At 37.2% G+C, this 144,179-nt stretch overlaps 2 protein-coding genes, 1 long non-coding RNA gene and 1 other non-coding gene across 5 annotated transcripts; 2 read left to right on the forward strand and 2 right to left on the reverse strand.

Annotated features, from left to right (window-relative positions):
* Positions 1 to 20,800: 20,800 nt before the first annotated feature.
* Trnap-cgg (transfer RNA proline (anticodon CGG)) lies at positions 20,801 to 20,877 on the forward strand. Its single transcript has one exon. It is a non-coding gene; the product is annotated as a tRNA-Pro (tRNA).
* Positions 20,878 to 24,347: 3,470 nt separating this feature from the next.
* LOC149793942 (uncharacterized) lies at positions 24,348 to 35,797 on the reverse strand. Its single transcript, XR_016422592.1, has 2 exons — positions 34,942 to 35,797; positions 24,348 to 24,977 (listed from the first exon to the last, which is right to left on the reverse strand). It is a non-coding gene; the product is annotated as an uncharacterized LOC149793942 (long non-coding RNA).
* An 8,773-nt stretch (positions 35,798 to 44,570) lies between these two features.
* LOC149793943 (meiosis-specific nuclear structural protein 1-like) lies at positions 44,571 to 72,957 on the reverse strand. Its single transcript, XM_089967872.1, has 10 exons — positions 72,835 to 72,957; positions 64,813 to 65,034; positions 59,371 to 59,498; positions 57,124 to 57,226; positions 56,319 to 56,548; positions 55,507 to 55,723; positions 54,207 to 54,314; positions 50,697 to 50,819; positions 49,034 to 49,294; positions 44,571 to 45,651 (listed from the first exon to the last, which is right to left on the reverse strand). The coding sequence occupies exons 1-10, from the start codon at positions 72,835 to 72,837 to the stop codon at positions 45,541 to 45,543; spliced, it is 1,506 nt and encodes a 501-aa protein (XP_089823998.1). The 5' UTR covers positions 72,838 to 72,957; the 3' UTR covers positions 44,571 to 45,540.
* Positions 72,958 to 73,307: 350 nt separating this feature from the next.
* On the forward strand, positions 73,308 to 113,094 carry LOC149793944 (uncharacterized). Of its 2 annotated transcripts, XM_089967873.1 has the most exons (7): positions 73,308 to 73,344; positions 76,073 to 76,176; positions 78,565 to 78,724; positions 82,859 to 83,057; positions 98,287 to 98,365; positions 101,873 to 101,956; positions 110,492 to 113,094. In XM_089967873.1, the coding sequence occupies exons 2-7, from the start codon at positions 76,112 to 76,114 to the stop codon at positions 110,733 to 110,735; spliced, it is 831 nt and encodes a 276-aa protein (XP_089823999.1). In that variant the 5' UTR covers positions 73,308 to 73,344; positions 76,073 to 76,111; the 3' UTR covers positions 110,736 to 113,094. The 2 variants fall into 2 exon arrangements, with proteins under 2 accessions (XP_089823999.1, XP_089824000.1); XM_089967874.1 differs by lacking the exon at positions 101,873 to 101,956.
* The last annotated feature ends 31,085 nt before the right edge of the window (positions 113,095 to 144,179 follow it).

A 144,179-nucleotide genomic window follows, 5' to 3' on the forward strand; every position in this document is an offset into this window, starting at 1 on the left:
GCTTGCCGGTAGCTTCTCGTGAGTCGGTGGTTCTTTCCGGGGTTTTCCCGGGTTCTTCCTCCACCAATAATACTGGCCACCATGTATGGCCTATTTTGTGCTGAAAAATGGCGTTAAACCCTATAACAACAACAACAGCGACTGACTGACTGACTGACTTCCTTTATTTCCTCTTCAGAAGAGATTTCATTCAGTTAATTTTTCGTTAATACAGAAAAGATAGGAACATAGTTTGACATTAATGGACATACAGTACGCTATACATATACATATATATACATACACACATATACACATGTACTCATGCATACATATACACACATATACATATATACACACATACTCATATATACACACACATGTTAATACACATATACATACACACACACACACACACACACACACACACACACACATATATATATATATATATATATATATATATATATATATATATATATATATATATATATATATATATATATATATATATATATACATAAGTAGTGAATGGGGGCGATTCAGGGACAATGGGACTTACCATTAAAAGCAGGGTCCCGGCACTTTGGGGACTATGTAAATTTAACATGGGGAAAACTGGCCCGTCACTTTGGGGACAATGGGAATTAACATGGGAATCTATTTTGGGTCAGTCTAGGGACAAGGGAAATTTAACATGGGAGAAAAAAGCATTTCTAGGGACAAGGGGAATTGAACATGGGATTTTTTTTGTTTTTTTTAAAAAATAAAAATTAAAAAAAAAAAAATAAAATAAAAATAAAAATAAAAACGGGTAGGCAATTGAAAGTCTATCTCTTTTCGAGAGATGTGGGTGGCCCTGAAAAGGGCCTTTGGGTTTATGTTAATGTATCCATTAACATAAGGGGCACCGCACTGGTCTTCTTCTTGTCCTCAGGCTGCGTCTCACTGTAGGACCGTAAATCAGGACTCTTTTGAGGCATCCTTGTCCTTCTACGTAGACCTACCTATCCACAGACTGGTGTCTGTCCTGTGGACAACTGTCCAGTTGGATCGGACATACATGGGTATGTCCGTCCGGAACATCATTGAAGACACAAGCGTAGAAGATTGCACATCGGTCCATATCTTGAGGCGCCGAGAACAGGTGAATCAATGCAGTGAACTGCGTTTATTTATAGGTAGAGGTAGGATTGAAACGGATTGAGTTTGTTGACCAATCCAAACACGCGTTACAAAATTCAGTCAGCCCGCATCCAATCCGAAGAGAGCAGTCTGTGACGTCACGTGGTCTATATAGATTCTCTAGCGCCTGTGTGCAGTCAATCTATGCGACAGTTATTCAACATGACGGAAACTCAGAAAACGATCGATTGGGGTGCACCAGCAGTGGAGACCGCCCAAGGGAACCCGGACTTACTTTCAGAAGAGGTAAATTGGGATTTTGTGGATTTTCTTACCTCGCAAGACTTTGTTTCGGAACCTTCGTCACCTTCATTACCGCAAGTGGAGAATTTTAGACAGAGACAGAAAGAAGAATTGGAGAAATTTGTACAGCGGCAAAAGGAAGCGGAACAAGCTTTTCTCCTACAGCAACAGCAACAAACAAGAAGAAGAGGTAAGAAAAAAACAAGAAGAAGAAGCAGCAAAGAAACAAGAGGGTGAAAGTCAAATCGTCACGGTACTGTTGGACATTTTAGCGGAGTTAAGAAGTCTGAAACAAATGTATCAGACTTCTTTATCACGACCAAAGAGAATACGACCTTCTCGAGCTAAACACTTCAACCCTGTGACTAAGCCTACCATACCACCCTTAGTGATTTCAACTAAATCATCATCATCAGAAGTAGGCCTCGGCCGTGGCAAAGGCTTAAGACAGTTAAAGTTGACTTGCTTAAACTCACCCCTACACCAAAAAAAGGCCCTTTCACGGCCATCCACGTCTCTCGAAAAGAGATACACTTTCAATTGCCAATAATTCAAAAAAAAAAACAACCCATTTTATCCCTATAGTACGTATTTATGAGTGTTTGAGTGTACGTTCTTATTTTAAAATCAAAACCCCAAGACACTTACCTTTTATAATTAATTTATTCTTTTATCAATAGTTACAATCCAATTCACAATTCACAACAGAGTACTTTAAAAAGTTCATAGACTTCTTCTGTCTCATTGTTTACTTTCTCTGTTTTTTCAATTTCTTCACAGTCTTTTCGTCTTCTTCCTCCTCACTTTCTTCCCTTCTTCTTTTCTTCTCCTGTTTCTTTTTCTTCACCTGTCTGCTTTCTTCCTCCTCTTCTTCCTCTTCTTCCTCTGAAGAATCCCTCTCTTCTTCTGACCCCTCTTGTTTCTTTTTTGGGCAATCTGGAGACCAATGTCCTTTTTCTTGACAGTAATAACAGGTATCTTGACTTTTGTCTTTTCTAACCCCTTTTTTGCTTTTTTGACGGTCTGGACACTCTGAAAACCAATGCCCTTTCTTCTGACAGATATAGCAAGTATCTTGACTTTTATCTCGCAAGGAAGGAGAGTAGTCTGTCGGCTGGTCTGAAGAGAATTTTCTAATGACCCCTCGCAAAGCTCTGATGAAACGTTCGATTTGGCTAGTCTCTTCCATCGTTGTCCTCGGTTAGAGAGTGAAATGAATAGTGAAAGGACAAGACACATACCCTTTTATATACTCTGGTCTGCCATGACAATAAAGTAGCCCATGGTGTTTAAACTTTAGTCATTTGACTTTTTGCTTTCAAGATGAAACGATCCAATTCATTTGAGAAGAAAGAAGAAAGTAAGAGGCAGAAACGTGATCTATCGCCTCTTACCAGAGCTGAAGTCTTGGCACAAATTCATGCCAGTGATTTTGAAGAGGACATGAATGAACCAGAGTCCAAACCCTCTAAACAAAGTTCGCCACCCTTAGTCAACCCTGAAAAATACTATTCCATTCGAGAGACCGAAAAGCGCTCCTCTGGAAAATTTAGAACCACGGCTTACAAATACACGGTGAAGTTTAAAGATTTCAAGTCCGAAGTACCGTTAGAGAAAGCAGAAGGGTTCATCACTGGGGTGTGGGATTCTTTGCTCACCACACTCGAGCGACAATGTCAACCCAAAGAAGACGATCGCTTGAGACTCTCCATACAACACGACGGTTTGAAATCCCCTGTTTGGATCGAGTTTAGCACCCCTGCAGAATTGACCGCTTCCAAAGTCATGGACAAGATTCAACACGTGCAACAATCCAATGACCAGTTTGACATCACCGATGGAAAAGCCACACTCGACATGACCCACGTCTCTCCTCCTCAAGGGACCGGACAACGCAATAAGGTGTTATTGGTGAACGACCTTCGCAGCACCAAAAAGAGTCTCGTCCAAATTCACAATTCTCAAGACCAGATGTGTTTAGCCCGAGCCATCGTGGTGGGACGAACCTATGCCGACAAGAACGACGCGGCAGAATGGAAAAAAGACTGTGAGAACATTCGAAAATCAAACCTAGCCAAACAACGAAGCGAAGCAGAACTCCTGTTGCAACAAGCCGGCCTGTCCAAAGACACACCCTGTGGCATTCCTGAAATGCAAAACTTGCAAGATGCCCTAGGTCCATTCTACACCTTGAAAGTGCACCCTCAAGAAGTGCGCGGGCCTCTGTTGTTTCGAGGAAAGACTTTAAGGATGGAAAATACATTCATGTCTATTATCACGATGACCATTTCGATACCATTACCAGTATCACTGCATTCCTGGGATACAGTTATTACTGTGAGAAATGTGACAATGGCTATAAAAATCGAGAGCAACACAAACATTGCGGATGGAAATGCTCAGGATGTTTGGCCTCTCCACCCTGTCTGAGCGAAGGGCAAGAACGAGTGCATTGTCCTGCTTGTCTGCGCACGTTTGTCAGCCCTGCCTGTTACCAACAACATCTGAAGATGCAAGGTTCACAGCAGAAATGTGCTTGTCAACTCCTGAGATTGTGCCCTACGTATGGACAAGGCATACGTACCAACAGTGCCAAGGCACACGTATGTTCAGGAAAGAAAACATGTCACATTTGTCACCACATCGTGGACTTGGAACACCAGTGCTACGTGCAAAAATACCAATCCCCACCAGAGAAAGAGGATGGACACAAGAAGAAAGGCAATTTCATCTTTTTCGATTTCGAATGCATGCAAGAGACCGGTATTCACATTCCTAATTTCTGCGTGACTCATCGAGCGTGCGAGAAGTGCATTCAAGAACCTATCTTCAGTCATTGCCCTCACTGCAGCAAGATTCCCGGAGGGCGTGAAAAAATCTTTCGGGGACCGAACACGCTAGCCGATTTTGCCCAATGGGTCTTAGACCCATCGACCAGACGTGGAGCCAAGAAGACATCGAACGTTACGGAGATTGTCATCGGCATGCCACAGTGATGGCTCACAATTTCTCCGGATACGATGGACAGTTTCTTTTGAGATACTATACGGAACAAGGCACCGAACGTCCTAAAGTCACTTTGAACGGAGCCAAAATCATTTTCATGCAAGGGGGACAAGTGCAGTTTAAAGATTCGATGAGTCACTTAGCCATGCCTTTGAGTCGAATGCCTAAAACATTTGGAATGACAGAAATGGCTAAAGGGTACTTTCCACACTTTTTCAATACAGAAGCCAATCAACACGCCGTTCTACCACATCTGCCTGAGGCTCACTATTACGACCCTGATGACATGCGTACCGAACAACGAGAAGCTTTCTACGCTTGGTACCAGGTTCACGCCTCCGACCCTTTCGACTTTCAGGAAGAAATGTTAAAGTATTGTCCTTCCGACGTGGACATTTTACGACGTTGCTGTGGAAAATTTCGAGAACTGTTCATGGAACACGGAGGGTCGATCCTTTGAAAGAAGCTTGCACCATTGCCAAAGCGTGTTCCTTAGTGTACCGGCAACGATTCATGCCTGAAAACACCGTAGCTGTCATCAGCCCTCAAACGACCAACTATGTCAAACGTCAATACTCGGTCAAAGCCCTACGCTGGTTACATTACTTGTGCGACAAGGAAGACAAGTGGATTCAGCATGCCCGCAACGGAGGGGGCGAAAAGACCATCGGAACGCATTCGGTCGATGGCTAGGACTTAGAAAACCCCAAGATCGTGTACGAGTTTAACGGTTGCTTATTTCACGGATGTCCCGTCTGTTATCCTGACCGTGGCACTAAAAATCAGTTTTTACAACGAACCATGGAAGACTTGTACCAGGCCACTTGTCAGTGATGCCTAAAGTTAGAACAGGAAGGATACCAAGTGGTGGAAATGTGGGAACACGAATACGATCACCGTTTGAAAACCGATCCCGAGTTTAAACACCTCGTGGAAAGTTACCAGTTCATGGACCCGCTGAACCCGAGGGATAGTTTGTACAGAGGAAGGACCAATGCCACCTGTTTGCTGTACCAAGCCGACGAAGAGAAAGGAGAAGAAATCAAATACTTGGACGTGTGTTCGCTGTATCCCTACGTGTGCAAATATTGTCGCTTTCCTGCAGAGCACCCACAATTGTTCACGGAACACATCAACCTGAAAAACATTCGACAATACGAAGGTCTGATCAAGTGCAAAGTCTTGATTCCCACTAACTTGTACCATCCCGTGCTACTTCACCATTGCCAAGGCAAGCTGATGTTTCCTTTGTGCCGTACTTGTGCCGAAACGTGCAACCAAGATCAGCCTTGTCAGCACACCCAGGAAGAACGGGCTTTGACGGGAACCTGGGTCAGCGTAGAATTGTTCAAAGCTCTGGACATGGGATAACAACTATTAGAAGTGTACGAAATTTGTCACTTTCCCAAGACACAACAATACCACAAGGGTGACCCCACGCAGAAAGGCATTTTCGCCGACTACGTGGATGCCTTTTTGAAACTGAAGTAAGAAGCCAGTGGCTATCCTTCCTGGTATCACACTCCCGAAGACCAAAAGACATTCAAAGAGAAATATTGGGCACAAGAAGGCATTATTTTAGATCACATCGAGAAAAACGAAGGCAGGCGATCGTTTGCCAAAGTGATATTAAATTGCTTGTGGGGTAAAATGGCACAACGTCCGTGTTTACCCAAGACGGAGTATTTGACAGAACCTTCCCGCTACTTTCAGATGATTCACGACAAAACCAAATTCATGAAACACGTGGACGTCGTTCGCGAGGATTTAATCTTGGTCAGTTACGAAGAAGATCTGGACTTTGTACAAGACGACCCTTTTGGAAATGTCATCATTGCGGCTTACGTGACAGCTCATGCTCGCTTAAAATTGTACGAAGCTTTAGAACTGTTAGGGGAACGCGTCCTATACTTTGACACGGACAGTTGCATTTACATCCATCACCCGAGTCAACAGCACCCTGACATCGAAGGAGACCGTTTAGGAGCCTGGACAGACGAGCATCCCGACGACAAGATTCTAAGTTTCGTCAGTGGCGGTCCACAAAATTACGGCTACGAATACCGTGTCCCACAAGGAGAAGTGCACACGAAGTGTAAAGTGAAAGGATTGACTCTGAATTATCGTACCAGTCGTGTGGTCAACTTTGGGGTATTGAAAGAAGCCTTGCAATCTGGAGAGGATGAACACTTTAAAGTGACCACCTATCAACCCAACAAGATTGTACGCTTACCCACTCACCACATCGTCAGTCGACCCTTGGAAATAGTCTATCAAATCGTGTACCAGAAGCGAGTGCGACTTCCCAATTTATTTCACCTTACCATATGGACACGTCGGTATTGGTCTGTATATAAAAAGGAACCCTAGGCAAGATCGATAGTTCATTGTGACTACCAAGACCAAGCGAACAAGATGAATACTTTCAGAGAAACACAAAACAAGTTTAGAAAGGCACAATTCAAGTGTGGGGCTTCTGAAGTGGAATCCGATTGTAAGCCTTGCGATGGGAACGATGCTGTACGCTGTGACCTTAGCGATGCCGTAAATCATAATGGGAAATTTGTTCTCACTACCCCTATCATGGAAAGTGATGCTGTGCGTGGTCAAACCTGAGGGATGCGAAAGCGATGCCGCTCGTCCTCTTGGACACTTTACTGGGTTTCATTTTAAAGGTGGATGTTCACTTTCACGTCTACCCCCCTACGGATGTCATCCAGCCCTGAGCAAACTCCTGTCCATGTCACCCAACCCTCATCCAAACGAACCTGTGAAAGACGAATATTCGTTTCCTGTGCGTTTGTCGGAATACTGCGACTTTGAAAATCGTCTTCAATCGTTCAAAGGAAAATGGCCTAAGTATCTGGGAGGCCCGACCCCCGAAGAATTAGCCAGAGCCGGATTTTTCTATTTGGGCGAAGGAGATAAAGTCAAGTGCTTCAGTTGCGGTGTGTCACTTTACCACTGGGAACCGCAAGATTCGGCCTACGTAGAACATGCTCGTTGGTCACCGAATTGACATTACTTACCCTTAGTGGGACCGAGACATTGAAGTAACTTACCATGTCGTTGACGAAGAAGAAACCAGATTGGCTAGGAATCAAATGTTGGACATCACTGAGACCGGTATTTAAACTTGATTTCAAAAACGATATTGAATCATTACCTAAAGAACTGCAAGAGAAGATTTACAAGGAAGTTTGGCAGGGGTTTGCCAGAGTGAAATCTCAATGGGTCACTGTAGAACTTTTGTGCCGAGAAATTCACAAGAAGAAAGTGAAAAAAAGTCAACCAGTGTGTTAGATTTCTTTGGGTCAAGTGTGCATTCGTCCTATTGTATTACTCTAGACCGTTTACATCAAAAGAGTTCAGTGACATTCTTGGACGTTACCCTGAATGGCAGTGGTCAGAAATTACTCACTATGTGGATTACTTTTGCTCTAGGAGAAGATTGTGAATTGTACGGACTGACCTATTCATGGATACTTTACAAGAGAACATTCGTGCTTTGCCTGTGGAGTTGAGAGAACACATTTACCGAGAGCTGGTCAAACGTAAAGAACAGTTGCATCCGTTACGTCACCAGATCTTTAACCACTGGTACCTGAATGGTATAAGAGGATTGATTCGTCAGAAATTGTTTCAGTGGTCAGACCTTGTTGAACACTTTCAGTTAGTGAATGAACTAAACGTTCGTAATTTTGGTTACTTCGAGATTCACCTAGTGCAACGTATTGAGGAAGACGAGTTAAAGGATTACCAACATATTTTACGTGGAATCTGCTTAGCGAAAGACGAAACATCTAGACAAACTCTGACGTTTCGGTTACAGTATGCAAGATTTAGATTCCCTACTGGAGAACGAAGATGTCTAGTTAGCAAGTACCTTTATTGCTTCCGAAACAAAGAGACTATAAAATCAGGAATCCATGCCACGGCTTATGTCACATGTAATTGAACAGATTCCGTGGAAGGAACTCAATGACCATATTCAAACCGTGGATCATTACCATCGATTATTACAAGAACTGTATCCATTCAATTTGGGTCGACAAGTGGTGTGTGTCTTAGTGACTTGTTTTCTGGGATTTCGTTTACCAGCCGATTCCTTGTGGACTCTTTACGAACAGTACTTACCACACCAATGGCCTTAAATGGTCACGAAAGACTCCTTTTGCTCAAAGCCTTGCGTTTTCATCTGGATACTTCTCGACCTCAACAGGAAAAAAAGATTCGTCAACTTTTAGCTACCGAAGACGTGTATGACGATGTGTTTGTAGCTTGTGACTTACACCCCCATTGGACAGATGTCCGTGACTGGAGAAAAGGGGGTTTTGAGGCTTGAACCCAAGAAGTGGCCCAGTATGCACGAGAGTTGTTCAAGGAAAAAAGTTACTTTTCAACCTGTGTTAGTGACAGTGCCAGAAGAACCCGTCACCCAGGACAGGACTGTCGTGGACATGCCTGAAAGACCCTTTCGGGAGGACACTTGTGTGACCTTACCCCCTATAGAACTGGTCAGAACATTACCCAAAACATGTTGTACAGACACTTGTGTTTATTCCACGTTGATGGTTATCGTTGTACGTAAGCTTTTGGCTTTTATGTATTTTTGTCTTTCGTGTTCATATTTGAAACATTCAATAAACGTGTCCTGAAAAAGTATATAAACTCTTGTCTTGTCTGTTTTCGTGTCACAAGTGACATTCCTAACACTATGGCTACCTCTGCTGTCTCTGCTTCCTCTTCCTCTACTGCCAAAGTCATCGACGAACACTTAGATCGTGCCAGTTGGGAGGCTTTGTATCTTCGCCATCCCTTTAACATGCTCATTGCTGGACCTAGCGGTTCAGGCAAAACCGAATTCGTCAAACGCTTGATCGAACATAAACATCATTTGATCGATCGACCACCTCAACGGATCGTGTGGTGTTACAAAGAGTGGCAATCGGCGTACAGCCTCTTGCGAGAAAGTCAAGGCGATTCCATCGTGTTTGTGGAATGCATTCCTAAAGAAGACGACGGCATCGTCTCTGACTCCCGTCAAACCCATTTGGTCATTTTCGACGATATGTTAGGAGAAGACGAAGAAGAAATTAAACTGTGGTTCACGCGCAAAGGGCATCATCGTAATGCCAGTGTCGTTTACATCACTCAAAATTTGTTTCAACAAAGTAAAGCCCATCGCACCATCAGGCTCAATGCGCATTAAGTGGTCTTGTTTAAAAGCCCTCGAGATAAATCGCAAGTGCAAGTCTTAGCCAAACATTTAGGAACGCCTTGGCTCACTCAGGCGTACGACGATGCCACTCAAACTCCACACGCCTATTTACTCGTCGATTTGAAACCTACGACCCCCGAGGATTTGCGATTTCGTACCCACTTGTTTCACCACTGGTGCCAAGACGGAGGGCCTGTCCTGTACACGTCTCCGTCCTCGACTTCACTTCATTCCACAAACAAAATCTATTAAAACCTCAGACACTTTTCGTCTGTCTCACACAACATCAACATGACGTCCCTTCAGTCGCATCTTCCCGTCAAATTGATTCGTGCCTTGTATGGCATCAGTCGAGAAAAAAATTCACAAACACGAGCTCGTGTCTTAGAAGCTAGTCTCAAAGAAGTCTTACGATGGTTCACGGTGACAGCACGTCAATTGCTACAAGGGATCATTCAGATTCCTCATCAAACCAAACGCTTTTATGATCGAAACAAAGTCGCTTTGACCCAACTGGCCGATCCCCGCATCGACACTCAAACCAAAAAACATCAAAAAACAAAAACAAAAAAAAAACATCATTTTGAAACCTGGAGGGAGCGGTACTCTAGGAGGGGTCATCATTCGCTCTCTCTTAAGATGGGATCCTAATGCCCCCAAAGTTCTCCCCAAGAAAAAAGTCAAACGAAGCTCCAAGTAGAAAAAAGACCAGGTCCCCAAGGAGACCCGTGTCTCCAAGAACTTCTCCAGTAGCGAGACCCTCCTCTTACCAGACACCACCCCGGAAAAAGAAAAGAAGCCCCCAGAAAAAGAAACAGAGAAAAAGCCCCCAGAAAAAGAAAAGTCCAAGAGAGGCACTTCGGCCAGGACGCAGCCTTACACTCGCAAGCCACGACCTGCCACGACGGTGATCGCGTCTCCGGTAGCCTCAGGTTCATAAACTTCTCCGTTGATGTCACCAAGAACTGAAGAGTACTTGGAGACGTTGATCACACCAAGAACTTCTCCGTTGATGACCCCAAGAACTTCTCCAGTGGCAGGACCCTCCAATTTAGTGGCAGTGGCCGCTGCTCACAAAGTACCTTCTCCCAAAATCAAAGTAGAAGAAAGATCGGGCATGTTACAAAGTTTACTGGATTTGTCCAAGCAAGAACTGGCTCTATTTTTTCCGTTACGTACCCCTGCACGACGTGTCATGCCTGTCCTCAAGTTGATGCGACGTAAAGACAATCAGTGGCGACGCGTTCCAGTATAAAAAAGGTGTGTGACCAAGTAGGGTATCAGTGTTTTGGTGCTCCTGAAGATGTCACCCTCCAGAAAACATCCCTCTTCTAAACAACCCCAAGGAAAGAAAAGGAAAGGACTGCCTCCACGTTTAGTCAAACACGGGGACATGTTATCTGTCCTGTCCAAAGCTTCTCCACCCCTACGAAAAAAACTCATTCAATCAGCTTCCAAAGAGGTCATCGATACCGTGTGCGAATGTTGTTTGAACGTCTTGAAAGGCACGATCCCTTTGTCCAAACACCAGAAACAATGCTTAGGCAAACATCGTCACGTTCTTCGCCAAATGGTTCAAAAGAAAATCCCACTTCGTCAAAAGAAGAAGATGTTGGTCCAACGTGGAGGCAGTTTACCCCTCTTGTTAGGCCCATTGTTGAAAGGAGTCTTGGGAACCATGTTGGGAGGACTGATGGAAGCAAGATAAAAAGGCCCTCTGAAGTCCTAAGATCTCAGAATCGACCCTTGACAACCCCATGGAAGGACGAAAACTAGCTTTAGTGCCTTACAAACGATGGATGGAATACCATCATTGGCAAGAACAACGCGCCCCGCATTTACCTCCTAATCCCCATTTGAGCGAAATGTCCCAGTTACAACACGAATTGCAGTCCTTGATGGATCGCCAAGATTTGTCCGAAACAGAAAAATCGCAAAAGTACGGTCAACTCTTGCAACGACTACAACTCTTTCACCAGAAAGCTTTAGACGAAACAGCTCTACCCACTTTGAAAGATTTTAAGACCTTGATGAAAAGTCCAGCACCATCACCAGTACCACCACCACCACTACCAGTGACCAAGACAGAAAAAGGAGAAGAAGAAGAAAGGTTTCAAACTCCACCAGAAAAAGTACGCAAGTTAACAACACCACCTACCTCCAGAATTGGATGGATTAAAAAGATGATGACCACCCCTTCTTCATCACAAGAGAAAAAGAAAGTGAAGACAGAAGTGAAGACAGAAGTGAAACAAGAACCGATATCCCCTGTTCCGACATCCTCCTCTGCGACACCTATTGCTGGTCGCACACGCAAAGCATTGCAATCCAAGAAAGTACCCCAAGAGAAAAAGAGTACCATCTTCCAAGAGTGGGTGCCTTATTAACACACAAACACAAAATGGAAAAAGTGTTAGCCAGCATTTACTACGATCCCTCCCATCCTGCAGGTTACGCAGGAGTTCAAAAATTGTATCGTGCTGCCAAAACTCGACTGAAAAGTCTCCGTTTACCTCAAGTGCAACGATGGTTACAAGAACAAGCTACCTACACTTTACACAAACCCATCTGACGCAAGTTTTCCAGAAGTCGCACCCGAGTGGAAGGCATCGATCACCAATGCAAAGCCCATTTAGCCGATGTCTCTCATTTGGCCAGCTACAATCTCGGCTACAAATATTTGTTTTGTGTCATGGACGTCTTTTCCAAATTTGCCTGGGTCGTACCCTTGACTTCCAAATCGAGCAGTGAGTTAGTGCGAGCCCTGAAAAGAGTGTTGAAACAAAGTGGTCGTCACCCTCTTCGATGGCAAACGGAGAAAGGCACCGAATTTCTGAATCAAGCTTTCCAAAAAGAATTAAAGAAACGTGACATTCATTTTTTTACCACCGAGAATCCCGAAACAAAGGCAGCATCGTGGAACGTTTTCAACGCACTTTGAAAGAACGTATGTGGAAATATTTTACGCATCACCACACTCTGAAGTACATCGACATCTTACCGCACCTGGTGCAAGCGTACAACCAATCTTACCATCGAAGCATCGGACGTGCCCCGCAAGAAGTGACTCCCGAGAACGAAGAGCTGGTGTTTGAGCGCCTGTTTGGTACGTCCCCGACGAGGGCTGCCCCCAAGAGAAGTAGAGTGTTGACCGTAGGAGATTGGGTACGCATTGGCAAAACCAAACGCAATTTCGACAAAGGTTAATTACCTAACTGGACGACCGAATTGTTTCGTGTCACTGGACGAGTGCATGGCCGTCATCCTGCCGTCTATAAATTGGAAGAATGAACGGAGAAGTGCTCAAAGGAACGTTTTATTTGCCCGAGTTACAACGTGTCACCAAAAAAGAAGACGTGTACGACATCGAAAGCATTCTCGAACGCAGAATCCGTAAAGTGGGTAAACGACGTGTCAAAGAAGTCAAAGTACGATAGAAAGGATATCCTCCCAGTTTTGATTCTTGGATCGACGCTTCGCAAGTCATCGACTATAAAAAGAAGTGACCATCATGCCCTTTCACACAGACGCAGCTACGTCGACCACTCCTTCACCCAGTTCTTCTCTGCAAGATTTACAAAAACAACCTTTGTGGGTGTGGTGTGGAGAACATGTGCCTAAAACGCAAATCGTCTTTTTCTGCCAAATCTTCGTGATGTATTGTGTCATCGGGGCAGCCATTGCCAATTTGAGTTTGCAACAAGGAGACAAACAACTGTGGACCATTTTATTGAGCAGTTGCATCGGTTACCTGCTTCCCAATCCCTCACTGAAATTCTCATCGAACGGAAACAACGGGAACCTTGTGTCCAGTGCCAGTTTCAGTCACCACTCCAATAACAACAACAACCCTATTTTGGGCGGAGACACGCCTCTGACGTCCAGTAACCCCTCGGACAGCCACAGAACTCTGGAATTATGAGTCACCAAAACCAATTTTACTTAACCTTACCCAGTGACATTTCCTTGGAGGTGTTTCCCAAGAACACGTTGTGCTGTTACACGGCCAAATTACCTCAGACCATCCCATTAGATCACGAAGCCCATTGGGAAGTGGCTTTAGTAGAAATCATTCACCCGACTCAAGTCCTCAATGTCCTTCCCAATCAAAATTTTTTGATGTGGAAGCTCATGACGAACAATTGCAACAGTACTTGGATACCTGTGGCAAATATGACAAGAAAACCCCGGCACAAAAAATCAAAAGTACACCACCTATCACTTGTTCGTTCCCCCAGGCTATTATTTTAGTGGTCAACATTTGATGAGCACCATAACCTCTAGGTTTAATGTCGTGTTTCTGAAAGCTTTGGAAAGTGTCAAAAAAAGTGTCACCATGGAATACCACAAAGCAGCTCGTCGCTTCTTGATGAAATTTGACGGGAGTAAAATCGTGTCCATTTTATTTTGTCCTGAATTGTTTGACATGTTGGGCGGAGACATGGACATGAGAAAGGCCATGCTCAAGAAAAACGAATTACCAATCATTTACGACAACGAGTCTTTTAGCAAGTTATTTCGTGCCCCGGTAGAACTGAACCAAGGACTGAATTTGATCTTTGTGTACTCCGATGTGGTGGAGTACAACGTGGTGGGACACACCTCTGTGCCGTTACTGCGTGTCATTCCTTTCAAAGTGGATTCTGCCACGACCGCTGACGAGGAAGTTGGAAACACTTACCACGTTCACCGCGAATTTGTACATCCTCACTATTTGCCTGTCAGCAAGTCTTATTTGGACACTGTCAACATTGCTATAAAAGGAGATCTGGGACAAAATATTCCATTCACCAAAGGAAAAGTCACGGTGAAACTCCATTTTCGAAAACGGTTTTCTCACGACCCGTAAGTCATGTATCCAGTGTACCGAGGGGTTGCTCGACAGCGAGGACACGGTTTAGGAGATATGCTGAAATCGGCCTTTCGTTCGGTGGCCCCAGTGTTGAAACCGATGGTGACACGCGGATTGCACGCCATGAAAGATGCGGCACTGACGCAAGGCAAAGAATTTCTCCAAAATGTCATCATCGACAAACAAAATCCTAAAGAAGCCTTCATGAGGGCAGGCAAAAATGTCTTGCTGCAAACGGGCAAAGACCTTCTGGGCCGACGAGGAACACCTATAAATGCCCTGCACGCTACCGAGTCAGGCATTCAGCAAGGACAAGGCAGAAAGAGGCGAAGAAGAAAACACCCTTTCACCAGACTTCACACGTCTAAAGCTAGAAAGGCAAAGAAAAGAAGAACCGTTCAAGACTTAGACGTTTTCGATTATTGAGAAAGAGAAAAAAATGATGCACCGAGAGTCTTGCGCCTGTTCCAAGTCGGAACTGGATCTGTTTGCCATGCCCCCCACCATGATGACCATGCAAGAATCCCAGTGGGTGGAATTTCATCCCGTCTCCTCTTTGACGGATTCCGCTCCCATCGAGTTTGAAATCAAAGGACAACCCGAAGATTACATCGATCTGAATAGCAGTTACCTGTATTTGAAAGTGAAAGTGATCAAAACGGACAACACCAATCCAGGAGGCGATGCTAGAGTAGCTCCTGTCAACAATTTCATGCATTCCTTGTTCAGCGAAGTGGACTTGTACTTGAATAACAAACTGGTCAGCAGCAGCATGGATACTTACCCATATCGTGCCTACCTGGAAAATCTCTTGACGTACGGAAAAGAAGCCAAGAACACTCATCTGGATGCTTGCGTGGTATGGAAACCTGACACGGCAGGTGTAGGCACGTTTAGCGACACAGTCCTGGCAGAACATGACAATCCTCACAATGTGGGGTTTAAGGACCGTCGTAAGAAAATTCTGCAAGGGCGAAGTTTAGAACTGATGGATCGTTTGCATTTGGACATGTGGTTACAAGAAAAGTATTTGCTGAACGGGGTGGATATCCGTCTGAGACTGAATCGTAGCAGTGCCGCTTTCCATTTGATGGCCCATGCCAATGAATACAAAACTATCATTCAAGAAGCCCAACTTTACGTGCGTCGTGTGGAAGCGTTACCTAAAGTGGGAAACGACGTCAGTCAGACGTTGAGCAGAACGACCGCCAAGTATCCGATACGACGCGTAGAAGTGAAAACGTTCACCATTCCCGCTGGACAGCGATCTATGATCGAAGATCATCTGTTCCAAGGACAGTTACCCAAGCGTTTGATTTTTGGTATCGTCAGGAATTCAGCCTTCAACGGAACCCACGATCAAAATCCTTTTGAGTTTCAACATTACAATGTGTCCAAGATCGAAGTCAGTCGCGAGGGCAAGACCTTGTGTACCCGACCCTTTGAGCCTAACTTTAGTGTCGCGAAGAATTATTTGAGATCGTACTTGTCCCTGTACGAAGCCACCGGACAGTTAGGAACCAACACCAGTCACGGTATTTCGTACGACGATTATGCAGGAGGTTATGCTTCGTGGGGTTTTGATTTCACTCCAGACCAAGGCAGCGACGAGGGACATTTCCACCCTATAAAATTGGGTCGGATTCATGTGGAACTTCAGTTTGCAAATCCACCTCCAGATCACACAGTGAACGTCCTCCTGTATGCAGAATTTGACAATACCATAGAAATAAACAGTTTGAGAGAAGTCATTCTAGACTATTAGAAGCCATGGAAGACTGTTATCCCTCTTTACCTAGTGGAGAAACTTTGGAGATGGAATGTGAGGAGACCGGGGAAGAAGAATCTCAAGACAAAGACGAAGAAGTTATCGTGATGAAGTCAAGATGGCCAGAACAAGAAGCCCATTTAGTCTCCTGTTTTGCCAAATACTTGGTCGAAAAAATGACGGAATTGATCAAGAAAGATTGCTATGGATGTCAAAACGATCATCCCAGTCAAATTCAACACGACAAATGTCTGATGTTAAGTCAAGAAGAAAAATTGGACGAGTACCTGGACGAAGCTTGGAGTCTCATCTCGGACGAAGTCGTGTTGCATCAGTGGTATAAAGACTTGCGTGAACATTCTTGTCCACCATTAACCACTCAAGAGATCCATCGTGTCGAAGCTCTTCTGAATCAGAGTGGGGAGACGAAGCTAAACGCCTTTTACTTGTCAGACATTTTCAAGCAAAAAGTCAGGATCGAATTGGTCACTTATCATTACCTGTGAAGAAGAAAACCACACAAATCAATGGATACCTGGGAACTTTATTACCTTTTGAACCACAGCTCGTATACGGCTTCTTGGAATCCCGTCGTCTGTGCTAAAGATGAACTCCCTCATCGCAAACCTCAAGACCATCTAGCTTATGTGATCAACACGGACGACAGTCATCTCCCAGGAACCCACTGGGTAGCCATTTACTTTCCTCAAGAAGGATGTGTGGAATATTTCGATTCGTACGGATTGCCCCCTTTGGAAGACGATATCATTGACTTTATGAGAAGAAATGCTCAGACCACCATATTCAATAATGTGAAATTACAAGGCTCAGATTCCTTGGTGTGTGGACAATATTGTGTGCATTTTCTGCATCATCGCAGCCTGGGCTATTCCTTAGAACATTTAGTGACTCATTTTGATCCTCGTTCTTCTTCTAGAAATGATGTGAAACTAGATCAATGGTTTTGTGACCATTATGCTTATCTTTTGTCTCAAGCTAGGAAACGTAGTGTCCATCAATGGCCTAATGACTTCCAACAGTGGAAATCACAATTTCATTCACAACGTTGTCAGCCCTGTTTAAAGTAGAGTGTTAATTGAAAAAAATGTTTGATGTTATATTGTTGAGTTATTGTTAAAAAATCTTAGAGTTGTTTGTTAGTGTTAAGTGATTTTGAATAAAAAATGTTGTGTTTTGAAAAAATTGCCTTTGTCTTTTGTTTGGCTATAAGAATTTTGATTCATGCTCTTGGACTTCTTACTATCCCTCTCATGGCACTCATTGAACGTTCCGGCTCGAAAACCGTGGAGGAATGTTTTCCTTCACGTCCGCGCTTTGACTTTAAAGCCGGGGTAGCCTCCAGTCTAACCATCCATTGTCGACTCATCCTCCTACGAAGATGTGCTCCAAACTAGCTAAGCTAAACGAAGCCTACGTGAATTTGCATAGGGTCAGACACAGTCTGATACCGAAGCCAGAAGAAATAGAGAATGCGAGAATGCTAAAAGTCACTGAAGACCTGATAGAAGAGCTCTTCCGAGAAGAAGTGAACAGGGAGAAAGAAGAATGGACAGAGAAGTACAGACTTCAGAAACAGCAGAGAGAGCAGCAACAGCAGCAGCAACCTGAACCTGACAGAGGCTTTGTCGATTGTCGTATCGTCACCAAAGAGTTCTTCTCTTTCCGAAGAAGCAGACCTATCGTCAGAAAGTCTATCGTCAGAGGACGTCGCATTCTTAGAAACTAAAAGATCGCCCTAGCTTCAACTTGCACAAGCAAAAAAACAGCCCTTTTCAGGGCTACCCAATACTCTAGAAAAGAAATAACAATCCATTTGCCAATGTGTGTATGTAGAGTAGTGTGAATATAAACACTGACTCTTTTTTATAGTGTGAGTGTGTGTGTTTGTGTATATGATTGTGTGTTTGTAAGTGCTTACGTACGTTTGTGTGGATAGTAGATTAAGATCATGTTTTCTGCTGTTTGACGTGTGGGGAGAGAAGATTTGGGGTTTGATTTGATTGCTTTGCGTATGTGGATAGTATATTATTGATTAAATGAAATTTTTTTAGAATAGTGATGGGTAGTATAAAAAAGTCAGTGAGTGTTTCTTTTAAGTCCGCGCGTTGTTTGGTCATGATCTAGGTAAGATCAATTTTGTTTTAGGGGATGTTTTCCTTCAAGTCCGCGCTTTTAGTATAAATTGAAAATCGCTCGGCAGTCTAGCTACCCTTGTTGATTGATCAAGAGAATGAACACCAGAATTGTAAAGCTTCTAGAACTCCAGATGCACCTGGAATATGCCAGGCGCATGCTAAATGAACTGGCCGCGGAGGCCATTGTCGAAAAGGGAAGGATGAAAGAGGAGGAGGAAAGAAGAAAAAAAGAAGAGGAGGAAAAGGAGAGAGGACATTTCAGAATCCCAGAGACAGAAAATTGGGATTCTGAAACCACTTATCCCGCCTCTGCTCTCCCCCAAAAAAGAGTGAAAAGAGACTGGGGAAGAAGATGTGTGTGTGGTGCCAGGCCAGGAAGATGCCAGCATTAGATAGGTGCATCTGGAGTTAAAAACAAACAGCCCTTTTCAGGGCTACCCAAACCTTTAGAAAAGAAATAGTAATCGATTTGCCAATGTGTGTATGTAGAGTAGTGTGAATATAAACACTGACTCTTTTTATTCCGTGTGTGTGTGTGTGTGTGTGTGTGTGTGTGTGTGTGTGTGTGTGTGTGTGTTTGTAAGCGCTCACGTACGTTTGTGTGGATAGTAGATTACTGGGTTTCATTATAATGCTTTGCGTGTGTGGATAGTAGATTTGGGGTTTGTTAATTGCTGCTTCACTTATGTGGATAGTAGATCATACGAAATGAGAAAAGTAGGGGATGTTTTCCTTCACGTCCGCACGTTTTAAGTGATGATCTAGGTAATATAACTTTTGGGCTTTAGGGAGATGTTTTCCATCACGTCCGCGCTTTTCGTATAAGAACCCACCGTATTCGTCGTTCAAACCATTCTACAGAGAATAAAAAAGAAGATGGCTTCAAACCAACTTGATAAAATGAAAACATTGCAAGACGTCCTGGACAATTTGGGTATGATGGAGCAAATGTTAGTGAGGCTAAACGAGGATCACTATTCTTATAGTCCCCATCGAGTGAAGATGGAGATCAACAATTTAAGAAAAGTAAAGGACATGATCAATGCTCTGATGAAAGAAATAAAGGAGGAGAAGGAGGATGAAGAGGAAAGGATAAGGATGAGAGAATGGAACGAAAAAATTGAAAAAGAAGAAGAAAATGAGAAGAGGAAGAAAGAAGAGGAGGAGAAGCAGAAAGAAGAGAAAAAGAAGAAAAAGGAGAAAGAAAAGAAGAGAAAAAGTGTAGGACAGAAAATAAGAAGCTGGTGGAGAAATAGAAGAAATTAGAAGAAGAAGAAAACCAAAGGCCCTTTTCAGGGCCACCCACATCTCTCGAAAAGAGATAGACTTTCAATTGCCTACCCGTTTTTTTATTTTTATTTTATTTTATTTTATTTATTTTTTTTTATTTTTTTAAAAAAAAACAAAAAAAATCCTATGTTCAATTCCCCTTGTCCCTAGAGTTGCTTTCTTCTCCCATGTTAAATTTCCCTTGTCCCTAGACTGACCCAAAATAGATTTCCATGTTAATTCCCATTGTCCCCAAAGTGCCGGGCCAGTTTTCCCCATGTTAAATTTACATAGTCTCCAAAGTGCCGGGACCCTGTTTTTAATGGTAAGTCCCATTGTCCCTGAATAGCCCCCATTCACTACTTACATACACACATGCATACATATACATATATACACATGTATATACATATAGAGACATATATAAACATACATATACACATTACATATATATATATATATATATATATATATATATATATATATATATATATATATATATATATATATATATATATATATATATATATATATATATATATATTGGAAACAAGATATATATGCAACATAGATTAAGAGAGGAAATTAAAGGAATTGGAATTATTTAAATTCGACTGAAACGATTTAAATGGATTATCATGTTCTCTCTCACTTTGAACACATGTAGATAATTTATAAGATCGAAATGAAATGGGTCCATTTCCCTAATTTACTGAACAAGCATAGTATCATATGTGGTTTTCAAGTTCATTTGTTCTTCTGTACATTGTGTCTATTCCATCAGCCACCACTCACATAAATGCATGCCATGATTGATCATCCATAGAATCAAAGATGTCCACTCTCTTGCCCAAAAGGATATGAAGTAATGAGTCATTGTCCTGACATAAAAGCCAGTGCGATTCTATAATGTCTATTGCATCTATTATTTTTCAAACATAGTATTACGTTCGTCGTTTAGGGCTTGGTACTATAGTAACATATGCTTGGCTCTGTCTGTAGTCAATCTCTTGCAGAGTTTACAGTTATATTCATTTTCTGTTGAAATTGAACACATAGTTAAATAGGCAGTGTTAGCGAAACTCCAAGTTTTATTAGGAAAACATTTACCAAGCTGCCAAGACCGCTCCGGTGGCCTAGTGGTTAGGGCGTCCGCCTCGGATGCGGGAGGTCGTGGGTTCGATCCCCGGCCGAGTCATACCAGAGACTTAAAAAATGGTACTAACAGCTGCCTCGCTTGGCGTTCAGCATTAAGAGGTTAGTGTTAGGACTGGTCGGCCTGGTGTCAGGATAATGTGACTGGGTGGGACATCATGCTACATGTCTGCGGCATGATGCCCCAGTGCTAGACATCAGTATAAACTGCCACATTGCAGACATCGTAGCGACATGACTGAAAAATTGTTAAAGCTACGTTAAAAATAAAAATCACATCACATCACATCACATCACCAAGCTGCCAGACAGCAAGTGGTTGAAGACTAGTATGGTCACTTGCATAATGTAAAAGTTCAGGTCTCATTTCAAGTTTAGATCTCCACAATTATTCTTCGCAGCAATGAACTGACGTTTCAATATTCCTCATCCAGGCTGGTTTCGGGACAGAATATAGAGTATTCACGTATAGGTGGAAAAAAACTGCCAACCTGGTATTTCAAACGAACACTATATATATCTTTAACAAAACCTACGCTCTCGCTCTCGTGCATCAGGAAGTCAAGAATTCTTCTGTTGAATATAATTTTCCATGCTAGTGAACCATTGGCTCTGCAGTTTTTATTGAAGAAACCTAATTTGATTTTATCTACATATCCCTCTACTGACAACAGTCCAAGACTGATAATTGTTGTTTCTGTATTGCTTTTATCAGCATTATACCGGAGTCTCTACTTCGAAACATAGTCATGGAGGTTGCGAAGAAAAACACACATACCATTAAATGACGAAGATAGCAAGGACGTGGCATCCCTAGTAAAACACGGGGGATACTTAAGGTACCAACTTGTATTCCAGATTTTGTTGACTCCAGCAAGGATATTAGGTCATTTATCATGAATAAGAATAGCCATGATGATAGCGTTCTTCCTTGTTCTACCTATTGATTGACTGAGTATGGTTTCGAATGATGTCCGTTGAGCAAAACAAGGGCCGTAACTTCTCGAAAAGAATTTTTAATCAATCTCCATAGTTTTCCTTTAACTCCGAGATAGAATGGCTTATCAAAGAGACCATCATGCCATATCGTATTTAAGGTCTTAGCATTGTCCACGAATGCAGCATAAACTTTTGATTGCACTTCTAAATATTGGGCTATTCCCTCTTTTATAACAAAGGCTGCAGTGATGCCACTGCATTCGCTTCGAAATCCCTATTGTAATGGGTGAGGGAAGTTGATCCTTTCACTAAAAAGAATTAGCCTTTTCAACAATATCATTTCAAATACTTTTTGAAAAACAGGAACGATTGAGATATCTCTAGAGTTATTCATATATAGTCTGTCTTTTTCCCACCTTTAAAGATAGATATAACATTTACAGTTTTGAAGTAGTCAGGATACGTTTCCAATGAAATTATGCTATTGCACACTTTGCATAAAATCGAACTAATCGATTGACAGACAAAAATTAAATGCTCTGCATATCTTTTATCATGTCCACGTGATTTATTTTTCTTCAGCTCGTACAGCCTTTTCAATGTCTTTCTGTAGTATGGTTTCACACATATCCTTATCTAAACATCATCAATATTTGAATCCATAATATTCTTCATTTTGTTTCTAATTTCAGCTGAGAACGATTAGTTAAAATTCGTTAAAATGCGTTAAAATGACTATCTGGTATTTCAGTACCTAAACTTTTAAAATGCTGGCGCCACGCGTCACAAATCAAATCAGGGTCCCGTATTATTTCTCCTTCCACTTTTAGTTCAGAAATATCTTGTCTCTGTCCCTTCTTATGAAGTCTTACTATTCTGTAGAATTTCCCTACATCTAGTTCTGCAGCTTTTTCTAGTTCATCGAATTGTTCCTGTTCATACTGTTCTTTTCCCTTGCTTAATTGGTTTCTGAATTTTCTTTTCGCATTTTTTTATATTCTGCATAAGTTTTAAATTGTGTACCACGTGGCCGTTCTTCTTTTATCCATAACGCTCGTTTTCTTCTCATCTCTTTATGTAGTTCAGCCACGTTAGGGAATTTCCAGCAAGGTTTTAAGTGTGATAGGAAGGTTTTCTTTGGAAGAATTTTGTCAGCTGTATTGCGTAAAACTGTCGCAACAGTAACTAGGGCGTTTTGTACATATGAAATGTTGTGTAAAAATAGGTCCACTGAGTTTAAGTGCTCGTTGGTTTCACTTCTGTACCGCTCCTGCTGTTCTGAAAAAAGCTTTAAGCCAGTTGATTATAACTGGATATCTGGAAAATGTTGATTCCAGGAGTTCGTCTGGAACTAACAACTCTGCTCGTGCTGGTAAATGATCAGATAGATTGAGATGATGGTCATCTTCAATATTGGCACTACGGACTAAATCTATTTTGGAGGAGGGTATCAAAATGTAGTCCATCAAGAACAAGTGTTTGCCGTCTGATGAGCAATATGTATATCCTGGTATTCCAGAAGGGAAAATATCACTTGTTGACATTAGATGCCTATTTTTAAGAAAGGGTTTAAGTATGTAACCTTTACCATTTGTACGTTTTGGAATCACTTATTTTGTGTAGCTCCGCATTAAAGTCATCGCAGATAATCACTAAACCTTTTTGACTATATTCATCATAAAGGCATTCCACAGTTTCCATTATTTCTTTATAATCATTTAATGAGGCGTTTGTAGAAGGAAGACGTGTAGCATGATGTCCCACCCAGTCATATTATCCTGACACCAGGCCGACCAGTCCTAGCAATAACCTCTTAACGCTGAGCGCCAAGCGATGTAGCTGTTAGTACCATTTTTGTAAGTCTTTGGTAAGACTCAGTCGGAGATCGAACCCACGACCTCCCGCATCCGAGTCGGACACTCTAACCACTAGGCCAACGGAGCGGTCATGTGTGTGTGTGTGTGTGTGTGTGTGTGTGTGTGTGTGTACATTTAAAGACAAACAAAAGAATGGTAGAAGTACTTGGAAGTAAAAAAGAATATATTTGAAGAATCGTTTTAATATTGGAAACGAGCAAAAAGCATCATGCCATGAAATTAAATAATCGAGGATTTTTGTTGTTGTTGTTGTTGTAGGGTTTAACGCCATTTTTCAGCACCCAATAGGCTATACATGGCGGCCAGTATGAATGGTGGAGGAAGAACCCGGAAAACCCCGAAAAGAACCACCGACCCACAAGAAGCTACTGACAAGTTTTCTCACATACCCACATTACCCGAATCCGAGACTCGAACACACGCAGACAGAGGTGAGATGGCATTGATCCGTAACGGAGAGCGCTTTAGACCGCTCAGCTACTCGGGGCCCCAAATAAATAATCGAGAAAACACAAGACATCAACAGAGGTACTAAAAAGCATGAAACCTTCTGAGTTGTTGAAAAAATATTACACTTTTAGGATGTTACTGTCGTGGAAAAATAGTACATTATAGAATGAAAGAGTAAAAAATGCATGGCATGCAAATATGTTGATCACGAAACCAGAAGGGAAAAAAGAAAGTAACTAAAGCAAAATCACTAGTAAATAATTTAATGGTACACATGAAACACTTGATAATGTGAATTCACTAAACTCAGTTACATAGAAGGTAAAATGATAAGCAATAACATTAAAAATATAATGTTGAATTAAATGCCTCAAAACAAATTGCCAAAACTATGCAATAATAAGAGAATAAATTTGTATGTATGAGTATTCTAATTAAATGTAATGTGTTAATTCAATCATGTGAACATTTAAAGTTCTTTCAACGTCCATTTAAAAAAGGCATATGTATCATTTCAACTACACATTCAATAAAGCTTTTCTCCTGGATAAAATGTTTACCATGTACAATTTTAGTACATCTTAGAAGACCGTCTATACAAAATTAACATAGCAGTGAAATAAACAAAACGTTTAATACCGCGTGCATGATCAAAATACAATGCCTAATGCGGTGTTTAAATATAAATATTCTAATAATATAAGTTTTTTTCAGAGTTCGTATTTGACTTGTACTATTGATTGTAATTATATTTCACAAATAAATGGTGCAATTGTTATTATCTTTTATCCACGTAGAGCAGTCGTATCAGAGACAGTGTGTACCGTAAAGAACCATGAACACTCTATGTACGCACCATGCCGTCTATGGCCTCTACCTTGTTACAAATGCAAGAGAAAAAGAGATAGGAGATAAGAAATTAAATCCCACAAAATACCAGTGATGTAAAGGTTTTGTACCATCGAAGCGTGCACATTAATATTACAGCAGAGGAAAAGAATAGGAGAGAGAGAGAGAGAGTTGATGAGCTTGTAGTCCCGAATGTGCTAATGTGCCAATGGCTTGAAATGTGGCGGTGTGTCTTTTGATGTAACACGCTAATCTAATCCAAAATGTCCTTGACTGAATTCACTATAGTTGCAAATTAATGATTTAGTAAAAGAATATTAATAAACACTGTGAATCCAGAAAATAATTTAAATAAGGAAATCCACCCAAATTAAAAACTGAACACCACAAAGAAATTGGTTCCATTTCAGATGTTAAAGAAAGTATGAATGAGTAATTTATTAAGTAAACAACATTGATATAAAAAGCTGACACAATAACAGAGCCAGGATGTAGATCAGACTCCTCGAGTCCTTTCCTTTCTAAGTTGAAACTATGTTTCAATGTAGTTTCGTTACAGTTCTGCATACCAATATATACACAAACTTTATATTTGACGCAGATACGCTAACTGCACACATTGGAAAGTAACAGAATTGAGCGTAAGATGGGAAATGGGCCTACTTTAAAGTCGCAGACAAATACAGCTGTGGAATTGCGCGCACTAGAAAATAACAGATTCATCTCTGAAAACCGGAAAATGACAAGAACCACATCAGAAAATATACGTAGCAAAACATGAAAGGCAAGTACGAAATTGGAAAACCTATCCACGGGAAAATAAAAGACAAATAGTGACAAATGCGCGCATTAAAAAATGAAAGACAGATAAAATAGTGGCAAATGTACGCACTCGAAAATAACAAGCACCAGAAATACTGGAAAATGACGTATACGCAGTAAGAAATGAAATAAGTTTCACTGTTCTAAGTTAAAATAGCACAGTAATAAAATGCAATACTAATGTGTTGATGATAGGGTGATGGAATACTTCTACTACTGTTAAAACAACAACAATAATAATAATAATAATAATAATAATAACAACAATAAATATAATTAATTTTATAAGGAAGTTTATTCGGTTGATAAAAACTAACCTTTCATCGGGCCTCCTAGTATTAAATGGTACATATGTGATGTTCTCAGCGAAAATGTATTTGCACATATGCTGGAACGTATTTACGGCGTGATGTTGGTCGCTTGGTTTTAAATGTAAGCGCTTTAGACAAACTGATGCACACAAACAAATTTATGAAATCACGACTTTTATAATGTCTTTTTCAACTTCTCTGAACTCCATGCGGTCAAAGCACATGCTGTATGACTGAACTAAGACGGTTGTATAGACTTTGATCAATGTGTCTAAATAGCCTGCCAAAGGCGGAATAACCATATGATGAAAGTCTCCTCCTTGAATTTATGTACCTAAGTTGAATGCTCATATTATTTCACTGTATGGGGCCATCCATTTAATACACCAGAAAAATCTGGCAAAGTTTAAACCAACCCCCCACCCCCCGTACACATGCATATATTTTATATTTTTTTATTTAAAAACGGACCTGCGTACGTACGCATGACGCATCCCATCTCCACAATTCTATAGGACGGCCTATATTTAATACATGCATACACGATCAAGGAGTCATAACATTAACATGTTTAATAAAACAGTCGGCCGACGTTGAATGTATGGCTGCATCAAATAAATAAGCTGCGTAACTGTAAAATGTTTGTCTAGTGTCCGCTAAAATTCAAACGCCGATTGAACCAACAGGTTACGTATTAGACAAGTTATTATCGCGGTTTCACCCATCCTACCCAGTTTCCTATGCGTATATACAGTATCAGTAGACACCACCCCCGCCCCCCAACCAAGCGTATGCATTTGGGTGAACCCCTCCCCCTCGTACTAAATTGATCGCCAATATTGTCTTTGATGATGTGCCAGAATGTGAAATGTGTAACCACTCATTTTCATTCATACTTACCACACCGGTCATTGATTTCATGTAATAAACTGCCATCAGGTGAAGACCTATCACCATTACAGGTGTAAGAAGGCTAGAAATTTACATTTTTCATAACAGAACAAGGGTAATGTTTTTCAACGGATAAGATAAGTTTCTATAAGTTGTTAAATATTCATTGCGTAGCTGCAAATACGTAACAACGATTAGCATTTTGCAACCAACTTTGTGGTATTGGTTGTCATTCCAGTAAGTAAAGTAACATTCTATCATTGGAAGCAAGCTATTATGTACATGTCCATAATCTAGTATGTCAAGATGTACAGTATTATTCTGATTTCATCAGACGAACTTACCACATTTGCCTTCACAGAATACATGCATTGAAACCCAAACACAGAGAGTTTAACATTACATTCAGGTAACACAACTAGGCGATTTTGATGCAACACTGCATAGAATTATACGTATTATCCATATTAGTTTCATGTTCGTCTTTCATATGACGTCTAGTGTGTTAATTTGCTTGTATTGAACAGTTACATAATGATTCTCTCTTGAGTTTATCATAATTATTGACAGATAGGTATGAAATATTAATAAACATTCAGGGATCGTTATATGCAGCAACTTTTCATCTCAATGATGTATGGTGTTTGGATTGAAATGGACTTTGGGACACCTGTAATTTGATAGCACCTATCGCTTTGCAATTTCCACCTGGCAGTCGAGGACATGCTTTCGGACTTTGGAGGAATGATGCACTCTAAAATCATGAATGAAGCACCAAGTGTGTAAATGGAGTGTTAGGTATATTTAATTTGTGTAGTTTGTTAGTTTTTTTCCTCCATTATTATGTTACGTTTACCTGTATTTTGAATTTGACATTGTCCAAAATCAAGTTCAACGTGTTCCTGAATAACGACACCAATGTTGTTTTTATTTTATAAACAAATAATAAATAGTTAAATTTTTCCTATGAGTGTTGGTTAAATATTAGGATCATTATCAATAGAAGTAAATACATTTGGCTCTGGGTCTAGGACACTGGTGTTCCCCATAAAAATACATTGCCTACCTGGTGTTTACCATGTCCTTATTATAATTATAGTAACAAATTTTATCCTGTAAATAACTTGGAATGTTCTAGAATGAAAAAAAATCCATACAGCCACAGTATTTCCAGAAAATGCTAGTTGTGACCTTGGTCTAGAAATTACTAAATCTTGATGCAAGATCTTGATGCAGAATCATTTGTATTGTTGTGTTTATTATTTTTATTTTGGTTGAACTTATGTATTCGCCTAGTGGTTCGAGCGTCCGACTCGGATGCGGGAGGTGGTGGGTTCGTTCCCCATGCCAAGTCATACCGAAAACTTATGAAAATGATACTAACAGCTGCCTCGCTTGACGCTCAGCATTAAGAGGTTAGTGTTAGGACTGGTCGGCCTGGTGTCAGGATAATGTGACTGGGTGGGACATAATGCTACATGTCTGCGGCATGATGCCCCAGTGCATGACATCACTATAAACTGCCACATTGCAGACATCGTAGCGATATGACTGAAACATTGTTAAGGCTATGTTAAAAATCCAAATCACATCACATCACATCACATCACAACTTATTTATTCCAATTATTTATTCACTGTAAAAAGAAAACACACATTAATTTGGAATTATAGTGAATTAGAGAAGTTCATCTTAAATCTATATTACTGTGATTAACTGGCAGACTATTAGTACATCATGACATTTTAGGCTAATGGTACATCGGTACAAATTACGTTATTGGCTGAGCAAAAGTTAGAACATTTAATTTCAAGACACAATGTGTGCATATATCACACAAAATCTCCTACACGTTTATATCCAGGAATGGGTGCTTATATGTGCATCGATCTGATAATATGTTGTATTTCGCTGCTTTCGGATTATTGATGGAAGGTCACTCGTGTCCTTCATTGGAGTGACCACTTCCCAATCTCACTAAAGAACATTAAATCTACAATCAATGACCCAATTCCACATTGTAATTTAAAGATGGCTGACTTGGATTAGTTTAAAACACTTTATCAAATCAAACTTAACAGAGATATCTTTTTAAACGTCTATGATCCTATTAAACTTTTACATCTTTTTTTAAAAATCGAGACTGCAGAAGAATCCATTCATAGGCCCTAACCTAACTCCAAGAGAAGCCGATATCATGGTTCACTAAATACTGTAAAGAAGCCATTAGACAATGCAGGGAAGCACTGAGAAATTATAAAACAAAATCTGATGTCCCAATATTTAAGTAGGTTACAGTTTGTGATGACACATCAACCAGTCATTGTGATGTCAACGAAGTTCAAAATGCCGGAGGATTTGGCTAGCATGCTATGGAAAAGGTTCAGAGTTAAGACATAAAACATGAAGTGGACGAAGGAATATATATATATATATATATATATATATATATATATATATATATATATATATATATATATATATATATATATCGACTTGATGGATTTTGGTGATTCACCTCCAATGAAATGTAACTTTGGCTTTTTCTGCCACCATATTGTGTCATGTGAACAACAAGGGTCATACAATAGCTCTCAAAGATGGTGAATTACAACCAATGTTTCTTTCTTGACTTGAAGGAAAATGCAGATGATCTGATTGAAGAGGCTCTGGTAAAGGTGCATCACCACATACATCCAAGACTTTGCTAATACAAACCCATTTATGAAGCTTTTGAAATTGGATGATAAAATATAGTCTCTAGATCTAAACAGATAACCAGCTCAGCCAATAAAATACAAATTATCTCATTAATATAGCCTATATCAGATTTTATTGAAAATCATTGCACAACAGTGGCAACTAGATTAACCAGTCAGATACAAGATCACCTCAGCCATGGGCATATCTCATGTTCATTTTCAAAATTGTCAAAGATCTTGATCACATAAGCCCTCATTCCAATTTTGATGAAAATCAATTTAGAATTATGGCTTCTACAGAGATAAAACGTTGAGCTATTCAGCTGCAAAATCATCTCATTAACATACGTGGATCATGGTACGGTTCAAAATTGTAAAAGATTTTGATGATATATTAACATATTCAAAGTTAAATCAAAATCTGATCAAACACATGACCTCGAAAGTGGCCACGAGCTTAGTTAATCAGATGCAATATTACCTAATTAATATTAATGGCTCTTCCTTAATGATGTAAGGATATATTTGAAGTCAGATCAAAATCAGAAATATGGCATCTAGAGCCGTAACAACCTCTACATTTGAAATGCACGATTAGTTGATGCTTACTTGTGGATTTTACTTACATTAAACTCTTCTACAATCTTAATCATGTGAACATATATTTGAGTTTTCTCAAAATAAAGTAGTAACAAGTTTAGTCAAACAAAAAAAAATTACCTTAATGATATGCTTTTGTGATGGATTGTTTTTATTTTACGGCGCACCAGCACTGTTAGGCTATTTAGCGCCATATAAAGGTTATATGTGTGATCGCTCAAACATGACAAAAGGTTTCACATCGACCAGCGATATAAAAACCTAATAGTTGAAAGTAAAACGACAAGATCACAAGGGTAATACATAAAGCTTCCCGATCGACTGGGAATGTAAATGGTGTATGTTAATAAAGACAGATGAAAGTTATTTGAAAATAAGGGACGGTATATACATTACATAAAAATGTTCAAGGTGATCGTATTAAAGTTATAGCTTAGAATAAATATTTACTTCTTTCGGGAATTCTATAATACAAGTGATGTTTATTGTTTCAAAAAGTTCATTTTACGCACATTGTAATACTGATCGCGCGTGGGTTGCAGGTAGTAACACTCCATCATAAAGTGCTTAACAGTGAATGGTTCACTGCAAGAAACGCACTCTGGTGGGTCTTCGCCTTTTAGTATGTGGGAATGTGTTATACAAGTATGATCAATTCGAATTCTTGCATTGACTACCACCTCCCTACCAATAGTCCTGTAGGAAGGAGTCCATTCTCCTAGGGTTGGCTTGATGGCGTGAAGTTTATTATTCACTGCTTCATTCCATGATGCTTGCCACTTCTGACGTAAAGACTCTTTGAAACTTGGTTTAAAATCAGTATACGGTATTTTAAAATCAGATGGTTCGAGGGATAGGGCCATTCTAGCAGCGCGATCTGCCTTTTCATTATTTTTAATACCACTATGGCTGGGTAACCAAAAGTATAATATATCGTGAGAGATACTTAGCTCAGTATGTTTGATGAGAATATTGGTTAATACTGGGTTTTCAAGTTTTCTGTTGTGTAGTGACTGAAGTAATGATAGTAAGTCTGTGAAGATAATGTTTTTCAACATACGTTTAATTTCGATATATTGCAGAAAAAAATATATTGCTCTGATTTCGGCTGAAAAAAATTGATGTACCATTTGATAAGCGAACTTGTATTGTGTGTCGTCCACTAACGAAGGATACAGCAGCGTTTTCCTAATCATTTGATCCGTCATTAGAAATTACTGTGTGTTTTAAATTCGGTGAGGAGTTCATGATAAGAGTTCTGGAGGATGGAAGGGTTTGTCGCGGACTTTTTGTTCCATCGTGTAGCATAAAAAGAACTTTTGGTTGTTTAAGTAGCCAGGGTGGTGTTTCGGAGATGGATGTTTTCTGAATTTTAGAAAGATCAATTTTGGTACTGTCAAGGCTGGATGATATTCTAATGCCAAAGGAAGGTATGGTGTTTGGTTTATTTTCGTATATAGTTTTGTACTTGTTTTTTTTTTTAAAAAAAACAGGCGAAAATCAGCGTTCAGAGGGTTTGATTTTAATTTGAGAGCATACTGTGCGGAAAGCTTTTCTATACGATGTTATACAGGTGGTTCATTCGCTTCATCTTTCACATGGGGATGTCTTAAATGCGAGCCTTATTCCCTGATGCTGAATTGGGTCAAGCATTTTCAAGGATGACTTCCTATCTGAACCATAAAGAACACAACCATTGTCCAGTTTGGAGCGAATAAACGTTCGATATAAATTAAGGATGGCTTTTCTATCAGTACCACAGTCAGTGTGCGCTACTACTTTAATTAGATCTAGAGATTTCAAGCATTTAGTTGTCCAAGTTTTTTAGGTGTGGAATATGTCAGTTTTCTGTCGAAGATAATACCTAAAAGTCTTTGCTTCCTCAACTGCTGGAATAGGTGTTCCGTCCAGCGTGAGTTTCGGATAATGATTATGGTGTATTCGTAACTGACAGAAATGGATACATACCATTTTTTATTTCAATAATGTGACACCGTTAGTACTGGCCCAATTTTGAAGCTCTTGTTGATATTTTGCTGTAGTTGTCTTTCAAGGGTATGCATTTGCATTGATCGATAACAGATTGGAAAATCATCAACGTATAAGGAGCAATCCACACCATATTCTGATGTCGAAAAATGTCACAGATAAAATACTGTCCTGTGGCACACCCATCTCTTGCTCGTGCAAATCTCAAAGGATAGAGCCCATTCGTACTTTGAATTCTCTGTCGGAGAGAAAGTCGGATATGAAAGAGGGCAGACGGCCTTTTAGACCCAGATCATTCAGGTCATTTAGTATCCCGTACTTCCATGTCGTGTCATATGCCTTTTCTAAATCAAAGAAAACGGCTACTAAATGTTCCATCTTGATAAATGCGTAGCCAATGTTTTCAGTCTAACCAGATGATCGTTGATGCTACGGCCATATCGAAAGCCACTTTAGAAAGGAGATATTAAATTGTTAGTTTCCAAGTACCATACAAGCCGAGAATTGATCATTCGTTCCATTGTTTTGCACACACAGCTCATCAGTACAATGGGTCGATAGTGGGATCTGCGTTATCTTTACCATGTTTGGGAACTGGTATTTCTATTACTTCTTTCCGAATCTTTGGTAGGAATCCATAAATCATTGCAGATTTTTAAAAGAAATGTTAATGATGATTCTGGAAGGTGTTTCAAAAACTGGTAATGTATTTCGTCAGGCACAGCGGATGTATCATGGGCCTTATCTAAAGCCTCCCTAAGCTCCAATAGTGAGAACAGTTGGTTATAACTTGACTTTTCCTTTTGAGTTTTTTTTTATCATTGAAAGGCTTCTGAATAATTAGATGAGTACGATTTTTTTTCCAGAAACTGTCAGCAAGAATATTTGCTATGTCACGTTTTGAACTAAAATTGTTATTGTTCAGTTTCAGATGTTGGAAAGAATTGTTTTCTCTCTCTATTTATTTTGCGGAGAGTGTCCCAAACTTTCTTAATAAATGAACGAGAGTTTAAAGAAGAAGCATATTTCTTCCATAATGCTCGTTTTCTTTCTTTGATCGTGCGGCTAGCTTTGACCCGAAGAATATGGTATTTACTTAAATTTTCGGGCGTTGGACGATTTTTAAATTTTGAGAGCTTCTTGGCATTGTGTAATGGCTTCTTTATATTCTTTGGTGACCCAATGCTTTTGGGAGATTTTACAGTTCAGTAAGGACTTGTGATTGGATTCTTCTGCGATCTCGATTCAAAGAGAAGTAAATTGTTGAATAGGGTCAATACAATTGAAAAGGTATCCTCAGTTAGCCTAGTTTTATAGAGTGTGTCAAACTTGGCCTTTTTATTTTCCATTGTGGAATTGCATCATCAATTGTAGAGTTAATGTTTTCAAAGGAAACTGGAAAGTGATCCTTACTGTGAAGATATCAGCAACTTTCCAATCATAGTCCAAAAGCAGTGAAGGAGAACAATTGTCAAATCAATACACGTGTATGTACCTGTTCCTGGGCACAAGGACATCGGTGTTATATAGATACAAATCGTGTCTAGAAATGAAGTCTTCAACTTTGTGGCCTCTGTCACTAATGTAGTTTGATCCCCATTAAATGCTAATGGCATTAAAATCCCGGAGTAAAACAAATGGCCCAGGAAGTTGCTGAACAAGATTGTCTAATTCGTTTGGTACTAGGTTGGTGTTTGGTGGTATATAAATAGAACAAAACATAATCACTTGGTGTAGATTGTCTCTTACAGCAATGGCTTGTAAATTTGTTCAAAACAACAGAAACTCCTCCATTGACCCTGTCACCATTTTTAAAGTTGGTGTTAAAAAGTGAGTAGTTTTTAAGTGATGTTGTCCGTATCTTTCAAGAAAGTTTCCTGCAGGCATAGTACTGCAGAATCATGTTCATTTTGAAGCAGAAGAACATCATTGTAGTTGGTTTTAAGTCTTTGACAGTTCCATTGTATGATCTTTTTCTTTATTATCAGTTTAAAATATAGATTATGTAGCTTGGTTAGTCAACGATATGCATAGATTTTGTTTTTTAATGAACTTGTCCAACACTTTTATAATATAAAGCATTTCAAGTTTGACTGAAATTGGATCATAAATATGGACTCCATTGTTTTACAATTTTGGATGAATGCAAAATGCTCATTGAATACAGGGCCATACCAACTCACTTGGCCTTATGCCCAGTGAGCTAATGAGGTGGATGATATGGGTCAATATAATACTGCATATAAGCCAACTTATTTAGGTCGATACTTTCTGAAGGTTGGTAAATGCTAATAACAGGCAACTGTGGCGAATTCCTTTAATTCTTTCAGAAAACGGCAATTATATCTCAAATGTTTCTAAATTATAATAAGTAATAATTAACATATCATATCATATAAAAACATAATATCATATAGTACATAATGTCATATAATACATTATAATATATATATATATATATATATATATATATATATATATATATATATATATATATATATATATTAAGAAAACTTTTAAAGTGTTAGTTACGCCTTGAGAAAACAGATGAAACTGACAAAACGTCGACAAAACTGGGATAAACTCTTTCGTTTGTCTTGGTTACAGAGATAGAGAGAATGAAAGAAAGAACGCAGGAAAGAAGTGGACAAAGCCAGTGATGATTGTAAGACTTACCTAACAGTACGACAAACAATGTCAATACAACTGGATTAAACGGTGACGCCATGCTGCATTTAGATAAATAAATATTGCATTATAATGTCATTTAGTATTTTCTACTACATCTGAGTCACTATACTCGTTTCCCTTGTGTATTCTTGTCCTTGGTACTCCAAAAATACAATTTACATGACTATAGTAATGCAGATTAGTCGACCGAAACGTATTTCGACGTGTATTGTTCCTGCGTACAGTACGCTTGCATATATTTGATGGTACCCACATATAGAATCCTCTAACGACTGTAATGTATTTGCGTGTGCACTTAAATGAAACACTAGAATAATACAGGCGCGTGACAAACAAGGTTAATGAGTGGCGGGGTGTTTTCAATACTAAATTACAGTCCTGAAAAAAATGTGAGATTGTCGACTGATTAAACCCTACAACAACAACAACAAAAACAAAAATCCTCGATTATTTAATTTCATGGCTCACGATAAGCTATACATGGCGGCCAGTATTAATGGTGGAGGAAGAACCCGGAAAACCCCGAAAAGAACCACCGACCCACAAGAAGCTACTGACAAGTTTTCTCACATACCCACATTAGCCGAATCCGAGACTCGAACACACGCAGACAGAGGTGAGATGGCATTGATCCTTAACGGAGAGCGCTTTAGACCGCTCAGCCACTCGGGGCCTAAAATAAATAATCGAGAAAGCACAAGACATCAATAGAGGTACTAAAAAGCATGAAACCTTCTGAGTTGTTGAAATATTACACTTTTTAGGATGTTACTGTCGTGGAAAAATAGTACATTATAGAATGAAAGAGTGCAAAAAATGTATGGCATGCAAATATGTTGATCACGAAACCAGAGGGGAAGAAAGAAAGTAACTAAAGCAAAATCACTAGTAAATAATATAATGGTACACATGAAAAACTTGATAATGTGAATTCACTAAACTCAGTTGCATAGAAGGTAAAATGAAAAGCAATAACATTAAAAATATAATGTTGAATTTAAATGCCTCAAAACAAATTGCCTAAACTATCCAATAAATAAGAGAATACATTGGTATTTATGAGTATTCTAATTAAATGTATTGTGTTAATTCAAACATGTGAACATTTAAAATTCCTTCAAATGTCAATTTTAAAAAAAGGCTTATATATCATTTCAACTACACTTTCAATAAAAGTTTTCTCCTGGATAAAATGTTTACCATATACAATTTTAGTACATCTTAGAAGACCGTCTATACAAAATTAACATAAGCAGTGAAATAGGCAAAACGTTTAATACCACGTGCATGATCAAAATACACTGCCTAATGCGGTGCTTAAATATAAATATTCTAATAATATAAGTTTTTTTTACAGAGTTCGTATTTGACTTGTACTATTGATTGTAATTATATTTCACAAATAAATGGTGCAATTGTTATTATCTTTTATCCACGTTGAGCAGTCGTATCAGAGACAGTGTGTACCGTAAAGAACCATGAACACTCTAAGTACGCACCATGCCGTCTATGGCCTCTACCTTGTTACAAATGCAAGAGAAAAAAGATAGGAGATATGAAATTAAATCCCACAAAATGCCAGTTATGTAAAGGTTATGTACCATCGAAGCGTGCACAATAATAGTACAGCAGAGGAAAAGAAAAGGAGAGAGAGAGACAGACAGAGACAGAGAGTGTATGTGTTGAATGTGCTAATGTGACAATGGCTTGAAATGTGGCGGTGTCTTTTGATGTAACACGCTAATCTAATCCAAAATGTCCTTGGCTGAATTCACTATAGTTACAAATTAATGATTTAGTAAAAGAATATTAATAAACACTGTGAATCCAGAAAATAATTTAAATAAGTAAATCCACCCAAATTAAAAACTGAACACCACAAACAAATTGGTTCCATTTCAGATGCTAAAGAAAGTATGAATGAGTAATCTATTAAGTAGACAACATTGATATAAAAAGCTAAGACACAACAACAGAGCCAGGATGTAGATCAGACTCCTCGAGTCTTTTCCTTTCTAAGTTGAAACTATGTTTCAAAGTAGTTTCGTTACAGTTCTGCATACCAATATATTTACACAAACTTTATATTTGACGCAGATACGCTAATTGCACACATTGGAAAGTAACAGAACTGAGCGTATGATGGGAAATGATCCTACTTTAAAGTCACAGACAAATACAGCTGTGGAATTGCGCGCACTAGAAAATAACAGATTCATCTCTGAAAACCGGAAAATGACAAGTACCACATCAGAAAATATACGTAGTAAAACATGAAAGACAAGTACGAAATTGGAAAACCTATCCACGGGAAAATAAAAGACAAATAGTGACAAATGCGCACATTAAAAAATGAAAGACAGATAAAATAGTGGAAAATGTACGCACCCGAAATAACAAGCACCAGAAATACTGGAAAATGACGTATACGCAGTAAGATATGAAGTAAGTTTGACTGTTCTAAGTTAAAATAGCACACTAATAAAATGCAATACTAATGTGTTGATGATAGGGTGATGGAATACTTCTACTACTGTTAAAACAACAACAACAATAATAATAATAATAATAATAACAACAATAAATATAATTAATTTTATAAGGAAGTTTATTCGGTTGATAAAAACAAACCTTTCATCGGGCCTCCTAGTATTAAATGGTACATATGTGATGTTCTCAGCGAAAATGTATTTGCACATATGCTGGAACGTATTTACGGCGTGATGTTGGTCGCTTGGTTTTAAATGTAAGCGCTTTAGACAAACTGATGCACACAAACAAATTTATGAAATCACGACTTTTATAATGTCTTTTTCAACTTCTCTGAACTCCATGCGGTCAAAGCACATGCTGTATGACTGAACTAAGACGGTTGTATAGACTTTGATCAATGTGTCTAAATAGCCTGCCAAAGGCGAAATAAGTATATGATGAAAGTCTCCTCTTTAAAGTTATGTACCTAAGTTGAATGCTCATATTATTTCACTGTATGGGACCATCCATTTAGTACACTCGCTCAAATCTGGCAAAAGTTTGACACACACACACACCCGTACAAATGCATATATTTTATATATTTTAAAAAAAACCGGACCTGCGTACGTACGCATGACGCATCCCCCTTCCACAATTCTATAGGACACCCTATATTTAATACATGCATAAACGATCAAGGAGTTATAACATTAACGTGTTTAATAAAACAGTCCACCGACGTTGAATGTCTGGTTACATCAAATAAATAAGCTTCAAAAAGTTTGTCCAGTGTCCGCTAAAATTCAAACACCGACTGAACCAACAGGTTACGTATTAGACAATTTATTATCGCGGTTTCACCCATCCCACCCCATTTCCTATGCGTACGTACAGTATCAGTAGACACACACCCCATACGCAAGCGTATGCATTTGGGTTAACCCCCTCCCCCTCGTACTAAATTGACGGCCAATATTGGCTTTGATGATGTGCCAGAATGTGAAATGTGTAACCACTAATTTTAATTCATACTTACCACACCGGTCATTGATTTCATGTAATAAACTGCCATCAGGTGAAGGCCTGTCACCATTACAGGTGTAAGAAGGCTAGTAATTTAGATTTTTCATAACAGAACAAGGGTAATGTTTTTTAACGGATAAGATAAGTTTCTATAAGTTGTTAAATATTCATTGCGTAGCTGCAAAATACGTAACAACGATTAGCATTTTGCAACAAACTTTGTGGTATTGGTTGTCATTCCAGTAAGTAAAGTAACATTCTATCATTGGAAGCAAGCTATTATGTACATGTCCATAATCTAGTATGTCAAGATGTACAGTATTATTCTGATTTCATCAGACGAACTTACCACATTTGCCTTCACAGAATACATGCATTGAAACCCACACACAAAGAGTTTGACATTACATTCTGGTAACATAACTAGGCGATTTTGATGCAACACTACATAGAATGTAATGTATTATCAATATTAGTTTCATGTTCGTCTTTCATATGATGAGTAGTGTATTAATTTGCTTGTAATGGACATGAACATAATGATTCTGTCTTGAGTTTCCCATCACTATTGACACATAAGTATGAAATATTAATTTAAAAAATACAGGGATCGTTATATGCAGCAACTTTTCATTTTAATGATGTATGTTTGGATCTAAATGGACATAATAACTTTGGGAAACCTGTAATTTGATAGCACATATCGCTTTGCAAGTTTTCCACCTGGCAGTCAAGGACATGCTTTTGAAGAATGATACACTCTAAAATCATAAAAAAGCACCAACTGTGTAAATGGGATATTATGTATATTTAATTTATGTTGTTTATTAGTTTTTACCTCCATTACTATGTTATGTTTAAATGCATTTTGAATTTGACCTTATCTAAAATCAAGTTCAATGTGTTCCTGACTAACGACACCAATGTTTTATAAACAAATAATACATAGTTAACATTTTCCTATGAGTGTTGGCTAAATATTAGGATCATTATCAATAGAAGTAAACACACTTGGCTCTGGTTCTAGGACACTGGTGTTCCCTATAAAAATACATTGCCTCCCTGATGTTTACCATATCCTTATTATAATATTAGGAACAGATTTTATCTTGTAAACAATTTGGAATGTTCTAGAATGAAAAAATCCATAAAGTCACAGTATTTCCAGAAAATGCTAGTTGTGACCTAGATCAAGTAGAGGGCTTTATAATTTTGTTTATCTAGAAATTACTCATTCTTGATGAAAGATCTTGATGCAGAATCATTTGTAGCATTGTGTTTATTATTTTGATTTTGGTTGAACTTATTTATTCGCCTAGTGGTTAAAGCGTCCGCCTCGGATGCGGGAGGTCGTAGGTTCGATCCCCGTCCGAGTCAGACCAAAAATGGTACTAACAGTTGCCTTGCTTGGCGCTCAGCATTAAAAGGTTAGTGTTAGGACTGGTCGGCCTGGTGTCAGGATAATGTGACTGGGTGGGACATGATGCTACATGTCTGCTGCATGATGCCCCAGTGCTAGACATCACTATAAATTGCCACATTGCAGACATCGTAGCGATATGACTGAAAAATTGTTAAAGCAATGCTAAAAGTCCAAATCACATCACATGACAACTTACACTGGACAACAAATTTTTACAAAAGTCATGTTACTGAAATAAAATTAGTCAATTCTTATCAATTTTTATGTGCTGAACACGAATATGACAGTCAAATTGCAAAATTGGCTCTAGTTTTTTTGTAATCTGCAAGAAATTAATGTTTACATAACGAAATGCATTCCAATAGTAAAAGGTCAACTGTAATAGCCTACCTATAAAAAATCAAGTCATTGACTACATCTTAGATTTCTTCGCCTGTCTCTTGTACAGCTGTTCGGGAGCATCTCTGAGGAGTGTCCAGCAGTAGTCAGCCAGCATTGTAGTGGACCATTTTCCCTGGTATCTTTGTTCCATTGTTGCGATATCTTGATGAAAACGTTCGCCGTGTTCATCACTAACAATACCACAGTTGCTAGGAAAGAAATCCAAATGGGAATGAAGGAAGTGAATCTTTAGAGACATATTGCAGCCAAGTTTCTTATACTTCATCAACATGTCTTCTACTAGTTCCTTATAGTTTTCTGCCCTAACATTTCCGAGGAAGTTTGTAGAAACTAGGCGAAAAGCATTCCATGCTTGTTTCGCGTCACCTTCCAGCAAGTTGTTGAACCGGTCATCTTTGAAAAGCTCTCGAATCTGAGGACCCACAAAAACTCCCTCTTTAATCTTTGCTTCGCTGAGTCGAGGGAATTTTTCATGCAGGTATCGGAATGCTGGCAAAGTCCGGTCAATGGCTTTCACGAAGTTCTTCATCAAACCTAGTTTGATGTGAAGGGGTGGTAGCAAGATTTTCTGAGCCTCAACCAGAGCTGGGTGTTGGATATTCTTCTCTCCAATGGCTACATTCTGCCTGTGAGTCCATTCCTTCCTCATGTAGTGCATTTCCCTTGCTCGGCTATCCCACTTGCATAAGAAACACATGTATTTTGTATATCCTTGCTGCAGTCCCATTAAAAGGGCAACTACCTTCAAATCACCACAGAGGTGCCAGCTGTACTTGTTATACTCAGTGGAATTCAGTAGCTGCCTTAAGTTATCGTATGTCTTTTTCATGTGGACAGCATACGCTACTGGAATAGATGGAAGAATGTTTCCATTGTGCAAAAGCACAGCCTTGAGACTCAGTTTCGAAGAGTCCACAAATAGTCTCCATTCTTGTGGGTCATGAGTGATTTTTAAAGCATTCATGAGGCCCTCAATATCGGAACAGAATATCAGATTACTTTCCTTTCTGAAGAAAGGCTCCAATTGCTGGTGGCGCTTTCGATATGCAGTAATTGTGACATCTTCTTCTAGAAGATTCCATTGTTGGAGTCTTGATCCTAGCAATTCTGCCTTGTTCTTTGATAAGTCCAAATCACGAATCAGGTCATTTAGTTCTTCCTGTGTTATTCTGTGTGGGGTTGATGATGCACCACAGTGAAAATCTGGATCACTGCATGCTGATGGACCAGGAGAAGAACAGGTCGACTCACCTTTGTCTTCGTCAGATGAATCAAGAGAATATTCTGCTGGAGGTTCTGGAATAGGAAGTCCCTCACCATGTGGAACTGGTCTCAATGCAGACGGAATGTTTGGGTAGACTATTCTCGACTTCTTTCGCTTCGTTATTCCGCTGGAAAGAGGAGGAACCAAGCAGAAGTAACAGTCATTTAGGTGGTTGCTTGGCTCTCTCCACACCATTGGGACTGCAAACGGCATTGATGACCTTTTGCAATTCAACCACTGTGAAAGCTGTGTTGTACATGTAGCACAGCATATATGCGGAGCCCAAGGCTTGTCTTGGTCACCAACCTTGCATCCGAAGTAAAGATGATATGCCTTCTTCACTTGAGAATTGATACTTTTCTTCTGGTTGGCAAATGTCACTTCCCCACAAATATAGCAAAAATTGTCCGCGGTATTAACACACTTTCGAGGCATTACTGTTCTTTATTGTACGTAAATGGATAAAATAATAAGTTTTATGTAACAGTAGCTTGAACTGTCTCGCACAACGTCTAAAATATTTTAAATGCTGAACCTATCTGATTGGGCTTTATATAGTACACTGCTTACGTCAGCTTCAGCAGCCGCCTGGCATTAGTATAATAGGCCTACACATGTATAGTACACTGCTGACGTCAACTTACTTCAGCAGCCGCATGGCATTAGTATTGCATTGCATCAGAAAATGATGCAATCAACTGTGGATGATGTGAGCATGATGGTATTATGCAATGTTACATCATTATTCCGGATGTTGCTGCAGTCCTACTGGAGAAATTTACACAGTGAAACATAGAAAATGAGGTATATGAATATCTTCAAAACGAGAGCCAATACAAATTTTTCACGGTTATATTCGTGTTCGGCACACCAAAATACTACAGATTAGGGCCTTTTCAAGTCAGTAATGATTTCACTGTTGACCAGTGTTATTTATTCAAATTATTTATTCACTGTAAAAGAAACATTAATTTGGAATTATAGTGAATTCAGACAAGTACATCTTTAACTCTATTACTGTGATTAACTGGCAGACTATTAATACATCATCACACTTCAGGTTAATGGTACATTGGTACAAATTACATATGTGGCTGAGCAAAAGTTAGAAGATTTCATTTCTAGACACAATGTGTGCATATATCACACAAAATCTATTTATATCCAGGAATGGGTGCTTATATGTGCATCGATCTGATAATATGTTGTCCTTTGCTGCTTTCGGATTATTGTTGGAAGGTCACTCATGTCCTTCATAGAAGTGACCACTTCCCAATCTCACTAAAGAACATTAAATCTACCATCAATGACCCAATTCCACGTTGGAATTTAAAGATGGCCGACTTGGCCTAGTTTGAAACACTTTATCAAACCAAATTTAACAGAGATACCTTTTTAAATGTCAATGATCCTATTTAACTTTTACATATTTTTTACAAATCAAGATTGCAGCAGAATCCATTCATAAGTCTTCACCTAACTCCAAGAGAAAGAGAACCCGATATCATGGTTCACTTAATACTGTAAAGAAGCCATTAGACAATCCATAGAAGCACTGAGAAATTATAACAATTGTCTGATGCCCCAATATTTAAGTAGGTGCCACATATTCCAGGCTCGCTGCATGATGAAAGAATGTAAAAGAGTATAATGGAAAAAATTGGTTTCTACTTAAACTCTCGTTGCTCTATACACAAACTATTGGATATGATCTGCAAATTAAATGGGTAAGGAAAATCATTGCTTTCGTCACCTAAAATTAACAATAAAAACTTAAATTAGAAACATGAAATAGCAAATGTACTTAATGTACTTGCTGATATTTTCCTAAGGAAGCATCCTTTCCTTTAATGAAAATGTATACATCTTGTGCTATATCAATGATACAGCATATATATATATATATATATATATATATATATATATATATATTCTATTTCATTAATTTTGAGAAAATAAATGAAAGGTTCAATTTTAAGTGTCTTGCTTGGCATCCTATTTCAAATGTTAAATTCATTATCTCCAGAACCCATTTTTATTTTTAAAAAGTACTACTCAAGGATTATGAAGCAAGTATTGTAGAATATGTATAACTTGGTGAGATTTGCATACTGTGAACGAAACTCTGGAATATTTCAATATTTATTGGTAGACACAGACAACTAATTGTTTTTAAAGTGCTGCAAATGTTGATATGTGGATGTGTGGAAAAATTATTATTTGTGTTTAAAGGGATGATGTTGTCAGGAGCCCTATTGTTCACAACAGAAACTCCTCCAGAGGCCCTGTCACCATTTTTAAAATAGGTGTTAAAAAGTGAGAAGTTTTCAAGTATGATGTTGTCCGTATCTTTCAAGAAAGTTTCCTGCAGGCATAGTACTGCAGAATCATGTTCATTTTGAAGCAGAAGAACATCATTGTAGTTGGTTTTAAGTCTTCGACAGTTCCATTGTATGAGCTTTATCTTTATTATCAGTTTAAAGTAGAGATTATGTCAACTTGGTTAGACAATGATATGCAAAGATTTTGTTTTCTAATGAACTTGTCCAAGACTTTTATGATATAAAGTATTTCAAGTTTGACTGAAATTGGATCTTAAATATGGACTCCATTGGTAACAATTTTGGATGAATGCAAAATGCTCATTGAATACAGGGCCATACCAACTCACTTGGCCTTATGCCCAATGAGCTAATGAGGTGGATGGTATGGGTCAATATAATACTGCATATAAGCCAACTTATTTAGGTCAATACTTTCTGAAGGTTGGTAAATGCTAATAACAGGCAACTGTGGCGAATTCCTTTAATTCTTTCAGAAAATGGTAATTATATCTCAAATGTTTCTAAATTATAATAAATAATAATTATTATCTACTTGGTTTAGTAAATAACTGTCAAAAGTTTACCAGGAATGTGATTTAAAAACCTAATAAACGACCATATATTCCTGCAATACTTTTGTAGTCAACTTGTGGTCACATTTAGACCAGCTTGCTTTACAAGAAAAAACAACAATATAAGGTCATTGACAGAGCTACTGTTAAATTTATTTTCTTGTACAGATATATACATAAATTTATGGCTAAAGGTGAATTGATAAAATAAAAAGATAAACATGTGTAAAACTTACAGGAATATATCACATGAAAAAGACAGACTGTGGACTTTTAATGACAAGAACTACATATAAACCTTCAAAACATTCACTTCAAGCAGTCTGTTGCAGACTTTTCTCGTTAGATTAAAACAAGTGATTTCCCTCCCCCATAATTATTCTCTTCTTGCATTTTTTTTCTCAAAAATTTATTATGATTTTTCCCTACTTAATAACACTGCCCTCAACTAGAGAGCTTTTGCAGTGAGGGAAAATATATACAAATATAATTTGTATAATGAATTTTACCACTAATATAAATTTTAGGAAATGGACATTTAGAATTTAAAGTTCATGTAATCTTTATGAATTTTTATAACTGCTGTAAAAAGCAGAGATCCTTACTTAGTGCAAAACAAATGACCCTTTGATTTACTTGATATCAGCAATTCCTTCTTGCTGATCATTCTGAGTCAATTCTGCAAGTAAAATTAAGGTTATAGATAAACAGCGTACTCGCTCTTCTTTTACTCTGATTATGACTCTTTCTCAGAAGGAGATCTTAAACTGCAGCAGAGACCTGATGTACATTTATGCTGCTGGAAAGAAAATTCTATCAAGGAAATCAGCTTCAACATTTCAAAATTGTCCTGAGGAAGCCCATAAGTGGGATTCTGTGTTTTTACTATGGAATTGAATTGGAATGATTTCTATGAAGGAAATTAGCTTCAAAAGTTCTGAAGACTTTAAAATTATATTATATACCCTACCAGGGAAATTTTCTTCAAAATATCAGAGGACTTCAGAATTGCATTAAACTGCCCTGAATGGGACTCTGTGTTTCTTCTTGAAAATAAATTTGGAATGACAATCCTGTGTTCAAAGAAGCTAAAACAAATATTCATCGCCTGACCCAGGCTTCATCATCAAAGGGATCTATTTGTTGCTTCTGGTAGGCCTGTTTGAATTCTGGGCCCAACATATCTAGATCCCTCGAATCTCGGATGACACCCTATAAAAGAAATAAAAAGTGAACATTAGGTATAAATTCCCAATATATATCTTTACATGATCTCCTGCTATACATAAAGGCTAGTACATTTAGAGCTATTCAATACCTGTAATCTCAACAAATATGAACAGCTGTAAAATGCACAGATCTTTACCCAAGAATAAAAAAGTGGAATCCTGGGAAGGTAGTTTATAAAAGTATAAATGGCAGGTACTGAATAACATCGAAATTAATGCAAAAGGTGCATTCCCTAGGAACCATAGATGTTTTGATGTAACACTGTTTGAATAGAAATACATGTACTATCATTACAATAATGCATTTATGAGATAAATTTCAATCTAATCCAAGACAATTCAGAGACTTTTAGTTCTATTATGATGAGTCAGAAACTTTTAGTAGCATTACAACTGTCTTGCTTAAAGGAAGAGAGTAATTTTGTCAAGATGTTTAGATTTTTTCACAAATTATTTAAGCGGGATTTGACAAGATGTTTTCTGGTTTTGTCTGTTTAGGGAGAAAGGATATCATTTAAAATACTTTTGGCTTATCATTATTCAATAGGATGGCATCATAGCATGCTGCTTGTCTGTAATAAACTTTACTATAATACTAGAATATATTAGACTATAATAGTATTCAGTAAGTGAATATACATTTAGACTGTGATTAGTCTGTAGCTTCAATAATGTAACTTATTTCATGCTAGAATTTGAATTACTAGATTTTTCATGAGAAATAATATTGATAATTCACTAGAATGAATTATCAAAAATATTTTCTCACTGCGATAGACAGACACCAATTACATTATGACCGCAAAATTTAATCTGCCATTTTGACATTTCCTTGGTCTAGTGATGAGTAAGACCCCTGTCATGCAGAAGAACTAGATTAAAATCACACAATGTGCTAACATTTTGTCCTTCAATTTTTTTTGTTTCTATGCTTTCTTACCATGAATTAGAAAGGACAATATTTTGCTACTAATATTTTCTGTGCGAATATACACAATAAAAAGTAGAACATAAACCAGTCAGTAATCAGCTGGCATTAACATGATACTGAAAGAAAATGGCTACTCAGTCTGTTATACATATTGCTAGCCAATGCATTTGGGCCAAAAATGAAAATAAAATTTGCTTGTTCTGAGATCATAATAGATATATTTCATCTTATGGGTGAAAACCTCAAGTCTCTCCCTTTGTCTCGTGGTAAGCATGGTTGCCTGTCACATGGGAGTACCAGGTTCAAAATCCAACATATACAAAAAAAAGCTCATTGTCTGATCTGAAGCTGTTACTCCTGCATGACAGGTGATGATGTTTACCTATCGATGAAGTGATGATGACACTTGTTATCATAATGTTATCAATATCTATTTACTAATTTGAAAAAAATAATTTTGGTAATTCGTTTCAGTGTATTATATAAATAATTTTCTCTTCTGAAATCTAAATTCAAGGATTAGCATAAAATAAAAAGCAGATATATTGTCACACCTTCTAATTTTTCTTAGAACATCATTCCATACAAATTATAATTATTTCCTCATGGAGTAAACTCTTCGTTAAAATTCAACAAATTTTATGTACCAAAGGATATGCCAATGATTATTTATACATCTTTAGAACAAAATGAATAAAAGTATATGAAGAATTACAGAGATTACAGTCATATTTTCACTAAATAGCTTTGTGTTGCTTTTTTTAGGGTACTACATACCACAATGCAGAAAAGCAATATACTTGAGTGGGATTTATCATTTGGTGGAGATACTGTTGTTGTTGTTGTTGTAGGATTTAATGCCATTTTCCAGCACACAATTGGCTATACATGGTGGCCAGTATTAATGGTGGAGGAAGAACCCTGGAAATCCTCGGAAAGAACCACCGACCCTCGAGAGGCTACTGGCAAGCTTTCTCACATACCCACATTGGCCGAATTCGAGACTCAAACCCACACAGAGGTGAGATGGCAGTGATCCGTAACGGAGAGCACTTTAGACTACTTGGCCACTCAGGGCCCCCGAGATACTGTCTTCCTCATCTTGAGATGTTTCAATATTTTCATTACTGTTTGGTTTGGAAACAAGTTTTTCTCTCAATATTAAGCAGGTATTAAAGATTTAAATACTGTCATAATGTTTTGTTTTTATCCAAAAATTAGTTTCATTCCTGAGAAAAATACTGAGGATTTCCTTAAATTTGAGGAATTTTTCATTTTTTTTTTCAAGAAAAGGATTCCATTTTGTATTATACCTCTTACAAAAGTCTCAGTATTGTCAGAAATACTGAAAGCAAGATAAGGCTAAATCTCATTTCGAAGAAAATATTTAATAAATGTATTAATACCAAGTCCCTGGCTTAAGACCTCACTAACTGAGCTTAGACTTGATTTAAACACCATCACTGCTTTATGTGTCAACCCTATCAGCACCTCGGCAGATCAATCAAATATTTGAGTGCTTTTGTCATGGTGATATTGATTGGATTTCAGGAGTTGTCTCCCTTAGTATGTAATGCCAACTAACCAAAAGTGTGAAATAGCTGTGCATTGTTACGTTGTACATCAGCCAGAAATAGTAGAGGCAACTGGCTTTAAAAGGATACTTTTCAATTTTTAACAACGAAGGTATGGCTACATACTGGAGAGAAGCCATAACATGCATATTTTAGGGCAAGTATGTATATGTACAAACACAGACTAGTAGTGGAAAATTGCTTCTTTATCAGTCCATTCCAGCTGTGTGCTCCTCATCTATAAACCATGTGGGAACAGTGTTCAAATTTGAACAAGCCGATTTTGATTGGATGCAGTGGTTTCCACTGCATCCAATGAGATTCACAGATCTGAAGCACTGAATTTTCTGATCGATCTGCCAAGGTGTAGATAGGGTTAACATGTTAGAACCATGGATTGTGAAGAAGCTTAAACCCGCTTAAACCCTGGTACAAAATCAAAGAAGATAACTGGACTAAATTAATGAGTACATTATGTTTGACTGGTGTACTGTTTATAGTTCAAACCTAAGTCTAAGGACATGTAAAACTGCTGGTTAAATCCTGAGTTACATAAACTAAGTACAAAATCTGAACCCAGCTTTGAGATTTTTAAACAAAGGATTGTTTTCTAAATTCAGAAAAACGACATAAAAAGAGTTAATTCATTGTGTTAATTCAGCCTTTAAGCCAAGTTAGGTTGCTGAATGTCAGAAGTTTTAAATTTTGAGTTCAAACTTTCTTCTCAAGACATTTTAAAGTCAGGCCTTAGCTGTGAAATGCTCCTTCTGACTTGTCATCACTGCACAATATGCAAGACACTCTGTAACCGATACTATCATCTCAATAAATGCCTGTTCAATGGAGGCCAGACTTCATACCTTTGGCAAATAACCCAGTAATTTGATAGCATGTTCTTGTAGCAGTTTCTGTCTCTCCTCTTCAATGATTTGTCTGCGGAAGTCCTCCAATTTCGCCTCCTCACGGCGTTCATCGAGCTCACGCTCTCTGTCAGCAACAAACTGTGCTCGCCTGTCTTCAATCAGCCTTTCTACAGCTCGTTTGTGTTCTATCTGCTTCATGCGACGCTTCTGGGCATTCATCTGTTCTATTCTGTCATCTTCTGCAAACTTGGCCAACATCTGCAGAAAAAGGAAGATTATGGCATATAATTGTGTGTATATTGAAACTCCATAATGATCTGCTGTCCAATTCCAGGCCAATATGTTCTATTTCTAACAAGAATCTTCTGAGCTAGCGTAGATTTTCTGCCCGAGTTAACAGAACAGCATAGATTTTCTGCCTGAGTTAACAGAACAGCAGAGCCCAATTCATACTGTAATTTATCATAAACAGAAGAAAAAAATATCAGAAATAGAGACAGAGAGACATAAATATTGCTTTGCATAAATATAAATTGCTATTCCTGATTAATCACAAATTTTAACAATTAATTCCTTTTCTTGTGAGGTAATTCTTGGGGAAAATCACCCAAAAGGACCTTTCTTCAAATTATAAATATAATTAGCTGAGTGGAAAAAGTGATGCATTGTGTATGAAAGGCACATTTAGAGTGACTGCCCAAATCAGAGAGTGGATGGAGTACTCTAAATGTATTACTGTGGATGTCTACATCCCTGTTTGAATATCCATTTTTTTCTTTTGTTTGGTACAATAATGCAAGCATATTCATCTATAAAACTGAATGCCGTTTCAAGGATATTTCATATGAAGCATCAACCTATGTTAATGTACTGTAAATTAAAACAAACATAGCTGTTGAAAATAATGCAAACTTTGGAATGTTAATAAAATCATTTGTATGACATTATCTTTATTCGTAATAAAGCATCTGATGCATTTATTTACATTAATTTCCACCTTGCAGTTATTTCTGAATTTACAGTATTTATGCATGATTAAAGGAAGTACAGTTCATATCCTTATTGTTACAAAAGTGGGTCATCCCTTCTCTCTCATACAACCTTTAATGCAGCCATCACACGGTATGAAAAATACATGAGATTATAACCAATAGGGACCCTAGGTTTTAACCTGTTATGATGCTAATTGGACACTGAACTCAAATGATTCAGTCTCATACTGCAGTCAAATTAGATTTAATGACTTTTTTCCACATCATGTCACTGACACACATTTGAAAGAATATACAGTTCACATTTCCTTTTCTGAAAAGCTGTCCATCACCAAAAAATGCATGTGCTGGGTGTGAAAAAGAATCTTTCCAAGTAAACTGGATAGTACAATTCCATGCAACCACTGAATTAGACTTATACCTGGGATTTTGCAAACTTTTTCTTGCGCACAACTCTTCCTAACTCCTTTCCCATCTCTTTCAATATACGGAGATAAATTGTGAATTAAATTTTGTGTAGGTCAAAACTTTCATAAATTTTTTAATTAGAACAATTCTATTGATACTTTCAACTGTGAATTGGAATATGTTTTTCTCCTATTGTCTTTACAGACTTTCATTGTTTGTTGAGACTCAAACAAAAGAAAATCAATAAAAATTAGCATTACCTGTTGCCTGAACTGATCTTCCTCCTCACGTTCAGCATCCTGTCGCAGTTGCTTGAAATGCATCTGCTGGGCATGGGTCTGCTGAAGCTCTATACGCTGTCTTAGCTTCCTCTCTAGCAGCTCCTGGTTTTGAAGAAAAAAAAAGTCATCATGATTTCATCATTACAGTTACATTAGTAATTGTTATTACTTCACTGGCATTACAATGTTAAACTGTTATGGTCGAACTCCTATAAAAAAACCATAGAGATAAATAGAAGAATTTTGAAGGTTATTACAAAATCTCTTCAAGTTACACACCAAAAGCATATAGATCTTCTTAATGTTGTTGCTTGGAACAATCTTGGTGTCCTAAAGGCATCTGGATGGATATTCCAGTTTTTTTTCTGCATTAGCTTTATATCGCAGCCAAATGCAGCAATCAAATGAACTGTTTGAAAATACCAGAGCCACTCTGACAAGAATACCAGTGAAAATAAACAGCTATTGTCTGAGTGTCTTTAAGTGGGCTACAAATATTGCTAAAAGTCAAGTCAGAGGCAACAACTTGTTGTTTTGGTAAATCTTGGGGCAGGAAAAAATTATAATTATATTTCATGCCTAAAGTCTTGTATGCAAATAAATATATAACATTTATTTTGTCCCAAATCTTACAGACACAAAAATACAGAGACAAAACCAGTAAGACTGACAAACTTCACATATAAGCAACATGTTCTTGTTCAATTACTTTTATGTTATTTATTTTGCACGTGCAAAGCTTCAAATTTTTCCAACATGAAAAAAAAAAAATCCTTTATAATTCATGGGCAGCTTAGAGTTTACCAACAGACCTGTGCTTTAGTGCACAGTATTTAAACAGTACACACTGTGCTTAGCATCACTTAGCACCTTATTTATTGCCCAGATCACATGTTAGCTTTATGTAGAATGCTGTTTTATTGGCATTGTTTTGCTCCAGAAGTATTTTCCAGCATTATAAGCGATACTACATAATGCAATATAATCAAATGTTTGCAAATATATCAGGCACATAACCAGCATATATTCATATAACAATCACATACTTATTAAAGAACGACCATAACGTCAAACAGATAATCATCAATGCATTTTTGTTTTTTGTTTTGGCTTAACACAAAATTTTAATTTTTCACATATTATTAATTCCAGTTTTGATTTTGGCAGGATGATTAATTTGGTGACTCGTTTTCATTATAATTGGTGGATTTATCTTTTCTTTCTGAAAGAGATCCAGGTTAGTTAATTGTTTAAATGCTGAAACTGGCATGGACAAGGAGGGAATTTTGTCCACATGCAATGTAGGTATGCGTTTGTTCTACAACATTAATCTTTTATCACCTTTTGCGACACAGTATTAGCAACATTACTGTTGCTGAGTAAACATGTATACATTTAATGTCATTTACATCAATGCAAACTACAACCGCATTGTTACTGTTAGGGTTTTCAATATAATTGCCAACTACAACTGCATTGTTACTGTTAGGGTTTTCAATATAATTGCAAACTACAACTGCATTGTTATTGTTAGGGTTTTCAATATAATTGCAAACTACAACTGCATTGTTATTGCAATGGTTTTCAATATAATTGCAAACTACAACTGCATTGTTATTGTTAGGGTTTTCAATATAATTGCAAACTACAACTGCATTGTTATTGTTAGGGTTTTCAATATAATTGCAAACTACAACCGCATTGTTATTGTTAGGGTTTTCAATATAATTGCAAACTACAACCGCATTGTTATTGTTAGGGTTTTCAATATAATTGCAAACTACAACTGCATTGTTATTGTTAGGGTTTTCAATATAATTGCAAACTACAACTGCATTGTTACTGTTAGGGTTTTCAATATAATTGCAAACTACAACTGCATTGTTATTGTTAGGGTTTTCAATATAATTGCAAACTACAACTGCATTGTTATCGTTAGGGTTTTCAATATAATTGCAAACTACAACTGCATTGTTACTGCAATGGTTTTCAATATAATTGCAAACTACAACTGCATTGTTATTGTTAGGGTTTTCAATATAATTGCAAACTACAACCGCATTGTTATTGTTAGGGTTTTCAATATAATTGCAAACTACAACTGCATTGTTATTGTTAGGGTTTTCAATATAATTGCAAACTACAACTGCATTGTTACTGTTAGGGTTTTCAATATAATTGCAAACTACAACTGCATTGTTATTGTTAGGGTTTTCAATATAATTGCAAACTACAACTGCATTGTTATTGTTAGGGTTTTCAATATAATTGCAAACTACAACTGCATTGTTATTGTTAGGGTTTTCAATATAATTGCAAACTACAACTGCATTGTTACTGTTAGGGTTTTCAATATAATTGCAAACTACAACTGCATTGTTATTGTTAGGGTTTTCAATATAATTGCAAACTACAACTGCATTGTTATCGTTAGGGTTTTCAATATAATTGCAAACTACAACCGCATTGTTACTGCAATGGTTTTCAATATAATTGCAAACTACAACTGCATTGTTATTTTTAGGGTTTTCAATATAAATGCAAACTACAACTGCATTGTTATTGTTAGGGTTTTCAATATAATTGCAAACTACAACCGCATTGTTACTGTTAGGGTTTTCAATATAATTGCAAACTACAACTGCATTGTTATTGTTAGGGTTTTCAATATAATTGCAAACTACAACTGCATTGTTATTGTTAGGGTTTTCAATATAATTGCAAACTACAACTGCATTGTTACTGCAATGGTTTTCAATCCATTATTTCTGAGATGTCTTGAATATATTTAAGAGACATTATTTAAGTTTGGTGCAGTGGTGCCTACAATTTGAAATAAGACTATTACAGTGTGAGTTAAAAGGGTTTACAGAGCAACATGAAACATCAAATACTAATGTAAATGTTGGTTTTCTGATAGTCTGATTAATTTAGGTAGATAATGCATTTAATTTTTCAGCACATCCTATTATTCTTAAGTAGAATTCCATCTAGGCAAATATCATACTTAAATGTATTTGTCTCTTTCCAAAGAATTCCAATGAAAATATTTTTTTCTCATCTCTATTTAAGTATGACATGCTCTAAGTCAGTAAACGATGAATTAGTATGCATAACTTACATGAATGCACTCAATTTAACCACCACACTTGTGACATCATTAATGTCTGTAGTGTTTCCATGGCTCTAATTCTGTAGGTATAAGTAGTAGCAAGAATACACTGATTAAAGTTTAGAATAAACAACTATTTGTAAACTTCTTTTAAAGATGCAAACGCTCTTTAAGAATTCACATATTCTACTGATGGTCAACCAGTTTTTCCTTGTACTAAATTAAAAATAAGAGATAAGTAATCATTTATACTGGCTGATATAGGAAATCTGAAAAAAGGGGCAAGAACTCTGCATAACCTCATTTTACCAATAAATTCTAACTGATGGATTTTCTTATTCCACAACAGTGCATCTGACAATTTATTTATTCCTTACCTTCTCCTTCTGTCTCTCTTTCTCTTCCTGTTCCTCCAAGTACAGCTCCATGCGGATACGCTCCATCTCTTCCCGATCAGCTTCTTCTTGTGAGATTTTATCTGCCAACTGTAAGAAGGCAAACAAATTGCTTGATTCCAAACTATGCATAATCAAGGATGTGTAATACTTCAATACTGTAACATCAGATTGCTCAGAAGAAATAAATCAACAAAAAATGTTTATTATAGTACATACAAAATTTACAATGTTTGGCAGTAAAGTTAGACAACTTAAAATATCTGAATTTTTCTCCTAGATTTGTTATGAGAATATGTATCGAGCTATAAATTGTAAAATGGACATGGTTTTATTGTTCTCTTTGTGTATAAACACTATTGTCATATTTAATTTGAAACTTCCAATCAATACCAAAGTTTAAATACTTTAGAGTGCAGATGCATTCTGAAAACATCATTAAGGATATTTAGTTCAGGAATCGTTATTATACCAAGAGAAATTTAATAAAACTTCTCAATAATCCACTGATGGATTAACTCATACACAGTTGAGTGCCTATAATCCAACATTTTGGTCCTGCATATTGGTCATCTGGATAATCAATATTTTTAAAATGATGATATAAGTTGTATGCAGGCCATGGCAGATGTCTGTACATGCATACAATCTGGAAAAACTGGCTCCAGATTTTCAGCATTCTCCTGTATACCAATTGTACTGGGCTATGTGGGTAACCCAATGAATTAGACTCTGTCTCCAAATCAGTTAATTTTTAATCAAGACTGTGTGTGCATGTATTTGTATGTCAGTTAAATGAAGTCATATCTCACATCAGCAGAATAATGGCTATGTGGCACTAATTAAAAGATATCATGTAAAATATAAAGATAAAGAATTGCAAAAAATCGTATGGAATATAAATCCTTCCAAATAAATGAAAACTTAAAAAACAAGACAAAAGATGATACAGATGTAAAAGTTATACATAAAAATATCAACTGTAACAAAGTACAAAACTGTAGTATGAAAATATGCTTCAGAGCCAGTATTCCAAAGAATTTCTCAGGTGCCGCATCATCATAAAGCTTATGCACTGAATTCACATAAAAGCTTCAGTCTCAGAATGTGGAAGCCAATATACTAAATGAGAATTTGCGCCACTGTCAGTAATAAATGGCTAGATATGCACTCAGATCAAGGTCAACCCTTCATAGGTATGTACGAGTTGAGCATGTGTCTACATAAAATTGAAATTTTATTGTATGCTAAATTTGGAAACCTTTGTCCTGTAAATACTCACCGCTGATTGGACAGCTGCCATTGTGTCTTGTTTGGCTTTCTTTTCCTGCATCCTCTGTGCTTCTCTCTCCTGCTGAAGCCGAGCAAATACCATGATCTGCTTATTTTCCTCCTCCATTCGCTGTCGTTCCAGCTCCTTCCACTGCTCACGTGCATGTTTGAACTCCTCGATATACTGCTGGGTTGCTTTCTGTTTAGCCAGTGCAAGCTCTCGCTCCCTGTGTGAAGAAAACACACGAGCAATTTATTCAAAGGATATATAATCCTACGTCACCTTGAGAATTTCAATGAAAGAATTTCATATTTTTCCACACTATGATTCAAAACCATCAATAACAGAAAAGAAACATGTGTGCACCTCATTGTTACCATAACATAAACCTGAATAGTGATTACTTCAAAAATAGTCTGTTTCTATGTCAGTAAAGTCATGTCTCTTTTTTTGTTGATATCTGTCAAGTAAAAATACCATCCCAGAATTTAAAAAACTGCAAATAAATAAGGATTCATAGCTCAAACCTTCCACCAAAGAAATAGGAAGATCTGATCATAGACTATGGAAATTTCAGATCAAAAGGTCTTCTTCATCAAGGTGCTTAACCTTCTTTTTTTCCAAGCTGTCCACTGGCAGGCCAACCTTTGACCAAATGGCTTCCTATCCATAAACCTTCATACACTCTCAGACACTTCTTGCTATGAAACCAGATTCAAACAATTAACTCATGAGAAACAAGTAGCATGGAAAGAGTCCAAGCCTTTTTAACAGCATATAGAAAGGGTTTTGGAGCCAAGTGTGGTACCAGCCTACCATACCTCTGGTCTTCCTCATAGATCTTCCTGACAATCTCGTCAATCATAAGCTTCTCACGAAGGAACTCCTCATAGGCCTGTTGCTTCTTCTGTTCCTGCTCCTCCAGTTGTCGTTCCAGTTCCTGTTGGTAACGGACCTGCCCCTTGTAACGCTCAATCTCACGCTCACGCTCTGCCTCCTCTGCCCGCTGGTGCTCTTCCATCATCTGACGTGCTATCTCTGAATCACGTTTCTGGAAAAGAAATCACAGCTTTTATTAGATGATGAAATAATACAATTCTGGCACAAAGATTACTTGGAATGCTATATATTGCTACTCTGTCACTGTACAATAACAAAATTAATGATATTTACTTAAGCAAGAAGGAAGGCCACTGTGACCATTTTGGTGATGTGAATATAAGTTATTATCATGAATGCACTTATCCAGTTTTAAAGCTCTCATGTCTATTTTGTGAGATCAAAGCTCTCATGTCTATTTGTGAGATCAAAGCTCTCATGTCTATTTTGTGAGATCAAAGCTCTCATTTCTTTCTTAGGTGATCAAATACAAATTGGTGAAGAAAAAAGACCCTCACAAACAGGCATAAAAATAATTTGTTTAACCTCTTCAAATAAAAATGCAAAGCGAACAAAGGCATTAACTATGATTTGTAGAAACCATACACTGGGATTATTGTGAAGAAACAATTGCATGTAAATAAGACAACCTTTTAAATCTTATGGATGCTGACAGGTAGCTTGAAATAAATATAATGGAGTATGTTCTTATTTGTTTAAAAAAATGAGACTAAGTCAAGAATTTACCATCAAATCAAACTTAATGGCTTCCTTTTCTGCCATTTGTGCTGACCGCTCTTTGTTCATATATGCTGACTTCAGTTTGGCTTCAAGTTCTCGAAGTTCGAGACTGAAATAACACAAATTAACACAATCTTATTCACAAGTATTACTTCCAACTTTAGAATTTTGCACCTCTGTGTGTGTGTGTGTGTGTGTGTGTGTGTGTTTGCACAAAATGTAAGAGTCAATGCTGATAATACAACTCATTACCCAATATAGCAGTCCCTCACTATAAAGCCCCTCAATGTAACAGTCCTTGATAATACTTCTTATGGTCATGGATTCCATTAATTGAAATGTATTTTTCTATATACTGCATCTCAGTATAAAGTAACCCCACCTATATCACTAAGTCCTTTTATGGCTACCCTGAAAAGCAATATAGTGAGGGTTTACTGTATAATCTACCCAGTATAAAGCAACCTCATCTTGATCATGTAACACTTTCAAGGCTACCATGAAAAGCAATATAGTGAGGGTTCACTATAGAATGTACCCAGTGTGAGACCTCGTGTAACTCTTTCATGGCTATTCTGAAGAGCAATATAGTGAGGGTTCACTACAGAATGTACCCAGTACAAGACCTCTTCTATATCATGTAGCAGCAATACAGTGAGGGTTTACTATATAATGTATCCAGCATAAAGCAACCTCATCTATATCATATAACACTATAATGGCTTCTCTGAACAGCAATATAGTGACGGTTTACAGTATAATATACCAAGCATAAAGCATCCTCACCTATATCAAAAACTTTTGAGCTACCCCAAACTGCCACATGGTGAGGATTACTTTGCAATGTACCCAGTATAAGGAGCCCTCATATCATGTAACACTTCCACAGCTACCATGAACAGCAATATAGTGAGGTAGCAATGGAGACTGTTTGTCAGATCTGCAGGAAATACATATGCATCATCGTTTAAAATCTAATGAAAGACAAGTAATAACAATATACTTGTATGAATGCAGGTCATAAAAAACATTCTAAATATCAACATCATTGACAGATGGTTCAGGTTTCACAAACAATGTTAACACATTAACCCCTGGAGTATTTTGTCATTTTCGCCTGAAAATCAAGCAGGAAACACATTTTGAAAGCTATTTCTGAATAGATCACCAAACACCAAATCCCTGATGATCTTTCAATAACATACTGCCTAGTTGTGTTAGAAACATTGTTTTTCATTGGCTATTTGACTCACGCATGAGCAGAAGGGTAAAAGTTGGAGTTCTTTTTTTTTTTTTTTTTTTTGCTAAACTGAACCATTATTTTTGTATGAAGACCACTCTTTATTCCAAATGCCCATCTTATTCTACTTTTTGCAAAAGCTCATCTGTCTGTTTTTGCAGTTCATACCAATTTGCCTTAGATCTGAGACCGAAAAGTTTAAAATCCAGACACAAAATCAGATTCCGACCACAGGCATATTTTGGATAGAAAAAAGTCAGGTCCAAAAAATAAGTTTTTTTAAATCTGTATTTTGTAGTGCAACTAGATATTCCAGATTATTTAGTATCATTGTAGAGCTACATCTGTCTACCTTTCTATAATACCACCCACCTTATTGTATCATGCATGACCATGACGCTACAGAGCTCAGCAGTAGGCTACTACCTCATGCCCCGTTAAGTCATTGCTAGTGGATAATGTGTTAAAAAGTTAGATTCTATTTTTTAAAAAGTTACAAATGAATCATTATGCAATGTTTCCTCTTATCATCACCACCCTGATTAACAAAGTTCGAATTGTTTGCCACCATGAAAATGGTAAAATCTTTCAAATTTTCACATTCTATGGTTTAAATTTATTGCTAGTATTAATTTTGAATCTCAAAAGCTATGAAATTTGTTTCCATTTTAATTGGGAAAATTAATGAACTGGATGCAATGGGTATAATGCAAGTCTTGTTGGGAAATTAAAGATTGCCTACCATTTGCACACATTTCAGAACATCCACTAGCAGTTTTAAATTTGGGTTTAATTGACCCCAGTTGACTGCAATATTTTGAGTAAGTGTAAGTTTTGTGATTATATACATAATGTTAACGAAAAATGTGAATTTGAGCATAATTTCATGAAAAATGTGAATCTGTGAATGATATCATGAAATATATAAATTTGTGAATGAATTCAAGAAAAATGTTCACTGCAGGCAAGGAAGCTATACCATAATTTTTACACCCCTGATTTTCCTTTAATACCTGTTTTCTCTAATCTGCTGTCTCATTTTGTCATCTCTCTGAGATTCCAACTTCCTTCGTTCCAGTTCTCTGGCAAGTCTCTCTTCCTGTTCTAACTGTTGTTCCTTAATCAGTCTATCTCTTTGAGCCTGAGGAAAAAAGCAACCAAATTATGAAACAATCTGACAGTAAATCAATTAATCAGTCCCTGGAAATAGTCAATAAAGATGGGTGAGTCTGTGCTAATATTTTTCCTCCAATGAACTGTAACTAATCTAAAATTAATGCATGCAATAGTATATCACACAAACAAAAGAGAATAATGTGATACTACTCTCATATGTGATAATGTTTACAGACTCTGACTATTATATTTTACAAAATGCTATGGACCCTGTGACCAGAACGATAATTTTTTTAAAACTATAAATGTATAACCTTGAGAATTTTCAACTTCTATCAGTTAAAAAAGTTACAATAAAACCACTGTAATGAAATTCTCAATTCAAACATCTTCAGATGATATCCATGTTTACCAAGTTTCATGGCAATCCATTTAAAACTGTGGGACTAGTAAATGAAAAAGTCTATTTTTGAACACCCATTCAGCATCTAGAAGTTAACACAAAGTGATGTCTTTCATAATCTGGCCCCCCCCCCCCATTCCATGCTAATTATCTTAACCCAGAATTATGTTTGGCATACATTCCAAATGTGTGCCACATGTATAATGAATTACTTTACTCATCATTTAATAACCACTTTCACGCAAAGTTTCTACTTCAAATTGTATCTTGACTCCTTTAAATTGGTTGATTTAAAAGCAATACTACATGTACTAGTTTCTTGCCCAGTGAAATATGTTACATTAAACTCTCATTGGTGGTTATTGCTTGTTCTGGCCCAGGTTAAACAATAACCACCAATAAGAGATCAATGTAGCTTATTCTCCACATGACAAACATTAGCAGAGCAAGTCTTTGCAGGAAAGTCATTAGATATGTCAAGTACTCTTGCAGAGATGCTGTCAGGGTGTGCCATTACGCGAAACATGCAAAATTTGGACGAATTTGCATGCTTTGTGAACAGTGTAATGTGAGTACTCCAGCAATTCTTTGAAAGCTCCACATACGAAAATGTGCTCAGTGAAGTATACTCTCAGTTCTTGAAGCATAACTTGAATGGTTGTGAAATTAAATTTTACTAGCACAACATGCCAAGGAATAAGCATTATGATGTAGTTTGAAACCACTCATGAAGAAAGTTTTACAAATGCATCTTTAAAATATGGGCATAAACCCAAAATGTCTGCTTCACGACATGGTTCATTACGATTTCATTCTGCAAATAAGTACATCCAATTACTGGAGCTGGGAATGTGTTAACGGAGATACTATGGAGTGATTTTGAGCCCGAAATGATGTTAAATATGAGTAAGATGTACTTGCTGGATGTGGTATTTCCAAATTAAATGTACAAAGGGCAGAATACTGAGACTAATTAAAATACAGACAATTTAAAAATATTATGCAATTTTCATTTTTTTTTAATTAATCAATTTTGCCCTGCAGATCATATGCTACAAAACCATATACATGTATCCAAATTTGGGTTAAGATAAACTGATAAAATAAGGGTAAAAAGATGAAAATAAGAAGTAAAGATATTTATTTTAATACCTCTGTCTGCACAAGCATTGATGGACTAAAATACCCTTATACAGCATTATGGAACAGATAAGACATTTAACACAGGAGTCAATAAGCTACTGATTTAACAAAGGAAGTGTATGTTAGTGAAAAATCGTGAAATAAAATGTGTTGCATCTCTCTCCAGTTCTGACTTGCCCATGGTCATGTGTGTTGCAAATTAAAGCTTGCCATGGCCAAATCTGAGCTTATACTGGGAGCTGAGCAAGTGTATTTGTTCATCTTTCATGTGCTTGCTGCATTCAACGCACAATTCCGGACACAACATGCTAAGGGATCTGGCCATAGATAGTTAGTGATCACTTGTCGGGAGGGAGAGTTTAAGATGGACTCATTTATCCTATACAAATTGCTGCCAATAAAAATGGGGGTACTGGATACAGGCATGTTTTTAACAGACTTTTAGAAAAATCATTTTTATTTGTGGTATTGTATAAAGGTGACTGGCAGATATACTAGATAAATGAGACAAAAGTAGGCATACCCTTTCACTTAAAATTATAACTACTTTCACTTAAAATTATAACTACTTAGTTGGGTAGGCATACCCTTTCACTTCAAATTATAACTACATAGTTGAGTAGGCATAACCTTTCACTTCAAATTATAACTACATAGTTGAGTAGGCATAACCTTTCACTTCAAATTATAACTACATAGTTGAGTAGGCATAACCTTTCACTTAAAATTATAACTACATAGTTGAGTAGGCATACCCTTTTACTTAAAATTATAACTACATAGTTGAGTAGGCATAACCTTTCACTTCAAATTATAACTACATAGTTGAGTAGGCATAACCTTTCACTTCAAATTATAACTACCTAGTTGAGTAGGCATACCCTTTCACTTCAAATTAAAACTACATAGTTGAGTAGGCATACCCTTTCACTTAAAATTATAACTACATAGTTGAGTAAGCATACCCTTTCACTTCAAATTATAACTACATAGTTGAGTAGGCATAACCTTTCACTTCAAATTATAACTACATAGTTGAGTAGGCATAACCTTTCACTTAAAATTATAACTACATAGTTGAGTAGGCATAACCTTTCACTTCAAATTATAACTACCTAGTTGAGTAGGCATACCCTTTCACTTAAAATTATAACTACATAGTTGAGTAAGCATACCCTTTCACTTCAAATTATAACTACATAGTTGAGTAGGCATAACCTTTCACTTCAAATTATAACTACATAGTTGAGTAGGCATAACCTTTCACTTAAAATTATAACTACATAGTTGAGTAGGCATAACCTTTCACTTAAAATTATAACTACATAGTTGAGTAGGCATAACCTTTTACTTAAAATTATAACTACATAGTTGAGTAGGCATAACCTTTCACTTCAAATTAAAACTACATAGTTGAGTAGGCATAACCTTTCACTTCAAATTATAACTACATAGTTGAGTAGGCATAACCTTTCACTTAAAATTATAACTACATAGTTGAGTAGGCATAACCTTTCACTTCAAATTATAACTACATAGTTGAGTAGGCATAACCTCCTAGTTAAAACTTTAACTATATAGTAGAGTCGGTATACACTTCCAGTTAAAATTATAACTACATAGTTGAGCCGGCATACTCCAGTTTCCAGTTTAAATGAAAACTACAAAAACCAACTGGAATACAAGAAAGCTGTTATTTCAGGCAAGAAAATGAATTTTAAATTCCAGTACAAATCAACTTATATGTATGGCACAATTGGTAATTTTCTGCATGGCATTCTAGGTAAAACTGAAACAAAATTATAATTTTACAAGCTTACCCAGTTTGTTTGAAAATATGTACAAATTATGATCTAATACCAGTCATGCCCTTAATACCCTTAATATTTTGAAAATAATTACCCAGAATGACTTATACAGATGATGCCACATTGTAATAAAATTTCTGCTGATTCAGTTGTCATATGTTAAAAGTCATGTACCTTCCTCAAATTTAGATTCATTAATTTACTCAAAATCATTGAACTCTCATATTGTCAAGGATAATGTAGTTATCAATTTAATTTCTTGACGTGGTTCATAAGAAAATGATATACCTACTCTACTGTGAAGAAATCGACTTTACACCATAATCAACAGATTGACATACAGTGGAACCCCACTATAATGTGACAATTGGGGTCAACAGAATTGGATCACATTAATAGCAGGGTTGCATTAATGTGGGGTTCCAACAGTATTTTCTTTTTTTCAGAGAACAACTTATTGGCACAAATACGTGTATTTATTTTTAATGTATATCATGAATAGGGTATCAACACCATATACAATCATGCCATCATGGCATGCAGTTCATCCACAATGCATGTAATTCCATTTAAAAATTGCACACAGATTTATATATTCAATAATTTGGTCTCAGATCATTGTCGAATTCAACATCTAATATACAGTATGAACAGAGTATTAACACTGTTTACTTGCCTGATATCGTACAGTCGGGCTTGCAGTTAATCCATTATACATGTAATTCCATTGCAAAAAGTCCATACATATTTAAACTATTCAATAATTTTGTCACAGATCATTATGTGTCTGAATTCAATGGGAAAAATTAACAGCAAAATTAGGTTAAAAAAGACGAAGCACATTTATGGTTCACTACGTTCAAGGGTGTATGAACAGTGTCTGTACAAATTTCATACTGCTAAAATTTTCTTATATGCATTTCCAAGTACATTTATCCATTGTAAATTTCCAATAATTAATACTTGTATGCCTATGCAGTTGAATGACTACAGCAAGAATAATTAACCATACACAGTTGCTTTCAGCTTGCATATAACTTTTACATAGATTTTGTGAATATTGAAAGAGACAGGTGAAAACTACTATACTAATCATTGCGCAAAGTGCAGAGAATGACTTGGCATTTGTGAACTTGCTTTTCCATAACGGGAAAATATTTTTATAAGAAATAGGAAATTAAAGAGTTCATAAACAAATGCCATACACATGTAAAACCCGAGAACTAAGTGCAGTAGGCCTGCAATGGTCATGAGTCACTTGTATAAATTTTTAAGCTGAACGCATGCACAATTTAATAAAGCAGACATTTTTTACTGGTCAACTGAGTGCGTCTAATAAATTCGCAAAGCCCAGCAAACATGCTGGTGGTTTTCATTTTTTTATGTTTATTAAATTGTGAGAATCTTTTTTCAACCACCACATTGTCTGCTGCTTGGTCGTGTATGCAGTTAAAGAAGAAACACGTGTCGGCTTTTGTTTGAGCAATGATTGTATACAGAATTAACTTAAGATGATCACAAAGACAACTTACTGGCTTTACTCATGGATCAGCAATAAGTAACATTTCCGATAATGTTTATTTTGGCATAACACTTCAAGACCCTGGTGAAATTGTTAAATTTCAGAAGTTACACCATGATCGTATTATATTTGAATTTATATGCAACCTCTTCCTCAGAATAATAATAAATGTTTTACACATTATTTCTCGTACTTTAAATAAATAATCTGGGTATGAGAAAAATACAAGTACATGTATTTCAAGTTTCAGGAACCATGCCACAATCATATTATATTCAAATTCATACAAGATCTTTTCCCCAAAATGGTTAATACCTTTTTTTATACACTATTTTATATGCTTTGAGCAAAAAATATTTTTCATGTGCAAATGAATATATGCAATTTTGGGAGCCACGCCATGACCATGTTCTATCTGAATTCACGTCATTGCAGGGCGTGTTATAGCGGGGTCACACTGTACCTTCATTATAGTTTCCTCCATTTCCCTTTCCTGCTGCTCATTCATGACACGTCGGATGTAACGTTTGTTTTCTATCCTGGCCTCATTTGTCATGTTGGCTTCAAGTCGTTTTTCCCGACTAATCCGCTTTATTGTGTCCTCCCTCGCTTCTTCCTGTCTGCGGGATATCTCCAGCTGTCGCTCGCGCTGCATGGTGCCCTGAGGTGCTCTCCTCACTGTTGTCTAAAAATTGGGTACAAGATAAAGAGATTCAGTGAAATTTGTATGAAAAGATATTTCCATAAATATGTGCTTTAATGACTCTCAAATACCAATTCTCAACAAACTGTCTTCTATCTGAAATTAATAGTCTAAAAATGCTCTTTAAAAGACAATATGTTGTAGACTATAGAAAACAGGCAAAAAAGTTGCCAGGCTAAAAACTCATCAATGAAAACTTCTGTATCTGATGCAATACTCTATGCATTAAAAAAGAAATACATATTTTTCACTAAATTTAATTAGGTAAAGGTTCATTATAATAAGCATACGATGAGGATGTCAAAAACTATATTGCCATCATGTGTATAGGTATAGATATAGCATGTATGACATTATACCACATTAACACACAAGAAATCAGTATAAATTTGATGAAGTTAACCTCATCATAACAGCACACAAAGATGATGTCATAAAACAATGTCCTAATAATGTGCATGCATATCTTAAAGTAAATGTCAAAACAATGTGTGCATAGTACATGTCAATGTGGTCATGTAGATGCATAAAAAATAAATATTAATTTTTTTCTAAAATTTAATACTAATATAGTTGAAACCAGTCTATTCAATCCTGACTGCTCAATGTTCTGCACCTTAAGCAAATTATTGATTGCTACAGACTCTTTCAATGGTAGCCTGGTACTAAACTGGGTCAAGAAAAAAGGATGTTGGGTCATTCGTAGCAAATAACAGGGTATTGTGATGTTTTTCTTATACACTCATAGCTTTCAAAGTAACATCATAGTGTGCAACATTGAATCCATTTTGTACCTGGTCACATTTTAATGGTGACTTTGTCCAATAATGTCCACATACTTTAACATTGAAATTTGCCTATTATGTTTCTTGGAGATTGAAAATAATGACCTTAGAAAGGCACCTAGACGTATGAAAATACTAATAAAGTGAGAGAAAAAACATTTACAGCCATGTGTAATCAAATTCTAAACAAATAACACATTAGTGAAATAGCTGGTATGAACACCTATATGACATGTTTTGTACTATGGAAGAGTTATCTCCCTTAGACTATGTTAAGAGCTCTCATCCATGGCGGCACACTCTCTATCTCATCACATGGTTTCATTGCAAAAGCACAAGATCCAGTTTTGGCATAGATTTAACCCATGCTGGTAACAAGACGTCAGGCATGCATGATGGTAAGTACCATAAAACATGTAATGTTTTTGTGCCACCTACAACAAAGCCATACTAAATCTGATACATATATTAAAATTAGGTTTTCTGTTAGTTTGGGACAACAAAAAAGTGTATAAATGTATATTTTTATCTGTCAGTATTGACCACACAAGTATTAATTTTTATGTGCAGATATTACCTAAAATATGGTACGGATTTACAAAATCAGCTTGTCAGACCTATCAACACTAATAAGACCTCAGCAAGGCAATTTATTTTTAGACCAATTGTGTGTAAGGTGTAACACAATATCATGTACTGCTCTTGTCAAGCACAAAAACATGTATTTAAAAGTCCAAAAGTGGGATTAAAAACTGATGCAGTGGCAATAAACATTACGTTCAATGAAAATGTTTGAAAAGTTAACTTGGACCTTAATTACCTCAAGTACTGTTTCATAAACTTCTGTTCCAAAACCGATTTCAAAGCTCAATGACTGCTTCCTATGTCTCAGCTTGAAGTAATCCTTAAAAAAACTTTAAACTTCACATGGGCAATGGTGATTAAATATAGCAACCATCTTTTCCCAACATGCGAGTTTTTATATCCACTAAATGTAATTGATGCCCTTTGTGCTTTTCCCCAAAAATATGAATATTTCCTTTCATTCTGTACAGACTAATAAAACTTTTTAAGAGATTTACTGTCCCTTCCGTCCTGAAAATCTATTACTTGTTGGACTCCACATTTAAAAAAGAAGCAGCAGCCTGATCATAGACATCCTGCTCTGCAAAAAACATTGAGTTTAAATCACCCAAGGCACTCCTGTAAAATTAGTCTGGTTCTCTGACCAGCTCCACTTAATCTAATATGAAACCAAATAAGAATCAATCACAGACACGCTAGTATCTCACTTTTACCACAAACAATCATATTTCCGTAATTTGTGTTCTTATTCCAAAAGTCCATAATTTAAGGGTCATTCCATACGACTTCATGGCAAAATAGATTGGTTGGCAGATCTGGCTTGCACTGGGCAAGCTGACTGGAAAACTGAACTTGCCCTTGAGGGATTTGAGCCTCCCCATAATATGACAAAGAAATATTGCCACAACAACATAAAGTAAAGCATTTTGTAAGGAAATTATATTTATTTTATGATCATAAAACTTTTTTCTAGTTTTTCTTTGTTTGTACCTTAAAATAAGATGTATTTTTAAAGTTTCCAAAAAAAGATAAATGTAGATCAAACATGTGATATATATTTAGATGAGGTAGAAAGGAATGGGTACAATTTTAGTAGAGCAAAGACAGACACATCACATGAAGAAAAATAGATAAATGGATATATAGATATGGATTCTGGAAACGGTTAGATTTTTTTTTAAAGTGATGTTTGGATAAAGGATCTGAAGCAGAAAAACAAAAAGGCTAAGAAATGAACAATGCAAACTTAATTTTATTCCTGTTGTAATATATCATCATATTTTTCTTGATCTATGTTTCCATTAAAAAAATTCCATTGATCATGCAGATTTTAATATCAAATCAAGTAAGAAACCAAGGCAAAACCCACTGTATTACGATGTCAATGAATTCACTCTTTGCTTTCTTCTGGGGAGTGGTTATGTATACTCAAATGTCTGCTTCTGCTTCGATATCAACCACTTTTCACCTTGAAATTAGTGACATGCATCAAAAGAATCTATGACAAACCGATTTTTGAAAATGATTACAGAACACTTATTTTGATCCATTTACATATTTTCCAAACTGTATGAACTAGTATGTCTTCTGTAATAATCACATTAGCAACAGATGGTAAAAACTGCCTGTGTGTGCTGAATTTTTAGCTGATTCATCATGATTGACAAGTATTTTTTATTTCCAAATGCACTAGAGAAAGATTAAATCTCACAGGTCATAACATTAACCATTATCACTCAGGCACCTTGAAATTGGTGACATGCTTCAAAACAAATTTTTTCTACCACAACATAGATTGTGTTCATTATCAGATAAGATAAATTATTAAATCTGACCCAGACCTCTCTAGTACCACCATTTATGGTGGGGGGGATAAAATAACTTTTTTGGATAAACCAATTACATACTCTACAGCTGGTAGGGATTAATACCTCTGTTTAAATGGGAGTCCAGGCATTTTTAACTAAACAAATTGGAGCCCCCGAGAGGCCAAGTGGTCTAAAGTGCCGTCCGTTACGGATCACTGCCATCTCACCTCTGTCTGCATGGGTTCAAGTCTCGGATTCCGCTAATGTGGGTATGTGAGAAAGCTTGCGAGTAGCTTCTCGTGGGTCGGCGGTTCTTTCCGGGGTTTTCCCGGGTTCTTCCTCCACAATTAATACTGGACGCCATGTATAGCTTATCATGTGCTGAAAAACAACTAAATAAATTTTTATTTGCTCATAGTCATCAACCTTTACATATTTGAACTCATAAAATGCCAATGGCTAAGTCATAGCCTAAAAGTCAGGGAGTCACATATATGTACCAATTTTATGATTAACATATTACTGATAAGTTAAGATATAAATATTTATTTCCTATTTGTCAAAACTCGCTTAAATAGTACAATCACGTTATCAAGTCTGTGTGACAAGATGTGACACTGACTACAATACTGTGTGAAATAAGGATCAATAGATGAAAGAAACAGGTCAGTTACATATTTTAAAATTGTGGTACAAATAAATGTGAAACAAATGTGTTGGATTATTTTCTCTGTCTTTCTCTCATTATTTTGGCCTTGACTGTGGGCAATTACCTGCAAACATGAGTTTGCCCATGCCAAATCTGTACTGAGCTTGTCCTGGAGTCAGGTAAATGGATGTGTAAAGCTGTGAATATAGTATATCTGAACAACAAACTAATGTATGCAACATTTTACTAAAACAGAACAATGCTAATGTAAGCAGGCTGAAAGTAAATAAATTTGGCCAAAAACTTACAAAACAATTGGCAAAACCCTTTAGAAAAAAAAACATATTTTTTCAACTGTACCAGTATTATCCATGATAAAAAAATCCTGTCTCAAATGAACCCTAGAGATTATTGACCTTTGCTGATGTTGAACGATACGTTTTTAGAAATTTGATTTGTATGCTGACATTTTGATTTCAGTGTGTACAATTCTGAAAGATGACAGTCTGACTTAGTAAGTTTCTCCTATGGAAAAGTGTGGTATCAGCTGATTTATGGCTTTTGTCCAAATATCAATTCTCACTCTATACAAATTAAATTTTGTCACAAAACATATAATGTAACATTTGACTGCTGACTTCTCAGGAAACTGATGGTATTGTTACACTTGGCACATGGGCCATATCGTGCACAGAGGAGAATGCTAAGCTGGCAGTGTGCTTTGCATGGTCAATATGAGTGATGGGTCAGAAGAAAATCAGCCAAAATGTAAAGACCGATAACTGGTTCATTATAACAAATCAACCATCAGTGAGAATTGCCTTTTATTCATTGATAATGCAACTTTTCCAATGCAAAATGTAAAAGGTCATGGAAAATCAAACAGCTTATAAGCATATCTGTTTATCTCTGATATGTTGTTAGCACTAAGATCAGGTTGTTATCTGCAAGGTTTTGTTCTGAAACTGTATATTTCCAAAGAGAATTAGTCCTGGAAGTTGAAGAGTTTGTTATCTCACAATATGTTACCTTTTGTTCTAATTAGATAGATGCCGACAACTGCGTGTTTAACATTTGGAGTTTAACATTTGGAGTTTGATAACACTTTAAGAAAAAAGGAAAAAGTTAATATACTAACAGTTCTGTTTAAAATCATTGCCTTATAACTGTTTGATTTTCATGCAATAAACTGGGCAATATTTTGTAACACAGCAAATTTTCATGAATTGCTGTAGTCACCAACCAGCTACTTCTGTTCTTGGCTTTCAATGACTTCATGGAGTGTCTTAAAATAGTATATAATATGTTAAATAAATATGGTGTTGTTGTGACAGAGTGAAAATGTTAAGAATTAAAAAAATTCTACAATTCTCCAACAGTGCAACTGTGTAATCAATTACAGAAACTGATAATTGTATACCTGGTTTTTTAGTTTTACCAACCAATCTTCCATTATCCTGATTAATCATAATACCACAAGTTAGAATATTATAACAGCATACCCATGTATTAAGAAGTACCATATAATAATAAGTCGCATCCAACTGCAAACTGGGGCCCCGAGTGCCCGAGTGGTCTAAAGCGCTCTCCATTAAGGATCACTGCCATCTCACCTTTGTCTGCGTGGGTTCACGTCTAGGATTCGGCCAATGTGGGTATGTGAGAAAACTTGCCAGTAGCTTCTTGTGGGTCGGTGGTTCTTCCCAGGGTTTTCTCGGGTTCTTCCTCCACCATTAATACTGGCCGCCATGCATTGCTTATCGTGTGCTGAAAAAGTGCATCAAACCCCACAACAATAACAATAACAATTACCAACTGCAAACTCCCATATTTGCCATCTCATAATGCATCAGCAAATCTAGATCTATGTACTTTGTCAGGAGTAACTTGCAGAATATTATAGTTAAGATCTGCTGTCCTCCATCTAAACAGGTGGAACAGCAACATTAACCAAGGAATGCCAAGTTGGTTAGAACTATTGCATACCTTTCTTGATATATGTTAATTTGAAACATTTTACATTTTGAGGATTAATATCAACTGGAGTATAATCAGATGGAAATTAGATGGAACACAAAATTGAGAATTAGCTGTGGATGTTACTGCAGCTGCAGACTGAAAGTAGTGTTTACAAATAGTCTTAATTGCTAATCTGCAGCATCTGTTTTGATTATATATGTAACATGCATATGACCCTTGCCACAGTACTGAAACTACTCTTCAAAAAGTAGTTAATGATATGCTCTCTGCGTTGGATAGCGGAAAGATTACAGTCCACACCCTCCTTGATTTGTCTGCAGCATTTAACACAATAGACCATGACATATTACTTCATCGTCTCCAGCATGTATTTGGCATTCATGGTACAGCCTTACTGTGGTTCAAGTCCTACTTAGTCAACAGGACACAAAATGTATCTGCAAATGGAATACACTCCAGCCCAGTTGATCTATGTTGTGGTGTTCTAAAGGGGTCTGTTCTTGGACCTGTTCTCTTCATTCTGTACACTCGGTCACTTTCAAGTGTCATAGGTCATCATCCAGTGTCTCACCAATTGTATGCTGATGACACCCAAATATACAAATCTAGCCACACAACTTAAGTTGATGTACCATCCAAGGTGTAGAGAGGTGCATTTCTGAGTTGAAATCATCGATGACATGTAACAAGCTGCAGATGAATGATGATAAAACTGAGGCCATTATGATCACAACACAAAGACTTTCTCATTCACATCCTTTACCTCAAACAATAAATATCAGCAGCACCAACATTAAATTCACACAATCAGTACGAAACCTAGGTGTTACTCTGGACAGTACTCTCACACTGCACCAACATGTCATGAACATATGCAAGGCTGCATATCTTGTGCTGAGACGAAACAGCTCAATTCGCAAATATCTTTCAGTTGATGCCACTAAAACACTTGTGTGTTCATTTGTTCTTTCAAGACTGGACTAATGTAACTCAATTCTGTCTGGTTCATCTCAATATCTACTCCAGAAACTTCAAAAAGTTCAAAACACTGCTGCTCAGATCATACTTAGAGTACCACGATCAGAGCACACCTCCCTGCTGCTCTGTACCCTACACTGGCTATCCATTTGATCCAGAATCAAACACAAAATTTGTTCTCTGTGCTACGTTTCACTGTCGGACTCCTGTGCAAGATACCTATCCGATCTCACCAATGTGTACACTCCGGCAAGATACTTACGCTCCTCTTCTGGCAATCGTATACTCATTATTCCCACTATGAAAACAAAGTCATATGGACAGCGTTCTTTTGCATACTAGGGCCCAGCAACATGGAATAAATTGCCCATTGAACTTAGACGCAAAAATCACATTCAAGAGGGCTCTCAAAACTCACTTATTTCCTCTGCAAGAACAAACTTAAAGACCTAATAATGTTTCCTACCTGAAATATTCTCAGCATGTTTTTTATTTTTTAATGTTTTTCTAATTTGTTTTTGTAATAATATTATAGTGTTTTTTATCTTATATGTGTTGTCTAATGTTGTAAAGCGCTTAGAGCTTCCAAAGATTAGTAGCTATACAAAGTCCTCATTATTATTATTAGTATAACTGTTCACTTTTTACGATATGTACATACTATTTAGTTATACCACACATACCAAACCTGTAAAGCCTATTCGCTAAATATTACTGCCCTTAATATTGATGTCAATTACTTCATACGTCAACGGATTTAAATGTTCATAATGCCATAATTATAACCTGCAAGAGGATTTTGGGAAGAGTACAGAATAAAAATCCAAATATTGTGCAAGCCTTAGTCCAATTCCTATGAGATTAACAAACACCTCCACCTCCCCCTTCACATTTCAGTCAAAGACTCTGTACATTTAGTTAACTGTTCTGTTATTAGTAAAATAAATGGCCGAATTTTCAAATATAAATACTTTCATTTGGTTAAGTTAATGATTACCATTTTCAGCTTAAAGCACCTCCTGAGTAATGGAAGTTTAAAGGAATTTCAGTTGATAATTTCACGCTTCACAATACATCATGGCTGGTATTTAGCTGAGGGTAGCAACATCTGTTGCTAGGGGTAGTGTCTTCATAAATAACCCTCTAAAAGAATGGTTAAACTTCATTCCCAATTTGATGAAGTGAACTAAATATAGTAAATATGATCCTACTATTTTCAAGCATGTACACCTGCATTATAAACAGTTAGAAAGTAATAGGTTTAAAGAAATATAAATACTTAACAGTCCTGTTTCCCCTCTTATGAAAATAAACTTTCCTCTCTAACCTCGCACAAAATTTCCATCAATTAATATGTAGCTGGGTCTGTAAATAACTGTGGATAAATTCTACATTTTATTTAGGAAGTTATTAATAATATGATACTATCATTCAGAAATATAATTTTCATTTTTTAAAATAAAATTTGTTGCCGAGTTCTAACGGCGCCCAAGACTTCCGGTTGCAGGTAGGATTGAAAAGTTATTTATTGCAAAATCCACTGTAGTCATCAAAGGATACATGCATCTACGGACGTTTTATGATTTAATCTAAACATGGAGAATCCATTATTTGGCAGCGCAGCTTATTTTATGTTTACTTGACTGGAAAACACAATTGTTTGATGTTTCAACGAAGGGCTTAGCTTGTGTTAAAAGTATGGAGGTCGACAACCGCCGTAATTCTATCTATATGTTCTGTTAGCTTGTATTATATTGATGTTTTCATTAAATCTATCAGAATTTTAGTTTTTCTGCTATGTTGGATATTATGAGTTGCATCATTACTAGTATGTTAGATTTTATTAACACAATATACTGGATTAGATCCTTAGACTTAAGCAATTCGAATTACATGTAGAGTAGTCCTACAATGTAAGACATGATGTAATTTTTGTTTTAGTGCTACGTCTTACCACCCAAATAACGGGCTTGTATAGCGTGTTCCGGCGTCGGTTCACATCGAAACGAGTATTAATGAAAGTTTCAGGAATATCTCGTACACTTGGTAGGGGGCCCCAAGTTGCCGAATGGTCTAAAGCGCTCACCGTTCCGGATCACTGCCATCTCACCTCTGTCTGCGTGGGTTCGAGTCCAAGGCTTGGCTAGCGTGGGCATGTGGGAAAGCCTGCCAGTAGCTTCTCGTGGGTCGGTGGTTCTTCCCTGGATTTTCCAGGGTTCTTCCTCCACCAGTTATACTGGCCGCCATGTATAGCCTATCTATTGCTGAAAAATGGCGTTAAACCCTAGAACAACAACAACACACTTGGTAGCTAGCCTTATTTGTAAGACATAGCACATGTTGATTGTGTTTAGGTGCTGTGTCTAGATACGATGTCGTAGCCTCTACTACTGTGGTTGAGACTACGAATTGATCCCATATCATGTAATGGAGCACACATAAAAATCTAAACTAATGTCAGAAAAACAAACTAGAAATCTACATAAGTATAGTCATGTTGTGAAAGAAGTTTGGCTTATTTTGAATTTAGTAAGCCCTTACATGATAAAATAAATTGGCATGGTTACACTAACCTCACCCTATCCGCCATGACAGATAATGCTTGACTCTCGCCGTGACACCTTTTCTATGTAAGGCTTGTGAGACCATATTTGGATATTCTACGCTTTGTTATTATCAATAAAGTGGCGAATAATCGCTTCTTGGTGGAATTTCAATGTTGCCGATAAACCATATTTACTTCTAATGCGCTGAATTTTAACTACAATTTGTTTACGTTTCCAAATCAGGCATCAATGTCCTTATCTGGCACACAAACAAATGAGGCTGAGAACAGAAGTATCATTATTTGAACTAATATGGCAGACGATCTAAATGAAAATATCGGCTAAAAAAGGTGAACGAGATTTTACAACTATTTCTCTATGATTTTCATACTTCTGGTATTAAATAAGAGAGACTGCTCATTTTATTGGATTATATGCAAGGAATATGTTCAAAATGTTGTTATTAGGCTAAAAGAGCGCTGGGTGTGAATCACCCGGCTTGCTCCATTGACACATATATGCTCATGTTAGTACCCTGTCCATGAGGTAGGAGTAAGGTTACTAATATTAGTACTATGTTATGTCTTGCAGTTACTGTAAGACATAGCACCTAAACAAAATCAAGCATGTCTGAAGGTTGTTTATCAGCTATTCCCTGCCTCCACTTTTGCAATCACTTTGACATTAACCATATCAAGAGCAACCTTTGATTGCTCAGTGCCAGGTAGAAACTTGATATTGGGTCAGTCCCAAAAGTGGTAGTTCCCCTCCCCCCTCCCACATGTTCTAGTGTTAAGCTCTTATCTCTGTACGTCTTTAAGTTTGGTATTTAGATTTGGATCGATTGGTACTTGCACATTTACCAAGCTTGAGAATTATTGGGTTAACCAAATAAATGTTTGATGATTTGTCTCTGCAAGCACTGTTTGTTGCCTTCAGGATACTTGAGAGAAGGTTCACAAGTTTTTGAACTAATGCTTGTTCTTTGAATGTATATACATAATTTTTCAATATTGCAAATGCTGTCTTGGGTTTGGGTCAGTGATTGCAGCCATAATTTCTTTGATCTTCAGGTAGTAGCAGCGGTCTATTCATTGGAAGCGAATTTAATTGTGCTCTGATGGGAAAAGTTCCCATGTTGTACCCTATTGCTACGATTCATGAGTTTTGGCATAGATAAAACATTTTCACAAACCGGTTGATTCTGCAACCATGACAACCAAATCAAGTTCCTGTTATCAGCTCGTTATAGTACAGATACCCCTACTTTAATATCGTAGATAAGTATGTGCTATTTCCGTTCTGTTATGAGCTGTTACAGTAGGTAGGTGGATGGTTAAGCAAGTTTGTAGATTGAAAGATTACCAAAAAAATCTTTGCTTTGATAAGGGGCAAGACCACTTGAGAGGGAATTTATTTCTGCCTGATGTTTACATTAGCTATTTGAGACTATTTAAAACAAAGAGAGGCGAACTCTAATCGCGCACATTTTGTCTGAAGTGTACAAGGAATATCAGGAACTTGGCTCCATAGCATAGTTTATATTTATTAAATACTAAATTGAGCTGGTTCGCATAACACAAGTGTATTACAAGAATTTTTATTATGTCATTATTGTGGAATTGTCTGTAAAATTTGCAAACATCTTTTGTATCAACCCTCCAAGTAACTTTTGTTTATGATTTTTAGATATCTATCCTGTGAGGAGCTGAAGGAAAAGGGCCCACCATGACGTCACAGATTCCAGCCAAGATTGTGCTGAAAAGCACAACCAAAATGTCACTTAGTGATCGGTGAGGAAATTGACTTTTATGTGGTTCCATGTATGATGGGAAAACTCATTTTCCTTGGTGAAGGGGTCATATATTGCATCTTACAATAATGACCATCAAAAGAAGCTGTGATGAATCGAAGTGTGGACATGCTGACATATTATGTTGTTTGCAACTGAATTGGAATGAAGATATAACTTGACATTTTTCAAGATCATTTTGGACACAGTACAAACATTGGCAGGATACATAATGGATACATCATCCAAAATCTGCAAGGAAAAAAATGAGTCTTAAAAGATGTCACTACATCCCATCTTGTTTATGTGAAAATTGAATCTCTGCCATTTCAAAATGAGATATGAAAAATGACTGCCTTATCATAACAACAAATTGCCAAAAACTGAAGATAATGTGCTTTATATGGGGTCATAATTTTGAAGATCGATCTGAATGATGGTTTCCTCCCCATGGGTCATGTGATGTTATGAGTGAGGACTAGTGTATCTGAAGCTTTTATATAACAAGGAGCAATGGACGTTTCAGAAAATTGTAATCGTTTTCAGATGATACCTGAAGAGGGGAAATGATTACAATTTCACTCACAGAAAATGGTTTGCTGGAGGAAAATGTCATTATCACTAGCTTTTGAATAATTGATTGAATTATCATTTTGGTTTGAAATGCATGCCATTTGCAATGTTTTGTTTTATGGCCATCCTATAGGGTGGTGCAGTTAATAAGTGATAATAAGTAAATCAAACAAGCCACCTCTAAGTCTTTTACAGTCAGAAGATTTGAAATGTAAAGACAATGATTTGTTTATTAAAGTGGCATGCCGCAAGATACTGCTTTTCCTCTGTCAGATGGAGAATAGAGTAAAGATTCTCATGTCATACTTCCTTTGTATTTCTCCTAATCTTTTATAAAGTTGCTTTGTCTCGATTGTGTATGAGGAATATGCATCTTTCCAGGTCGGGATGACCGATGCCTATTAAGAAGTTATGAATAGAATAGAGATTTAAACAAATTCAGAAATATAATTTATTACAATACACATAAGTCGGACTGTAATTCTGTGAGCAATAAAACAATTATTGCACATGTGCTTATGTACATGTACTCATAAGCCAAGCCACAAGTACTGCACAAGTAGTAATTGCTATGCTTATGTGTACATAAGCACATGGACTGACAAGTTGCTTTCTGTAGATAATAATTTAGAAGGTACTTGTATCGTGTTTCTTGAAGATGTAATTCTTTCCTCTTTTCTTCCTCATTTCCTATTGATCTTTACCACGACCTTATGCCCAGCTGACCTTTGACCTCTGGTGAAGGAAGGTGGTAAGAAGCATAGGCATGGTATCTGTCCTAATCATCCCTCTTATAACTCACTTTCCAATCTTTTTGATGTTTATTCATGTGTTCAAAATGCACTAAGGTTAATCCTTCGCTACATCTCAAAACCCCTCTTTTGCATGTTGCTACCACTCTGCGTAATGAGAGGCTTCTCCTCATTAGATAAGTCAAGAACAATCAAATCTTTTGTCTACTGACACTCTTAATCGTTGATTCTTGATTTATTTTGGTGACAGTAGCAGTAGTGAATATGATGCTTGTATTGGTTTCTGTTATTAGTCGGTGTTGAGGTATGTATTTTAATGGATACATGTCAGCATGGCCTGGAATAGCTTAAATTCTGATGACGTTGAATATTTTTGTAGTGGTCTGTAATTTTTTCACTAGTACACAGTACATTTCCATCAATTATAGCATCATTTTTGGCCTTCATCCAATTTCAGAATTCATGCAGAGTGTTGAAGTGCAGGGGTCATTCCCTTCTTCACTTAGAAGTGTGGCATGGTGGTTAGCATGTTGGACATGAAACCAGAAGGGTGCATGCTTACTTCAGTTTAGGAAGAGGCTAGGTCAGCTGCCTTGATATGGCTTGGCAAGACATTAATGCAGTTGCCATCAATTCATGACAAGAGTTAAATTTTGATTTTTGCATTATTATGCTTAAACTTCACATTCTTTGAATGCTCTTTGATGTCACCTTTCATTTATTGTGGGACAGGCTGGTTTTCTTAGTTTATACTTGTACATGCAGGTTCCTGTGTTTCAAATCATGAAATCTGTTTTGTGACATGTTTTTCTCTCTTGCAACTTGTATGACATAGCTCATTGTAATTTCTTTCCTTTTTTCACATTAGTGCTTACTGAATGGAAAAAAATCTTGTGTCAGAGCTGTTCTGGTTAATGTGCAGCTGTATACATGAGTATTCTCCACTGACATGCAGTATCCTTGTAGACATAAGTACATACAAACAACTGGGAATATCGTGGCTTCCCATGTTTATGATCCAATATATGTATAAAAATGATTTTCTGAATTTTTCTGGGATGAAGATTTACACAATATCAGAAGATGCGTCCCCAACCATCAACGGTTCCTGACATAAGGGCGAAGATGGCATCGGCTCAGCAGGCTTCAGCAGCAAATCGGCGACTTGCCCAGCAGTTAGCAAACAGACCATCGGTACAGGCAGCTCTGGGTAACCTGAATAAGGTATATAGATTATTGACTAAACTCCTCCCATTATACTGGTAATCATTAGCTCATTTGGATTATTTTGCTTAGAATATTGATATGAAAAGTGCAGGGTTCTCAATAGATGTATAACACACAAGTCATTTGACCCATGACAAAAATCTTGAGCGTCAAAACTGAAATCTCAAATAGTCGTTTGTTTTTTAGTCACGAACTTGTAGCTACAGTTGTTCATTAATTTTAGAGCAAACTAATGCAGAAGATTTCTCACAACTTCAGATTTATTTGTTGCCGACTATGTTTGGAGTGGGAGGGTTGGAATAATCATTACTGATTGGTCATTTCTGAGACTGAGACAGACAAAAAAGAAAATGCTTCTTTCGGCCATTGTGATTAATACATTTCATTATGTGACAGTTCATTGAATAAAAGAAGCTGTATACCTCTTAGTTCATTGTAAAGAGATTTTTTTAAATAATGAAATCAACAGATCTTCACAAGATCACTGACTGTTGACCATGGATCACATTTAACTGATAATTGGGTGTCACGGTTGACAGTCCCTTGATTGTTTTCTGGTCCTGGTTTCCCCTGAATGGGTTTATTTTGCAAAGAATGGAAAAATGTCTTCTATACAATAAGAATGTGTAATGACAAAGCAACAATGCCCAGCCTGCAAAAAAGTTGAGACTTGGATTTCCTTTGGCTGGGTTTTTAAGGTTGCTGATTGCTCTCCTATACTATAATTTGCTGTACTCGCTTGGAAGTTGCTCTACCCCCCCCCCCCCCCCCCCCCCCCCGGCCATTAAGACTACAAAGAGCCAGTTTATGTTGACTCTTTGAGAAATGGTGTGTATTTTACAAATCACATCCATCTGATCAGATGGAAACATTACCATGCCCAACTTGATAGATCTGAAATGTAACTTAAAAACCAGTGTAAAACACAATTATATTATTGAGTGGAACATGGCGCAATTAAATTGACAACTTGCAGCTTGCCGTGTGTGACAAGATAAGAGGGAGGAAATAATAACCACCCTTTGTTACTTGGCACAGAACAAGTATCAGAGCCAATGCTCGATACTAAGGTTGTCATCTGGGAAAATGAGGGTGCTGCCTTTACTGCACTGGCAGAAACTTGCAGAAACAACACTTGGAGATTAAAAATCTAACTTGTGGAAAAATATAACAAAACTTTGGTTGCTACAAACAATGTTTATACAGTGAAAACAAATATTAATACAAATACAGGTTGTTAGGACTTGCTACTAAATACCCACAGTATGCAACTTTGATGGACACTCAATTTGCAGTGTAGTATTTGATTTACCCATACTATTTGAAAATCCAAATAACTGTAGACATGAGTAATTTGTAATGAGTACTGTTATGAAACACATAAACACAGTGCATACAATATAGGCATTTCCATTTCTGAATGGGAATAGTGGTATAGAAACAAAATTGTTTGAATTCACAGTATTTTTGAGTACTGCCAACATCTCCCTTCCAACATTACCTCTAGATTATTGAATTGTTTTGTATGTTGTCCTTAAAAGAAGACACCTGCTCTATATGAATCAGATTTTTAGTTTTTAAAAAAAGTCAACTTACAAATGAGTTATAGTATTTTATCAATACACAACTGCATTTGCCAAGATGGACTGTTTTACCTGCCTTACCTTTATTGTCAGAATTAGATTCAGTACATCAGGGTTCTCATTAGACATGTACACTCCAGATTTGACATCTGGATTTTACAATATATAACCTGCGTTGATTGAAGTTTTTAGTATTCATTGGCAGTGCTGCTGCTGGTACATGCATTTCTAATGCAAATGACACTGCTATTGTCATAACAATGCTTCTGCTCTGCAGATAATGAAGATAAACAACTTGTATCTTGGTTCATTAAAAGCTACATGTCAGACATATGTTCTAGTGTGATAACGATTATATGAATGTTTAACGGGATAAAGAGTATATTACTGTCAGTGTTTCCCTTTATGCACATTTGTGCGTCAGGGACGCACGCTGGAGAAACTTGACGCACAATTCTTTTGCCATGCGGCTTTTTGACGCAAAGGATTCGCATAATGAGATAAGGATTTATTTAATATCCAATGCATTGGACAAGGCTGGCATCATGCATACTTCAGGCATAAGCATTGACTGGTTCCACGCTTTGTTTACTGCCTGTATTGCGCTCCTTTATTTGTAAAGCGGAGTGCAATGCAGGGCACATAAGAAATAAAGAACCAGACTAGCACAGGCAATGTTATGACTGAGTATCTTCCCCTACTTTCACAAGCTCTCCCATGATTTCCATCGAGCTCAGCAAAATGTTGTCCTTATGTTTAACCTCTGCTTATTGCACTAGAAAGTGACCTCCAGATTAAAACGTTGTGCACTAAGAATCATTAGCAAAGAAGTGCAAGAAGCAGAACACAAAAGAGTAACTGTGAATCTAACTTTAATGAAAAATGGAGAAAATAATTCCCTTGACTTGGTTTAAGAATTTTTGAAAATCTGCCTTCATTCACCACAAGATACTGGAGAAGACATTATAACCCAAGACATTCTTTCACAACAAAGAAATCAGTAAATCAGAAACAAGATGAATCATTAGCCTCCTTGCTTTTTGGATAAATTTGTTCTAAGACAAAGTACAATGAAACCGATGATAGTACACATTTTATGACAGGCAGTAAATTAAGTGCCATCTGGTTACAAAAGATTTGTTAGGCGTTTTGTATTTGCTTGTATGTAATGTGTTGGTCTATAATATTGCTTCAAAAAGATTATAAAGAGGCTGTTAAAAGTACGACTTTAAAAGAAAATGAACTAATAAAATCATTCTTTGAATGGACAGTGCATTTGTTTGTTAATTGTGCATGTTGTTTTATTTGTATGTTTAGAGAGAGGGAGAGGGTATGCTGCGCGAGTCAGAGGAACATTTGCATTTTTGACCCACCACCCCAGTTCTGACACCAAGGTTTTTTTTTTTTTTAACCCTCAGTTTTACAACCCTGGGGGATACACTGACTGTTTCATGTGATAATGAGTATATTACTGTTCAATGTAAAATTCCAGGCTGTACTGATGGAAAGATAATTCCCACAATGGCATCTATAGGGCACATGACTTATGACTGAATTCAAATCCAAGCATGCTGAATAGTGTCTGCGAAAGAAGCACATGGCACTGTATGGTTGAGTGGCGTGTATCATTTGCTTCTTCCAATCAGTCACTAACTTACGTTCATGTGGGTTTGAGTCTTGTGGCTTAGCGTGTGTGTGAGAGAGAAAGCTGGCCAATAGCTTCCCGTGGGCTGGTTATTCTTGCCAGCGATTTTCCCAGGTTCTTCCTTGAACATTTATACTAGCCACAATGTATAGTTTTTTGTATGCTGAGAATTGCTAAACCTAAACAACTAAAGAAGCACAATGTTATCAATTTCATTGGCTGACAGAAATGCCTTGTTGGTTTTGATTAGCTTGGGCGCAGTTGAAAGAATATTAATGATAATCATTGATAGAATATGTACAGTAGAAAAGATGAATAATTAATTAATAAAGATACAATGCTTCATTCATTTCCCAGTATGGAAGATTCATGTTGAAAGGCTGATAATGACAACAGATGCTTGGGTTGTGTAATAATTTGTGCAATAAATATTCACTTTTCCAGCATTGTACACTTTGAATCAAGCGTTGAGTCAGACTAAATGCAATTTGGTACAGTTTTCCTCTCTGCTGAAATAGCCATCTTGAACATCAGTCATGTTTGTTTTAAGTGGGCAATGAAACTGTCAAAAACCATTCTGTTGTCCAACTTTATAATGATTGATTCAGTGCATGATTGCAGAAATTTATAAATCTGTGATGTAAGTACCTGTGATGCATTTGAATTTCTTGAATAAACAACATGCAGATGAGTGTATTTGCAACCCATGTTTTCGTTTCTGAATAATCCAGTTGCATGTGCATGGTTGATCTGGCAGGGGCCATTTCTGGAATGAACATTGGGGTCGTACAAAAATATTAGAAGGGGTGCAAGCCCTTTACTCCAGGAGCAGTCTTGAAATAAGTAGCCAGGAAAGAAATAGCAGCAGTTGACTTTAATTTTATTTGACATTTTCTATTACAGATGTCTGTGAAGCAGCGGCTAGGTCCCAGTAATGTAAAAGCCCGCTTGAACCTTAATGCTGTGAGAGGTGCTGGTGGTGGTCAGCGGGGTGGCACTGGAAGAGGCAGTGGTCAGAGAGGTAGTTTGGGAAGAGGTGGTCAGTTTCGACGAGGCAGGGGTGGTGGACAAGGTGGTTTAAGAGGTAGCCCTACTGCAGGAGGTAAGGAAATATGACACTTGCATGACAAAAATGTTCATAAAGCTACACTTGAGGTGCAAGGACATGTGCAAGATATGAATGGAGACAGTTGTTGCTACGTCTGTCCATAAGCATTTTTATTTCTGGACCATAACTCTAAAATTGTACAGATGTCAAATAAATTGATTAGAAGTAACACTTCATATTTTGAATTATAGACATAAAAACATTTTATCTTCACATGGGGACTGCTCCACTGACCTAGTTGTTAGGGTTATCTGTCTCAGATGTGGGATCGTGGGTTCGAACCCTGGCTAAGTCATACCAAAGACGTATAAAAATGGTACTAACAGCTGCCTTGCTAGGCATTCAGCATTAAGAGGTTAGTGTTAGGACTGGTCGACCTGGTGTCAGGATAATGACTGTGTGAGACATGATGCTACATGTCAGCGGCATGATGCCCCAGTGCTAGGCAAAACAATGAACTGCCACACTGCAGACATTGTAGTAATATGACTGAATAATTGTTAAAAGCTAGGTTAAAAATCCAAATCACACAAATCTTAACATCAGAACAGAGTTTAGCATATAAATTGAGTGTTTCGAGACCTGTGCCATATTTTCTAAAATTTGAACCTGACCCAAATGTATGGTTATTCTGTAACAGTATCATGTGTTATGGGAAAATCTGCTTTTGTTAGTTTGTAATGAGTGCCTTTTTTTGTGAAACACATTTTGAGGTGTATGAAACTTTATGGGATCCATAAGCCCTAATTGATAGCAAAATGACTTGCCAGTCTCACTTATATCTAATTTAGGAATGCAGGGATAAGAAGTTGGAATGATGAAGTTGTGAGCATTGGGCTATGAAAAGAATGATTCTGCTAGCCACAACTGACCAGCTGTATTGTACTTGGTATATAATAACTTGAGATAATGTAAATATTGATCTCCATACCTTTTGATGATATTTTGGGGAGTGTATGATACTGTCTGTCCTTGTTGTAGTAGATAATTTAAACAATTTTTGATTGGAGATGGTCATCGCAAGTGCACATTGGGAATTTAAACACGGGTATGATTGGACGTGAGCTGTACAAGTGCACAGAGATAATGAAATGGGGGTATACTTGGAGCTATCTTATTAGTCCATATAGAGAATTAATCACTGGTATGATTGGATAAAAATAAATGTATTTGGATTACGCATTTTGGTATATCCCCCTCCCCCAAAATGTTAATAATTTGTTTTCTCATTTTTATTAAACATCCAATTAATCCCACAGATCGTATTCTAGAAAAAACGGCTGTTATATAACTGCGTCATAAAGGGTGCAGTACACTTGTCCATAGACTGTACTTTCCGGACAGTATTATGTTTTATTTATAGCAGCTGCCCTATTTCCAAGAAACATACTGGTTCTACTTTCAAACTTTTGACTTTGGTTTCTATTTATAGCAGCTGTATGGCTTTGTTAGGAGAGAACAGTCTATCTTACTAACTTGTAATCTTTGCTGTCAAATTCTTGGTTCAAATTCAGATCTGGTACGGAACCAGTCTGTGAGTATTTGGAGCAAAAAGTCAAGTTGGAGCAGAAATGTTTTTCAAATAAATTCACAGATGGATTAGGAAAAAACGAAAAATCGATTCGGAGATGAATACATGAATTGCACAATGCAGTGTTCCGTTTTAGCGCAACTTCATGCCCCTTGCAGGCTGTGTAAAGGATCTTGACACCAGGCCGACCAGTCCTAACACTAACCTCTTAATGCTGAGCACCAAGTGAGGCAGCTGTTAGTACCATTTTTGTAAGTCTTTGATATGACTCAAACGGGGATTGAACCCACGACCTCTCGCATCTGAGGTTGATGCTCTCACCACTATGCCACCAGAGTGGTCCCTGCTACATGTCTGAGGCATGCTGCCCCAGGGCCAGACGTTACTGTAAACTGCCACACTGCAGACAGCGTAGCGTTATGACTGAAAAACTGCTAAAGCTGCATTAAAAATCCAAATCACGTGTGTGTACACACACTGACATTTGGTTTACCATGTGCATATCATTTTGTGGTAATGATGTGATGTCATTTGGTGGTGGTGGTGAATCTTACGGACCGCTTAAACCCTCAACCCTGAGTAGTTGTCCCAGTTAAGTCTTAAATGTATATACTGTATATGATGTCCTGTCAGCGTGTTTGAATCAAACATTTGTTCACCTGTCGGCCAGTTGTATAGAGATTTCAGAATTTTCTTGTATTCATTGATTTTTAAATTGCCTTGGAAATGAAGTCAAGCACATGTTGCAGACCTGCCAGCTCTTACGATTTTGCCTTAAGTCATATGAAATTACCCTTAAAATATGGACTTGCTGCATCCTAGCAAAAACTAGGGAAAATGATGGTTGCTGAAAGATCTGGAAAATTACATCATCTGGGTTTTATTTTGATCCGGGTTTCATCTTAGAATTAGTGAAATTAGTCAGGGACCGAGACTAACTTACAGCAGCACCCCAGACACTGTAAACTGTTTGATTATAGATTTTTTTAAAATGGCATCCAGAAAGCGATGTCTGTTTAAGACGAAAGGGAAAATAAGCTTCCAGAAAAGTGTTAATAATCAACACAGAAGAATAAAAAGGAGTAAGCAGATTCTTGGGAATAAAAGGTAGCAAGGACAATTATGTTTATTGGACATCATGTGCCAATTTGAATATGTCAAGTGAGAGATAGCAACAATCCATTGAGCTGCATAGAGTTTGTGCAACTGTACTAGAGGTAAATTGTTAAAGCTACTTTACAAATCTAGATCACACACACATTAGTGGTAAATAGTGTCCATGCATACTTTACAAATTTATCAGTTGAATATAATGTTTATTGGCGATGTGTCTACTTACATTGTCCAACTTTACAATAGCAGTTATTGATATTTTGTTAATACCTTACTTGAAAATGGTCCATCGAAAAAAATTAACTGCCTTACTGAGACGGACTCTTTAGGGTTGGCAGGTCTGATGTTGAATGGAAATTGAGAGTACTGGCCATAAGTGGGGCATCATTAATGATCATCTCCTTTCCACATGACTTGTGCTTATAAACCTTGTTAGATGTATATGTGATGGAATTAACATCCTTCTTTAAAAAAACAAAAACATTTTTCAGTAACAGTAAAAGTACAATGGGATAAATGCTTCCACTTATTCAAATTTTTATATTTAAGCACCTGTTAAGAAGAAGAAAACGCATATGAAACTTATATGGAATCCACTGATCTTCGATAATTTAAAAAGAAGTTATTTTCAATTTTTTCTTCCAAAGCATGTAAGGAATTTAGGTGTAAGAAGATGGAATGATGAAGTTGTGAGCATTGGGCTATGAAATGAATGATTCTGCTAGCCACAACTGACCAGCTGTATTGTACACCATTTTTTTTATCTTGGCACTTGTGCCTGGGAGTCTTACCAGATGCTCATCCCTGTCCTCATTTTGCTCAGCATAGTACATATCTCCATTTCACTGCTTATGCTTTTACTAAAGAACTAAAGGTACCTGATGCAGAGTGGTCAAGATCTTGACAATATTTTGGTCTAATAGGTGTCACTGTAGGTAAACATAATAAGAGGCAAAGTTTGTAACTCCAGCTTACAGGTGCCTTTTGTTTCTTAACACATTAACCCCTGAGCCAAGCAGCTAGGCAGTCCCCTACAGCATACTTGCAGAGATCACCTAGAGCAGTGATAGCCTTACCAGTGCCTGTATCTCTGAGACTTTCTGACAGCATTTGGCTTGCAGATGTTTATAGAGGGAGCTACTTGCAATAAATCTGTTATTTTATTTGTATTCGTTTAATTAAGGTGAAATTTGGCACACCAGTTCTCACTAAAATTACATACATAATGGTATAAATGTCATGCTACATGCAGAAATAAAACTATTGTGTGAAGGTGAAAACAAATGATGTACTTGCCAATTTGCTTCTCTTGCTATGAATAATCCATAAAATCCATTATGAATTCACACATAATTATTATCACCATCAACACATGAAATAATTCTATTTTATGCACACAAAAATTACACTTGTCGTCTCTTGTAAACTTAACATCCTGTGAATACTGTACACAAATGGGCATATTTTACTTGCTCTTTACTTACCTTTCTTCCTTAGAACTCTCATTGAATGTTTTAAAACTAATAAAACACTTAACCTTGAATTATGAACACTCATGTTAACAACATATATTTCCCAACGATTCTTCAAAAGAAAAAAGCTCCAAAAAATTAAATTCATTTGGATCAGGGTCTAAATCCATTGTTGGCCCTGGTGTGGTCCTTAGTATAGCCTCTTGTCAGTGTGTTTTATCATTTATGATCATCGATCAGCTCTACTTTCATTTTCTTCTTCAACATTCTCATTCTCATCACTACCGCTGTTATCTCCAGTAGCTATTTCGATGTCACTATCAATTTTGTCTGATTTAAATCCTGACAATTTTTCCTTCAGAATTTGTCAAGTAAAAGTAAGCGGTTGTAATGTCTGGATAATTGGTTCATCTGTTTGATTTAGATCCTGGTCTCTCCGATTAGTTTTAGTTGTGTTAGTCAGGGAACCAGGCTAACTTTTCATTAGTACCTCATACACTTTAGACTACACATTTTTCGTATGAAGCATCTTCATTATCAAATTAATTGTTTGTATAATTTTTTTAAAAATTGCAAAACAAAATGGAAATTAAGCATCTTAAAGATCAGTACAGAAGAATGATTAATGACCAGGACCTCAAGAACAATATAGAAATGAGGGTGAGATGGTTGTATAATGTTCTTGTAGTGGCAAAACTTTTTATTTTGACAGCTGTCAGGGACTTAATAGTTCTTTGTCATGACGATATGAGCTAATTACTGATCGCTTTGTCCATTTACAGCACCTAGGCTGTTGACATCGCAATGATCAGGATGTTGTGTTGTCATTACAAAACATGGAAAAACTTATTTTTTAATAATGTTCTACACAAGCTGCTCAACAAAATGTAGCCAAAATTCAATGGGGCCCTGAATGGTCTAAAGCGTTCTCCATTATGGATCACTGCCATCTCGCCTCTGTCTGCGTAGGTTCGAGTCTCTGATTCGGCCAATGTGGGTATGTGAGAAAGCTTGCCAATAGTTTCTTGAGGGTCGGTGGTTTTTTCCGGGGTTTTCCTGGGTTCTTCCTCCTATTGTGTGCTGAAAAATGGCGTTAAACGCAACAACAACATTAACAAGAATCCATTATGAAAGCTTTCCAATTTTGTATACATGTACTTGATGTTCCTCCTCAGTCTAATATGGACACCATTACTACATGTTGAGGAAATTCCTACAAACTGCAACTCCTCAAATACAACTGAAGAGAATTTGACTAAATCTAAGAGGAAGCTTTCTGACATGAAAACCTTTAAGTTTTATACAAGGGAATCCAGTTTGTAATCAAGTATTGCCACCATTAATATAGAAAACACAACTGGAGATGGCATAAAGTTATTTGAATTTTATACAGACGCTGCACATTCTCATCAAATATGGCTGCTGTTACTAAAATCATATAATAACCTTTAAATGCCAGCCAGAACCACATTATCCAGAAGACATGGCATACGGCTCTTACATATGACTTTTGGTTACATGTCAGACTGGTGATTGGTGTCGGGTCCACCTGGGATTCTTGTTCCCAAACTGAAGGGAGATTTACTCCCTAAATTTGTGAGTTATTGAATAGACCAAGCACACTTGGATGTATTTTCTTATAAGTTACGCCCCATTTTGGTGTTAATGTATACATTATTTACAACTTGTGAAGAATTTTGTTACAGTGACAAGTAAAATGATTAATTGCTGTATCAGTACTGTTTTTGTATCAAAACTGGCAGTGAAGAATTGATACAAAATGATACTTGCCCAATACAGCTTTAGTCTTGAGCAGGCAGGAATAATTATTGTCATCAGCGTTTTGGTTGTTAAATTGAGAATTAAATGGTAGCAGCATTAATAAAACAGAATCACCTTCTATGTTTCTAATTCACCTGGTTTGAAATTTGGCCCCCCCCCCCCCCCCCCCCCACCGTGCTAATATTGTTCCATTGTTCTGTGCAGCCACTAAAGAAGACATTCCAAATTTGTTTCTGTGAATGCTTTAAGTGTGTTACAGATCATTTAATAGCAACTTTTATACAGAGATGTATCGTTTCACCCCTAATTGTAGATGGGTTGACATTGATGAGGTCAAGGGCATATCAGTCTTCTGCCATGCGCTGATGAATTTTTATGCCACTGTTTCTGTTTGTGTTTGCTATACATATTTGCATTTGTTAGCATTTAATGCACTTCAACAAGTTGAACATAATGTTTATCAGCAATGTCTCTAACTTTTAATTACATCTTCCAGCTTTACAATAGCAATTATTGATATTTTGTTAATACCTTACGGAAAACTGGTCAATCTTATGGGGGAAAATCATCTGCCTTACTGAGACGGACTCGTCAGGGTTGGCAGGTCTGATGTAGAATGGAAATTGAAAGTACTGGCCATAAGTGGGGCATCAGTAATGATCGTCTCCTTTCCATTTGACTTGTGCTTATAAACCTTGTTAGATGTATATGTGATTTAATTATCCTCCTCCTTTAAAAAAAATTTTTTTTTTCAGTAACAGTAAAAGTGCAATGGGAAAAATGATTCCATTATATATAAAAACGTATTTAAGAACCTGTAGGAAGAAAAAAATGCATATATGAAACTTTTGTGGAATCAATTGATCTTGGATAATTTAAAACGAAGTATTTTCAGTTTTTTCTTTCAAAGCATATAAGGAATTTAGGTGTAAGAAGATGGAATGATGAAGTTGTGAGCATTGGGCTATGAAATGAATGATTCTGCTAGCCACAACTGACCAGCTGTATTGTACACGCCATTTTTTTTTATATCTTGGCACTTGTGCCTGGGAGTCTTACCAGATGCTCATCCCTGTCCTCATTTTGCTCAGCATAGTACATATCTCCATTTCACTGCTTATGCTTTTACTAAAGAACTAAAGGTACCTAATGCAGAGTGGTCAAGATCTTGACAATATTTTGGTCTAATAGGTGTCACTCTAGGTAAACGTAATAAGAGGCAAAGTTTGTAATTCTAGCTTGCAGGTGTCTTTTGTTTCTTGATGATATTCTTATATACTGTAAGACATTTTGGTAATCTGTGTATCATTGTGTTGTTGAGAATTATGTTTTTATAAATCAGCTATTGCACATTCATAGGTGCACACATGCCAATCATTAAGCTTTTGGCGCAATCATTAGATGCCCTAGACATTTTAAGCTGGGTTTATCTTAACGTGCAAAGCGTCTGCAAAATCAACCCATTGATTATTAAAAAAGAAATTAAAAATGGAATCAATCAAGCGACTGTGTTGAAGATGAAAGCGAAAATATGCATCTTTAAAAGTATTAATCAGTACAGAAGAATTATTAAAAAAGAATATTGAGATTCTTGTGAATAAAAGTAGGAAGATGCGCAGTTATGTTTATTGGATATCATGTGTTGATTTGAGTACGTGTCCTGGCAGGAGGTATGATTGCTGGTGTTGTGTGAAATTGAACATATTTATAGAGTTAAATAAAATTCAGATAGCAACAGGCCACGGAGCTGCATAGGCTTTTGAACTGAAGGTTGTTCAACTGTGTTAGAGGTAAACAAGGTCTTTACACATTCTCTGCCTCAACTTCTCAGAGATAGAACACGTACTGGTGTTTAAGAACTTGTTGAAGGGGGAATTTTCTCCACATCAGAAATTTTACCAGAAATATTGAAACATGTCTTGTAAATGTAAATATCACAAGAGAGCTCGGTGTGAAACTGCAACCTAATATTTTGCATATTTTAAAATCAAGATTGCATTGGTTACCTGTGAAAAAATGAAGTTGGCCTTTTTTCCTTTGTGATATGCTCTAGACTGACCATAAGTAGGGCATATGTGGCAAAAGTAAATACGCAATTGGCGCATATTAGACACTAAGCAGTGCTATATTTGAGTCATTGTTATGCCTAGAAAATACCCTCATGTTTATTCTCTAAGTGTGAATTTGCATTTAACCAGCAAATGTTTGCCAGTCGGGATGAGAAAACTGGTGATTTTCCTGAGCTCTGATGATACATAGTAACTTGAAGTTATGTAACTACTCCCACATCTCTTCATAGATTGTTTTGAAACTTGACTTCCCATCTCTGCTTCCAAAGAAAGTTAGAAATGCAGGGATAAGAAGTTGGAATGATGAAGGTGTGAGCATTGGGCTATGAAATGAATGATTCTAATAGCCGCAACTGACCATTTGTATTGTACTAGGTACATAATACCCTAATAATGTCTCTATTTATCTCCATACTTTTGTGAAGGAGAGCATGTTCAAGTTGCTGCAATGAAATTGCAGGGGCATAAAGTGTTAGGCTTGTCTATCTGTTCAATATTTATGTCGCAATATTCTTCTGTGTGCAACCTCTCCATTGTCTGATATTTGTGACATGGTTAACATTTGCATGCTGTGACGTGCTTTTCCCTTTGTTATGGTTTATGTTAAAGTTGTATATTGTATGTGTTCATATCTGTGTGTGCATATGTTCCCACAGCAGACCTGCTAAACTTTAACATACAGACTTAGAGAATACATGCTAAAACTATGGAAACAGTTGTAAAGTCTGGATAATTGGTTCATCTGTTTGATTTGGATCCTGGTCTCTCATTAGATTTAGTTGTATTAGTCAGGGAACCAGGCTAACTTTTCATTTGTATCTCATACACTTTAAACTACACATTTTTTGTGTGAAGCATCTACATTATCAAATTATTATATAATTTTCTTCAAAATTGCATTCTGCAAGCATTGCATGTTGAAAACAAAATGGAAATTAAGCATCTTAAAGACTTATTAATCAATACAGAGGAATGATTAATGACCAAGACCTCAAGAACAGTATGAAAATGGGTGTGATGCAGTTGTATAATGTTCTTGTAGTGGCAAAACTGTTTTTATTTTGACAGCAGTTAGGGACTTAATAGTTCTTTGTCATGACGATATGAGCTAATTATTGATTGCTTTGTCCATTTACAACACCAAAGCTGTTGACATCACAATGATCAGGATGTTGTGTTGTCATTACAAAACATGGAAAAACTTATTTTTTAATAATGTTTTGCAAAAACTGCTCAACAAAATGTAGCCAAAATTCAAAGAAGGCATTCCATCGTAAAAGCTTTCCAATTTTGTATACATGTACTTGATGTTCCTCTGCAGTCTGATATGGACACCATTACTACATGTTGAGGAAATTCCTACAAACTGCAACTTCTCAAATACAGCTGAAGAGAATTTGACTAAATCTAAGAGGAAGCTTTCTGACATGAAAACCAAGTTTTATACAAGGGAATCCAGTTTGTAATCAAGTATTGCCACCATTAATATAGAAAACACAACTGGAGATGGCATAGTTATTTGAATTTTATACAAACATTGCGCATTCTCATCAAATATGGCTGCTGTTACTAAAATCATATAATAACCTTTAAATGCCAGCCAGAACCACATTATCCAGAAGATATGGCCGACGACTCTTACATATGACTTTTGGTTACATGTCAGACTGGTGATTGATGTCAGGTCCACTTGGGATTCTTGTTCCCAAATTGAAGAGAGATTTACTCCTAAATTTGTGAGTTATTGAATAGACCAAGCACACTTGGATGTATTTTCTTATAAGTTAGGCCCCATTTTGGTGTTAATGTATATATTATATACGACTTGTGAAGAATTTTGTTACATTGACAAGTAAAATGATTATTTGATATATCAGTACTGATTTCATTTCAAAACTGGCAGTGAAGAATTGATACAAAATGATACTTGCCCAATACAGCTTTAATCTTGAGCAGGCAGGACTAATTATTAATCATCTGCGTTTTTGGTTGTTAAATTGAGAATTAAATGGTAGCAGCATTAATAAAACGAGAGTTGCCTTCTATGAATTAACACAAAGTTTCTGATTCACCTGGTTTGAAATCTGTCCCCCCCCCCCTTGCTAATTTTGTTCCATTGGTTTGTGCAGCCACTGATACTCATTTCAGTGTAAAGAAGACATGCCAAATTTGTTTCTGTGAATGCTTTAAGTGTGTTACAGATCATTTAATATCAGCTTCTACACAGAGATGTATTGTTTCACCCCTAATTGTAGATGGGTTGACATTGATGAGGTCAAGGGCATATCAGTCTCTTGTCATGCACTGATGAATTTTTATGCCACTGTTTCTGTTTTTGTGTTTGCTATACATTTTTGCATTTATTAGCATTTAATGGCACTTCAGCAAGTTGAACATAATGTTTATCGTCAATGCATCTAACTTTTAATTACATTTTCCAGCTTTACAATAGCAGTTATTGATATTTCGTTAATACCTTATGGGGGAAAATCAACTGCCTTACTGAGACAGACTCGTCAGGGTTGGCAGGTCTGATGTTGAATGGAAATTGAGAGTACTGGCCATAAGTGGGGCATCATTAATGATCATCTCCTTTTCGCATGACTTATGCTAGATGTATATGTGATTGAATTAGCATCCTGCTTTAAAAAAAAATTAAAAAATTCAGTAAAGTACAAAGGGAAAAATGAGTCCATTTTTAGAAAAATTATATTTAAGAACCTGTAAGAAGAAAAAATGCATATATGAAACATTTGTGGAATCAACTGATCTTGAATAATTTAAAAAGAAGTATTTTAAATTTTTCTTCCAAAGCATGTAAGGAATTTAGGTGTAAGAAGATGGAATGATGAAGTTGTGAGCATTGGGCTATGAAATGAATGATTCTGCTAGCCACAACTGATCAGCTGTATTGTACACCATTTTTTTTTATCTTGGCACTTGTGCCTGGGAGTCTTACCAGATGCTCATCCCTGTCCTCATTTTGCTCAGCATAGTACATATCTCCATTTCACTGCTTATGCTTTTACTAAAGAACTAAAGGTACCTGATGCAGAGTGGTCAAGATCTTGACAATATTTTGGTCTAATAGGTGTCACTCTAAGTAAACATAATAAAAGGCAAAGTTTGTAACTCCAGCTTGCAGGTGCCTTTTGTTTCTTGATGCTATTCTCATATGCTGTAAGACATTTTGGTAATCATTAGATGACGTAGACACTTTTAAACTGGGTGTATCTACACATGCAAAGCGTCTGCAAGATCAACCCGTTGATTATTAAAAAAGAAATTAAAAATGGCATCAATCAAGCGACTATGTTGAAGATGAAAGGGAAAATATGTATCTCAAAAAGCGTTAATCACTACAGAAGAAATAAAAGGAATATTGAGATTCTTGTGAATAAAAGTAGGAAGATGAGCAATTATGTTTATTGGGTATCGTGTTGATTTGAGTACGTGTCCTGGCAGGATGTATGATTGCTGGTGTCATGTGAAATTGAACAAATTTATAGAATTAAACAAAATTGAGATAGCAGCAAGCTGTGGAGCTGCATATGCTTTTGAAATGAAGTTTGTGCATCTGTGTTAAAGGTAAATATGGTCATTGTTTACTTTATAAACTTTACCGTCTCTGCCTCAACTTCTCGGAGGTATAACTCGTACTGGTGTTTAATAATTCGTTGAAAGGGGAAATTTCTCCACATCAGAAATGTACCTGTAGTACTGAAACATGTCTTGTAAATGCAAATACCACAACGGAGCTAGGTGTGAAACTGCAACCTAATATTTTGCATATTTTAAAATCAAGATTGCATTGGTTACCTGTGAAAAAATTTGGCTTTTTTTCCTTTGTGATATGTTCTAGACTGACCACAAGTAGGGCATATGTGGCAAAAGTAAAAGCTATTGGCGCATATTAGATGCTAAGCAGTGCTGACTTTGGGTGATTGTTATGCCTAGAAAATACCCTCATGTTTATTCTCAAGGTGTGAATCTGCATTTACCCTGCCAATTTTTGCCAGTCAAGATGAGAAAAACGGGTGATTTTCCTGAGATATGATGATGCATAGTAACTTGAAGTTATGTAAATATTTACTTACAATCTTTAATGAAGGAGAGAAGTTGTATGTTACTGAAATGACATGGCAGGGGAGTTTAGTGTCAGGCTTATCCATCCATCCTGTAATTATGTCCCCAAATTCTTCTTGTGTGCAACTACTGACACATCTTTTCATAGATTGTTTTGAAACTTGACTTCCCATCTCTGCTTCCAAAGCAAGTTAGGAATGCAGGGATAAGAAGTTGGAATGATGAAGTTGTGAGCATTGGGCTATGAAATGAATGATTCTGCTAGCCACAACTGACCAGCTGTATTGTACTAGGTACATAATACCCTAATAATGTCTGTATTTATCTCCATACTTTTGTGAAGGAGAGCATGTGTAAGTGGCTGCAATGAAGTTGCAGGGGCATAAAGTGTTAGGCTTGTCCATCAGTTCAATATTTATGTTGCAATATTATTCTGCGTGCAACTTCTTCATTGTCTGATATTTGTGACATTGTTAACATTTGCATGATGTGACATGCTTTTCCCATTGCTATGGTTTGTGTTAAAGTTGTATATTGTGTGTATGCATATGTTCTGACAGCAGATCTGCTAACCCTTAAATACAGACATAGAGAATACAAGCTAAAACTATGGAAACAGTTGTAAAGTCTGGATAATTGGTTCATCTGTTTGATTTAGATCCTGGTCTCTCTGATTAGATTTAGTTGTGTTAGTCAGGGAACCAGACTAACTTTTCATTAATACCTCGTACTCTTTAAACTAGACATTTTTCATGTGAAATGTCAACATAATCAAATTATTAATTATATAAATTTTTTAAAAAATGCATTCTGCAAGCAATGCATTTTATTGAAAACAAATGGAAATTAAGCATCTTTACTCTTTATATCATAGAGCAAAGGTACCAAGTGCATTGCACTGTAAGTAGAACACCTGTTACCTATTCAAGTCCATGCGCATAGGCCTGCCTAATAACACATTAACCCCTAGCGACAACTTAACTGGGGCAGTAGGTAGTAGCCTACTGCCTAGCTCTGTAGCGTCATGGTCATGCATGATACACTAAAGTGGGTGGTGTTGTAGAAAGGTATACAGATGTAGCTCTACAATGATAACAAATAATCTGGAATATCTAGTTGCACTATAAAATACAGATTTAAAAAACTTTTTTTTACCCGACTTTTTTCTTCTACCCAAAATTTGCCAGTGGTCGGAATCCGATTTTGTGTCCAGATTTGAGATACTTTTTGGTCTCAATCTAAGACAAACTGGTATGAACTGCAAACAGACAGATGAGCCTTTGTAAAAAGTAGGATAATATGGGCATTCGGAATAAAGAGTGGTCTCCATACAAAAATAATGGCTTCGTTTTGGTGGGGCTCTACAGTTTCGCATTTTGCTTAGGGTTAGGATTTTAAAGAAAAAGAATTTCCCCAGATTTCCTCACTGGTTATAGTGGCTGTTTAAAAAAGACCTTGTATATCTTGGGCATAATTCAAAGAACCTTTAATTCCCTTTATTTTGGTGTATGATAGATGATGTAATATGGGTTATAGAATATACAGCTTGGCCTTACTCCAGATGTGCACCTTTAAAATAAGTGCTAGCTCCACTTGGTCATTTTCACTTAATGAACTTTAGAGGTAAATTATATAACTTTTTATACATTTTATATATTTGGTAATTCATTCATTGCACTTTCAGAAGCTGGTATTGTCTAGTCTGGCAAAATTCATTTTCCCTATTTTAATAGCTGCTATGGATAGTGTACTTGAGCCTAATTCAGGCTTATTTTTTAGCACAAGGGAGCAGTCTTTTTAGTTAACAGTATTTAAATCTAGTACAGTTTCCAAAAATACAATATCCAAAGAAATATCATCCACATTACATTAATGTAGCATAGAGGTATGCCAACATTCTCTCCACTGTGCATGTTTTAAATGCAAACAACTGCACCTTACATACATCACTCTCACAAAAGTACATAATAACTGGTGAGCAGCACACAAAAAAAAGAAAAAGAACTCCCAAATTTTACCTTCTGCTCATGTGTGAGTCAAATAGCCAATGAAAAATGATGTTTCCAACACAACTAGGCAGTATGTTATTGAAAGATGATGGGGAGTTTGGTGTTTTCGAGTCTATTCAGAAATAGCTTTCAAAATGTGTTTTCTACTCGATTTTCAGGTGAAAATGTCAAAAAGCTCCAGAGGTTAATGTGTTAGCATTGTAATGTATGTTACGTTTAACAGCAATTTTAACCATTTTATATTGTTGCTACACATCTTTTATGTGTGGAAAAAGTAAAGTCCGATTGTTATATCTGTGTAATTATTTTTCACAGAAGAATTTTGTATTTTGTTGTTAAATTGAGAATTCATTTGTAGCAGGCGATAAAACAGAGTCGCCTTCCACGAATTAACACAAAGTTACTGATTCACCTGGTTTGATATCTGGTCTCTCCCCCCCCCCCCACCAGTCCATGCTAATTTTATTCCATTGGCATGTCCAGCCACTGATCACTCATTTCACTGTAAAGAAGACATTCCAAATTTGTTTCTGTGAATGCTTTGAGTGTGTTACATATCATTTAATAGTATCTTTTATACAGTGATATATTGTTTCACCCCTAATTGTAAATGGGTTGACATTATTGATCAGGTCTCTTGTCATGCACTGATGAATTTTTATGCTATTATTTTTTTTTGGCGTTTGCTATCATATTTCCATTTGTTAGCATTTAATGGCACTTCAACAATAATTACTATGATGCCAATTGAAAAGTATAGGTCTTAAAATGTGAAAAAGATGTGCACAAAAAGTTGAGAAGATCACTCCTTCCAAAGAAATATGAAAGAGTACTGCAATGTAAAATATCAAAGGTGCATACTTAGCTTCTGTTAATTGTGCTGTATTTCTAGTGTGTAACATGATTTGCACAGTTTTTGATGACTTGTCCTGAATCTTTGCAGACATTATTAAAGTTAACATGCACATATTACTGTCAATATACTGATTTGTTGAAGATTCATTCTGTGCTTAAGTTGCAACACAATTGAAGGAGGGGCATGGGGCATCTGTCTATTATATACATTTTGATTTTTTTCCAATGATCATTGAAATGAATAACCATGTAAATTGTTAATGTTTGTGCTTGTCATAATTATACAAGATATGATTTTGATCACAGGTGGAAGAGGAGGAAGATTTGGGAGTCCAGGTGGAAGTTTCCGTGGCAACAGAGGACGTGGAAGGGGAGGAGTAGCAAGGTATAAACAAAGTACCTAAAAAGCATTGTTCTTGCTCAATTTTAACAGCATATTTTGGAAAAATTATTAGTTTTTTAATTTTAATGTGTATAACATTGTAAATGATGTGTTAATTTTTATTTCCATTATCATTATTTTAACAGTAATGGATAGCTTTTTGGAGAAATACTGACAAAGTGTGGAGGAAATTAAAATTTTGTTGTGAGGGCTATACCATCTACTTATTTTCTATGCCCATCTGGACTATATTCTGAAAAGGCTAGCATTAACGTAGATTTAAGATAGATGTATAGTATTATTGTACAGGTTGCCAGCAAATGGCACACAAGCAAATAGTCCAGAGAGGTAGCTTGACACGAGTGATGCATGCAAAAAAAAATTCACTGACAGAAGAGCTTGCCAACTGAAACAGATGTAAATGAGGCTTTAATTTTCCTTGAATGTGTATGTGTACCTGTTTATATGACATTATTGATTATATATATAAATTCTTAGGGTAAATGAGGCTTATTTGTTCAAGTTTGTGTTCAGAAATGTTAAAAAGTCAGATCTTGTGCAGATGTGTTGCAAGCATTGGTCCACCATGTTGACATTTCTGCAAGGGGACACGAGATTCAGTACCAAATTTTTTTCCATGTGAACTGTATAAAACAGCGTGGTCTGTCTGGTTACTGTTTCATAAACAGCATGTTGGCAACTAGTACTTGTAAATCTGTAAGCAGCTGGAAATTTGTCATCACTGAAATCATGCACCCAAAAGTGTATGCAGGAAAATGTGTTATAGTGAAAATTTTAAATAAAGATAGTGTTATGAATCTATGCTCTTAAAAGAAGTAATGGAAAAGAGTGAAAAGCACCAAGCTTTGTAAAATTGAACAGATAATTTATTTCCCTAGAATACAAAGTGAAAATGAAAAAAGAAGAACTTACAGTATTGCAAATTAAATCCCAAAATAATTCTAGATTTACAGACACAAGTCCTAATAATCTAAAGTTTGAATAAACTTTAGTGAAAGTCCAGTGCTGAAAGTGTTGATGTGCCCATGATAGTTCACAAAGTGTTGATTTGCCAAATTTGTTTTGATGGATCACATATAATCCAAGAAGAAATCCTTATTTGAAATTTCAGTATTCAGAGCAATTTTGTATTTCCTGAGAAGAAATAATTTGAACAATTCCAAATCAGATACTTACACAACAATAACTTGATTCTGCTTGGATGTTAAAGCATGAATGAATAATCTTTCTAGTGACAAGATTATATATAGTCCTCTACTTTATCTCTGGTCACAATTAACTATCTTTTTCTTTTTTTTTTTAATCCAACAAACTATTACCTAAGGGGAAAATAACCTTCTTAAAACTTAGTGATGTTTTACAAAATAAAATGTTGGTTACTAAAATTAAAATATATAACATGGACTATGTCAGGTAAATTGTATGAGAATTCCAATAACCTAGACCCAGGCCCAATTAAACATGTTTACCGCTATTAATAATGATCCTGATATTAAACCCATACACAGAGAATATTTTAGCTTTGTATTGTTTATAGAATATTTTTTAAAAATCAGTAATTCAGGTCAAGTAGAAAATAAACTGGATTTTGGGCAAGGTTATATCCAACATGCAGTGTTACATTAAAATAGCATATAATACAATTTTGTTAGAAATTTACACAAAAACTGGCACAAAAAAAATCAAAATTAATTATATATAACAATAGTTGTAAACAAATTTTCTTCTTAGTTATCTTATCATATTGAGTTAATCAACTTGTTATTTACATAATTCATGTGAAACAGGACCCTGGTCTTTGTCTTTGACATTCACTCTCCATCAACCCAAAATTGTATGTTGGATTTTTTAGGAATTAATTTGCTCAGTTTCTCACACCTTTTATGTTTGGCTTCACACTTAAATTCTGGTTATCATAAGTCTTGAACACTTGAACAACCAGCAATACCCAAATTTGGTTAATTTATTAAAGGTACAAGATGCATTGTGAATGAGCTCGTATTTATTCAGTGTCATCAACCTGTTTTCTGCTTAATTGAATACAATTGAAAATTCTGATGAATGCTGCTAGGCCATGGAAGTGAGTTGACCACACGGTTTAAAATCAGCTATGCATGAGAACTTTAAGAATGAAACATGAACTCGCATATAAAAAGCTATGATGTGCAAATAATTTAAACCATGTCAGGCCATGTCTTGATCTTTGAAAGGTTGTCTGCTTTAGTGTGGTCACCAAGATGTTTTTCAGGCATCTTCAATGCTGCCCAGCAGTACATGACTGGAAATACATTCAATTACGCTGAAGGCTATAGCCAGTTGTAAGATGAGAACTTCTCTCTGTCAGGATTTCAAACGTGGATTATGATATGATCACTGTTGTTGAGACTGCTATTACTTGGATGCATATCAGGGGACCTCTGATTAACTGAAAATGTTTGACGTTTCTCAGTTGGCTAGCACTCTGACTGTATTTCATGAACCCCCACAAGAAAAATTACAAATACTGCCTCAAAATTTTAGAAATTGTTGTTAATGCCAGAATAACTAGCCATGCGCATGCCTCACTGAAACACAGATTGTGAGCACAGTTTCTCAGAACAGATTAACATTCATTCTGCAATAAAAAAAGCTGATTAACTTGACAGAATAAAGCTAATACTGCTCGATGGTGATTCATATGAAGAAATTCAGTACAGCATTGGAAAGAAAACATCAATTGCACATTTTCAAATGTTACTGGTAATATTTGTACCAGACTAAATTTCGTGTTTTTCCCCAATTGTCACTGCCTTCCCCCCCCCCCATTTTTCCCCCAATGAACCAAGGGTTGAGCTGCCCTACATCAGCTAATTACTAGCAGCATCATTGTTGTACACTAAGCATACTGTCCAGACTACATTTGTAATGGAGTGTTGCTGAGTGAAATTTACATTAAGATTTGTATATAAACCATGACCCAGTTACACTCGACTTGCCACAGACTTGAAACTGGTGGCAGCTCAACATATCTCTTTCATCATTTAAAAGCCTGGCAGAAGATGTAGCATGCCATTATCTGGGTTTCAGCTAAATTTGGTAACACTTGGATGCTAGTTTGTGATGAAGTCATTGGCTACATAGGCGTGAAGCTGCGTAAAAAATGGTTAATACACTGTGCACTGCAGTTTTGGTTCTCTCACTTGCACCATCAAGCTACATTTTAGTCTTTGTGCCACATTGTAATTACCAACTATGCTTTATTAAAGATGCAGTCAGTATAGTTTATTTCTTTATATAGTGTAAAATTTCCGTTTGTTCAGCCCTGACTTGTTCTCATCTTCTGTTGGTAATAAATATTTCAAGTCCTCATATTTGTAGAAATTTCAGACTTGATATTGTGTTTATGTATTTTAGAATATAGGATTTTATTGGACTGGTGAAGTACTTTTACAAGAGGTTATATATAAGAACATTTTTCTGTGTAAAGAAGAGTGTAATCTTCTGTGCTAGGTGGACACCTGATGGTGATCACTGGCTCCGCTGGCGTGGTGGCAGTGAGAGGCACAGAGGTGGGACAGAACGTGGAGGCCCCAGGTAGAGTCCCTGCCATATGTAGCACGTGGCTTGTTTTGGCAATAGTGCTCTCCTTGGTTTGCACTTCCCAACCTTGTGCCTGAAATTTTGTTTGTCCTGCTTACATCATCAGATAAATAGACATGGATATCAGCTTTCCATTATTGATGTGGTTGCCATTTGCATGAACAAGGGTGTTTAAAATTTTTGGTTCATGTGTGAGACCCTTGAAATAGTGTGTAGTAATACTCCTTTCAGTGGAAATTTAGGGTTAATGCATTACATGGATGTTGTCCTAATAATCTTGTACAATCCTTGTTACACATTATAAGTTGACATTTTTTTAATGAAGTGCACGTTTAACCAATTAAAAGTAGACCTAACAAAAGATCGATCAAAATCAAGTTTTTCTTCCATATCAGTCTCAGTTTGTCATGCCATAGTGAAGTTGGACATTTTCTGTTGGGTCATGTTTCGGTGACCTTTCATTGAACTTGAACCAACTAAGGAAATATGACAGATGGAATATATAATCACCAAACAAATTGGTACTTGCATCAAAAGTTGTTTCAGTTTTCATAGATGGCAACCTCTTTGTATCCATAAAACATTGCGGAAGTTCTGAAGAAAATGTTGAAAGTTTTGATATCATTAAATGCAAGTGAATGAAAAAGGTTCAGAGAGCAATACACTCCATTGGTTCAGATGATGGTTGGCATTCCTGCATAGCATACATATATATTTTTCAGAAAATATGCTTTGTTATTTTTGTTGAACTATACATTTTAATTCCTGACAGCTTCAGTTGACCTTGAAAGGCAGTGGTGACAAAAGGCTTCTGATCTTGATCAGATTGAAACTCAGATTCAGAAGTTTTGCCTCTACTGTTGTATATCATACAGGGCTGGACAAAGGTCAGGAAAAGCTATAAGTTGCCTTTGGCAAGTTACAGTTTGTAAGAAACAAAGAGAGGTAGTGTTCATTTTGTAGGTTCTGCAAGTTTCATATTCAGCAAACTCTCCACATCACATTTATCTGCATCTTTATTATTGTTTATACTTATTTCCTGTAGTTGTCGCATGTATGCTCACAATGTTTTTCTTCTATCAGTATTTTAAATCTGACGTGAACTATGACCCGTGACTAAGTTTTATCAACCTAATTACATTGTATAGTGTGGCTTTATAAATTGTTAATATGACTGCTCCGGTGGCTTAGTGGTTAGAGCATCCGCTTCAAATGTGGGAGGTCGTGGGTGGTCGTGGGTTCAATCACCAACTGAGTCATACCAAAGACTTACAAAAATGGTACTAACAGCTGCCTCACTTGGCATTCAGCATTCAGAGGTTAGGATAATGTGACTGGGTGGGATATCATGCTATATGTCTGTGACATGATGCCCCAGTGCTAGGCATCACTACAAACTGCCACACTGCAGACTGAAATTCTTTAAAGCTATGTTAAAAATCCAAATCACACACACGCTCATAAATTAGTAATCTGTTCTGTGCCGATAACGTTTTCATCACACTGAGTTTGTCACTGTCACTTGGTGTCTAAGCCAGTTTTTCATTTTATCACGCAGACATAAGAAAATGCTTACTAGCTCAGGCAGAAAACTTGTTTATGGTAAACAGGGTCCCTATGGCTCTTTATTATGACACAAGTACAAAGATTCCCTTTAGTGACCATCTTGAAAATATCACTAGTTCTGAATGGAAAGTAATAATGACATGATGTTTTCACCAGAGAAACGACTCATATTTAGTTAGTCCTATATGAAAACTATACCAGTCTGATGTCTCATGTGGATGCAACAATGGCCAGCTTGAAAATCATGTCACTACTTCTCCTGTATCAGTATGGGGTTCTCATTACAAGTGTACTTGTAATTTTTTATTGATCCTAAATTGAAAAGGTGCTGATTTAATGCACTCTGTATGGCCATCTTGAAAAATTCTAGTTTTTGCTAATTCTCAAATAGAAAGTAATTTTGACAGGAGTTTTACATAAGAATAGTTCTTATGGTGTTGTTTACAACTGCTCTGGTGGCCTATGTAGTTAAATCATCTGCCTCATGTGGGAGCCCATCATTAGGAGGTTATTGTTAGGAGTGGTTGGCCTGGTGCCAATTTTGTCGGCTATATTTAATTGTATACCAGAATAGTTTTGTGAGGATTTTGCTCTCATTTATTATTTGCTTTATTAATTCACCTCTCCCCAGTTTTGCTATTTATTTCTGCATGTAGTTCTTGCATGGTTTTATACAAAATTGTGAATTTGTTACAGTTGCTTACTTCATAAATTAAATGGATTATATCCACAGTACAACCTGAAAAATAAATACACATGCAGCTTTCAGTGATTTTAGATAATGGAATGATGGAATCTACTGACAATGTAGCCTTTGGTGATGCTTGCATTAGCAGAACATAGGCATGTTGCTAAATTCATTAAAATTGTTGGTTGCTCAACTCCATACACAAGATCAGTGCTTGCTGTCCATGTAAATATTTACAAGCATTTTTCATTGTTTTCCAGCTCTCCCTGGTCATAGACCAGAAGAGCTAATGCAGTGGCCTTTTTTCTGGCATCCAGAGCACATGTACTTCACCTCACCTATAGAAGGGAATGCCACAAAACTTACACATTCATTATAAGGTCTGGCTGGTCCAAATAAAAATGATGCCCCTCCAGGTATAATATAGCTGCTATGGCAGTCATCTTGAAGGAAAAGGTTGTCATTTTTACATGGGTTTTTACTAAAAGACGTCTTGATTCTAGCTTTAAAAAAATGGAGCAGATCTGATGTCCAATATGGTTGCCATAGCGGCAATCTGTACAATCTTAAATCAGTATGCTAAATATGTGGTCATATTGATCAAAAAAAAAATTCTACAAATTCTTTAGCTGGTCCTAAATAAAAATGATATTATTCTGACATCCAGTATGGCCACCATGGCAGCCATCTTGAAAATCTTGTCTATATAGTTATTACTTTGCATGGTTGGTTATATCAACATGTACCTAGTTGGTCCTAAATGAGAATGCACCGAGCTGAAATCCATTGTATGTCATCTATGGTGGCCATGTTGAAATTCTTAGTGATGCTGCTACAAAATAGATGGCCATGTTGACCTGGGATTCTCACTTCAGCTTGAAAGTATTTTTAATGTTGATGGATGGTCACATCAATCTAGTTTGCTGGAAAAGACTTCTGACATCTAGTTTGTCCTGAATAAAAATGTGCTGATCCAATATGACATCCAGCCTAAAAATCTTGTCACTACTTCTGAACATTTTTATGAAGTCAAGTTGGTTTGAAATAAATTTGTTTTCCATTAGACATGCTTCAGATAATTAACATGGATGCCAACACTGCTTGTTCTGAATGGATGGTCTTGGTGACATGGGGATTTCACTAAAGGACTTACCTATTTGGTTATGAATGAAAATAATATCAATCTGAGATACAGTATGTTTGTGTTGGTGACCATCTGGAAAATCTTGTTACTGCTACTCATGACGTGTAATGTGGACATGTTCTTTTTTCTTTACTCTATAAACTTTTGTGATGTCTAATTGTCCATAAATAAAAGTGATGCTAGCAGACAATGAATGCTACTGCAATGGAGTAGACCTTGAAAATCTTGCTACTTTGAAAGAACTCGCGGTTGTATATATGCATAGGGTTTCATGAAAAGGCTGCATATATCTATTTGGTCCTGGATGAAGACGATACCACATGAAACTGTAAACATGGCTGCTAGTTTTTGTTTTTTTGTATTGCTGGTTCACCTGAACAAATGGCCATGGGGATGTATATAGTTGGTCCAAAAAGAAAATGATGCAAATGTGACCTCTTCGTTTGTTTAATCTGTTAATAGTATTTCACGGGAATGGATGGCCCATTATTAGATAATTTGTAAAGCTAATCTTTGATTCAGTAAAATAGTGCCTGTTTCGAAATGATGCTGATGCAGGTTTCAAAATGTCTACATGGCTCACCTGAAACTCTCTTTGTGGCAACTTTTGAATGGATGGTTTTTCACTATGGTGGTATTGACAATAGTTTTTCGTTAAAACATTTGCAATATTTAGTAAGTTCTGAAGACCACTCCAGTGGCCTAGTGGTCAGAGCGTCCGCTTTAGATGTGGGAGGTCGATCCCTGGCCGAGTCATACCAAAGACGTATAGTATGGTACCAACTAAGATGTTTGTGTTTGGACTGTTCCGCCTGGTGTCAGGATAATACGAGTGGGTGGGACATCATGCTACATGTCTGTGATATGATGCCCCAATGCCAGGCATCACTATAAACAGTCACACTGCAGACATTGTACCAATATGACTGAAAAATTGTTCATTACGTAAAAAAATCCAAATGACACACACACATAGTAAGTTCTGGACGATAATGGTTGATATCTGACACATATATCCACTCTTATGGGAAGTACTTTTAAACATGAGGCCTAATTGACCTTGGTTTCAAGTTAGAGGTCATTGTTTACATTTTTTGGTTGTTGTAGGGTTTAATGCCATTTTTCAGCACACAATAGGCTATGCATGGTGGCCAGTATTAATGGTGGAGGAAGAACCACTGACCCATGAGAAGCTACTGGCAAGCTTTCTCACATACCCACATTGGCCGAATCCTAGACTCGAACCCACGCAGACAGAGGTGAGATGGCAGTGGTGTGTAACGGAGAGCGCTTTAGACCACTCGGCCACTCAGGGGAGTCATGAAAACAGACTTGAACATATATAAATGAATTTTGGCTATATTTTGTATTCAGCTAAATTCAAATAAAGAAGTTGTTGGCACTCTTGAGACTGATTTTAAGCTGTGCTGGCTTATAAACATGGTACCATAGACAAACATGAATGGATTTTTATAATTTACCCCAGTTTGTGGATATATGTGAAAAATACTTTGAATGTTGCTACCTTATTTAACTATGATTTTTCTCCCTATGAAAATATTTTAGATTTAAATAAATATGGCATGTGGTGATATCTTGATATTTTCTGAGACAAGTTCAGTGATATTTTATGCACGACATCAGGTTCTTGTTAATGAAAGTTTACTTGTGTAGGACTTAAACTATGGGCTTTGGCATTTGCCTGGTAGAAATGGGACTTGACCTGGGCATCAGGCTATTCAATGTGCACAGATTGTCTAAGGTTAGAGTCACTATCAATGAATAATTTTAGTTTTAGATCCAATACCTTGACCAAGGTTTGTGGAGGGCTTGCACTTAGGAAGAGCTTTGTTTTGGGATCAAAAAGTCCAAGGTCAATCTTTGTATGACTAAAAGAGAACAAGTTTTGCACAATACTTTTTATCCAAGAGCATGTTCCTTGACTGGTTTTGTGACTGGTTACACTGGTCAACAGTGAAATCATTACTGACTTGAAAAGGCCCTAATCTGTAGTATTTTGGTGTGCCGAACACGAATATAACCGTGAAAAATTTGTATTGGCTCTCGTTTTGAAGATATTCATATACCTCATTTTCTATGTTTCACTGTGTAAATTTCTCCAGTAGGACTGCAGCAACATCCGGAATAATGATGTAACATTGCATAATACCATCATGCTCACATCATCCACAGTTGATTGCATCATTTTCTGATGCAATGCAATACTAATGCCATGCGGCTGCTGAAGTAAGTTGACGTCAGCAGTGTACTATACATGTGTAGGCCTATTATACTAATGCCAGGCGGCTGCTGAAGCTGACGTAAGCAGTGTACTATATAAAGCCCAATCAGATAGGTTCAGCATTTAAAATATTTTAGACGTTGTGCGAGACAGTTCAAGCTACTGTTACATAAAACTTATTATTTTATCCATTTACGTACAATAAAGAACAGTAATGCCTCGAAAGTGTGTTAATACCGCGGACAATTTTTGCTATATTTGTGGGGAAGTGACATTTGCCAACCGGAAGAAAAGTATCAATTCTCAAGTGAAGAAGGCATATCATCTTTACTTCGGATGCAAGGTTGGTGACCAAGACAAGCCTTGGGCTCCGCATATATGCTGTGCTACATGTACAACACAGCTTTCACAGTGGTTGAATTGCAAAAGGTCATCAATGCCGTTTGCAGTCCCAATGGTGTGGAGAGAGCCAAGCAACCACCTAAATGACTGTTACTTCTGCTTGGTTCCTCCTCTTTCCGGCGGAATAACGAAGCGAAAGAAGTCGAGAATAGTCTACCCAAACATTCCGTCTGCATTGAGACCAGTTCCACATGGTGAGGGACTTCCTATTCCAGAACCTCCAGCAGAATATTCTCTTGATTCATCTGACGAAGACAAAGGTGAGTCGACCTGTTCTTCTCCTGGTCCATCAGCATGCAGTGATCCAGATTTTCACTGTGGTGCATCATCAACCCCACACAGAATAACACAGGAAGAACTAAATGACCTGATTCGTGATTTGGACTTATCAAAGAACAAGGCAGAATTGCTAGGATCAAGACTCCAACAATGGAATCTTCTAGAAGAAGATGTCACAATTACTGCATATCGAAAGCGCCACCAGCAATTGGAGCCTTTCTTCAGAAAGGAAAGTAATCTGATATTCTGTTCCGATATTGAGGGCCTCATGAATGCTTTAAAAATCACTCATGACCCACAAGAATGGAGACTATTTGTGGACTCTTCGAAACTGAGTCTCAAGGCTGTGTTTTTGCACAATGGAAACATTCTTCCATCTATTCCAGTAGCGTATGCTGTCCACATGAAAGAGACATACGATAACTTAAGGCAGCTACTGAATTCCATTGAGTATAACAAGTACAGCTGGCACCTCTGTGGTGATTTGAAGGTAGTTGCCCTTTTAATGGGACTGCAGCAAGGATATACAAAATACATGTGTTTCTTATGCGAGTGGGATAGCCGAGCAAGGGAAATGCACTACATGAGGAAGGAATGGACTCACAGGCAGAATGTAGCCATTGGAGAGAAGAATATCCAACACCCAGCTCTGGTTGAGGCTCAGAAAATCTTGCTACCACCCCTTCACATCAAACTAGGTTTGATGAAGAACTTCGTGAAAGCCATTGACCGGACTTTGCCAGCATTCCGATACCTGCATGAAATATTCCCTCGACTCAGCGAAGCAAAGATTAAAGAGGGAGTTTTTGTGGGTCCTCAGATTCGAGAGCTTTTCAAAGATGACCGGTTCAACAACTTGCTGGAAGGTGACGCGAAACAAGCATGGAATGCTTTTCGCCTAGTTTCTACAAACTTCCTCGGAAATGTTAGGGCAGAAAACTATAAGGAACTAGTAGAAGACATGTTGATGAAGTATAAGAAACTTGGCTGCAATATGTCTCTAAAGATTCACTTCCTTCATTCCCATTTGGATTTCTTTCCTAGCAACTGTGGTATTGTTAGTGATGAACACGGCGAACGTTTTCATCAAGATATCGCAACAATGGAACAAAGATACCAGGGAAAATGGTCCACTACAATGCTGGCTGACTACTGCTGGACACTCCTCAGAGATGCTCCCGAACAGCTGTACAAGAGACAGGCGAAGAAATCTAAGATGTAGTCAATGACTTGATTTTTTATAGGTAGGCTATTACAGTTGACCTTTTACTATTGGAATGCATTTCGTTATGTAAACATTAATTTCTTGCAGATTACAAAAAAACTAGAGCCAATTTTGCAATTTGACTGTCATATTCGTGTTCAGCACATAAAAATTGATAAGAATTGACTAATTTTATTTCAGTAACATGACTTTTGTAAAAATTTGTTGTCCAGTGTTATGAGTCGAAAAGAAACCATTAGATACTGTGGTCATGGGCCAAGGTCATTGTTAAGTCACCATAAGTTTAGATCCTAACCACATGCCTTTTTGACATGCCTCAGTGTGTAATCAGTGGTCTTATATGCCCTTTACCATTAATGTCTTGTTGCATCATGCATTTTTCAGAATTCTTGTATGTTTTTCTATGTAGCTACATGGCCAGGTGTTGCAAGTTAGAATTACTTGAAATATTGGCAGTACTATAGACTTCTAGTTTTTTGTGGTAGCTTTTTTGTACTTATAGAGAACACCTCATTTATATCATTAAACACCATTTTCTGCCCCTCGGTAAAAATAAAAGTGCTATAAAAATATTTTCCTACCAAGTATTTATAGTTGTAACTTCAGCACAATTAAATTTTAAAGACAGCTGTTAAAATTAGGACAATTTGTTTCATTATTACAAATTTGGGGTAATTCAAGTCTGGCTTGTTTGTCATCTCTAGGTACTCCAAATATTGAGTGCACATGCAAACATTTGATGTTAACATGTAAATTATTTAGTATTTAAAAGGAATAAAATTCATAATTTGTTATGATTCACTTATTTTTTTTATAGTTCTTTGTGTACAATTTTAATAACTATGGGGCATTACATGTAATTTATTTAAGTTCATGTGCATTCAGATTGAAGAGTATTTTGAAAGAAGGTATTAATACCTATTACAAACCAAAGTTTGTTTTTTATTAGAGCCTGATGCAGGGATTTGTTTTTACATTTGCAGAGGTGGGCGAGGTGGTTTTGGTGCAGATCGCAGAGGTAGAGGAGCAAACCGAGGAAGAGGTGGTGGGCGTGGGAGGTTCCAAAGAGGTGGCAGAGGAGGGGTACGTGGGCGAGGTCGTGGGAGAGGAGCAAACTTACCAATTTCCAAAGAACAGCTAGACAATCAGTTGGAAGAATACATGTCAAACACAAAGGCCAACCTGGACCATGAAATGGATACATACATGGCTCAGGCAGATAGTTGAAATAGCCACCTAGATGGACAAAACATTTTTTCCTGTTTTATAGATTACGTGACAGGATATTAGAGAGTAAACGGGCTGTGTTGCTTGTATAAAAACTCGGAAGGAACATTTATGGGACAACTTTTATCAAGCAATAAGATGATGCTTTTTAAACCTTTGGGAATCTGCGACACCAACATTTAAGTTTTCACCTGTACATGTGGTTATATTTATTTAATTACTTTAATTTCTTTTTCTTCATGTGCACCAAGTAGAACAAGCACTTAATTTCCTGTTTATCTTGCATTTCTTATTTTAGGCAAATGCTGAATGACTCTTCATGTTTACTTGTAGTTTTGTACTATATTCTTTGCTTTGGTGTCAAGCCAGATTGTCATAGAATTAATATGTAGTGACAATTTTGACAGTATGAAAACAATGACCACTAATTGCAAGTGATTGTATCTTTGGTGATCCCATTATAAATGATATTCTCAAACCTTCCTCAGTATTTGCATCTTTGCAAGAATAAAAGCACCAGATGAAACTAAAACTGAATCATCAGTTTTAATTCACTTCAGAATCCTGAAGATTTTTTATTGAAATTGATAAAGCTATTGTGATAATGCCATTAAGGGAGAAAGTATGGACAGTTAAAGATCACAGAGGTAGTCACTCATTGGTGAGCCTTTCATGTCCAGTAAAGCTTTTATTTGCATAGTTTTAATTGGGTTTTCGCTTGTATTTAATGATTGTTATCCTTTAAAATATTTCATAGTGTGTTTATCTCAGACTTCATTGAATCTCCATGTGAAGAAAGGGAATATCATGAACACGTTGTGATGTGTATATTTAAAATAACAATTAAGTTATAACTTCTATGATTTAGAAGTCTTGAAATAAAGCAAGCTTGGTTTCTAGATGTTTATGTTTTTTGGGGTAGTGAGATTTATTGATCCTAGTTACATACTTTTATTTGAACGTCATTTATGGGGGGTGTTGCAGAAGAATGTTAGTCAAATGGTAATATAATTTAATGTTATATTTCTTGGATGACTCTTAAAATATTTTTAATGCTGCTTATTTTGCACATTGTTGAAACAGTGGGTTTAGTCCTTGTAAAGTTGAATGTTCCAAACAAAATTTTGAATTTATGAGAGGGAATACAAAACCAGAATATAATATACAACTCCAAATTTATACATTTTGTTTACATATTTCCAAAAATAATAAATAAAATTGATAACATTTGGATTGATCACATGACACAGGACACCACTATTTACTTGATGCAGTGTAATCCTTTTTCTGTTGGGAGCTGCAGTGATTTGGTGGATAGTGTGCCAGACTCTTAAACAAAAGTTTTGAATTCAACCATCAGGCCAACTTTGGTTAACTACCATGGTGTCTACTTGAGCAAGCCACTTTATTCCAATTGCCTGAGCACTAAATAACATATTTGTGTTGATGTCCCTTAAAGTACCAAAATAAAACCTGTTTTTTTTTGTTTGTGTAGTTGCTTGTTAATCAAGGACCTAAGAGCTATGGTTACAGTGTAAAATAGAAGCATGCCCCATCTTGTACACTGTTGACATTCTGAAATGTTTTTCATAGCTTGTGTTAGGGCAGTAAAACGTCTATGACATGAATATATTATATATATGATGAACAAGTGTATTTATAGGTAGGAAAGCAATTTTAACTTCAAGAAAAATATTGATATTAGTATTAGGTGGGGTTTGTTTTCCTCCTTTTCTTACGCTTTTTTTTCTTGGTTTTTGCAATTCTAAAGTAACATTTCTGTTCAGTTTTAGTAAAGGTTGTACCAGTAAAATATTTTTTGGATCCAGGGTAGGTATTTTTAAATTGGACTAATTGCCTGGACCACCATTATTTGGTATCATAGACATAAGATCCCTTGGAATAATCCAGGTACCCTGGCTTAAATTTTTTTTAAAGTGCTTTTAAAATATCATGCATGTTTAAATGGAACAGCCTTAACAGGATGGATGACTTCACAACGTTATAAATTTAAAAAAAAAAAAAATTAAAATCCTTATAAAAATTATAGTACTGTAAGAATCCCAAGTTAAATGGAATATCAGCAGAAGTTGTATATATTATGTTCTTCTTGTTGACCATTTTCGTATATCATGTTCTGAAAATTTAGAAAGTTCACTGAAAGACATTGCATATTGGACAGTATTGAGTAATATTTAGTTGTAAGCTTGGCATATTAGCATTCATTTTTCTGGGAAATACTTGGAATGTGATCTTGTACACGACATATTTAGAATGGTTCACAATTTACACCTTTTTGTTGTCATGCTCTTCCTAATATATTTAGTACCAAAGAGAATAATAAATGAATGCAGAAGAATGTGATGTGATTTTGTTGAAAATATTTTTTATTATTGCACTAATATTATGCAGTATCATCTTGAAAAGGAACATGTCTCTGCTATTTGGAACTGTCTTTCCAAAATTCTGGTTTAATTTCCATGTGACTGCTCTGGTAGCCTAGTGGTTAGAGCGTCCGCCTCGAATGCAGGAGGTCATGCATACATGCCAGGGTTCGAAACTAACTTTTTTATTAACTAGTCAAGTGGACTAACAGGATGAAAGACATACTAGTCCACAGCAAAATCCATTAGTCCTCAAAATACATGTACGTAACACAACAATAAAGATTCATATTATACACATTATAAATTATATTGATTTGCCATCAGTTTGTCCCAAATCAAAATCTTCTCCATCCGATTCTGAATAGTCCTCCATATACAGTGGTCTTCTTTGTCTCGGTCCACAAGAGTTCCATAAATATATAGCTGGCAGTGGATCATAATCAGCAATGTCTTCACTTGAGAAGTGAATAGTTAACAAGTCATTTAATACACTGCTGTGCAATTTGCATCTCCAATCAGATTTCGTCATTTTCAATTACTGAATCCCTGCTCTGCATCTGTAGACGAGGCTGGAAGGGTCAACACAATATCCACCAGTGCAAGAATGTTAGTGTGACCTTCTTGAAATTTCTTGTTAACATCACACCATTGTAAGTTCTCTACCTGACATCCACAGGCATAAATTAAACTTTTCAAGAGTTGCCACTCTTCAACCTTTTTGAAGCCTGCCATTGTCATGACTGGGGAAAAATGTTCCAGCAGAGTAGTAACATCCTCATCACCAGATCCAATATGATTCGAGTCTCTTGGCCATGAATGAAAATCTGCAAAATGTTTGGCTTTCAATATATCACACTGCTGTTTGTCAAATCGGGCATCCAAGTGTTCTGCTTAACTGTTGATCATGTCTTCTCTAGCATGAAGTGATAACTGCACTAATGTTGGGGAACATTGTTCTTGTAGTACAAAACGATGTCCATTACCAATATCTTGCAGAAACTTTTTTAACCTAGGTCCGTCTCTTAATTTCAACTGTTCCAAGACACCAATAGTTGCAAGAACTCTCAGGTACACTTCAGACACCAAACAAGACTAATTTTGAAGAAACAATGACAACTTGGACAGTAAATTTATGACATCAGTCAAGAATTGGGCATAATTAACAAGATGCAGATCTAGCAACATTTTCAGATAGCCAGCTGCTTTCCCAATAGCTTCAGGTCTTCTAGGTGAAGGCTGATCAGATTTAGTCAACGTCTGGAGGTGACTGACTATTGCTGGATATGATTTCCACTAATTGTCCGAAGCCCTCTGCCAACCATCTAGTTCCACCAACACAAGTTGGGACTATCTTGGTGATTCCCAGTACCTCACATGCACCTAACAAATCACTTCTATTTAAAGGGCTATTGCGATAAAAATAGTAAAGTCCTGTTAACAGCTCCTCAACTTTTGCATGGATAGGCTTTTTTTGCAATGGCAGCTTTGTAGGCCAGTTCCAAACGATGAACATGGCAATGTATTCCTAAAAGACATTTCAGCGATTCTCTAAATCTAGCAATAACACCATTGTTTTTTCCAGTGTTTACTGCAGCTCCATCAGAACCAAATCCTACAAGTTTACTCTTGTAATCTTGCATTGCAATTGATGCAAATGCATCATCAATAGCTCCTAAAATCCCATCAGCATTAGCTCGTGAAACTTCTGTCATACCCAAAAATGAGTGCATATTTGCCCACCCATGGCAGTTCTCACATAAACAACTTTTTGTTCGCAGAAGCCTTTATCAGTGATAATACTAATAAATGGTGGTGATTTAATCTTTTGTTTAAGTTTATTTCTTGCACACTGCAATACATTCTGAAAACACTTGTGCCTCTTTGTCATTGAGATATGTTTGACCAACATCAATTCCCTTTTTGGCATCCAGTTGAACCATCCACATATAATCGCTAAACGGCCTTCTCATTTTTACTAAGGCTTGTACATTCCTAAACAAAATTGACATTCTTCCATTAACTTTATTGTTTAGCGTCATGACAATTTTACTTGCAGATGACTGTCCTTTTGGTTTCGATAACTCTCGACTCGTGATCATGCATTTCTGATGGATTTGCGATTTGGTTTCATGATATACTGTTGTTTCCAACCGTAAATTGGAACATCCAACTACAAATGAGTTTTTTTTTTCATCCTCCGTTTTTGAATGCTCTCTGCAGATGCTGCAAAACATGGTATTTACGTCGGGTTTAAAGTTAAACCACAGCCAACCGCATTTCCACTTCTCTAGAAAAGTTTGGTTCCTACTTTATCATACTGTTTGTCGCATTCCCTTTTGTCCTCATTATTGTCAGTCTTCAGCCTTTTGGCCGGATTTTCCACACCTTGTACAAATCGCCACATTGTTCTCTTTGATTTCTTTGTTTAACTATGATCCTGGTAAGTGCAACAATAACGCTTTGCACACTATTTGTAATGCTTAATATAAAGCGCCTAGTTGATCTGGATTTACATACAGGAGTTACAACAAATTCAATAACTAAAAACAGCAAGTTATTTGCCCGCATTTCTGCTATGAAATTCATTAAAAATATCAGGAAAGCAAACTTTAAAATAATTACATGCATTCATTTTTTATTAGTCAGGTGGACTTGTATTGGAAAATATTTATTAGTCCGGGAGGAAAACTATTAGTCGCGGACTAACGGACATATGTTAGTTTAAAAACCTGCATGCCAAACATTACGCTTTTGGCGTAATCATTACCCTTATTTTCCACTAAATTATGCGTAAACGTGTATGGATTACGCTTTTTCGGTATATCCACCTTCCCCCAAAAATCAATAGTTTTCTCGTTTTTATTAACATCCCGTTAATCCCACAGACCTTATTTTAGAAAAGATGGCTTCTACGTAATACATTATAAGAGGACACTTGTCCGTGCACTTTCCTAACACTGTTATGTTCTATTTATAGCAACTATCCTATTACCCAGAAACATGCTAGTTCTACTTTCGACCTTGTATTTTATTTATAGCAGCTGTATGGCATAGTGAGGAGAGAACAGACTGGTTTTTTAATCTTTACTCACAGATTTTTTCTTCTAATTTATATTTAGTACAGAACCAGTCTATAGGTATTTGGTGCTAAAAAGTATAATTTATTTTAGTTGATGCGTGTACGAGAGCAAAAATATATCCTTTCAAATAATTTCACAGATGGATTAGAAAAAGTCCAATACTAAACGAAACATAAAATATTAATATTTGGCGCTAAAAGTCATCAGATGTATTCTAGTCAATGTTTGTGTTAGAGCACATATATTTTTTCAAAGAATTTCACAGGTGGATCAGAAAAAGACCAAAACAACCAAAAGACAACAAATCCTTCAAAGATGAATACATAATGGCATAATACATTGTTCCATTCTCGGGCACAGGGGCTTGCATCGTTGCTTAAAATTGACCTGTCATACATGTACTATATAGTACATGTATGACTGGTCAGTTTTTAGCAATGATACGAGTCCCTGTATCGTAGGGCAGCATCATGCTCATTTTAATATTGGGCATGGTGGTAAATTTTATGTGGAGAAACACTTGAAAACAAAGAAACATCGAATTAGCTCATCTTACGAACTCAAATAATAAGGTAGCTTCTTATCTACAGCAGAACTAAATTGCGGACATGAATGTTATAAATGCAGAGGTGTCATTTACCGAGCTCTAGAAAGATAATAAATATCTAGCTATTGGTGCAGAAGCAAGAGAATTCATAGAACACAATTCTACTCTAGTTGTGAAGGTGTTGGATGATAATGTTAGAGATTATTATGCTACAGCCTGTGATTACATGCTCCAGAAATTCCCCTATGGAGATGAAGTGCTTTTAAATGCTTCAGTTGCTGATGTAAATGAGAGACAGTCAAAAAGCTTCAAAAGTGTTAGATTCTTTGTCAAGAGATATCCCTTTCTATTACCATCTTTGCCTACCTTGGCTCCTCTGGAATTCCTGCAGTATAAAGTTGGGATTCTACCTGACATTATACTTAATGCAGATAGATTTGATGTACAGTGGCACCTTATTTCCCAGCTAAAAGACACAATCACTGGAAGATATAAATTTCCTCTTCTTTGTCAGGTTATGAAAGGAATATTGGTTCTTTACCATTCTAATGCTGACTGAGAGATTGTTCAGTATTGTTAACAAAAATAAAAGTGAATTCAGATCCAGGCTCAGTAACCCAGTACTTTGTGCTCTACTGGTGTGCAAAACATTCATGGTCACAGCTGGTACAAAGTGTTTTAAAATGCAACATGAAAATCTGTTGCTTTCAAAAGTTAAAAGTGCTAGATATGAAAACTTTAAGTAGTAAATGATGTTAAAAGATGAGAGGGGCAAATAAATCATTGTTTATTGCATTTTTAGCATGTTATTTGTGGATTTCTCTTTTTCTGCTTGGATTCCTCTTTTTGACCACTTGGATTACACTTTTTCCTCGCCAGGGGTTGGCATGTATTGGTCGTGTGTTAGATCCACGGCCGAGTCATACCAAAGACTTACAAAAACGATACTAACAGCTGCCTCGCTTGGTGCTCAGCATTAAGAGGTTAGTGCTAGGACTGGTCGGCCTGGTGTCAGGATAATGTGACTGGATGGGACATGCTACATGTCTACAACATGATGCCCAGGTGCCTAGTCATCACTATATAAACTGCCACACTGCATGCATTGTAGCGTCATACTGAAAAATTTTTAAAGCTATACTAAAATCCAAATCACACAAGACACTTTCTGTGTGGCTTTATTTTGCACTTAAACTCTAGTCTAGATTTACTTGTGCTTACTATTGCCAGAGATGGAACTTTTATGGTTTGAGTCAGAGATCTGGTTTTTAAAACAGACTGACCTTCCCTTGTTTTTTTGTTAAAATTTCGGGTGGACTTTCTCCGTTTCATTTTTTGTTTTTATTGAACTTTTTTTCCTGGATTTAGACCGTTCTTTTCAATTGTCACCCTTTGAATTGATCGAGTCTGCTTGGAGCACCACTGATGCATCTGCCATTACATGATTGATTGATTGATTGTTTGTTTTTTAATGGCGCATCAGCACTTTTAGGCTATTTAGCGCCAAACAAAGTGTTATTTGTATAATCTTTTAAAACTGATTGATTGATTGATTGTTTGTTTTTTAACGGCGCATCAGCACTTTTAGGCTATTTAGCGCCAAACAAAGTGTTATTTGTATAATCTTTTAAAACTTATAAAAGGTCCTATATCGACCAGCGATATAAAAGAACAAATGGTTGAAATTAAAAACGGTAAGATGGTAACGGTGCAAAATAAACCTTCCCGATCAACAGGAGATGTAAAAAAGATGAATAGGTATTAAAATGGGACGGTATATATATTGCATAAAACTGCACAAGGTGATAGCATAAAAGTCAGAGTTTAGAGTAAATATTTACAGCTTTCAAGAACTCTATAATACGAGTGATGTTTATATTATCAAAAAGTTCTTTCATGTCATGCACAATGTAATAACGATCGCGCGTAGGTTGTAGGTCAAAGCACTCTATCATAAAGTGCTTGACAGTGAATGGTTCATTGCAAGAAACACACTCTGGTGGGTCTTCACCTTTTAGTATGTGGGTGTGGGTGATATAAGTATGACCAATTCGGATTCTTGCAATGACTACCTCCTCCCTACGAATGGTTCTGTAGGAAGGAGTCCATTCTCCTACAGTTGGTTTGATTGCGTGAAGTTTATCTACAGCATCATTCCATGATGCCTGCCACTTCTGACGTAAGAACTTTCTGATACAAGGTTTAAAATCAGTATATGGTATTTTAAAATCAGATGGTTCTTGAGAAAGGGCCATTTTAGCAGCGCGATCTGCTTTTTCGTTACCTTTAATACCAATGTGGCTAGGTAACCAACAGTATATTATATTGTGGGAGACACTTACCTCGGTATTTTTTACGAGTATGTTTTTCAATAATGGGTTCTCCAGTTTTCTATTGTGTAGCAACTGGAGTACTGATAGCGAGTCGGAGAAGATGATACTGTTTAAAATACGGTTTTTTTCTATATGTTGCAGAGCAAGGTCTATTGCTCTGATTTCGGCTGTAAAAATTGATGCTCCATTTGGTAAGCGAACTTGCGTTGTGTGATTTCCACAAACAAAGGCTGCAGCAGCCTTTTCCTCATCCTTTGATCCATCAGTGTAAATTCTGGTGTAGTTTTTAAATTCGGTGAGGAGTTCATGGTAAGAGTTGTGGAAGACAGAAGGGTTTGTTTCGGACTTTTTCCCATCGTGTAGCGTAAAACGTACTTTTGGTTGTTTAATTAGCCAGGGTGGTGTTTCGGAGATGGATGTTTTCTGAATTTTTGAAAGATCTATATTTGTAGTGTCAAGGCTGGATGATATTCTAATGCCAAAGGAAGGTATGGCGTTTGGTTTATTTTCGTATAAAGTTTTGTATTTGGGTTGAAAAACAGCCGAAAAAGCAGGATTCAGAGGGTTTGATTTTAATTTGAGAGCATACTGTGCGGAAAGCATTTCTCTACGATGCGATAACGGTGGTTCATTCACCTCAAATAGAAGGCTTTCACAAGATGTTTTAAATGCTCCCAGAGCCAGTCTTATTCCCTGATGATGAATTGGATCAAGCATTTTAAGATATGATTTTCTGGCTGAACCATACACAACACAACCATAGTCTAGTTTGGAGCGAATAAACGTTCTGTATAAATTTAGGATGACTTTTCTATCAGCACCCCAGTCAGTGTGCGCTACTACTTTAAATAGGTTAAGTGCTTTTAAGCATTTAGCTTTTAAGTTCTTTAGGTGTGGAATAAAGGTCAGTTTTCTGTCAAAGATTATACCTAAAAATTTGGTTTCCTCAACAACTGGAATAGGTGTTCATCCAGTGTGAGGTTCGGTTCATCGTGATGTTTTCGTAACTGACAGAAATGCATGCATACCGTTTTTGATTTCGAGAATTTGAAACCGTTTGCATTGGCCCAATTTTGAATTTTGTTTATATTTTGCTGCAGTTGTCTTTCAATTGTATGCATATGCTTTGACCGATAACATATTAGAAAATCATCAACGTATAACGAGCAATCCACACCAGGAGTCAAACACTTGGTGATGCTATTAATTTTGATGTTAAAGAGCGTCACAGATAAAATACTGCCCTGGGGCACACCCATCTCTTGCTCGTGCAGATCTGAGAGGGTAGAGCCCACTCATACTTTGAATTCTCTGTCGGAGAGAAAGTTGGATATGAAAGAGGGCAGACGGCCTTTTAGACCTAGATCGTTCAGGTCATTTAGTATCCCGTACTTCCATGTCGTGTCATAGGCCTTTTCTAAATCAAAGAAAACCGCTACTAAATGTTCTTTCTTAATAAATGCATCGCGAATAAATGTTTCCAGTCTAACCAGATGATCATTGGTGCTCCTGCCATATCGAAAGCCACTTTGGAAAGGAGATATTAAATTGTTAGTTTCCAAATACCAGACAAGCCGAGAATTGATCATTCGTTCCATTGTTTTGCACACACAGCTTGTGAGTGCAATTGGTCGATAGCTGTTGGGGTTTTCGCTATCTTTACCGGGTTTGGGGAATGGTATTACAGTTGCTTCTTTCCAGATTTTTGGTACATTACCAGTAATCCATAAATCATTGAAGAGTTTCGAAAGAGATGTTAATGATGATTCTGGAAGGTGTTTCAGAAATGTATCTCGTCAGGCCCAGCGGATGTATCATGGGCCTTATCTAAAGCCTCCCTAAGCTCCGATAGTGAGAACAATTTATTATAACTTTCCGAGTTGTTGGATGTGAATTTTAAACGTGACTTTTCTTTTTGAGTTTTAAGTTTTCGGAAGGCTTCTGAATAATTAGATGATGAGAAATTTTTCGAGAAACTGTCAGCAAGAATATTTGCAATGTCACGTTTTGAACTAAAGTTGTTATTGTTCAGTGTCAGATGTCGGAGAGGGTTTTGCTTTCACTTTCCGTTTATTTTGCGTATAGTGTCCCAAACTTTCTTAACAGAGGAACGAGAGTTTAAAGAAGAAACATACTTCTTTTATGATGCTCTTTTACTTTCTTTGATTATGTGGCGAGCTTTGGCCCGGGTAATGCGATATATATTTAAGTTTTCGGGCGTTGGTTGATTATTAAATTTCCTTAATGCTTCTCGGCGTAGTTTAATGGCTTCCTTACATTCCTTAGTGACCCAAGGTTTTGGGTTCTTTTACAATATGGCGAGGACTTGGGAACGGATTCTTCTGCAATCTCTATTAAAATAGATGTAAAATGCTGAATGGTGTCGTCAACATTGAAAACTGTATTCTCATTCAGCCTAGTTTTACAGTGTTTCAAACTTGGCCCAGTCGGCCTTCTTTAAATTCCATTGTGGAATTACTTCATCGACTGTAGAGTTAAGATTTACAAGAAAGATTGGGAAGTGATCTCTGCTGTGAAGGTCATCAGCGACCTTCCATTCATAGTCCAAAAGCAGAGAAGGAGAACAAATTGTCAAATCGATGCTTGTGTATATACCCGTGCCTGGGTGTAAATATGTAGGTGTTTTGGTATTATATAGACACAGATCGTGTCTAGAAATAAAGTCTTCAACTTTGTGACCTCTGTCACTTATATGATTTGATCCCCATAAAATGTTATGGGCATTAAAATCCCCGAGTAAAACAAAGGGTGCGGGAAGCTGTTGAACAAGATTGTCGAGTTCGTTTGGTACTAGGTTAGTGTTTGGTGGTAAATAAATAGAGCAAAATGTAATCACTCGATGTAGAGTGACGCTTACAGCAATGGCTTGTAAATTGGTGTTTAAATGAATGAAGCTATGAGGAGCTCTGTTGTTTACAATAACAGAAACTCCTCCTGATGCCCTATCAACATTTGGAGAGCAGGTGTTAAACAGGGAGTAGTTTTTAAAATATTGTCCGTATCTTTCAAGAATGTTTCTTGAGGGCATAGTACCGCAGGATCATGTTCGTTTAAAAGCAAGAGAATATCATTGTAATTTGCTTTAAGTCCTCGACAATTCCATTGTATGATAGTGTTTTTCATTATAAATTTAAATTAAAGATTGTGGAGCTAGGTTAGACCTTTCGCAGAGGGAATTTGTTTTGTTATTTCTCTGGAGGAAGTACGGGGGTGAATTTTTTGTTTGTAGGTCTGGAGTGCCCTTGGGCGCATGGAGCAGATTCTTCTGCATCCATGCTCTCGATGTCTCCAAACCTGTTATAAAGTTTGATGGGGTCATCTGACCCCTTTTGTTGCCTGTTTCCATGAGATTTATTTTTGTTTTTTGGTGATTTAGGTTGTTGGGTATTGCTGAATGTAGTTTGTGTAGATGCCGTGTTTTTCTGTGATTGGTAATGATGGGTGTTTGAGCTTGGTGTTGAATCGGGTGCTTCTGTTTGTGTTTGAGCGTCCTTCGTTGTTTTAGGATTGCTCTTCACTACAGTGGAGAAGGATGGGCTGTTTTCGCCTGTACAAGTTTTCTGGCTTCTGGATAGGGAATATTATTTGTGTATTTTACCCTCTGAATTTCCTTCTCCTGTTTCCAGGTATCGTAATCCTTGGAATTTGCGTGGTGCTCTTTTCCACAGTTGACACAATGCGGAGTTGCTCTACAGTCAGCTTCCTGATGAGAATTGTCTCCGCATCGGCCACATATTTGGGTTTTAGAGGAGCGGTCTTCGTGATGGCCGTATTTTTGACATTTATAACATCGAAGGGGGTTTGGAATGTAGATGTCAACCTTCACTTGCAAGAAGCCAACTTTGACCACTTTGGGTACAGTTGGCTTGTTGAAGGTGAGTACAATGGTGTTGGTGTCCTGCAGGTTATTATTACGTTTGATACGTATTCGACGGACTGCAGTGACACCTTTACTTTTCATTCCTTCAATGATATCTGCGTCGGTGACTCCAGCCAAGTCACGACAGCGAATCACGCCTTTGGACGTATTGTGTGGTGTGAGCGAATGAGGTCACTGGAATATCGAACAAAGTTTTTATTTTCTTGATATTGTCTGACTGACCTCGTCGCTCACATTCCACGAGAAGGCAACCCGATTTCATTTTTTTGACGCTCTTTGGTGTACCAATCAAGCCTGTAATTGTTTTCTCGATTACAAACGGAGAGAGTGAAGCAAGGGATTTTGCGACATCTTTAGATTGTATTACCATGAAGCGTGGAAATGTGTCCACACTACATGGTTCGTCGTCCGAGTCAGATAAAGTTTTCGTACATTTATTTTGATTTGTTTTGGAAATATCCATTTTGGCTAGATTAAAAATTCAGCACCCGTGCTCCCCACCCACCAAGGAGCCCAACAAGGGGACACTTTTCAAGTGTCAGGGATACGCAGATGCCATACTCAGTTGATAAAATTACCTTTGATTGACCCTGAAGTCGCCAATTTCTAAGGTCCGTTAAATTACCCCCCGATTGACCCGTTAAGCCACCGCCTTCTAGAAAGTCTTCTAAGACTTGGAAAAGGGAAAGATAAAGGATTAGAATATAGGGGCAACGGTGGTATCAAGAGAGATACAAGGAGAAAGATAAAGGAGGTGAGAGAGTAAATAAAGACTTCCTAGGGCTCGGCGTGACCAGCCGATTTCTCGGAACCGGGCCCATCCCGACCATCCGTCTAAGAGAAGTAGAGGCCAAAGTAGTGTATTGCAGGGAAAGCCTCTACTCAACTACCAGGATCCTTTCCTCCTCCGACAAGGGACGCAACCCACGGCAAACAGGTTGCCTCAAATTAGTCGCCTTTTACGACACGTAGTGAGGCACGTCGGGCCAATTCTACAACCCCGGACCCACAGGGGGACATCTGCCATTACATTACTGCAAAGCACTGTAAACAAATTTAACCTTTCACTGAATAGCGAAATGTCTGAAGGAAGCTGTTTGATGCCAGATGTATTTTGCAGTATAAATGAATGTACTGGCGACCTGAGAGAGTGGCCAAATGTCATGTACGGCAACATTTACAACTATTTAATCTCGTCAAAAGCAATAGATGGAAAAGAAGTGAGGACTTTAAAAGCTTACAAAGTTATAACTACTTCCAGAGTGGAAAGTTTTTGCACAATACATCGAACTTGGAGAATAAAATTATCATGAAAGAAGAAATACGCTTATCACAGACAGTAAATAAAGTAAATGAAGCTTACGCTATTTGTAAAATGGAGGGGGTTGTTGAGAATGGGTGGTGTGCATGTATGGTAGGGAAAGGGCATACCTACTTTGCTTTCTTGTGGAAAATTTAACATGCTGTGAGAAATAACCTTACTGGGGTCAGTTTTACTGATAAGACCGCTAATTGGAACAGAGCTATAAAGAGAAATTTTGAACCAAACCCCCTTACAAATATTAAATTAATAATAAAAAAATGGCGACAGCCCCATTAAAGATGACAGACGTAGTGCATATTGCCCAAAATACACCATTTTATTTGACAAGTACAGAGTTTAAAACTGCTGTTGACAATTCACCACTTGAAGCTTATTTCAAACTAAAGGAACAACAGTGAACATTCAAACTACAGGTGATACGTCACTTCATTATCATATCAGTCATGAAAGCTTATCTCTTGTGGGGAATGCTTAACATTTTTTCTTAAGTATGTACATCTGGATGCAGATCATATTAATAAAGTGCAAAATGAAACTCAGTATAAATGTCCTTTGTGGAAAGACTTAAAGATAAGAATCGCAGCTGGCAGTGCATACAAAGTTCCCATTAAAGAGATAGCTGATTGCATCAATTTCATAAGGGATCATTTACATTCAAAATTTATTGGCAACAAATTTACAAAAAATGGACAGAACAGTGAATTTAAAGCAAAACAATTATTAAATTCAAATGTATATACTGTAAATGACTCCGGATTGTACATGTCAGTGGAGGAGAAATGGTTATATGCAAGTCCTGATGGGATTTTAAATGGAAATACTTCGCTAGAAATTAAATGTCCATTTCCTAATTGTATATGGACAGTGTTAGAGCAACTCTTTGCTAGTGGTAAATATGATATAAAGAGTGAAAATAGAAATATTGTATTAAAAGTGAAAGGAGGCAGAGGATTTCATTTAGGAGTTCAATTAACTATGTTTTATACAGGATTGAGAATGTAAACATTTTATCTGGCACAATGAAGACGACTACAAGTTTGTAGATGTTCAATATGACAATCACTTTGTGAAAATCAAATATTGCGCCATCGTGAATTTTATTACAAGATTGATTGATTTTATTTTTAAAGGCACGTCAGCACTGTTAGGCTATTTAGCGCCAAACAAAATGTTATTTGTGTATTATTTTAAAAATTATAAAGGTCCTATATCGACCAGCGATATAAAAGAACAAATGGTTGAAATTAAAAACGGTAAGATGGTAACGGTGCAAAATAAAGCTTCCCGATCAACGGGAGATGTAAAAAAGATGAATAGGTATTAAAATGGGACGGTACATATATTGCATAAAACTGCACAGGTGATAGCATAAAAGTCAGAGTTTAGAGTAAATATTTACGGCTTTCAAGAACTCTATAATACGAGTGATGTTTATATTATCAAAAAGTTCTTTCATGTCATGCACAATGTAATAACGATCGCGTGTAGGTTGTAGGTCAAAGCACTCTATCATAAAATGCTTGACAGTGAATGGTTCATTGCAAGAAACGCACTCTGGTGGGTCTTCACCTTTTAGTATGTGGGTGTGGGTGATATAAGTATGACCAATTTGGATTCTTGAAATGACTACCTCCTCCCTACGAATGGTTCTGTAGGAAGGAGTCCATTCTCCTACAGTTGGTTTGATTGAGTGAAGTTTGTTATTTACAGCATCATTCCATGATGCCTTGAGAAATGCATCACAATTGTTTCCAGTCTAACCACATGATCATTAGTACTCTGGCCATAATGAAAGCCACTTGGGAAAGGAGATATTAAATGATTTGTTTCCTGGTACCATACAAGCCGAGAATTGATCATTCGTTCCATTGTTTTGCATACACTGCTTGTCAGTACAATGGGTTGATAGTTAGTAGGATCTGCGTTATCGTTACCTACGTTTGGGAAATGGCATTACTACTGCTTCTTTCCAGATCTTACATTACCAGTAATCCTCAAATCACTGAAATTTTTCAAGAGATTTTAAAGATGAGTCTGGAAGGTGTTTTAAAAACTGGTAATGTATTTCATCAGGCCCAGCGGATGTATCATGGGCCTTGTCTAAAGCCTCCAAAAGCTCCGATAGTGAAAACAGTTGGTTATAACTTTCAGAGTTGTGACTTTTCTTTTCGAGTTTTTAATCTTCGGAAGGCTCCCAAGTAATTAGATGAGAAAGAATTTTTAGAGAAACTATCAGCAAGAATATTTGCTATCTCACATTTTGAATTAGCACTGTTATTATTCAGCTTCAGATGTTGGAGAGAATCATTTTCTCTTTCCGTTTATTTTGCAGATAGTGTCCCAGACTTTTGTTAATAGAGGAACGAGAGTTTAAAGAAGAAACATTTCTTCCATGATGCTCATTTACTTTGTTTGAATGTGCGACGAGCTTTCGCCCGGAGGATACGGTATTTACCTAAATTTTTGGGCATTGCATGATTGTTATATTTTTTTAATGCTTCTCGGCGTTGTCTAATGGTTTCCTAACATTCCGGGGGCCCTGAGTGGTCTAAAGTGCTCTCCATTACAGATCACTGCCATCTCACCTCTGTCTGCGTGGGTTCGAGTCTAGGATTCGGGTAACGTGGGTATGTGAGAAAGCTCGCCAGTAGCTTCTCGTGGGTCGGTGGTTCTTCCCGGGGTTTTCCAGGGTTCTTCCTCCACCATTAATACTGGCCACCATGCATAGCCTATCGTGTGCTGAAAAATGGCGTTAAACCCCACAACAAAAAAATCCTAACATTCCTTAGTGACCCGAGATTTTGAGTTCTTTTACAGTTCAGTGAGGACTAGGGAATGGATTCTTCTGCAATGTCTATTACAAAAGGTAATCACTCAATGTAGAGTATGTAAACAGGAATGGCTTGCAAATTTGTGGTTAAAGGGATAACGCTACAAGGGGCTCTGTTCTTCACAACAATAGAAACTCCTCCGGAGGCCCTGTCAACATTTTGGGAGTAGGTGTTAAACTGAGAGTACTTTTTAAGTGTGATGTTATCCGTATGTTTCATAAAGTTTCCTGACGGCATAGTACTGCAGGACTATGTTCGTTAACTCTTTACCTTCTGCTAATGCATATATGCGACCATAAAAATAGCCTTGCAACCCCAGAGACGCATATACAAGCTGCTAATAATACTCTCTCTGTCCCGGCTGGCTCATACATGCGTTTCCGGCCAAGGGTTGGGAAACCCCCGATATGCATATACACGTTTCATATTCAAGCTTTGTATTGGATGAAATTACAAACATTCGTTATCTTTTATGATATTTAGCCAGTGAAAATAGTCCTTACATAAAATGATGAATGTATTGTATTAATAGTTTTACAGCATATAAGCAAGAAATTCTACTGAAAACGAGGTCAATGGTGACAGTAAAACAAAATGTCAACATTCATGTATTCCGACAACAATTCTGATGGAAGTTTTGAAGGATTTGAAAGTGATGATATTGATTTTAACCAGATTCAAGATGAAGGATTGGACATTATTATAAGTCCCGTTTTGACACCTGACATTTCAGATTTATCTGAAACGCGAGACAATCAAATCAGGTCAGAACATGCGAGACCAGTAAATGTGGATGACTTTACAGCAGTTTCAGGGCCAGCATTTATTTTATAAGAAAATGCAAGGGAACTAGATTTCTTTTTACGTGCTTCAGGCAGTATCATAAAAAATCACTAAATCTGCAATAAAAGAGTGGACACATTGGTGTGCAAAAAAGTGATGAGAAAAGTAATTTAATATACATTTTAAACACATATATTGAGATATATTTTTTTATTATAAATATGTGAACATAAACATTGATTCCTGTGGATTATGTACTTGGTGGTGGAAATGAGTGGCACAAAACATTGGTTAAGCGTTTAAAATTTTATTTTTCATTAAATTACATAGTCTGCATGGGACAAAATTGATACAGAAAATGTAGACAGCATGTAAATAACTCAAGAAGTTCTCACTCAGGCAGCTATTATGATGCTCTGGGGTTCAGCCTACAAACAGCTGCAAGAAGGCAGGCTGCTTGTCAGGCTTAGTAGCCAGGGCAGCAAGTACTTGCAGAAGGTAAAGAGTTAAAAAGCAGAAGAATATCATGGTAGTTGGCTTTAAGTTCTTGACAGTTCATTGTATGATGGTGTTCTTCATTATATCTGGAGCTAGGTTAGACCTTTCACAGAGGCAATCTGTTTGGTTATTTCTCTGGAGGAAGTACAGGAACATTTTTTGTTGGTAGGTCTGTAACTAACTTGAGCGCATGGAGCAGTTTCTTCTGCATCCATGCTCTCAATGTCTCCAAACCTGTTGTAGAGTTTAATGGGGTCGTCTGATCCCTTTTGTTGCCCGTTTCCTTGAGATTTGTATTTATTCTTTTGTGATTTTGGTAGTGGTATTATTATGAGGCATGTCGGGGCCAATTTTACATCCCTGGATCTACATAGGAGTAAAAAATTTGAAAGTAAATCAATAGGAACCCACCGTAGTTAGCTCTCAGCCTCTGTATTAAATAGAAGTGTTGTGTGCAAAAGGGTCTGCAATGGCGCATGTGTAGAGTTTCATTGCCGTTGCATCTGTAGTGTAAACAGCATCATGGCCAGGTCGGGTTCAAGAAATGTATTTGAAATGGTATCTATGAGAAAGAGAATGACTGAAGAAGAATTTTCTTCAATTCAAGACACAAAGTGATGAGTACAGCAGGTTCTCGCATCATACAGCATGACCTGGACATTCATTTCTGCCAGCAGAAAGGGCGATAGTTATGCCTTCTGCAAACTGTGTAAAACTGATATATCAATTAGAAGTGGTGGCGGGAAAGACATTTCTCTCCACATAGGCTCAGAGAAGCATAAAGTGATCAACAAGGCTAGACAAGTAACTCCAATTACATCACTCTTTTCAAATAATATGAAACGTTCAATAGACTGCAACGACTCGTGCTTAAGTTATTATGTGCAAAATCATCGCTTACCACAATCTGCCATTAGAAACAGCCAATTCCTCGAGTGATGGCTTAAGGATCGATTATATGGGGAAGATACATTTGTCGACTAGGATGTTGAATTCTAGAGTCCATCTGAAGAGGATACCTGCACAAAAAACAAAACCACAGACTACCTGTGATCCTGATGAGAACAATATTATCCTGGTGTCACAATTACTCTTGGAGCTTTTATGTCGTTGATAGCATTATATTACACAAAGTGTAATTTGACTGGGTATGCAGTGTTGCAATTAAACATCATAGCAGTTGCCCTTCCAAATGGGTACAATTTGTGTACCATATTTTCGCGCATTTAAGACGCACCTAATTATAAGACGCACCCATATACAAGACGCGGGTTTTGACGATTTGTGTAAAAAATATTTTACATAAGACGCCCACAAATATAAGACGCACGTGGCCTAGCCATCTGCTGCACTAAGCAATTTATATCCAGTGGTTTCCTTTCCTTTATCATAAATGAAAATTTGTCTAATGTTTCATCACCCGTCGGATGTAAACAAGGCTTCATTACCATTTTTAGTTGAGATCAAAGAATTGTCTGAGGCAGGACTGCAACGGTTATCGTTTATTCTTATCTCCCGCTGCGCCAATAGCGGATGGGTTGAGTACCTGGTATCTAGATTCTAGAACAATAAACGCCAGATGTAAAGGCGGCTTCATTGATCTGCTAGGCCAAGTCTTCAGTGGGTGGGATTAGTACCGTACATAGACCAATAAATGCCCGATGTATGCGGTTAGCATAAATGATTGATTGATTGATTGTTTATTTTTTAACGGTGCATCAGCACTGTTAGGCTATTTAGCGCCAAACAAAGTGTTATTTGTATAATCCTTTAAAACTTATAAAGGGTCCTATATCGACCAGCGATATAAAAGAACAAATGGTTGAAATTAAAAAAGGTACGATGGTAACGGTGCAAAATAAAGCTTCCAGATCAAAGGGAGATGTAAAAAAGATGAATAGGTATTAAAATGGGATGGCATATATATTGCATAAAACTGCACAAGGTGATAGCATAAAAGTCAGAGTTTAGAGTAAATATTTACGGCTTTCAAGAACTCTATAATACGAGTGATGTTTATATTATCAAAAAGTTCTTTCATGTCATGCACAATGTAATAACGATCGCGCGTAGGTTGTAGGTCAAAGCACTCTATCATAAAGTGCTTGACAGTGAATGGTTCATTGCAAGAAACACACTCTGGTGGGTCTTCACCTTCTAGTATGTGGGTGTGGGTGATATAAGTATGACCAATTCGGATTCTTGCAATGACTACCTCCTCCCTACGAATGCTTCTGTAGGAAGGAGTCCATTCTCCTACAGTTGGTTTGATTGCGTGAAGTTTGTTATTTACAGCATCATTCCATGATGCCTGCCATTTCTGACGTAAGATTGATTGATTGATTGATTGTTTGTTTTTTAACGGCGCATCAGCACTTTTAGGTTATTTAGCGCCAAACAAAGTGTTACTTGTATAATCTTTTAAAACTTATAAAAGGTTCTATATCGACCAGCGATATAAAAGAACAAATAGTTGAAATTAAAAATGGTAAGATGGTAACGGTGCAAAATAAAGCTTCCCGATCAACGGGAGATGTAAAAAAGATGAATAGGTATTAAAATGGGACGGTATGTATATCGCATAAAACTGCACAAGGTGATAGCATAAAAGTCAGAGTTTAGAGTAAATATTTACGGCTTTCAAGAACTCGATAATACGAGTGATGTTTATATTATCAAAAAGTTCTTTCATGTCATGCACAATGTAATAACGATCGCGCGTAGGTTGTAGGTCAAAGCACTCTATCATAAAGTGCTTGACAGTGAATGGTTCATTGCAAGAAACGCACTCTTCCTTAATGCTTCTCGGCGTAGTTTAATGGCTTCCTTACATTCCTTAGTGACCCAAGGTTTTTGGGTTCATTTACAATATGGCGAGGACTTGGGAACGGATTCTTCTGCAATCTCTATTAAAATAGATGTAAAATGCTGAATGGTGTCGTCAACATTGAAAACTGTATCCTCATTCAGCCTAGTTTTACAGAGTGTTTCAAACTTGGCCCAGTCGGCCTTCTTTAAATTCCGTTGTGGAATTACTTCATCGCCTGTAGAGTTAAGATTTACAAGAAAGATTGGGAAGTGATCACTGCTGTGAAGGTCATCAGCGACCTTCCATTCATAGTCCAAAAGCAGAGAAGGAGAACAAATTGTCAAATCGATGCTTGTGTATGTACCCGTGCCTGGGTGTAAATATGTAGGTGTTTTGGTATTATATAGACACAGATCGTGTCTAGAAATAAAGTCTTCAACTTTGTGACCTCTGTCACTTATATGATTTGATCCCCATAAAATGTTATGGGCATTAAAATCCCCGAGTAAAACAAAGGGTGCGGGAAGCTGTTGAACAAGATTGTCGAGTTCGTTTGGTACTAGGTTAGTGTTTGGTGGTAAATAAATAGAGCAAAATGTAATCACTCGATGTAGAGTGACGCTTACAGCAATGGCTTGTAAATTGGTGTTTAAATGAATGAAGCTATGAGGAGCTCTGTTGTTTACAATAACAGAAACTCCTCCTGATGCCCTATCAACATTTGGAGAGCAGGTGTTAAACAGGGAGTAGTTTTTAAATGTGATATTGTCTGTATCTTTCAAGAATGTTTCTTGAAGGCATAGTACCGCAGGATCATGTTCGTTTAAAAGCAGGAGAATATCATTGTAATTTACTTTAAGCCCTCGACAATTCCATTCTACCATAGTGTTTTTCATTATAAATTTAAATTAAAGATTGTGGAGCTAGGTTAGACCTTTCGCAGACGGAATTTGTTTTGTTATTTCTCTGGAGGAAGTACGGGGGTGAATTTTTTGTTTGTAGGTCTGGAGTTCCCTTGGGCGCATGGAGCAGATTCTTCTGCATCCATGCTCTCGATGTCTCCAAACCTGTTATAAAGTTTGATGGGGTCATCTGACCCCTTTTGTTGCCTGTTTCCGTGAGATTTTTTACTCTTTGGTGATTTAGTGATTGATTGATTGATTGTTTGATTTTTCACGGCGCATCAGCACTTTTAGGCTATTTAGCGCCAAACAAAGTGTTACTTGTATAATCTTTTAAAACTTATAAAAGGTTCTATATCGACCAGCGATATAAAAGAACAAATGGTTGAAATTAAAAACGGTAAAACGGCAACGGCGCAAAACAAAGCCTCCCGACCAAAGGGAGATGTAAAAAAGATGAATAGGTATTAAAATGGGACGGTATGTATATTGCATAAAACTGCACAAGGTGATAGCATAAAAGTCAGAGTTTAGAGTAAACATTTACTGCTTTCAAGAACTCGATAATACGAGTGATGTTTATATTATCAAAAAGTTCTTTCATGTCATGCACAACGTAATAACGATCGCGCGTAGGTTGTAGGTCAAAGCACTCTATCATAAAATGCTTGACAGTGAATGGTTCATTGCAAGAAATGCACTCTGGTGGGTCTTCACCTTTTAGTATGTGGGTGTGGGTGATATAAGTATGACCAATTCGGATTCTTGCAATGACTACCTCCTCCCTACGAATGCTTCTGTAGGAAGGAGTCCATTCTCCTAGAGTTGGTTTGATTGCATGAAGTTTGTTATTTACAGCATCATTCCATGATGCCTGCCACTTCTGATGTAAGAACTTTCTGATACAAGGTTTAAAATCAGTATATGGTATTTTAAAATCAGATGGTTGTTGAGAAAGGGCCATTTTAGCAGCGCGATCTGCTTTTTCGTTACCTTTAATACCAATGTGGCTAGGTAACCAACAGTATATTATATTGTGGGAGACACTCAGCTCGGTATTTTTTACGAGTATGTTTTTCAATAATGGGTTCTCCAGTTTTCTATTGTGTAGTGACTGGAGTACTGATAGCGAGTCGGAGAAGATGATACTGTTTAAAATACGGTTCTTTTCTATATGTTGCAGAGCAAGGTCTATTGCTCTGATTTCGGCTGTAAAAATTGATGCTCCATTTGGTAAGCGAACTTGCTTTGTGTGATTTCCACAAACAAAGGCTGCAGCAGCCTTTTCCTCATCCTTTGATCCATCAGTGTAAATTCTGGTGTAGTTTTTAAATTCGGTGAGGAGTTCATGGTAAGAGTTGTGGAAGATAGAAGGGTTTGTTTCGGATTTTTTTCCATCGTGTAACGTAAAACGTACTTTTGGTTGTTTAATTAGCCAGGGTGGTGTTTCGGAGATGGATGTTTTCTGAATTTTTGAAAGATCTATATTTGTAGTGTCAAGGCTGGATGATATTCTAATGCCAAAGGAAGGTATGGCGTTTGGTTTATTTTCATATAAAGTTTTGTATTTGGGTTGAAAAACAGCCGAAAAAGCAGGATTCAGAGGGTTTGATTTTAATTTGAGAGCATACTGTGCGGAAAGCATTTCTCTACGATGCGATAACGGTGGTTCATTCGCCTCAGCTAGAAGGCTTTCACACGGGGATGTTTTAAATGCTCCCAGAGCCAGTCTTATTCCCTGATGATGAATTGGATCAAGCATTTTAAGATACGATTTTCTGGCTGAACCATACACAACGCAACCATAGTCCAGTTTGGAGCGAATAAACGTTCTGTATAAATTTAAGATGACTTTTCTATCAGCACCCCAGTCAGTGTGTGCTACTACTTTAAGTAGGTTAAGTGCTTTTAAGCATTTAGCTTTTAAGTTCTTTAGGTGTGGAATAAAGGTCAGTTTTCTGTCAAAGATTATACCTAAAAATTTGGTTTCCTCAACAACTGGAATAGGTGTTCCATCCAGTGTGAGGTTCGGTTCATCGTGATGTTTTCGTAACTGACAGAAATACATGCATACCGTTTTTGATTTCGAGAATTTGAAACCGTTTGCATTGGCCCAATTTTGAATTTTGTTTATATTTTGCTGCAGTTGTCTTTCAATTGTATGCATGTGCTTTGACCGATAACATATTAGAAAATCATCAACGTATAACGAGCAATCCACACCAGGAGTCAAACACTTGGTGATGCTATTAATTTTGATGTTAAAGAGCGTCACAGATAAAATACTGCCCTGGGGCACACCCATCTCTTGTTCGTGCAGATCTGAGAGGGTAGAGCCCACTCGTACTTTGAATTCTCTGTCGGAGAGAAAGTTGGATATGAAATAGGGCAGACGGCCTTTTAGACCTAGATCGTTCAGGTCATTTAGTATCCCGTACTTCCATGTCGTGTCATAGGCCTTTTCTAAATCAAAGAAAACCGCTACTAAATGTTCTTTCTTAATAAATGCATCGCGAATGAATGTTTCTAGTCTAACCAGATGATCATTGGTGTTCCGGCCATATCGAAAGCCACTTTGGAAAGGAGATATTAAATTGTTAGTTTCCAAATACCAGACAAGCCGAGAATTGATCATTCGTTCCATTGGTTTGCACACACAGCTTGTGAGTGCAATTGGTCGATAGCTATTGGGGTCTTCGCTATCTTTACCGGGTTTGGGGACTGGTATTACAGTTGCTTCTTTCCAGATTTTTGGTACATTACCAGTAATCCATAAATCATTGAAGAGTTTCAAAAGAGATGTTAATGATGATTCTGGAAGGTGTTTCAGAAACTGGTAATGTATCTCGTCAGGCCCAGCGGATGTATCATGGGCCTTGTCTAAAGCCTCCCTAAGCTCCGATAGTGAGAACAATTGATTATAACTTTCCGAGTTGTTGGATGTGAATTTTAAACGTGACTTTTCTTTTTGAGTTTTAAGTTTTCGGAAGGCTTCTGAATAATTAGATGATGAGGAATTTTTCGAGAAATTGTCAGCAAGAATATTTGCAATGTCACGTTTTGAACTAAAGTTGTTATTGTTCAGTGTCAGATGTCGGAGAGGGTTTTGCTTTCTCTTTCCATTTATTTTGCGTATAGTGTTCCAAACTTTTTTAACAGAGGAACGAGAGTTTAAAGAAGAAACATACTTCTTCCATGATGCTCTTTTACTTTCTTTGATTATGCGGCGAGCTTTGGCCCGGGTAATGCGATATATATTTAAGTTTTCGGGCGTCGGTTGATTATTAAATTTCCTTAATGCTTCTCGGCGTAGTTTAATGGCTTCCTTACATTCCTTAGTGACCCAAGGTTTTAGGGTTCTTTTACAATATGGCGAGGACTAGGGAACGGATTCTTCTGCAATCTCTATTAAAATAGATGTAAAATGCTGAATGGTGTCGTCAACATTGAAAACTGTATCCTCATTCAGCCTAGTTTTACAGAGTGTTTCAAACTTGGCCCAGTCGGCCTTCTTTAAATTCCATTGTGGAATTACTTCATCGACTGTAGAGTTAAGATTTACAAGAAAGATTGGGAAGTGATCGCTGCTGTGAAGGTCATCAGCGACCTTCCATTCATAGTCCAAAAGCAGAGAAGGAGAACAAATTGTCAAATCGATGCTTGTGTATGTACCCGTGCCTGGGTGTAAATATGTAGGTGTTTTGGTATTATATAGACACAGATCGTGTCTAGAAATAAAGTCTTCAACTTTGTGACCTCTGTCACTTATATGATTTGATCCCCATAAAATGTTATGGGCATTAAAATCCCCGAGTAAAACAAAGGGTGCGGGAAGCTGTTGAACAAGACTGTCGAGTTCGTTTGGTACTAGGTTAGTGTTTGGTGGTAAATAAATAGAGCAAAATGTAATCACTCGATGTAGAGTGACGCTTACAGCAATGGCTTGTAAATTGGTGTTTAAATGAATGAAGCTATGAGGAGCTCTGTTGTTTACAATAACAGAAACTCCCCCTGATGCCCTATCAACATTTGGAGAGCAGGTGTTAAACAGGGAGTAGTTTTTAAATGTGATATTGTCTGTATCTTTCAAGAATGTTTCTTGAAGGCATAGTACCGCAGGATCATGTTCGTTTAAAAGCAGGAGAATATCATTGTAATTTGCTTTAAGTCCTCGACAATTCCATTGTATGATAGTGTTTTTCATTATAAATTTAAATTAAAGATTGTGGAGCTAGGTTAGACCTTTCGCAGACGGAATTTGTTTTGTTATTTCTCTGGAGGAAGTACGGGGGTGAATTTTTTGTTTGTAGGTCTGGAGTGCCCTTGGGCGCATGGAGCAGATTCTTCTGCATCCATGCTCTCGATGTCTCCAAACCTGTTATAAAGTTTGATGGGGTCATCTGACCCCTTTTGTTGCCTGTTTCCGTGAGATTTTTTATTCTTTGGTGATTTAGGTTGTTGGGTATTATTAAATGTAGTCTGAGTAGATGCCGTGTTTTTCTGTGCTTGGTAATGGGGGGTGTTTGAATTTGGTGTTGAATCGGGTGCTTCTGTTTGTGTTTGAGCGTCCTTCGTTGTTTTAGGATTGCTCTTCACTACAGTAGAGAAGGATGGGCCAGGATGGGCTGTTTTTGCCTGTACAATTTTTCTGGCTTCTGGATAGGGAATATTATTTGTGTATTTTACCCTCTGAATTTCCTTCTCCTGTTTCCAGGTATCGCAATCCTTGGAATTTGCGTGGTGCTCTTTTCCGCAGTTGACACAATGCGGAGTTGCTCTACAATCAGATTCCTGATGAGCATTGTCTCCGCATCGGCCACATATTTGGCTCTTGGAGCAGCGGTCTTCGTGATGGCCGTATTTTTGACACTTATAACACCGAAGGGGGTTGGGAATGTAAATCTCTACCTTTACTTGCAAAAAGCCAACTTTCACCACTTTAGGTACAGTTGGCCTGTTGAAGGTGAGTACAATGGTGTTGGTGTCCTGCAGATTGTTATTACGTTTAATACGTATTCGTCGGACTGCAGTGACACCTTCATCTTTCATTCCTTCGATGATGTCAGCGTCGGTGACTCCAGCCAAGTCACGGCAGCGAATCACGCCTTTGGACGTATTCAGTGTGGTGTGAGCGAATGAGGTTACTGGGATATCAAAGAACGTTTTCATTTTCCTGATATTGTCTGATTGACCTCGTCGCTCACACTCAATAAGAAGACAACCCGATTTCAACTTTTTAACACTTTTAGGTGTGCCAATCGATCCTGTGATAGTCTTTTCGATGACAAATGGAGATAGTGCGGCAAGCGGTTTCGTGGCATCTTTTGACTGTATGACCATGAAGCGTGGAAATGACTCCACACTAAATGGTTCATCGTCAGACTCTGATAAGGGTTTCGATCTTTTATTTTGATTTTTTTTGGAATTATCCATGATGGCTAGATTAAAAATTCAGCACCCGTGCTCCCCACCCACCAAGGAGCCCAACAAGGGGACACTTTTCAAGTGTCAGGGATACACAGATGCCATACTCAGTTCATAAAATTACCTTTGAATGACCCTGAAGTCGCCAATTTCTAAGGTCGGTAAAATTACCCCCCGATTGACCCGTTAAGCCACCGCCTTCTAAGACTTGGATTGATTGATTGATTGATTGTTTGTTTTTTAACGGCGCATCAGCACTTTTAGGCTATTTAGCGCCAAACAAAGTGTTACTTGTATAATCTTTTAAAACTTATAAAAGGTTCTATATCGACCAGCGATATAAAAGAACAAATGGTTGAAATTAAAAACGGTAAGATGGTAACGGTGCAAAATAAAGCTTCCCGATCAACGGGAGATGTAAAAAAGATGAACAGGTATTAAAATGGGACGGTATATATATTGCATAAAACTGCACAAGGTGATAGCATAAAAGTCAGAGTTTAGAGTAAATATTTACGGCTTTCAAGAACTCGATAATACGAGTGATGTTTATATTATCAAAAAGTTCTTTCATGTCATGCACAACGTAATAACGATCGCGCGTAGGTTGTAGGTCAAAGCACTCTATCATAAAGTGCTTGACAGTGAATGGTTCATTGCAAGAAACGCACTCTGGTGGGTCTTCACCTTTTAGTATGTGGGTGTGGGTGATATAAGTATGACCAATTCGGATTCTTGCAATGACTACCTCCTCCCTACGAATGCTTCTGTAGGAAGGAGTCCATTCTCCTAGAGTTGGTTTGATTGCATGAAGTTTGTTATTTACAGCATCATTCCATGATGCCTGCCACTTCTGACGTAAGAACTTTCTGATACAAGGTTTAAAATCAGTATATGGTATTTTAAAATCAGATGGTTCTTGAGAAAGGGCCATTTTAGCAGCGCGATCTGCTTTTTCGTTACCTTTAATACCAATGTGGCTAGGTAACCAACAGTATATTATATTGTGGGAGACACTCAGCTCGGTATTTTTTACAAGTATGCTTTTCAATATTGGGTTCTCCAGTTTTCTATTGTGTAGTGACTGGAGTACTGATAGTGAGTCGGAGAAAATAATACTGTTTAAAATACAGTTCTTTTCTATATGTTGCAGAGCAAGGTCTATTGCTCTGATCTCGGCTGTAAAAATTGATGCTCCATTTGGTAAGCGAACTTGCGTTGTGTGATTTCCACAAACAAAGGCTGCAGCAGCCTTTTCCTCATCCTTTGATCCATCAGTGTAAATTCTGGTGTAGTTTTTAAATTCGGTGAGGAGTTCATGGTAAGAGTTGTGGAAGATAGAAGGGTTTGTTTCGGACTTTTTCCCATCGTGTAGCGTAAAACGTACTTTTGGTTGTTTAATTAGCCAGGGTGGTGTTTCGGAGATGGATGTTTTCTGAATTTTTGAAAGATCTATATTTGCAGTGTCAAGGCTGGATGATATTCTAATGCCAAAGGAAGGTATGGCGTTTGGTTTATTTTCGTATAAAGTTTTGTATTTGGGTTGAAAAACAGCCGAAAAAGCAGGATTCAGAGGGTTTGATTTTAATTTGAGAGCATACTGTGCGGAAAGCATTTCTCTACGATGCGATAACGGTGGTTCATTCGCCTCAGTTAGAAGGCTTTCACAGGGGGATGTTTTAAATGCTCCCAGAGCCAGTCTTATTCCCTGATGATGAATTGGATCAAGCATTTTAAGATACGATTTTCTGGCAGAACCATACACAACGCAACCATAGTCCAGTTTGGAGCGAATAAACGTTCTGTATAAATTTAGGATGACTTTTCTATCAGCACCCCAGTCAGTGTGTGCTACTACTTTAAGTATGTTAAGTGCTTTTAAGCATTTAGCTTTTAAGTTCTTTAGTTGTGGAATAAAGGTCAGTTTTCTGTCAAAGATTATACCTAAAAATTTGGTTTCCTCAACAACTGGAATAGGTGTTCTATCCAGTGTGAGGTTCGGTTCATCGTGATGTTTTCGTAACTGACAGAAATGCATGCATACCGCTTTTGATTTCGAGAATTTGAAACCGTTTGCATTGGCCCAATTTTGAATTTTGTTTATATTTTGCTGCAGTTGTCTTTCATTTGTATGCATGTGCTTTGACCGATAACATATTAGAAAATCATCAACGTACAAGGAACAATCCACACCAGGAGTCAAACACTTGGTGATGCTATTAATTTTGATGTTAAAGAACGTCACAGATAAAATACTGCCCTGGGGCACACCCATCTCTTGCTCGTGCAGATCTGAGAGGATAGAGCCCACTTGTACTTTGAATTCTCTGTTGGAGAGAAAGTTGGATATGAAAGAGGGCAGACGGCCTTTTAGACCTAGATCGTTCAGGTCATTTAGTATCCCGTACTTCCATGTCGTGTCATAGGCCTTTTCTAAATCAAAGAAAACCGCTACTAAATGTTCTTTCTTAATAAATGCATCACGAATGAATGTTTCTAGTCTAACCAGATGATCATTGGTGCTCCGGCCATATCGAAAGCCACTTTGGAAAGGAGATATTAAATTGTTAGTTTCCAAATACCAGACAAGCCGAGAATTGATCATTCGTTCCATTGTTTTGCACACACAGCTTGTGAGTGCAATTGGTCGATAGCTGTTGGGGTCTTCGCTATCTTTACCGGGTTTGGGGAATGGTATTACAGTTGCTTCTTTCCAGATTTTTGGTACATTACCAGTAATCCATAAATCATTGAAAAGTTTCAAAAGAGATGTTAATGATGATTCTGGAAGGTGTTTCAGAAACTAGTAATGTATCTCGTCAGGCCCAGCGGATGTATCATGGGCCTTATCTAAAGCCTCCCTAAGCTCCGATAGTGAGAACAATTGATTATAACTTTCCGAGTTGTTGGATGTGAATTTTAAACGTGACTTTTCTTTTTGAGTTTTAAGTTTTCGGAAGGCTTCTGAATAATTAGATGATGAGGAATTTTTCGAGAAACTGTCAGCAAGAATATTTGCAATGTCACGTTTTGAACTAAAGTTGTTATTGTTCAGTGTCAGATGTCGGAGAGGGTTTTGCTTTCTCTTTCTGTTGATTTTGCGTATAGTGTCCCAAACTTTTTTAACAGAGGAACGAGAGTTTAAATAAGAAACATACTTCTTTTATGATGCTCTTTTACTTTCTTTGATTATGCGGCGAGCTTTGGCCCGGGTAATGCGATATATATTTAAGTTTTCGTGCGTCGGTTGATTATTAAATTTCCTTAATGCTTCTCGGCGTAGTTTAATGGCTTCCTTACATTCCTTAGTGACCCAAGGTTTTTGGGTTCTTCTACACTATGGCGAGGACTTGGGAACGGATTCTTCTGCAATCTCTATTAAAATAGATGTAAAATGCTGAATGGTGTCGTCAACATTGAAAACTGTATCCTCATTCAGCCTAGTTTTACAGAGTGTTTCAAACTTGGCCCAGTCGGCCTTCTTTAAATTCCATTGTGGAATTACTTCATCGACTGTAGAGTTAAGATTTACAAGAAAGATTGGGAAGTGATCGCTGCTGTGAAGGTCATCAGCGACCTTCCATTCATAGTCCAAAAGCAGAGAAGGAGAACAAATTGTCAAATCGATGCTTGTGTATGTACCCGTGCCTGGGTGTAAATATGTAGGGGTTTTGGTATTATATAGACACAGATCGTGTCTAGAAATAAAGTCTTCAACATTGTGACCTCTGTCACTTATATGATTTGATCCCCATAAAATGTTATGGGCATTAAAATCCCCGAGTAAAACAAAGGGTGTGGGAAGCTGTTGAACAAGATTGTCGAGTTCGTTTGGTACTAGATTAGTGTTTGGTGGTAAATAAATAGAGCAAAATGTGATCACTCGATGTAGAGTGACACTTACGGCAATGGCTTGTAAATTGGTGTTTAAATGAATGAAGCTACGAGGAGCTCTGTTGTTTACAATAACAGAAACTCCTCCTGATGCCCTATCAACATTTGGAGAGCAGGTGTTAAAGAGGGAGTAGTTTTTAAGTGTGATATTGTCCGTATCTTTCAAGAATGTTTCTTGAAGGCATAGTACCGCAGGATCATGTTCGTTTAAAAGCAGGAGAATATCATTGTAATTTGCTTTAAGTCCTCGACAATTCCATTGTACGATAGTGTTTTTCATTATAAATGTAAATTAAAGATTGTGGAGCTAGGTTAGACCTTTCGCAGAGGGAATTTGTTTTGTTATTTCTCTGTAGGAAGTACGGGGGTGAATTTTTTGTTTGTAGGTCTGGAGTTCCCTTGGGCGCATGGAGCAGATTCTTCTGCATCCATGCTCTCTATGTCTCCAAACCTGTTATAAAGTTTGATGGGGTCATCTGACCCCTTTTGTTGCCTGTTTCCATGAGATTTATTTTTGTTTTTTGGCGATATAGGTTGTTGGGTATTGCTGAATGTAGTTTGTGTAGATGCCGTGTTTTTCTGTGATTGGTAATGAGGCGTGTTTCAGTTTGGTGTTGAATCAGGTGCTTCTGTTTGTGTTTGAGCGTCCTTCGTTGTTTTAGGATTGCTCTTCACTACTGTGGAGAAGGATGGGCCAGGATGGGCTGTTTTCGCCTGAACAAGTTTTCTGGTTTCTGGATAGGGAATATTATTTGTGTGTTTTACCCTCTGAATTTCCTTCTCCTGTTTCCAGGTATCGCAATCCTTGGAATTTGCGTGGTGCTCTTTTCCACAGTTGACACAATGCGGAGTTGCTCTGCAGTCAGATTCCTGATGAGAATTTTCTCCGCATCGGCCACATATTTGGGTTTTAGAGCAGCGGTCTTCGTGATGGCCATATTTTTGACATTTATAACATCGAAGGGGGTTTGGAATGTAGATGTCAACCTTCACTTGCAAGAAGCCTACTTTGACCACTTTGGGTACAGTTGGCTTGTTGAAGGCGAGTACAATGGTGTTGGTGTCCTGCAGGTTATTATTGCATTTGATACGTATTCGACGGACTGCAGTGACACCTTCACTTTTCATTCCTTCAATGATATCTACATCGGTGACTCCAGCCAAGTCACGACAGCGAATCACGCCTTTGGACATATTGAGTGTGGTGTGAGCGAATCAGGTCACTGGAATATCGAAGAAAGTTTTTATCTTCTTGATATTGTCTGTCTGACCTCGTCGCTCACATTCCACGAGAAGGCAACCCGATGTAATTTTTTTGACACTCTTTGGCGTACCAATCAAACCTGTAATTGTTTTTTCGATCACAAACGGAGAGAGTGAAGCAAGGGATTTTGCGGCATCTTTAGATTGTATTACCATGAAGCGTGGAAATGAGTCCACACTACATGGTTCGTCGTCCGAGTCAGATAAAGTTTTCGTACGTTTATTTTGATTTTTTTTTGGAAATATCCATTTTGGCTAGATTAAAAATTCAGCACCCGTGCTCCCCACCCACCAAGGAGCCCAACAAGGGGACACTTTTCAAGTGTCAGGGATACACAGATGCCATACTCAGTTGATAAAATTACCTTTGATTGACCTTGAAGTCGCCAATTTCTAAGGTCGGTAAAATTACCCCCCGATTGACCCGTTAAGCCACCGCCTTCTAGAAAGTCTTCTAAGACTTGGAAAAGGGAAAGATAAAGGAGTAGAATACAGGGGAAACAGTGGTATCAAGAGAGATACAAGGAGAAAAATAAAGGTGGAGAGAGAGTAAATAAAGACTTCCTAGGGCTCGGCGTGACCAGCCGATTTGTCGGAACCGGGCCCATCCCGACCACCCGTCTAAGAGAAGTAGAGGCCAAAGTAGTGTATTGCAGGGAAAGCCTCTGCTCAACTACCAGGATCCTTTCCTCCCCCGACACGGGACGCAACCCACGGCAAACAGGTTGCCTCTACTTAGTCGCCTTTTATGACACGTAGCGAGGCACGTCGGGCCAATTCTACAACCCCGGACCCGCAGGGGGAGTTAGCATATATACCGGTAAACGTGGGAACAGTCTCTTATTACCAGTACATATAAATGAGTGATCAATTTGCTTAGCATTTTTAAAATTTATCAAATTGTCACGATGCCGAAGCGAAAATCATATACGGCCGACTTTAAATTAGATGTCATCAAGTTTGCCAAGGAGCGTGGCAACAGAGCTGCTGGAAGAGAATTTAGCTGCAGTGAGAAGAATGTACGTGATTGGAGGCTGGAGGAAGACGAGATTAAGAAGATGAATCCAAGGAAACGAGCTCGTAGAGGTAGAAAGGCAAGATGGCCGAACTTGGAAGAAAATCTAGCCGCCTGGGTGCATTCGCAACGTGACAGTAACCATGCCGTTTCAACGATACCGATCAAACTGAAGGCTCGAAATATTGCTACAGAAATGAAGATCACAGACTTTCGTGGTGGCAGTGTCAACTGGGTGTACAAGTTCATGAAACGGAACAACCTTGCAGTCCGGTCACGTACAACTTTTTGACACAAGCTTCCGAACGATTGGGAGAATAAATTGGATGTTTTCCATACCTTTGTTCAGAAGGAAATAAGTGAATTGAAGTTGGCAGATGATGACATCATCAATATGGATGAGATTCCAATGTCATTCGATGTTCCAGCTACTAGATCAGTGGCAGAGAAAGG

The sequence above is a fragment of the Sinohyriopsis cumingii genome, chromosome 8 (assembly GCF_028554795.1).
Source record: "Sinohyriopsis cumingii isolate HCF-2022 chromosome 8, ASM2855479v2, whole genome shotgun sequence".
Taxonomy (NCBI): Eukaryota; Metazoa; Mollusca; class Bivalvia; order Unionida; family Unionidae; genus Sinohyriopsis; species Sinohyriopsis cumingii.

Bases quoted from the DNA above. Each gene is read 5' to 3' on its own strand.
- LOC149793943 (XM_089967872.1), bottom strand. The intron at 55,724-56,318 runs GTATGGTAGGCT...TTCTTCACACAG, and splicing joins ATCTATGAGGAAGACCAGAG to GGAGCGAGAGCTTGCACTGG. The intron at 49,295-50,696 runs GTAATGCTAATT...CTTTTTCTGCAG, and splicing joins AAGATCAGTTCAGGCAACAG to ATGTTGGCCAAGTTTGCAGA.
- LOC149793944 (XM_089967873.1), top strand. From the start codon at position 76,112: ATGACGTCACAGATTCCAGCCAAGATTGTGCTGAAAAGCACAACCAAA. The intron at 78,725-82,858 runs GTATATAGATTA...TTTCTATTACAG, and splicing joins CTCTGGGTAACCTGAATAAG to ATGTCTGTGAAGCAGCGGCT. The intron at 98,366-101,872 runs GTATAAACAAAG...CTTCTGTGCTAG, and splicing joins GGAAGGGGAGGAGTAGCAAG to GTGGACACCTGATGGTGATC.